The 110618-nt window shown below is 41.6% G+C and overlaps 2 protein-coding genes across 2 annotated transcripts; one reads left to right on the forward strand and one right to left on the reverse strand.

Annotated features, from left to right (window-relative positions):
• Positions 1-2817: 2817 nt before the first annotated feature.
• On the forward strand, positions 2818-19869 carry THBS1 (thrombospondin 1). The gene is made up of 18 exons (XM_056852212.1): positions 2818-3309; positions 4104-4179; positions 4384-4580; positions 5658-5783; positions 7528-7621; positions 9282-9455; positions 9870-10046; positions 10285-10458; positions 10850-10977; positions 11093-11245; positions 12404-12622; positions 13139-13246; positions 13914-14073; positions 14920-15038; positions 16999-17233; positions 17989-18216; positions 18792-19063; positions 19768-19869. Exons 1-18 carry the CDS (start codon positions 2968-2970, stop codon positions 19867-19869), a joined length of 3084 nt encoding a protein of 1027 aa, XP_056708190.1. The 5' UTR covers positions 2818-2967.
• Positions 19870-33759: 13890 nt separating this feature from the next.
• FSIP1 (fibrous sheath interacting protein 1) lies at positions 33760-105481 on the reverse strand. The gene is made up of 12 exons (XM_056852213.1): positions 105452-105481; positions 104258-104389; positions 103181-103352; positions 101616-101705; positions 100881-101044; positions 100141-100225; positions 95771-95869; positions 93402-93514; positions 91892-92005; positions 87543-87707; positions 72321-72455; positions 33760-34606 (listed from the first exon to the last, which is right to left on the reverse strand). The coding sequence occupies exons 1-12, from the start codon at positions 105479-105481 to the stop codon at positions 34040-34042; spliced, it is 1866 nt and encodes a 621-aa protein (XP_056708191.1). The 3' UTR covers positions 33760-34039.
• Positions 105482-110618: the final 5137 nt, after the last annotated feature.

Genomic DNA, 110618 nt, shown 5'->3' on the forward strand with positions numbered 1-110618 from the left:
GGCAACTTGTTCGCCCGTGCCGCTCCACCGCCGGCAGGGATCCCGCGGGGCTGTTCCGGGACCGGCTATTCTCCCGGGGTCTCCACGACTGGGGCGCTCCATTCGACCGCAGGGAACCTTGGCGGGTCCAAGAACTCCACGGGGATCTTGATCGCGACGTCCTCTTTGGGTCGCTGTAGGAAATACTTGGCTGTCCGCGGGTTGTTTGGGATCCCGTGCTCTTCAAAGGTAAGTGCTGAAGGAACAGCGTTCTGCCTGCAATGTGGTAGTACTGCTAGGGCAGAGAATTCATGCGCGCCTCTCTCAGCAACCAACAGAGCTCTTCTTTGAGAGCCAGCGTGGTGTGGTGGTTTGGAGCGGCGGACTCTGGTCTGGAGAACCGGGTTTGATTCCCCGCTCCTCCGCAGGAGCGGCGGAGGCTAATCTGCTGAACCGGGTTGATGTCCCCACTCCTGCGCATGAAGCCAGCTGGGTGACCTCGAGCTAGTCACAGCTCTCTTAGAACTTTCTCAACCCTACCTCCCTCACAGGGTGTCTGTTGCGGGGAGGGAAGGAGATTGTAAACTGGCTTGAGGCTTCTTTAAGTGGTAGAGAAAGTCGGCATCTCAAAACCCACTCGCCTCCTCCTCCTCCTCTTTTCGTGGTGTCTGACCAAGGGAGGTTTGACTCTGGAAAGTTCGTATCCGAAAAACCTCGGTCGTCTCTAAGGTGCTGCTGGCCTCGAATCTAGCGGTCCGCTTTTCCTTGTGTTCCCTCCTCTTCTCTCTTTCCCTATGCCTTCTGGATCTGTTGGTCTCCAGGCCAGGGCCGGCGCTACCCTTAGGCGAACTGGGCTGTCGCCTAGGGCGCAGATCTCCGAGGGGGCGCGGAACTGGCCCGAGGGGCACCGTTTGAAACTTGGGGGAAATGCAACTGACCATGCTACGGAATATAATTGATTATAACGTCTTATACAAAGTGTTGTGCTTTTATTTTTTTTCTATAAGACATCTGTTTTTGAAAACTGGATAGCAACGGTGCGGGGGGGGGCACAAGAGGTTCGCCTTGCCTAGGGCACAAAAATGACTGGCACCGGCCCTGCTCCTGCCTCGCCCTCTCCCTCCCTTCCCGTCCCGTCCCGTCGCCTCCCTTGCCAAGCCCTCGGCTGCCTGTCGCCGCGGGCGAGCGCACCCCAAGCCCTCCCCGTGACGCGGCTGCGGTCTCCCTTTCTCGTTGCCAGGCCCGCTGCATTGGGGGCGAGATCTCCGCCATGGAGCTGCCGGGCGTCCTCTTTCTCCTGCTGGGGCTGGGCGCCGCCAACCGGATCCCAGGTAAAAAGGGGGCGTGGTGGCGGGGGCTGGGGGGGGGCGGCTCTGTTAGACGGCGCGGTGTGTCGTGTGCTGAGTAGCGGAGCGGAGAGCGCCTGGCTGGGGCGCCGCGTGCCATGGGGGCGGGGGAAAGGCCAGTGGAGACGGGACCCGGGCCGGTGGGCTCTGGGACGCCCTCCGTTCCCTGCAGGTGGTTGTCGGCGCCGCGGCTCGCTCTGTGCGGCGACGGCCGCCTTCCTTGGGCGCGCTCTCGGGTGGGAGCTTCGGGGGTCTCCGGACACAGCGGGGGAAACCAATCGAAGTTAATTCCGAAGGCCACTTCTGCTTTACGGGAGGGTTGGCCTTGGATTTGCCGCTCTCTAGATGCACATTTGCCCCAACCGAATTTTCAAAACTGCACCGGGGCTTCTTTTTAAGAATCCGGATGGGGCAAATGTGCATCTAGAGAGCGGCAAATCCAAGGCCAAACCTCCCGGGCAGAAGTGGCAGAAGAGAGTTGCCAGGGTCACCGGAGGCTGCCTGGCTGAGGGGAAGCGCTGCCCCCGGATCCCCTGAGTTCCCTGGGGAGGGCCCTGCCCTCTCTGCATGTCTTCAAAGTCATTCTTCCTTATTAGGTTGGAGTGCAATTCTGTTGTTCAGAGAAGGTTCCGTGTTGAGTTCTGAGAGGAGAGCCGGGGCTCCCCTGCTGTGGAACCGTCACCCCTCGAGGATGCACACGCTTGCTGCACATCTGCTGTGTGATGGGACTGTACAAATCGTTATCAGAGATTACCGTGCCCCTGAGGGGAATCCCTGTGGGCCACGCCAGTGCAGCTGTCTTCTTTTGCCTCAGAGCAGGCCTCTCCACAAAAATCTATGCTTCCCATGTCTTTATTGGCTGGAGTCCAGTCCTTTGGTTTGCCCCGTGACAGGAGTTGTTGTATCTGCAGCTGCTGTGCAGTCACCTGGCCTCATGGTATTTCAACCTTTGGCAGAATCTCCTGAATTGTTTCAGTGACTGTGGTTTGCCTCAGCCAGAGCCTTTTAAGAAGGCAGGGAAGGCAAAGAAGATTCCTAGACCTGCATTACTAGAGAACTGCCAGAAACATGTATCCCTTGTCCTTCCCTTGAACCATAAGTTAAAGCATGTGAAATTAACTTCATAAAAGTTCTTGTAGAAAAGTGTATCAGCCTCAAAAGTGAGTAGCTTTCCAGATAATGCCCATTTGCAGAGCCCAGAATGTGGGAAGGGGCAAGATCTGCTGGAAAACTAGAGATGGAGCAGATGCTGAAGGGCTTCTAGGCAATAAAGACTCTGGTAAAGACTCTGGATTATTAATTGCCTGTAACCCGACAGTCATTTTTCCCCCTTCACTTCTTAACACCATTCATTCCTGTCCTGGCGATAATATTCAATCTGCGTTCTCTCATTCTCTTGGCAGAATCTGGAGGAGACGATAACAGTGTATTTGATCTATTTGAGCTCATTGGCTTTTCTCGCAAGGGAGCTGCACGCAAGGTAGCAGGGGTACATCTGGCAAAGGGATCTGAGCCCTCCAGCCCTGCCTACCGCATTGAAGATGCTGACCGTATCCCAGCTGTTCCAGACCACAAATTCCAAGACATTCTTGACTCTATCCAAGCCGAAAAGGGCTTCATCCTATTGGCTAATCTTCGCCCAATGAAGAAGAGCCCTGGCACCCTGCTGGCTGTGGAGCGCAAGGACAACTCTGGCTATGTCTTTAAGCTGGTGTTGAACGGCAAGGCAAAAACCTTGGACTTGAGTGTCTTTCCCAAAGAAGGCAATCAAACTTTGGTGTCGGTGGAAGATGTGGAGCTTCCTACCTGGCAGTGGAACAATATTACCCTTTTAGTGCAGGAGGATCAGGCCCAGCTCTATGTGGGATGTGAGAAGATGGTGAATGCTGAACTGGAAATCCCTATTCAGAACATTTTCACCAGGGACCTGGCCAGCAGCGCCAGACTCCGTATTGCCAAAGGGGGGGTTAATGACAACTTCCAGGTAAGAAACCTTTCTTTTAGTAGCAGGTTTATGGGTCCATGGTAGGGCTTGACTTATCATAAAGCAAAGAGAAATGGTTACTTGGAGCAAAATATTATGAATTTAGTATCACTTTCCTGCCTCTGGCCTCTAACGTTTTAAAAAAGGAGCTCTTGTCCATTATGGGGGAGGGGCAACCATTTTGGCTTTTGGCTTCAGGTGTGTGTTCAGATAGGCTTAGGACATTTATGAGACTTATTTAGGTTTAACATCTCATCTGTATTTGTGAGGAAGAGAAAGTGAAGGAGAAGCATTTTCATGCAAACGAACATTCTGGCCAATGCAGGTTTTGTGTTTGTTTAACTAACTCAATCAAATGGACTTCTTCAAGCCTCATGCGTGCAAATTCCCTGTGTCCAATAAATGTTGAAATTATTCAAGAAACTGGAAATGTATGCAACCTGGAAAACCTGTTGTTTCAGAACAAGAAAGAAGTAGCATTCTCAGGGTATTTAAATATAGTACCTCTCTATCACTGCAGTCCTAAACAGAGGTACACTTTTCTAAGCCAATTTGTTTCCGTGAATTATAGGATTGCAGTAAATGGTGGTAAATTTGGCACTTGGAAGCACGAAAACAGCATTCAGGAAAAAATGGTTTTCAGGTATATTCTTGACATGCTTTTTCTTTGTTACTGAACAACAGAAAGAAATATAACTTGATTTGTATATAATAGGTGTATTTAAGAATGTGCATCTTTATTTGCGATGCTGTCCTGTATCAGTAGCTAATACCTGTAATTCTCTTGTCCACAGGGAGTGCTACAGAATGTGCGGTTTGTGTTTGGAACTACCCTGGAAGCCATCCTGAGAAACAAGGGCTGTGAAAGCTGTAAGTCTGCAAAAGGACTTTAAATTTATCGACCTATAAAAGATTATTACTTTCTATGTGAGACGATGCTGGCACAAATTTAGGATACAGAGGAACATTATTTATTAAGAAACTGCTGCCTTACCAAGGCATTGTGTACAATACAATACATTTTAACTGTCAATGTAGCTGCTTTAACATATACTTTTGTTGTTGTTGTTACAGCCACCAGGACAGTTATTAAACTGGACAATCCTATGAATGGCTCCAGTCCAGCTATCCGCACTAACTACATCGGCCACAAAACAAAGGACATCCAGGCAATCTGTGGGTTCTCCTGTGACGAGCTAAGCAATGTGTTTGTAGAATTGCAAAGTCTGCGTGCTCTGGTTACGACACTTCAGGATTCAGTCCACAAAGTGGTAAGTGACTATTTAAATGCACAGTATTGAAACAGAAAAACAGATGGTCTCTTAGCATTCAGTGATACATGGGAAACAAGCTGCATGCTTTCTGTGTACAATCTGTTTCATCAGTTATAAGGCAGGCTTGTAACTAGCTGACCTGATGAGTAAAGATCATCTTCCTGGGTGATCAGACAGGGAAACCTCTGTAAATAGGAAGAAAGTTGTCCTTTTCCTCTAGTTTGCTGGTGTACCACAAAAAGCTAGCATAAATAACGTGTGGGCAAGCAGACTCATAACTTGGTTCTTTTTTTAATAAGCTGGTTGATTTTCTGGGCTTATTTTTAAGGCTACTATAAGCGGGCACATAACAAATATAGTTTTCATGTTCCAGCAACTGCCTCTTGAAAATAAAATGTCTTGGGAGCTATCAATACACTGTCATAAGAACATAAGAAAAGCCCTGCTGGATTAGACCAAGGCCCATCAAGTCCAGCAGTCTGCTCACAAAGTGGCCAACCGGGTGTTGAAATAGGCACAGTGCGATCAGGGATGAATATGGATCTGCTAGCTGCTGCAGTTAACATTTATGAGCATTCACCCTGAGGACTCACAGTGGGAGGAACTGAATGGAGAAAGGTTCACATGATTAACTGTCCATGTGGCTAGTATACTAAGTTCACTTACTTGAAAGCTGGTCCACCATAGTCAGTATTCCAAGAAGAAGAGTTAGTTCCACTTAAGGAAGAATCAAACTGGCTTACATCACCTTTCCCTCCCCACAACAGACGTCCTGTGAAATAGGTGGGGCTGAGAGAGCTGTGACTAGCCCAAGGCCACCCAGCTGGCTTCATGTGTAGGAGTGGGCAAACAAATCCAGTTCACCAGATTAGCATCTGCCTCTCATGTGGAGGAGTGTGGAATCAAACCCAGTTCTCCAGATCAGAGTCCACTGCTCCAAACCACCACTCTAAACCACTACACCACGCTGGATAAGTAAAATCTTATGCGACTTTTGCTTTATCTACCTCATTCAGGCTAATCTTTAAACTGTGTTTTATGTCCAGTTACAAACATTTCCCCCCTCTCTTTTAGATTATTAACAATGAAGTTGGCAGCGGTCCTTTTCAGATTAGTCCTGGAGCATGCATCCATAATAAAGTTGTGTACCAAAACACAGATGAGTGGACCACAGATACATGCACTACCTGTACTTGCCAGGTAAATATGAAGTTAGCAGTAATAAATATTGAAATGTCTGATTTCCTGTCATGATCATGTACCAAAGTGAAATCTGGTTGTAACTCCCTTGGAAGGGGTCAAAGCGGAGTATAAATGTATTAAATAAACGTACACGCAGAAAGTTGAACTTTCACAGAAATATGAATGGTATGTCCAGTTAAAAGAATTTCAAATAGCTATTTTGAGGGCTTGGTAAGTCAGTTGCTGTCTGTTTAAAAAATGCTACAGGGGTAGATGGACCAGAAATCTAACTCAGGATAAAGCAAGTTGATAAATTCTTGAAAAACTCTGTAACATGCCCTATTTAAGTCCCCCTCTCCGGTTTTCTTCTAAAGGTATCTGTTAATAACTTTGACTCTTTTCCCTGGAGCAGTATTTTTGCTCTCCTATTCATCAGTATTTCTTCTCTCCAAATGCAGTCTGTAGCTATTTGTATAAAAATACATTGGGAGACTTATTATATGCATCTCCCATGTAATGTCTACTTTGTCTCTGAATGTTTCAGAAAGGACTACATCTTTTGGCATCTGAAAGAATAAGAACAAATAATTTACAATGCAATCCTAAACAGAATTACACCCTTCTAATCCCACTGACTGCAAGAAGTGGAAACACTGTTCAGGAATGCATTATATGTTTCAGGTGCCATAAGACTGTGCCCTTGTTAGAGCTGTAAACTAACATGGCTATCCTTCTAAAAACCTATCAAAATTGCTTTTTTCTACTATTCAGATCCTTCAGAAATCCGAACATGCTAACAATCTGTAGGAATTCATTTTCTTTTGACTTGGATTTAACTAACAATACTGCGATTTTCTGAGTATTGCTGGCATCTGTTGTATCACTGTTTATGTTGTTCTTTAAAATCTACAAAAGCACATTCTCTGTTATCCTTTAAGAAAGAGAACTGGCAAAAGTATAAACTTTTTTTAGTTACTATTCATTCTTGTACAGTGCAGCTTTTGGATTAAGATGAAAGCCACATCCAAGTATAACATGGCTTGTTGGAGTCTGAGCCAATTCTACTAAATGCATTTTAACTGTGTCCATATAATCAACTGAAACTCAGACTAGCAAACAGAAAAAGCTGGCTTAATGATCTTTGTTAGCTGTCTGACACTACTTTTGGACAGCTATTCACTGAGATTTCATTAACACATTTGGCAGATGCCATTTGGTTGACATTAACAAAGGAATCACTGAAATAATCATGACTACAAATGACACAATTACCATTTTTGTGTTCACTTTAACTTCTGTAGACATTGCTGAGGTCTGTGATTGAAACTGTACACTGTTGTTTGTAACATTATCCCAGTATTATTATTTTTTAATGAAAAATAGCTTGGGGCGGGGAGGGCTACAGTCAGAAGAACAGCAGGAGTGCATAACCCTGTCTATACCAATTTTTCCCCACTCAAAATCACTTTTCAATGCTCCCTGCCTGCAGGGCAAAATCAGCTTTGGATAGAGATTTTGCAGGGGGAAATTGCAAGGGATAAACAGCACGCAAAGTTCTGCTCCAGCTCCCAACCTCCTAAAGCAATTTTTTTTCCTTTTTTGTTTTTTAAAAGTGCAGGAATACTGCACATAATAACATTTAGTTGGGCCCCAGATCTTTGTGAAAAGACTTTTTCTTGACGGTTTATAGTACTAAGCCCTTCTGGGCTGAAAAAGTAAATATTTCATGTGTTTCATTGTTAATTTCCTCCTTTTCTGTTAGAACTCTGTTGTCATATGCCATAAAGTGTCTTGCCCTATCGTGCCTTGTTCCAATGCCACTGTTCCTGATGGAGAATGCTGCCCACGATGCTGGCGTATGTGACTTAAGCTTCTTAACATTTTCAACAGTGATTTAATTGGTGCTACTGTTCTGCTACATATCTAGAAACTGTGTTCTAAAATGTGTTCAAAGTCCCATCGTTTGGGTATAACATTCTATTGCTACTGGTTTTGGAGAGCCCGTGGGGGCAACAGTCCTAAGATTTTCTAAAAAGATCATACTGTCACTCTATGCAAGCGTTATTTTGTTAACTGGCTCAGAAAGTTTACACTGCATACATGAAAGCCATATTTTCATGCATGCCATTAATCAATTCTAGCAAAAAATATGAGATGAGAATATTTCTGATAGTGGGCAATGTCTTGTATGTGTATTCTTGGTGGTGGTGGTGATTCTAGAGAACATGCTATATAAGGCAAAATGGCATATAGCTTTATGATGTGTATATATAGGACAGGATTGGCCATTCTGTTAAGGAATCTTCTGAGTGAGACCACAACCAAATAGGATACTTTGGTAAAATATCCCTGAGTAAGATAGTTTCAGAAGGTAGCCTTATTGGTAGAACAGTTAGATTCAAGTTCAGTAGCACCTTAGAGACCAACAAGATTTTCAAGGTATGAGCTTTCACAAGTCAAAACTCCCTTTGTCAGAGATGAGTAGGAATGCTGATCTCTGAGTCTTTACATCCCAGCCAGAAGGTGGGAGGGTGTGTGTAAAGAATGCTTGTAAAAGATGTAAAGTTACAATGCACATTGTAATCAGCTTGGTATTTTCCCTCTGCTCTAATCAATCTGCTTACAAGCATTGTATATTTGAATCCTTTACAAGCGTTCTTTACAACACACCTCCCACCTTCTGACTGGGATGTAGACTCAGAGATCACCATTCCTACTCATTTCTGACAAATAGAGTTTTGACTCTCAGAAGCTCATACCCTGAAAATTTTGTTGGTATCTAAAGTGCTATTGGACTCTAACTGTATCTCCTAAGAATGTCCCAGTATCTACTCCTTCCTGCCCCTAATGCTGAGCCCCTTTAAATGGTTTGCAACTCCAATTATGAAATTTCTTTGTTTGGGTTTAAACAGAATTACCAGCTTTCTCCCTATGCATCAGAAAACTTTGGGTGTAGGGCACTTTGAAAATGGGTGGCTATATGTACACCATTTGTATGTGAAAGGTTGCAGAAGAATGCTTGGATTAGATCTCACAGCCCTGCAGAACTACAAATGATGATTAAGCACAAGGCCTCCATCATGCCTAATCTGGTTCTGAATTCATATATTACAAGTATTGTGTGATTTGGACAGCTACCAAAAGACTTAAACAAATGGAAGGATAGAAATGTTGCTTATTAGCCTGTCCTGGTCCATTTTACCAAGAAGGGCAATAAAGACTCTTATGGTAATTAGTACTCTCCCCAAGAATGCTAATTTGTTAACTTGGCACTCAGTGAAACAGCTCAGTGTCAGCAGTTGTTGATTTTTCCAGGCTAAAAGCTAAGGAATTAACCCAACTGTTCCTGTAGAATAAAAAAAGATCATCTGAAAAACTGAATGACTTTTTCCGAATACAGTTTCAATAAACAAATAAAAATAGATGACTTTTTTTCTCAGAATAACATTGAACGTTGAATATATGGCGGGAAATTGTTTATCTAGCATTCAAATATGAAAATGCTTCTCTTTACAGCTAGTGACTATGCAGAGGACATTTGGTCTCCATGGTCTGAATGGACTACCTGCTCTGTGACCTGTGGCAATGGCATTCAGCAGCGAGGTCGCTCTTGTGATAGCCTCAACAATCGCTGTGAAGGCTCTTCCATACAAACTCGCACCTGCAACATGCGGGAATGTGATAAGAGATGTAAGCCTTTCACTAACTTGAATGGAAAATAGTTTCATTTTATTATCCTGAGTTTGTATTTCTGTGTTCAGAAGTTCAGATTATTGCTTCTTCTGAATAATTTAGCATGGTTAATCTGCTACTAAATGAACACCAATGGGAAAGCATTCATTTCTAATGGAAGGAGATGATAGTTAACTACTAAAAGCAATGAAAAACGTACTGTACTCATTGCTAGCATTGGCATTAATGATTTTAATATTTAGTATCTAATATGTTATGTTACTAATTGTCCATCTGCAATCATAGTATGTTACAACAGAATTGCTGTTAGATTAAAAAAGCAAACCTATCTCTCTTCTACTGACTAAGACTAATAAACAGTTTAAAGAAGCTTGATCCTTCATAGTTTACAACAGGTTTGTCTGTTTGCAGTCAAACAGGATGGTCGCTGGAGTCACTGGTCTCCTTGGTCTTCCTGCTCTGTTACTTGTGGATCTGGCTTGATCACTAGAATCCGTCTCTGCAACTCTCCACTTCCTCAGATGGGAGGTAGACAGTGTGAAGGAGAGGCAAGAGAAACCAAATCTTGCCAGAAAGATGCTTGCCCAAGTAAGTTTAACAGTAACAATTGATACTTTCATGCACTAATTCAGGTGAAACTTTTCAGAACTTCTACCTCTTATTAATCATCAGATTACTGCAATCATTTTGAAACCACTCTGCACTAAGAAATGTCACAAATGCATCTGTCTGTGGCAAGGCACAATGAGTATATGTGAAAGTGCCAACAGTACTTGTGAGCTGCCCTCAGATATTTATTCTATCAATATTTGTTCTTTTTCTTTAGTAAATGGGAACTGGGGACCATGGTCACTGTGGGACACCTGTGCAGTCACATGTGGAGGGGGCATTCAGAAGCGTAGTCGTCTCTGCAACAATCCTGAACCACAGTTTGGAGGGAAGGATTGTATTGGTGACGCTGTAGACACTCAAATCTGCAACAAGCAAGATTGCCCGATTGGTGAGTAATTATCATTCACTGTGGAACACAAAGCACTGTTTGGTAGCTGTACCCAAACCAACTGCCCTACAAGGATATAATTTTTCTTTTTGAACAAAGAGGACTGTTGAGACAGGGCACTATCTTACCTGTAGGATTCTCAGTGCTGTTCCTGTTTCTTGCTTGTGCAACATAGTGTAGAAGATGACCGGTCCTACCAGAGTACTTTGTGCGGGAAAATTCAGATAAGACTTGAACTAATTCTTCAATTAATATTCCCATGAGTATTTGTTAAATTAGCCTACCTAGCTTGCCACTAACTTGTTCTGTGTGAGGACAACAGTTTGAACTCAGTTTGGACTCATACCTTTACCATAACATTTTGGACTCATACCTTTATCTTGTTTCTCAGATGGGTGCCTGTCTAACCCTTGCTTTGCGGGAGCAAAATGTACCAGTTTCCCAGATGGTTCCTGGAAATGTGGTGCCTGCCCTGCAGGTTACCATGGAAATGGGGTTGAATGCAAAGATATTGATGAGGTAAGAAGACTTGAATCTTGTGTATACAGCAGACTAAAAATTGAGGAACAAAATATTCCAAACATATACAAGTAAGCCTGCAATTAACCTTTTTCCTCGATCTTTTGTTCTTCAGTGTCAAGAGGTCCCTGATGCCTGCTTTGTCATCGGTGGTGTGCACAGGTGTGAGAACACTGAGCCAGGATACAATTGCCTGCCTTGCCCATCACGTTTTACTGGAACTCAGCCCTTTGGTCGAGGTGTGGAGCATGCAATAGCAAACAAGCAGGTAGTGCCAAAATGTTTTTTAAAGAACTGTTTACAAAATCTTACTCACTTGCTAATGCTACAGCAGATATGCTTATCCAGGACAGAAAAGAACAAGTTCTGAATATAATTCTATAAGTGTCTTCTCTGAACGAAGAGGAGTTATTATTTAGCACACTGACATATTTGTTTCTGTGATTGTTCTCTCAAATACACAGTTGCATAGAGAGAGGCTAGTGTGAACTAGGCTGCAAACCCAGGAAAAAGGCAGCACTTTTTATGATCACAGCTGCTTATTTATTTAGCTATTTCTTATGCTGCCTCTCCTGGGAATATACTCCAAGCTGCTTACAAAATAAACATAATAAAAACAAAACAGTAAAAGTTAGTAGTTAAAATCCAACATTAAAAACCCAGCCACAGTATAAAAATAGAGCACTGAGCAGTTTAACGTAATAGTTTTTAAGCTAAAAGCACACTAAAGTAGTGTTAAAAGAACCCTTAAATAAAAGCCAGGGTGAACCGAAAAGTTTGTGCCTGACACCTAGAAGAGAACAGCGCAGGCACCCGGCAAGCCTCAAGGGGAAGGGCATTCCGCAAGTGAGGTGCCACTACTAAAACAGCTGTGTCTCTGGTTGCTGCCTGTCTCACCTCTGAAGGTGGAGGCGTAGAGAGCATAGCTTATGGGGCAGATCTTAACTAGAAGGCTGGACAAAATGGGAGGAGGCTGTCCTCCATCACAATTGTTGCTGGTTCCTGGCCTGTCTCAAGTTCACACTAGACTGCGTATAACTTAAAATGAATTTAGAAGTAAGAAGAGGAACACTCACTTCAAATGTTAGTGTCTTGTAAATTAAGTCAGTAAGTACCAAGTTATATAGAAATGTATGGGTTGAATCCAGCCAGATTTTCTGCTGGTGAAAAAGGAAGGAGACATCCTCTTTAACCACCCGAAAAGGCTTGGTCTGCATGTACAAAAGTGGTGTGAGGTGGGGGCTGTAGCATGGAGAGGAATTGGGTAAGACTAAATAAGAAAGCTGGCTAGTTCTCCTAAAGATGAGTTTGAAAAAAAAAACATAATTAACTGTTGTTTATGCATGAATGTCTACTGCATTCTTTTTGTATATGTCACACTCTTGCAAATATAAGTATAATTTTCTTGGGTGCTTGCTCTCTGTAGGTCTGCAAACCAAGAAACCCATGCACTGATGGTACACACGATTGTAATAAGAATGCGAAGTGCATTTACCTTGGCCACTTTAGCGACCCCATGCATCGCTGTGAATGTAAACCTGGCTACGCTGGTAATGGTATTATCTGTGGAGAAGACACAGATTTAGATGGGTGGCCAAATAAGAATCTTCCTTGCATTGCCAATGCTACATACCACTGCAATAAGGTAAGTATTTTTCCCATGTTCTCACATAACCATTAAATAAATTAATGCAGCCCCCAAATTTAGGCAATAGCATGCTTCTAGAAACAATGCTAGGATCAAGGGTTTATCACAAGAAGTCCAACACTGTCAGCACAGCCACTATGATTGGGTCATGATTATAATATATTTGTAAATTTTTGAGTTCTTGGGTTGTAACAGCTATATAACCCAGAGTTAGGCTTGTTTAAGTCCATTCAGTGGGTTTAAGCACACCTAATTCTAAAGGAGTAAGCTTCATGTGCCTGTTCCTTGCAATTACACATGTCTTAACAGGGGCAAATGAACATTTCTATTTCTTGTTAAAAGTTTTGAATTAAAGCATGCATCCTTAGTAATATTAATGATTAAGAGAAATTCATTAAATAGTAACACCAAAAATAAAAATCAAAGTCTGACTCAGTGCTCTGCTTACAAGGACATTTTGGAAGATAACATGATTATGTTTGGATTGGAAGTCATTCTATTGCTTTTCCACAGGACAACTGCCCCAACCTTCCCAATTCTGGACAGGAAGACTATGATAAGGATGGAATTGGTGATGCCTGTGACAATGATGATGATAATGACAATATTCCAGATGCCTTGGTAAGCATAATGAAAACATTCACGACCTTTTCATAGCTTAGACTATGGACATCACACCTATTTGGTAGCCTGTTTGCAGAACTCAGGACTGAAAAATACTGTAAAAAATTGCAGTATGTTCTTGGAATCTTTTCCAAGATTAGCAAGTACTGTAATGATCAAAATGTTGATTCTCCAGTTATTCCAGGAAACATGAATAACTTTTGTGAGTATTACAAGACTGAGATTTCCTTATGGCTTTAGACTTCGTTCATTCGTAGCTTCATTCAGGCAAAGGGATATGCTGAGATGGTTGAACTTCAGCAAGTAAACAGTAACATTCCAGAGTGTAGGTAGCTAGCCTTCCCCTTTCAAAGTCCACATTGCTGTTTAAAATAACAGACACCTCAAAACCATTGTTTAATGTAATGGTACCAAAGAGGCTGAAAAACTGAGAACAGTGTGAAGCATCCAGTAGTAGTTAAATTGTACCTAGAGTTGTAGTTGAAAACTATTTTTTAAAGAAAATAAAACTTTGACAATTTTGCAATAAAGAATGGATGCTTCCTCCACCCCTAATCTTTTTTTCCTAGTAAATCTATACAACAAACTGTTTATAAATTTAAGAGTTCATGTGCTGCAGGTATGTGCATGTTTTTAATGGGGCTTTTAAAACATTCTTCTACAGGATAATTGCCCATTCATTTACAACCCACAACAGTATGACTATGATAGGGATGAAGTTGGTGACCGCTGTGATAACTGCCCCTACAATCACAACCCTGATCAGATAGACACCGATAGCAATGGAGAAGGAGATGCCTGTGCTGTTGATATTGATGGAGATGGTATGGTTTCCTTGTGTTTTCTCCTCCCCCATCACACACCTATGAGCAATTATGTTTAAATAGTAGGTTTAATATTAGAACATAAGAAAGGCCATGCTGGATCAGACCAAGGTCCATCAAGTCCAGCAGTCTGTTCACACAGTGGCCAACCACTGTGTGAACAGAATGTTATCTCTTGATATGCCTACAGCCACTTCTCTACTGGTTGGAGGCCAGAGAAAGGTCTAAGTCATAATATAATTTGTACCCATGGGTGGTCCAAGACATTTTGGTGTCTGAAATCAAATTTCATTCCCCCATTGTAACAATGAATATCAGTCGCAGTCAGAACATTCTTCTACACAAGTCCCATTAAAATTAGTGGAACCTACACTGTCACACTAATTTCTCATATTCATAATAAAACAGATTATAAATGAGGACTATCCTGGGCTGAAGTTTGTACAGGAGACCCCATGGGTCATTCATAATGATACTCTTAATGGTGTTCTGAATTTGCCTCCTGAAGCAGCCACTGGCTTGTCGGGCTGCTTCTGCTTATTCAGTTTATTTAGTCCATATAAGAGAAGTCTGAATTTGTTATATTTGGACCCTAGACTTTGTTTGATGTGTATCACCAATGAAAAATTGTGATGCCACAGGATATAGTGCAAATTACAACACTGTTGCTATGGATAATACCGAAAAGAAGAAGCATTTATAATGCCCTAAGAACTAGTTGTTTTGCTTATTTGTTCACTTTCACACCGTCAGAGAGCTACACTCTTCTAAGCTCATTAGAGTCCATGAGTTTAGAAGGGAAGATGGGTATGTTCCTTAAACGTATCTAAATTCTTTACATTTTAGGCATTCTTAATGAAAGAGACAACTGCCAGTATGTGTACAATGTGGATCAGAAAGATACAGACTTGGATGGTGTTGGAGATCAGTGTGACAACTGTCCAATGGAACACAATCCAGATCAGGTCAGCTTCTAATAATTCTGTTGACAGCATTTGGACATCCACGTTTCTTTGCAATGCGTGCCGAGCGGCAGCCTAATCGGGGCAAAATACATCTCATGGATCTGCTAGTCATTGAAAGTAGTAAAAGTGGTTGGGGATGCTTGGACCTAGGAAATAGCTGAGCATTAAAAAAAAATAATTAATGCGGCATGTGAGTACATAAAATTCCTGCATGTATTGTTAGACGCAGTACATTATGGTAACAGGAAAATCACACTGGCATCTATACAAATATCACACCTTAGTATAGAATTCATTCTGACTGAAGAATGAAGGTCTGTCATGTCAGCAAACTACACACATAGCTAATAATTGAGAAAAGAGATCTGTGTTAAAATTTAAAATATAATGTAACAGGTTTACTAACATAACACTCGCATATTTCAGCCTTAAACCAGAACATGTACTGAACACTGGAGTGTGCGTTCTTAAGAAAGTTATATCAGTGTTACAAGATGTCCTGAGGCAGAGTTCATTGAGTTTCATCTCACATCAGTGCACATTTAAGATGCTTTAAGGACAAAGGTTAAAGCAGTACAAAATACCTACCTCACAAAGACTGCCATTTTTCCTCTTTTAGCTGAGCACAAGAAAGAGGATTTTCTCCCTCTCTGTTACCAAAGTTAAAAAGCATATCCAAGCATTAGAATCTATATAACTAATCTTTACCAGATTAAGAGTTCTAAAAGGGGAAATCCAGTTCCTCCCATTTAATTTGCTAGTTCTAAGGCAGCAGTGAGTAAAACTTGTGTAGTCGTGTTATGTACAAGGCAGTAGGATTAATAGCTTCAGGGGCATATCTTGAATGCTTGAATGGTCCCAGCAAAATTACAGAAAATTACTGGAATCTTGATTTGCCCTGTGGGCACTGTTGGTTAAAACTTACAGTATGAAAACTGTGGTGTTTTAAGATGCTCCTTTTGTAACAAAAGGAGTCTGCCTCCCAAAACAGCTTATAGCACACAGTGCTAATGAACTCCAAATATTCTAGTTTTGAAAGTATTTTTAGACTCACTGTAAGCTGTAGTTCATCTTGCTATTGACCATTAGCCAGATTTGCTATAGCACAACAGCTGATAACTTGCGAAAGACTGACTACTCTCAGTCTGCATCTCAATGTTTAGGATCATGCTTCAGTCAGTCTATCAACGTAATATAAAAATGTATATAAATTGTAAATCAATTCACAGCATTTCTAAAGGTGTGCCATAGTCCTACAATATTGCACTGTACTCGTGTGCATGTAGAAAACATTAACACAGGCTGTAACATTGTATTATGAACGTGTAAGCCATTAAAGGGGCTTTCAAGCTGTTAACACTTTAAAACAGTCAGGTAAATCAGAGATCGACGTCTACCGGATTTATACCTAGAAGGTACAAAGAATTTGCATGGAAATGCATGCCAAGAAAAGACCCAGAAACCACACTGCTTATTCAAGGGCCTAATACTTTATTAACCAAGACTTAACATGTATTTAGAGTATCTTTAAATATGTAAAAACAAGTTGAGACAAGTAGTTTTGCTGCATCTGGCCGTTAATACCATATGAGCTCATTGTTTTTGTCCATGTGTTTTTAAGGATGCATTCTGGTCCCAAATCCAGAATGCCAGCTGATGTGCAATGGGAATACCTGTGTGTATGAGCCTCTCCTTTCATTCCAGTGGAGGAGATAGTTCTGTACACATACAAAGGACTGTCCATATAGACGTGTCCATTATATTGAAGCAAGGGATTGCATCTTACCAATACAACTTCCATGCCCACAAATAATCACTGCATTGGGCCAATAGGGTATATGTGCCGAGCTGCATCCTTACATATCATCCATCAGTCGGTCTTTTTCAAGATAGTTTTTATTTCTGTAGTCAGTCCCTTTTTAAATGCTTGCTCTAACAGCCTTATCTGTTCCTCTTCCAGACGGATTCTGACTCTGACCGCATAGGTGATAAATGTGATAGCAACCAGGACATTGATGAAGATGGCCATCAAAATAATCTTGATAATTGTCCCTATGTGCCCAATGCCAACCAAGCTGACCATGATAAAGATGGGAAAGGGGATGCCTGTGACCATGATGATGATAATGATGGGATCCCTGATGACAAAGATAACTGCAGACTGGTTGCTAATCCAGATCAGTTGGATTCTGATGGTAAGATAAGCACTCCATGGTCCAGTTGTCACAGGGTTGATAGCATTTATCTAGACATGTAGTGTGTCTTAGCCTTTTTTAAAAAATCCAGTAAGTATGCTGTCTGTTTTGTGGTTGTAGCATTTTCTGATCTGGCAGATAACACCTTTCATCCTGATCTAGTGTGCTGCTGTGTACACACACAACTTGCATGCCTGTGGAAGTTTACCCTTTCACTTCAGTGGAGAGAACAGCATGCATACATGGATCTGCCCCTCTCGCAGAGGCTATAAGGAATTATTCTCCTATCATGCCCTTGTGCATGTTGAAGTGTTAGCAGAGTGTATAGATCAAGGGTAGTATAGAAAGCATTAGAAAGGCAGAGGAAATGTTAGGATATGGAGTTTTTATGCTGTGTATGTCTAATGCCTTGTTTTTAATGATTTGGTTTTTTTTTAATACTGTGGTTTTTAATTGTAAATTGCCTCGAGCAGGACTCTAAAGAGGCAGCATAGAAAGATTCTAAATAAATACATAAATATGATTCCGTAAGGAAATTAGTATGTTTAACAGCAGTTTATTCAATTCATGCAAGATTATTTAAGTTAATCAGTGTTGGCTTCATCCTACCACTAATTCTTGGAAATGACTACTGATGATTTCAGTATATCACACTACATCAGATCTGAAATGTAGTGCATTTTCAGATACAACTAGTGTTCCCTTTTTACTGTGACCTCCACTTCACCCTGCATTCCCCAATTTTTTTATAACAGGGGATGGACGTGGAGATGCATGCAAAGACGACTTTGACAAAGATAATGTGCTAGACATTGATGACATCTGCCCTGAGAACGTTGACATCAGCGAGACAGACTTCCGTCGATTTCAGATGGTTCCCCTGGATCCTAAGGGAACCTCCCAAAATGATCCCAACTGGGTAGTTCGTCACCAAGGCAAAGAACTGGTTCAGACTGTCAACTGTGATCCTGGACTTGCAGTTGGTGAGTGCACACTTCAGAATCTTTCTCTCTGTGTTTACTTAGTAGGTAGTGTAATAGGTTTTGTTCTCTCACCAACAAGCTGAAAGTGCACAGTCTTAGGTAATGCCTTATATAGAATAACTGAACAAAAGCAACTTAAAATTCAATTTATAATGATATTCTTTACCCTTCCTTAGCATAGGCTGGTCTACCCTCCAGGGACATCTGAACAAATAACACACTCATAAATGGTCACAGCCACCTGCATCATGATAGGATAAGAGAGCAAATCTATCCCCTCAAGCTATAATTTGAAAACATGCAGTGGATAAACATAAACACAGCTTGTCATGCCAGTGGGCCATTTGCAAAATGGTTGAAAAACAAGTTAGGATAAATGAGCGTATACTTACAGCTTTTCCAGTTCTTAAAGCACAGTAACTACAAACTTAAATTAACAAACTCTTTTTGTTCTGATTATTTGGACCACAATACACAGCTGTCAGTTCTTCACCAGAGCAACAGGGACATGTTACTTTGAGAGCAGAGTAAAATGATTACATGCTGACAAATCATGTTTTCTTCTTTTCTCCCAGGTTTTGATGAATTTAACTCTGTTGACTTCAGTGGCACATTCTTCATTAATACAGAAAGAGATGATGACTATGCTGGCTTTGTGTTTGGATATCAGTCTAGTAGTCGCTTTTATGTAGTTATGTGGAAGCAGATCACACAGTCTTACTGGCTTGACACACCAACCAAAGCCCAAGGATATTCTGGCCTTTCTATCAAAGTAGTCAACTCCACCACTGGTCCTGGAGAACACCTTCGTAATGCACTGTGGCATACTGGAAATACAGCTGGACAGGTTAGAAGACCTAACTTTCTGAAATACTACGCTGGTGTGGGAAGGGTCCATCTAAGGAAATATACATTTCTGATGTGATGAGGAATTAAAATGAATTGTAAAATAAGTATTTATTTTAATAAATGGACACAAGTACATATCAAGAACATGATATGTACTCAAGTGCTCCGTAAAAGTGCCTGTAAGACTTAGCTTTTTCCCCATTCATTTCAGTGGAGAGGGGGAATTTCTTGAGTGAATATACTCAGAGGTAATTTCTTTAGCTATCACCATTGCCTTCTAAATGATAGTTGCATGTTGCACACATTACATTTATCTTGGCATGGTTCACTTGAACAGAACCCACATTGTGTGAATCAAGTCTCCGAATTCTGTTACAAAGGACTTTCTTTGAATCATTATGTCAATTTCAGATACAAAAAGTTGGCTACCAGGAAGCACAATTGACTTCTGTTCCTTTCTGTCTTTCACAAATCAATCTTGTGCATCTTGCTCAGTGAAGAAGTGCACAAAATGCCCCTGCAGTGAGGGCCTGCACATCTTCCCACTGGGCATACAGGCAAAGTAAATGAGGTGGTGAAGAAGATGAACAAGAAGCGCAAGGCTTCCTTTCATCATGAGTGAATTGGCCTCTAAATATGCTGTAGACTTTTTACCAGCCATAGTCACAGGATAGGTTATTCAGTTATATTTTTGCTTTTCAGGTGCGAACTCTGTGGCATGACCCTCATCACACCGGCTGGAAAGATTTCACTGCCTACAGATGGCGACTCAGTCACAGACCAAAGACTGGCTACATTAGGTAAACATTATGGGTAGTCATGTTAGTCTGTCTGGAGGAGTAGAAAAGAGCAAGAGTCTAGTAACACCTTAAAGACTAACACAATTTCTGGCAGGGTATGAGCTCTCGTGAGTCACAGCTCACTTCTTCAGGTATCTGAAGATGTGAGCTGTGACTTGCAAAAGCTCATAACCTGCCAGAAATTGTTTTAGTCTTTAAGGTACTACTAGACTCTTGCTCTTTTCTACTATCATATAGCATAGTTTTTGTTAATTTTGGAAGCACAAATACTTCCAATTGCTGAATTCAATCTTCAGGGTATGTAGTCAGGCCAAGATGAATTACCATTGCTCTTTATTTGCAGAGTGGTAATGTATGAAGGGAAGAGGATCATGGCTGATTCAGGCCCAATCTATGACAAAACCTATGCTGGTGGTCGGTTAGGATTATTTGTCTTCTCTCAAGAAATGGTGTTCTTCTCAGATCTTAAATATGAATGTAGAGGTAAGAATTCATTTTTCCTTAGCACTATTTCCTTGACTGAAATGCATTGAAGTAATTCCTGTGGCAATTGTCTGTTACTGAAAATAATGTTAAAATTGTCATTGTTTTAGTTTTATAAAATCATGAACCTCAGAATTCTATAGCTTTTGGGACACACAGATTTCCTGTAGAGAACTACACAGGAAAGGATAATTAATAGGTCAACCTAGTGAATTATTTCCTGTATTTGAACTTTTTGTATGCAGACATACTAAGCCTGTTTCTACACATTACACTTTTGAGTTGCACTGATTGGGGAGGGGGGAGGTTTGCTTTATAAAATAACAAATCACCAACACCTTTGATATCCCTTCATAGAGTTTCCCAAATTATTCCCCTTTTTCTAAGAGAAAAATGCAGTCTTCAACACATCAAATCGAAACCCAAAGACCTGCTGAGAAGTTAACCCATTAATTGTAGCTTAGTAACTAATTAATACAAGAATAACTATTTGCTGTTTTCCTTTCTTACAGATCCCTGATCATGAGGCAACTGAATGCAGAAATGATTTCTGAAATGCCGATATTGCACCTTCCGAAATGTTGTTTAGTTTCTGCAGACCCTGGGACAATTTTGTTTGCTCTTTACTTTCTTCTGTCTTCATAAACTAGAGACTCAAAATACATGACTGCCTCAAGAGAATGCGTTTGAGAGAGAAAACTGCAAAGTACACTTCAGACCTGACCTTTGTTGGCACAGAAGAGAGCAAATGTCTTTCATGGATAAGAACATTCTTCGCATCTGGAGCCGAAGTGTCACTTCTGTCAGAAACGCAACAGCATAGCTGGGCATTGTCACTGCCTCTCTTTAACTGGAGGTCCAATGGAGGAGCACTTTTGTAATGAGAACGTCTTTATGATGTGCCATGGACTACTTAAAAAAAATGAAATACACTTTGACTTGTGGGAGAGGTGGGTGGGAAGAAGGCAATTGTAAGATACAGGACTGTGCTCCCCTGGGGTTTACATCCAGGTAAATTGGAGGAACTGTTACTTATCTGTCAAACAGCCTTACTCTGTGCATGTTTGCTCAGATTCAAATTCTGCTGAATTAAGTGGAACTCATTCCCACACGTGTGCACAGGATTGACCCCCAAATCTGCTCCAGCTAATACGGAAATGCTTTGCTTCGTTATATAGGAAAAACTAGCTATGCCAGCTGGTTAGCCCCATGCAGCACAGAACAAGTTTCAAAAATTTCATTGTGAGATAAGAGGTGGAACAACATTGGAACACCGGATTGTACTGACTTGGTGGAAAATGGGATTCACAGAGACTCTTGGGCAAAGCAAGTTTACATGTGCCACTGCATGACAACCTACATCCGTAGGTTTGACACCAGAGGTAGCTAGAGCAGATGCAGCAAGGACATTTGAGATGCCAAAGAGCATCTTCATCTCAGCTTAGCACTTACGTTGGACTTCAAAGAACTATGTTCTTTTATTATGGTTACAAAGGCACAAAAATGACAAACACAATTAAATACAAAATAAATCTACAATGGGAGTTTTGGGTTTTTAAAAAAAATGTTTTTAAAAGCATTAATTTTGTAGGAGAGGGCCTGTAGATAAAGAAAATGTAAAATATTTATTTTTTACCTATCTTGGCTGTTATAAATAACTGAAGGACTATTAATTAAAACAGAAAACAATGCTTCAGGACGATCTGCATAATCATTTTGCTACACGTCTCCATGACTGTAAGACTGTAAATACAGGTTATTTATTGTTCTGTAGTAGATATAGACAGTAGAGCAGGGGTCCCCCATGTGGTGCCAGTGGGCGCCATGGTGCCCACCAATGCCAAGTGTTTTTAGGAAGTGGGTAAGGCTTTTGCCCAGCAAGGCTTCTGATTGACGATTGGAGATTTGATTGGCTGTGCAGATTTTTTAAAAATGTTGCTTTGGTAGCAGCTACCAACACAGCACAAGAATCTACTCTGTGTTACTGAAGTTAAGCTGTGGCAATCCCTTTGTGGCTGGCTCCGCCTCCCGTGGCAGCCATTTTGTTGCTGTGCATACCATGCTGTGTCAGAATTCCAAATGTGCCCTCAGGCTCAAAAAGGTTGGGGACCCCTGCAATTGAATATGATGATATTTTAGTTGCAAAGAACAGTTTTCCCATAAGCAATGTGGAGCACAGAAAAAAGCAGCAAGATGTGGGGGGTAGGGTTTATAGTTTGTTCTTAGTGACTGTTCTCCCCCTGTTCTCCCCCTTTTTTTCTGTACAAGACAGCTGGCAAAAGTAGGTTGCCTTGCTGCTGTATTGCCAAACCACAAAAGTGTTGACTATCCTGGTCTCTCTATTTTTGTTAAAGAAGAGATGGGGTCAGTTTTTATGAACACTGGCCTCAGTCCACTGTCAATACACTCTCATTTTTAACAGGATTTGCACAAGAGAGCTTCTCGCTGGATTTTTGCTTGTCACCTTTGTATTAATGCTAGATGGTGTTTTTGCATTGGTCATTGAATCGGAATCCCTGCCATGAAGAGGCTGCCAGGTGGAAGTGGCAGAAGTCATTGCCATTTAGCATTCGCACACCCTGAAATCACTGTATGGTTGCAGAAGTAGAAAGGCCTCTCAGGTGGGATTCGGGGAGCATTACTCAAATTCTGCATCTGCTCAAAGGGGCAGCACAATTACATCTTTGAGCTTCATCTTGCTGCGAAAAAAGAAAAGAATGTCAAAGGTGAAAACTTTTATGTACAAATATTACCTCATTATTATTGTAAGGCTGAGAAAAGGAAACAACCTTTGAATCAGGCACAGTTTAGATTTCTAACAAAATTAAAAGCTACTGTAGTATTAAAGGGTGGGGGAAAGATGGCAAGCTGTACATAATTAAAATTGTTTTTGCAGAGACTCATGCTCCCAGTTTTTTTTAAAAAAAGCATTGAAGCAATGCTAAGAACAATTTCTAATATTGTGTTAGTTTGTTTTTATGTCATCTTGTATACCATTCCCTGTATTTGTATAAATTATTTTTTCATTACTGTTGGAATAGTTAATCTCCTATTGTGTAGATATGCTATTTAAATAATTTATCAGGAAATGCTACCTGTAGAACTAGTGTTTCTATTTTTATAAAACATTTTGCACACTGAATTGAAGAATTGTTTCCTTCCCATCCCCAGTGTTGTTGCTAATAGTATATACTTTTTTCTAAAAATGAGCATATTTTGTACACAATTTTAACCATTTTACAACTTAAAAGCTGTGTAAAATTGTACAATAAAGTTTCTTAAACACAAGAAACAAATAAAAAAATGGAAATCTATAGTATTTACAAATGTTGGGGTCCAATTTTATGTTTGCCTCGTTCTTTAAAGTCAGGGGCAGCTTCTTGGGGGTGGGGCATGCTCAATGGTTTTCTCACTCCATAGTCTTTGCTGAGATACATTGTCAAAAGTCCAACTGCATAATGTCTAGCAGATTGCCCTTATCCACTTGCTTGTTAACCTGCTCAAAGAACTCCAAGATGTTGGTGAGGCAGAACTTCCCTTTGCAGAAGCCATGCTAATTTTCTCTCCCCATGATTTGTTCCTTGATATACTTAGCAATTCTATCTTTAATAACATTTTCTACTAATTTATCTGAAATAGATGTTAGACTAACTGGCCTGTGATTCCCTGGATCCCCCCAGACCACTTTTAAAAAATTGGGGTAACATTTGCCACTTTCCAGTCCTCTGGCACAGAGTCCAATTTTAGTGTCAAGTCGTATATGCTAGTTAGTAGATCACCTTGTAGACGCCTTGCTAATAAATGGCATGCAAGATGAAATAGGCTTTTGTGCGCCTAATATGTTCTTGAAGAACAGCTGTCTGTTCACTAAATCACTAAAACTTAGCCTAATGCTGAAATAGACACATTCAAAACGTCTCTATAGAAGTGTAGTTTTTCTCTGCTTTTTAACAAGTATGGCTTATACAAACCTTTTAAAACTGGGAGGGGGAAAAACATACTTGCCTATGGCTGTTCCATGCCTGAAAGTTAAAGAGTTGCCTTTCCCTTTAGAAGGCAAATTTCTGATAGGTCCCGGTGCTCACATGACATTGGCTTGGAACCAGCGATCAGTTGAGGTGGCATTTCTGCACCTTCCACCTCCTCACTGCAATCTCCTGACAGAAACGGCTGTCCACACAGGTTCCACGGCCTTACTTCAATGGTGTATGGAGGATATTCCATTAAATTTCACAATTCTGTCAGGTAGAGAGGGAGAAATTCTGACAGGGACAAGGCCATCATGCTTCATAGCTTAAACTGGGATTTGAATCCAGGTGTTCCGGGCCAAGCTCAATCATGATTAGCTATGAACAGGCACAGAATATTTTCTTCCAGAATAAAATAGTGTTATGTATGGGTTTACATAGATGTAGGTTTTAATAACAAGTTTACCATTTGTTGTTCTAGCATGTGAAAAGTTCACAATTTCCTTACTGCTCCTCCCCAGCCATCCTTTCTCTCCTCTTGTTTTGCTCTTTTTACTATGCTAGATTCCCACCCACCCCCAGGACCTGCTAAGATCATGTTCAGAATTTGTTATGGAAAGCACAAGAAAATCTGGCAGCCCATTCCCATTTTTCCACTGCTGTAGCATAACACATACCTATCTTTCAGTTTTCCTCCCCTGCATCACTTTTTAAAACATACATTTATGCCAGCATACTGACAGGAGAGGATTTAGGTTGCCGCTTCAACAGTGCTTCAGTTGTTACTACCTAGGAGTAAAATCTGTATCTAGGGTGTTGAGCATAAATGTGGTAAATCCAGGCCAAATCTCCATTCAGAGAAGATCAAGATTTTTACATTGTTCAGTGGCCAGTCGGTGAACTTGGGCAGAATTTGCTGAATGACATTTTAAAGCCTCGTAATAGATTAAATAAGCCTAACTGAAAATGAAATTTTGTATCCTCCAACCACCATGGAACCCTGACCTGGATAGCCCCAGGCTAGCCTGATCTCTTCAGATCTCACAAGCTAAGCAGGGTCGAACCTGGATCGTATTTGGATGGGAGACCTCAAAGGAATACCAGGTTCATGATGCTGAGGCAGGCAATGGCAAACCACCTCTGAACATCTGTCTTAAAAACCCTACAGGGTCACCATAAGTCAGCTGCGACTTGATGGCCCTGTCCACCCTCATCTCAACCTGGATTTGTTTTTAAATATAAGATTTCCCTCTAAAATTGACTTACCCAAACATATCAACCAATGCTGTATTCTAAGATTTGTTTTAACATTACATGAATTCCACGAATAAAGTATTTGAACATTCAAAGGAAAATATTTTATCTCAACATGAATAATATTACGCACACATGGAAGGAACAAGGGAAGGAGAGAGATTATTGATCAAACATAACTATAATTATTTAACTTAAGGCACAATACAAATTATAACAATACAAAAATTATTATTTTTGAGTATTTAAGAATAAGTCAGGGTACATTTGAAAGCTCGGCGAAATCTGCTTAGAGTAATCCTTTTATCCAGAAAAGTATATGTTTCCAAAATGCTGGGTTTCCTGAATGGTTCAGAAATTTGAAATGAGGGCCACTTTCCTACATGTGACTTCTGCTATGTACAAATAATCAATTCAATGTATGTATACTAGGAATGAATCTTCCAGCCTGAGAGCCTGCCAAAAGGAAGTCTAGAGATTCAGTATAAACAAATAACAGAGCCCATGCATAACCATAACCTGTACATTGATTCCCCTGACATGCATATGCAAACACAGGCTTGCAAAGCCCAGAGTTTATTAGGCAAGGCTTAGGTGTGCTTATTAGACGTTAGCCACACAATTCTCTTTTTGTTTAAAGTACATCCCTCTTATTTCTCAATCTTAAGTACGACTGAGGGCTAATCCTTACATAAAAGCTCTGCATCGTCTACCAAATATCACTTAGAAAAAACAGAGATATCGGAAACCCTCTTATCCCACATTCTTTAAAAATGCTGGGAACTGTTTTAACATTAAAAAGGCGGACAGCTAAATCATATGGTAGTAGGGTTGCCAACCTCCAGGTACTAGCTGGAGATCTCCTGCTATTACAACTGATCTCCAGCCGATAGAGGACAGTTCCCCTGGAGAAAATGGCCACTTTGGCAATTGGACTCCATGGCATTGAAGTCCCTCATAATTCCTTTGAGTCCTGAGTCTGCCATCCCACTCCACCCCTGTGCCTTAAACCCTCTCATTGGCTGCGGGTGCCCTGTCTGTTAGGATCCTGGCACCACAGCTCCCCCATGCTGCAGCAGACCACCATTACACCATTGCTCCACGCTTGCACCACAGCAGGCTAAACGAATTTTTAAAAATTAAAAGCTCTCCATTTTCCTTTTGGCTGCCATGTAAGTCTCCCCTCAGGGAGCGGTCTGTCTGTGCCATAGTTGCACCGTGGCACAAATCCCAGGGTTATTTACTCATTAGATTTCCCACAAACATCCTTCATCAAGTTTAGGACAATTTACCTGGTTCCCCTTCCACAACATGTTGCCCACCCCCCCAAAGCCTGTAAGGTTTGGTTGAGATAGTTATCAACCAAGGTAGTATCAACCCCAAAGTCATCCAGTGAACGTCATGGCAGAGTAAAGATTTCATCTAATGTCTATACAGTCCTAGTCCAGAACTGTAACCACCACGCTGCATCAGGAGTCTGATATAACCAGTGTCTAGAAATATGTGCCACTAAGGCGTTAGACGGTTACCCCTTCTTCCTCCAACCCAGAGAATCACCACTGTGTTCACATTCTAAACTTATCTCCCTGTGCCACCTTCCAGAATTTCCCCATTATATATTGGCCTGTTTTCTCTTTTTCAAGCCCGGCTGCTACACTTCCTGTTTTGAGATTAGCACCATGATCCTGTCAAAGGAGCAATGGATGCAGTGCCATGTGGTAACTATGTTTCCTGTTTGCTAGAGTGGAAAAGGAATTATGTGGCCATGTGTGGTTCTGTTTGAGGTGTACTTCAAGGGGCCATTTAGCACAGGATCTTATACCTGACAGAAGCCATTTCTAAAGAAATGGAAACTATTGTGATCCATTCCATATGCTTCAATCCCAAGTGAACCACATTATAATCCTGGCCTTCAGCTGAGCTGTTCCAGTGCGCAAGGGAACACCCCCACCCCCACCTCAGACACTCACACAGTACATGCTTAGATATCGCATTTTTCTTATAATCGTTCAGCATTCATAAAGACGTTTTTTGAAATATGACATATATAACAATTGTCATAATAGACTGAACACAAAGTCCACCTAACCTAGCATTCTGTTTTCATCAGTGTCCAGCCAGGTCCTCCTGAGAGGCTCCCAACCAGATAGCAGCTCTCTGTCTTTTAGCCCGACCATCTGATTTGCTGAAGTATGCTGCTTGTGAACATGTGCATCATTTTGCATTCTGGTTTTGGGAGAAAAGCAGGTTAAAAGTATTTTAAAATGAATTAAATTAAATTAATAAACTTATCTAGACAATTAGTGCTGACATCCATCTGTCTGTCCTCTATTTGTGTGATCCTTTTTAAAGTGATCTAAACTACCAGCCATCACTGTGTCTTGTATAATGAACCTGAATACTTGCATTATGCCGGCTGGTGCAGGGTCATCTCCTGATATACAGTCCCTGGTCTCTAAACTATAGCATGTTTTATATCTTCTCCTCCATTCAGACAGTAACCAATGGTGCTTGGAGGTATCCCATCCAAATACTGACCAGGGTCAACCCTGCTTAGCTTCTGAAATCAGGCTAGCCTGGGGTATTCAGGTCACGACAGCAGTGCTTTAGACATGTCCTAAATCTAGTATCTGTACCCAGGCACTCAATCAATTCAATTGTGCTCAGAATCTTGCCCAGAGTATGTAATATATAAAATTCAGGAGCTGGTGCGTGTGTGTGTGTTAAGTGCCGTCAAGTTGCTTCCGACTCATGGCAACCTTATGAATCAAAGTCCTCCAAAACATCCTATCCTTAACAGCCTTGTTCAGATCTTGCAAATTGAGGGCCGTGGCTTCCTTTGAAGAGTCAATCCGTCTCTTGTTGGGTCTTCCTCTTTTTCTGCTGCCTTTAACTTTTCCTAGCATGTCCAGTGTCTTCTCATAATGTGAGAAGTACGACAGCCTCAGGTGCTGAAACTGGTTTTTAACAACTGAACTATCTGTGTGCAACTCTAGGTTGGGAAATAACTGGAGACTTTGTGGGTGGAGTCTGGGGAAGGTAGGGTTTGGGGAGAGGAGGGGCATCATTGGTATACAATACCATAGAGTCCACTCTCCAAAGCAGCCATTTTCTCCAGGGGAACTCATCTCTGTCACCTGGGGATCAGTTATAATAGCAGGAGATCTCCAGGCAGAACCTGGAGGTTGGTAACCCTAGTGCAGTAAGCAATTCACTTCCTTGCTGCTGTGGTTTAAACAAACATCAATTCTATAGCCCAGCTTCTCCAGCACAGTCTACTATTTGGCCGGTTGCTGCCAGGGTTCTGTTTCTCTGATAAAAACAAATTTGTGTCTGCTGCTTGCTCCTTTCCTCTGCCAGTCTGCCATGTGCCATTCTGTTCCTCTGCCAAAGCCTCTCCCTGCAGCTGCTCTTAGGACATCCTGTACCAGCAGGTTTAAACCTGTTCCTTTACCATCTCAATTCAGTCGGATGCCTGTTTATCAGCTCCTTCACCCAGCCTCTCATCTTTGGCTGTGTTCCTTCTGCTGTCCTGGTCTGTTAAGCGGAGAACCCCAAATAACTTGAACAGGCTCTTCCAATTAAACACTTTACTAATCTGGAACTGAAACATGCAACTCAAATTTGGAAACTCCACAGCAAATTTCACAGTTTCAGAAAAGATGCAAAAGGCTGCCCACCACCAACCTATGGGATCGGCTGAGCAGCGGACTGTGATCATGGCCTCGGTGTGTGCATTCAATCGAAACTGAAGCATCACTTCTTTTAAAACAGCTATATTCTGCCATCAGATGGTTTGTGCCAAGATAGTGCCCAAACAGCTGCAAGCGGAGACACAGATGAGTAAAACTGACAGCAATTTGCTGTATATAATCTTCACATTTTAACCACAGTATTTTGACATGATCAGTCTTAAAGTATGAAACTTTATGATGCAAAGGATACCTGAAGGCCTCCCATTTACACACTCCAGGGGGGAATTACCCAACCCCAGCCCCAATTTTCTGCCACCGAGGAACTAAAGAGTGGGAGGGGGAAAAATGGCCTCCAAATAGTAACACTAGGAATTTCCCTTAGTCTCTACGGTAAGCAAAGCCTAGCACATCACCCAGAAGTTACATCATATCCTTCCTAAAATCCACCCTCCCCAGACTCTGCCCCCCCAAATATTTCAGCATTGCCACAGCAGTGTTGGGAACCCTAAAAATGCCTGTGAACAGATCTCCCAACATTTTGAAAGTAGTCATGGGCACTCCTGATTCAGAATGGTATCACACAGCACTGGAGGAGGATTTTTAAAAACTTTTCCCATCCATGGTGTTTTCATGGGGGGAAAACTGGCTTCCTAGAGCTGCTGTACCAGTCCTTTTCTCCTACTGTGGCTAATAGCAACTCTAGAGCAAGGAGGAAATTTCTATCTAGGAAACAGAATGTGGAGAACCCCCCCTCCCTCTCCCAGCACCATGATCCTGATCCAGACAATGTTCACAGATACTCTGTGCAATCCTAAGCAGAGTTACAGCCTTCTAAGCCTATTAACATCAATGGAGTTAGAATAGTGTAACTGTGCTTAGGGTTGCACTGACAATCATCGACAGTCTACATAAAGTCTTGTTTGGCCCAAGGCTTGATTAATCCTACCATGTGACACTTCCCGTTTTGCTAGACATTGCCACAAGATTCTAGTTTGTACCCCCCTGCAAATATGACATATGAATGAATGTATATAAAATTAATAAATGTACACAGCATTGCTACATTTAATGAGTTTCTTTCTTAGATTTGTATTTAAACTATTCATAATACACAAGATCTCTTTAAAATAACAGAAAATCCACTTTAAAAATTCCACTTATGTTTTTAACACCCCAGGCTCCACAAACTCCTGATCTGATATAATCGCAGCTCAATATAACAATCCTATTCTTAGTTAGATAAAGCTGATTCACTGATGCATATATAGTGATGCACTGGAAGTATACAAGTGTCTTAAGACTCTGAGATTTTAAAACTAGGAATCAGGTGGAGGAGGCATCTCATTTTTGAAAAATACTGGCATGAATGTAAATGTTTCCCAGAAATAAATTAAATAGAACACTTTTAATTCAGAGGTCAAATTGCAACAAGAAAAAAATCATTGTACAAGTGCCTTTAGTGAATCATACGATTTTATGTTTCAGTTATGTGATGTTATTTCTGCAAAGACTGTATATACATCAAGAACCCAGTGATCTGGACTCGTCAAAGCTGGTTAAGTCGGCGACGTATTTTTCCGCATACACATCTTCATCTTACAGTTCATCTGTGCAGAAATAAAACCATTCCTGGATTACTGAAAGGCCTACTGCATTCAAATGTATAAAACAAAAAGCAGCTGACTTTGTCAGCGGTGATTAGCCCATAATGTCCGCCGCGTTCCCACCATGCATCCCCAGCCCTCCTTCTTCCTCTGCCACCCAGGAGATCCCAGAGTTAAGCTCACATCCCAAATCTTAGAGCTACTTGGATGAAACAGCCAGGCAATACTGTTTCAAATTCTAACACCTATATACCTGTCATCCTTAACCTTTAATACCTGGTATTTGCCACCTGAGAGCCCCGTGGCACAGAGTGGTAAGCTGCAGTACTGCAGTCAAAAGTTCTGCTCACAACCTAAATTCAATCCCAATAAAAGTTGGTTTCAGGTAGCCAGCTCAAAGTGGACTCAGCCTTCCATCCTTCCGAGGCTGGTAAAATGAGGACCCAGCTTGCTGGGGGTAAAGTGTAGACGACTGGGGAAGGCAATGGCAAACCACCCCGTAAACATGGTGTGCCTGGTAAACGTCAGGATGTGACATCACCCCATGGGTCAGTAATGACCCGGCGCTTGCCCAGGGGACTACCTTTACCTTTTATTTGTTACCTGACCCAAAGATGTAACTACACAATTTGTCTGTACTCACATAATTTATATTTCCACTTCTTTATCATTTTGAAGGTATGTTCCCACATAACACTAGGCACTCACGGGAATCTGTGAGCAGGAAATCTAGAGTCCTGCTCATTGTGGCAAAAGTCACATTGGAATTGACTTTAAGTTATGTAACAGCTATCACTATCCTGAAGTCTATAAAATGGACAGAGACCATTGTATTGCAATGATATTAGTGTGGATCTTTTTCGCGTTATAGAGTGAAAATCACTCAGATGACAGGCCAGTAAACATGTCAAACATTACTAAGGTCTATAAATCTGGTGATGACTTGTTATCCACACATGTGTTCATGATCCTCTTCCCAGCTGTCTCCCATGGGATGATTAAATTTGAAAAGCAAAACACCCAGAGACATTAGCCAGTTAGATTTAACAGAAAGCTTCTTGGGGAGAGAGTTCCAGAGTTTGGGTGCCATGAGCAAGAACGCCCTAAACACAGAAGGCAGGGGCACCTGAAGCAGAGCATTTTCATTTATAGTTTTTATTTATTACTAATACAGTTGTGCAAAAACATAATCAGCACAGCCCAGTCAAAATTAAGCACTTTTGAGTCCCGTTGATTTTAACTGGAGAGGTAATAATGTGATTAGGTCTATCCCACTGAAATCAACGTCACTTATAAATGTAGAACTGTTAAACCCCGAAGCAAAATCTAACCATTTGCTAGTCTACGGCATCTGATACTTTAGCAGAATCCCTAATGAAAACATTTTTCAAACAGTCAGTCATGACGACCACTAGATGAGCATAAATTTGTTACAGACCATGAAAATGTGACATGTTTAAATTTGTTACAGACCATGGAAATGTGACATGTTTAACTAAGTGATACTGATGCCCTTCATATCAGTTTTTCAGTTAAGCAAGTATTGGACTTTAAAATCCTAGGAAATCCTTGCTTAGCTGGGTTCTCACTGGGTGGCCTTAGGAAATTCAATTATTACTATATATGGAACTAAAACATAGCAGAAATTTGCACAGGCACTGCAGTGCTTGGGGCAACTGGAATGGTCCCTTAAAACAAGGTAAGCAGTCCTCATGTGAATCTGCTCTAGCAGGGGAGAAACAAGTCTCTCTCTGCATGCAGATGGCAAAAACATCCAGATATAAAGCAGTGGCAGGAGAAACATATATAGGGTTGCCAGGTCCCTCTTTGCCACAGGCGGGAGGTTTTTGGGGCGGAGCCTGAGGAGGGTGGAGTTTGGGGAGGGGAGGGACTTCAATGCCATAGAGTCCAATTGCCAAAGCACCCATTTTCTCCAGGGGAACTGATCTCTATCAGCTGGAGGTCAGTTGTAATAGCAGATCTCCTGCTGATATCTGGAGATTGATGATATTCAATCAGTCAATCACAAGTTTACAAAAACAAGGTGTATTAAGTGCAGTGAATGACATACAACACACAAATCTATATACAATCCTATGTTAACTGTCCTAAAGGGTACAAGTCTCAAAGGTTCCACTATGAGTAATCTTCATAGAAGAATGGCGAGGGAATTTAGGACTGTTAACATAGGACTGTATATAGATTTGTGTGTTGTATGTCATTCACTGCACTTAATACACCTTGTTTTTGTAAACTTGTGATTGATTGATTGAATATCATCAGCCTTTCCTGTACTTAGTTCCTTACCTGTGGTAGTAGTACAGAGGTGTTTATTTTGGTTGCTTAATACCTGGAGGTTGGCAACACTAAACATATATGAAATCCCACTCATATGCAGCAGCCTTGTTTCCAGAAATAAATTAATAGTAGTTTGCATGATTGTCTGTTTTAGATTGTATACTCCACCAGTGTAGGCATCTGTGGGGTGCCATATGCACTGATGGAAACTATATCATTATTTATTTATTTATTTATTATTGCTTGTTAGAAGTACAAAAATTATTAGGTAATGGAATGTCTGATCACATATGAGTTTCAAAAGCATAATGCAGTATGAGGACTTGTGGTTTAAACAAAAAAGTCAAACGCCCTAATGAGTGCTTAGTAGACATTACCATGTCCAGAGAGAGCACAGTTGACAAATGTATATAACTGATTCCACAGGACACCTGCTCATTTATATCTGTATGCTCAGAGTGCAGTGACAAATTTTGTTCCCTACCATAGGGTTATGTTGCCCATTTCTTTTCTTTTCTAGCTTTGAGCTTATTCTGTTAAAAGGAATACTGTCAGTTGACCTTTTGTGCTCTTTATCAACAGAAAGAAGAAACATTGTTTGCCTATTGTTAAAGAGATAATTTATATGTATATCCAACTTTAGTGTTGGCAGACATAATAAATCATTATTTTAGTGCTTTTCCTAAGAGAACTAATCTCTCAGCTATTTATGTCAGTTCAAGAATGTCAGAAACATTTTGAATTTTTGTGTTATTTCTGGCATAGTTTTATGCCTTATGAAAGAACTTTTTGCCCTACCAGTGTAATCATAATACGTTAGTACATACCTTTGGCGAGAGCCCGCTTCGGTTTTTAAAATCATAATCAAAAGCTTATTCCACAGGTTTATTAAGAACCTCACCTCCTCTGGTTTTCAATGGTATGTTAGGAATGTTGACATCTGTGGATAACTCATTGTTCATGCTGGTACAATAAAAAGATTCATCAAGAAAAGAGGGCTTTTTCGGCTTGTCTGTGCTGAGGGCTATTGACATGAAGTACCCTGCAGAATTACTAGTACACAGCATCTCCTGCTGGACTACTTGGTCATCATTTTCCTTTTTCTCAGTCATAGGTTCCTCTGACAAGTGAGACTCAACCAATGCCTTGCTGTCATTACAGTTAGCGGTTTCTATTGTTTCCTTAGAACCATTATTTTTATCCATAGTTTCAACCAATTCTTGCTTTCCCAACATTCCCACATCATGAGTGTCATCTAATGGGCCATTCCTGGGGTCTTGAGTAGAGTTTTCAGACTGATCAAAACCAGGGCTCCTTCCATCAAAAAATGTTCCCTCAGATGTTGGCGGGGCAAGTCTGGTTATTGTTCTTTGAGACTGCATATATTCTTCCAGAAGAGCATTAAGCTGCTCTTTTGAGACAGTAGGCTGTACATCGAGCTGGGGGGGAAAAACAAGTAAACAGTTCTCTTTGTCAAAAGGTAAAAATAAATGCTACCATATAACAGTTTGAATGACATACTACAGTAATAGAAGCCAAAGGACTCCCTGAGCTCGGATGCCAAAGAGCATAAATCAGGTTCTAAAACAAAGGATGTCAGATACCAGAAGAACAGTTTTCACAAAGTTCTGTGTTAAGTCTGCTGTAAGATAGACACAAATGACTCTCAAGAAGAAGAGTTGGTTTTTATACCCCAATTTTCTTTAAGGAGTCTCAAACCGGCTTACAATCGGCTTCCTTTCCTCTCCCCACAACAGTGAAGTGAGGCTGAGAGAGCTCTAAGAGTACTGTGACAAGCCCAAGGTCACCCAGCAGGCTTCATGTGGAGGAATGGGGAATCAAAACCGGTTCTTCAGATTAAAGTCCACTGCTCTTAACTAGGGGTGTGCAAAAAAATATATATTCCGGTAAATTTTAGGTTTAGGTTTATTGGCCCCATTTTTTTGGGTAAGCTGAAATAAACCAAATACCCATACCGGTACATGGGTACGGCTTTATTGCTGGGTTTCCCAAAAAAATCCGGGTCTGTTATAGTCTATGGAATTTATTTTCGAGGCACAAGGGGGAGGTGTTTTCCAAGTTAGTCACCAAATTTGCAGTGTAGCTGCAAGGGACTCTTCCTTAGATGGACACCGAAGTTTGGTGAAGTTTGGGGCAGGGGGTCCAATGTTATGGGCCCACAAAAGGGTTGCCCCCATCCTCCAGGCATTTGTGAGAGCAGAGCTGTCAATCGTTTTCAGGTTCAGAAGGTCAGTGTTGCCGAGGATTGGCAGGGAAACCCGACTGGCAGGCTGGCACCTCTGAGTCTGGGGGCTCCATTCATATCTGGGTCGCTTTGTATGATTCCCATGCAAATTAGCTTCCAAACTGAGGAAAATGGCTTAAATGCAAGAAAAATAAGGAACAGAAAACATTTCTTTTGGTGGCAAATGACATCCTGTGAACAGTTCTTTAAAATAGTCATCAAAAATCTGATTTCAAGAGATGGTCACGGTGTGGGTAAACGAGGCCACTACTCAGGGTGACCTTTATTTTGAGAACAAGTTTTCATAAGGGGGGTGATATCGGAGCCAGCTGAAGTCTCAACCAAGGTGGCTCTTCTGAAGAAGACTGCTCATCCACGAGGGTGAGGGAGCCTTCTTCAGAAGCCCAATCAGCAGCTGTTGAAGCTGGTGCTTTTAGTTGGAGAGTATATCCCTCCAGATGGGACTGGGTGAGCCTTGACTTTTAAATGACCCTTTTGCTATGCAGATTAGTCTTCTATTGGGTGATTGATCTAGAAAGTTGGTCAGACCAAGTTGGTTCCGATTACACAACCCCTACCTCAAAAGGGCCCCAACTATGACATTGTTCCCTCCCAAACAAAACCAGTCAAAGACAGAAAAATGGGAGAAGGCACAAAGCTGTGCATCTGAGCAAAGGCGAATATCTGAAACCTGAAAAAGCCAAATATCTATTCAAGAATCACCTATCTGGATTTGTTCAGCTTCCCGGTTTTTAGTATTCGGCTCAAATAAACCCCCCAAAAGCCAAAACAGCTATTTTCGGGTTTATTTTTAGTTCAGGTTTACCAATATCCGCAGCCCTATTCTTAATCACTACACCATGCTGGCTCTCAACAGCTTTTACTCCCAAAATTTTGTTGGTCTCCAGGTGGCACTGGACTTTAATCTAGCTTTTCTATTGCAGACCAACACAGCTACCCTCCTGAAACTATTATTAAGGGAAGGAATCTAACAACTAAAATTATCACTACTCATTATTTTTGCTAATTTTTAACAGGACATTATGCCCAATGTTTGCCAGTGTGCCACACTTTTCTCCTTAGAGCAAAAAACTAATTCCTTGTCCGTAGACAGGCTGGATGCTTACTAATAATGTTTCCTGCAGATTTCTCCTTAGGTGGGCTGCAGGCATTTTCCTGCATTTTCCTGACCCCAGGTGCCTTTTTCTGTCTGAGGGTCTATAGGATAAATCATGCCACAAATGGTAGGAATGCAAACTAGTAATTACTTCATATACAAAGCTGTTGTGGCTTCAAGCTTTCCAGCTCAAAGATTTAGAGATGTTTTCAGTTGCAGTACTACAACAGAGAGAGGCTTTTTCAGTGTCAGCTATTTGCCTTTGCTCAGATCAACAGAAGTTAAAATGCATGGCTCTTTGATGAGCAAGGACATTAATATATTTGAGTATAGTATACATTTGGGTGCCTTCACCTTGATCAAAATCATCATCTTTTGAGATAGTAGAAAGAGGGCTTGCTGATAGGCCATTTTAAAGGATGGGACTAAGATCCTAAGGCAAACCATCCTAATTTCATAATAGCCTTCCAGAAGATCTAGTTGCCACCTCCAATGGCACCTGGTTGGCCACTGTGTGAGCAGACTGCTGGACTTGATGGACCTTGGTCTGATCCAGCATGGCCTTTCTTATGTAGCCAAGAAATATCATGTCACAATAACTTTGCTAGTTTTTTAAAAAGATATCACAGGACTTGGACGTCAGCTAATTTCGTTCCATCAAATCTCTGGAATGAATCTAGTCATTGGAATCCCCCTTCACTCTTTTTTAGGATTCAATATTCTAGAATACATCAACTAAATTAGTTATCCGTGACTAATTCTGCTGTACAAAGCACACATTTCTATCTCATTTAAGGGGGGGGGGGCGGAGAAAAGAAATCCATCCATTTTCCCTCTAGATGCCATGTCTCTCCATTGGGAGCAGCTCAGCTCCACTGTCCTGGACCTCAGGATTCACTGTTAGACACTCAAACTACTTGTAGCATACCAATGTATTTAAACCCAAAATGGCCCCTATCATGTATAAAGCACAAGGTGGGATCAGACTTAAATAGAGGAAGGGGAATAAGGGAGAGGAGAAAAGATTTCTCATTGCTCCTCAAATGCCTTTCTTAATATCCAGTACTGGAGTTTGGCTCAGAGAGAAGTGTCATTGAGAGATAAGAGTGTAAGAGGAAGGCTCAGAAGGAAGGCAGTTTCCCTCCAGAGGCTCTTTTTGTCTCTTCAGGTAAGACTCTCATCCTAGCATTCTGCATGAGATCTTACACATGTGGTTTGAGCATCACAGCCAAATCAGACAAGAACATGAAGAGCTGTGATCAGTATGTTTCCCCTACACAGCGATGCCAAGGGGCAGTTTACACTGAGGAAAGGGCGCATATTTCCAAATTCATCCCATCCCAGCTGCTATTTACCAAAAGGGCCAGAGATCCAATCACGGATCACCATTTTCTCCTCTGGATTAAACTCTTGGCTGTGCAGAATGCCTTTACATGGCTATGATATTGTGATTCAAATACAGGTTGAGTATCCCTTATCCTGACTGCTTGGGACCAGAAGTGGTCCGTATTTCGGATCTTTCCGTATTTTCGAATAGTTTGGAATTTTTGCATATAAATAATGAGATATCTTGGGAATGGGACCCAAATTCATTTATGTTTTATATATACACTTTATACACATAGCCTGAATTTAATTGTAAACAATATTCTTAATAGTTTTGTGTACATTGAACCATCAGAAAGCAAAGGTAACTATCTCTCCAGAATACCTGTATCAGCTGTTAAACAAGAGCAACAACAAACAATAAACAAATTAACAATGGCGGGCTTTCAATTCCCACCTACAATGCAGTGTACACTGTAGTATATTTGTTTAGGTGCGAAGAAACATTGAAAGCAGACAGCACGGATCTGCCTGCATGCCGGCTCAAAGGGTCCGGTTTTCAGATCAGTCCAGATATCTGGATGTCCAGATAAGGGATACTCTACCTGTACATACACGTTTTTTTCAGGCTGTCAAGTCACAGCTGACTTATGGCGACCCCATAGAGTCTTCAAGGGAAGAGACATTCAGAGGTGGTTTGCCATTGGCTGCCTCCACATCACGCTCTGGTATTCCTTGGAGGTCTCCCATCCAAATACTTGCCAGGGTCGACCCTGCTTAGCTTCTGAGATCTGACAAGATCAGGCTAACCTGGGCTATTCAGGTTAGGGCACATACACATATAGCCCGTCTTTAATTAGTTAGCACTATATGTCAGATTTCATAAAAGTAAATATGAATCTCGTTTCATATATACTGCTTAGCTGTGGTTTTGACTTTCCGTGAAACCAGAACAGCAAGCCAAGAATGCTTAGATGTGATTTTGGCTGTTTTCAATTACAAAAAACCAATACGCTTATCTAGTTTGCACATGTTTGCTTTTATTTTCCACGCAGCTAGATATGGAGTGGCGTCAGGACCCAATATCTCAATGTTTATATTCTTCCACAAACCACTGAAAGATTTTTAAAAACAGAAATAAAATGAATCCCTCTTGTAGCATTTTTTCTCTTTGGTAGTTGATGGCTTGGTTAAAAAGGAATTTGGAATAACGCTAATATACTTACACTATCCCCACACAAACAGTGACTTAAGTTTAACAAATACACTCTAAATCCTTCTTTAATTCTTGTGCTGAAGGAACAGCAGAACTTCTCTTTAAAGACAATGAATATCCTAACTCAATGTGCCATTTGCTTGTGTGGTCCAAGAGTCTGATCCCACCCTTCTCATCCAGGCTCATAAGCACAGAGCAAAATGACTCAGGCATAGAGGATCATGGTGGTGCTTGAATTGAGACCGGGAGCCAAAAAATGACACATGCACCCACAACCTCCTAAAATAGTAGCTAATGGAGCCTATCTGCTTAAAAGAACAAAATGAACAGTAGAGAAGCAATGCAGGACCTCAATGTGAGTGCAAAGTACAGTTAAATTGTGACCAATTTATGGCTATCCCAGCAAGGGGCTTTCAAAGCAAGCAAGAAGCAGAGGTAGTTTGCCGTTTCCTTGAATGCAAACTTAGCACAATACTAAACCAGTGAGTTCTTCACCAGATGTAGCTTTTGTAATTGATGAACTTTTGAGGACTAAGAGAGGAATGAACAGACCATGTATCCTACATTCCTAGTAGCAATACCCGTGATTCTTAAGAAACTCTATGGTTTTGTTACAGAAGCCATAAATTCCAACTATGGGATTTTATTTATTTAGAAAATTTAGATCTTGCCTTTCTGATCTTACAAGGGCCGCCAAGGCAGCTAACGATTTAAAACGTACATGACAAAATACATTATAAAACCATTAAAATAACTGCCCTGAAAACAGTTAAAACACTTACAAAACATAAAACACTAGTTAGGAAGGAGGGATCATGGAGGGATGCAAACTGAAACAAAAACGTCTTCACCCACTGGTGGAAGTTGACAACAAGAAGGGGAAAGACAAGTCTCCTTGGGAAGACAGTATCAGAGCCTTGGTGCCATGACTAAGAAGTCCCTCTCCCCTGTTGCTACCTGCCTAATCTCAGAAGGCAGGGGCACAATAAGCAGGGCCTCCAAAGATGACCATAACAGTCAGGAAGGTTCATAAGGCAGTCCTTCAAGTATGTTGGTCCTAAAACATATAGGGCTTTGAAGGCCAAGACCAGCACCTTGAATTGTGCCCAGAAGCAAATTGGAAGGCAGTATAGATAAGCCAAGAGTGCAGTGATATGGTCCCTAGAACCCACTCCAGCCAACATCCTGGCTACAGCATTCTGTACTAATTAAAGTTTCTAGACTCTTTTCAAGGGCTGAGCTACATGATTGCATTGTAGTAATCTAATCTAGATGTAACCAGGCAGGCACCACAGCGGACAGATCTTTTCTGTACAGGAAAGTCTGCAGCTAGCTAACAAGTCGAAGCTGGTAAAAGGCACTCTGGGCCACACCTGCTACCTGTTTATCCAAAAGTAGGCCTGGGACCAAGAGCAGCCCCAGACTACTGACCCGTTCTTTCAAGTGGAGTACAACCCCATCCAGAATGGGTAACACCTTAAATCCCAAGTCATATCACGCACCCACCAGTAGGGCTTGCATCTTCTGGGGATTAAGTTTCAGTTTATTAGCCTGCAACCACTCCAAAACTGCCTCCAGGCAGTTCAGGGTTTCTACTGCCTCCTTGGGATTATCTTTAAGTGTGCGGTAGAGCTGAGTGTCATCCACACATTGGTGACAACCCAGCCAAAATATCTGGATGATCTTACCCAGTGGTTTTATATAAATGTTACAGAGCTTAGGGGACAAGATGAAACCTTGTGGGATCCCACTGTCACCCCACCAGGGCGCCCTAGGCTGCCTGGTACACCCTGTGAGGTGTACAGGACTGGAGTGAACGCACAAGGGGAGGCACTGCTGTGCAGCCAGAGACAAAATAGAAGTTTTCTGGCATCCATCTTTGTGACAAGCTCCAGAGCCAACCGGCAAATCCAGGCTTGTCTGCCTGCCTCCCCCAGGCTTGTGCCGGGTATTAGGGCTGTCAATTCGGTTCGGCCCGAACTGAAAATCAGCCGAATTTCCCTTGATTCGGCGGTTTTTAGTTCGGACGGATCCGAACTCAAAACTGGCGGGCAACGGGGGGGGGGCCCGAATTCAGCGAGTTCGGGAGTTCGGCGAATAAATTCGGCCAATTCGGCCGTCAGTAAGCAGCATAACCGTCAGTAAGCAGCATTCTCCTCCCCCGGCCAATCGGTGGCCAAGCTGGGTCTTCTTCTGGCCAATCAGTCAGGATTGAGTGCTGGAGGAATCAGCTGATGTGCGGCCGGCCGGGGAAAGAGAGAGAGAGAGGGAAATCCTCATGTGTGTGTGAGGGGGTGCTTGTGCACATTCGCTCCTTTCCGTGGCTGCAGGGGGCGCATTTTTTGGGGTACCGACCCCAAACTTTCAGGGGATATTCAGACAGGTTTTTTTAAGAGACCACCCAAGTTTTGTAAACATTGGGTCAGGGGGTCCCGAGATATGGGCTCCCCCCCTTTTTTCTTTCCATGGCTGCAGAGGGCGCATTTTTGGGTGTGCCGACCCCAAACTTTCAGCGGAGCATCAGACTAGGCTTCTTAAGATACCCCCCAAGTTTTGTAAACATTGGGTCAGGGGCCCCCGAGATATGGGCTCCACCCCTTTTTCCTCTCCCCCCTTTTCCATTTTCGTGGCTGCAGGGGGCGCTTTTTTGGGGGGTTCAGCCCCCAAACTTTTGTCATAGCTTCAGAGAATCCCTCTTAAGAGACCACCCAAGTTTTGTAAAGATGGGTTCAGTGGGGGCTGAAATATTGGCTCCCCCCCCTTTTCTCTTTCCATGGCTGCAGGGGGCGCATTTTTGGGTGTGCCGATCCCAGACTTTCGGCGGAGCTTCAGTCAAGGCTTTTTAAGAGACCACCCAAGTTTTGTAAACATTGGGTCAGGGCCCCCCCGAGATATGGGCTTTCCCCTTTCCCCTATTGGGATGAATGGATCACCCTCGAGAGATGCATACATATGGATCTTATATTGGATACAAATGGAATCATATTGGATTACCCAGCCTCCCAGCCCCTCCTGCTGGAACAGAAGACAGCCACAGTAAGACCCCTTTGGGGGCTTTAATCTATATTTTTTCTTTTCTGTGTGTGTGTGGGGGGGAAAGCAGAGTCTGTGTGTGTGTGTGGGGAGGGAGCAGTTTCTGTGGGTGGGGGGGGAAGCCAAAGGGGGCTTTTGCCGGTTCTGCCTGGGGTGTGTGTTCCCCCTCCAGTCTCTCTCTCCCTGGTTTGAGGGGGGGCTTCATTTTTATTCTTCAGGTTTTTCCTCATTCATAAGATCAGTTAGGTTATTGATGCTTGCTCAAAACTGGTTTTCAAATGGTGACTTAAAGAATGCATCTGCCTGGTCCCAAGTCCAATGCAAAAGGAGACATTCCACCCCCTCCTGCTTATTATGCATAGCTAGCTGCCTCTGTCCCTTTCCATGGTATGCAAACTCCCAGGTGTCAGGTGTTGCTATGCACTGTTGCAAAGGTTTTGCATTGCGTGCTTGTGTTGCTTTGCAGTTGTATTGTTTTGCAAAATTCTTCACACCTGCCCCGCCCTTTGCATATTTGCAAAGGGGTTGCTCTGCAGTTGTGTTGCTTTGCAAAGTTCTTAGCACCTGCCCCGCCCTTGCTCTCATCAGCTGTTTGTCGGGCCGGGAGCTTTGTGCGTGGGCGGCAAGCTCTGCGGAGAGATCCACATTAAGGGTGGGGGGGACCCCTTTCAGGGTCCATATCTCAGCCCCCCCTGACCCAATCTTTACAAAACTTGGGGAGTCTTTCAATATACGTCCTTTGAAGCTCTGCTGAAAGTTTGGGACCTCTAAGCCCAAAAATGCCCCCCCCGAGCCGCGGAAAGGCGCGGTTGTGTTTTTAATGGCTTTATTCGGCCGAATTTTCCCCCCGAACTTTGAATTCCCGCCGAATTGAACGGATCCGAAGTGGGGGAGTTCGGACTTCGGCAGGTACCGAACCCACAAGGGCCAAATTCGGCCGAATCCGAACTGTACCGAATTTTTTTTTTTTTTGACAGCCCTACCGGGTATAACCTGGAGGACAATAAGACAAAAACACATCTTCTTCAGCATATGTTTAGCTTTTCTCCTGCAGCCAATAAGGAAAGCCCAGTGATCTCCTCAGTAATTAAAACCCCATTCAGGGAACCTGGAATCTTTACTCAGCACTTCACTGTACCCCAGGATACAAGGAGGTTGTCAGAGTGAATGAAACTGTGGAGAAGAGCTGCTTACAGTGGGCTGAAAATAGTCAATTTGTAAGCAAAAGAACCCAGTTGCCGGAATGGGACCACAGTTCGAAAGTAAAATGGAAGCAAAATTTGTAACTTCTACCTTAACTTTTATTTATGGTATTAACATAACACTGAAAAAAGTAACTTCTTGTTTTGTTTAACCCTATCGACTGTGTGTCTAAGGGAAAGGAACACACACACACAATTTACTATCTTGGTATACATATACATATAAGAGCCCCGTGGTGCAGAGTGGTAAGCTGCAGTACTGCAGTCCAAGCTCTGCTCACGACCTGAGTCCGATCCCAACGGAAGTCGGTTTCAGGTAGCCGGCTCAAGGTTGACTCAGCCTTCCATCCTTCAGAGGTCGGTAAAATGAGTACCCAGCTTGCTGGGAGTGAAGGGAAGATGACTGGGGAAGGCACTGGCAAACCACCCCGCAAACAAAGTCTGCCTAGTAAACGTCGGGATGTGATGTCACCCCATGGGTCAGGAATGACCTGGTGCTTGCACAGGGGACCTTTACACATATACACTTGGTATACACTATCTTGGGGTGTGTGTGTGTGTGTGTGTATATACACACACACACACACACACACACACACACACATTGGTATATATGAACAAATGATGGCAGCGTGTGAATGAAACAGTGTTTGAGCCCCCAACCCCAATAAGTCTGTGTGAGTGAGGGGTGGGCTAACCTTTCTGCTGATGTCTCCATGAGTGAGAGAGGACCTGAGGTGTGAAATGGTCATGGCTCTCTGGATATTTTAAAAGAGACAAGGAGGATGGCAAATGTGACTACTGATAAACATGATCCTGAGAGAGAAAGAGGTGTAGGCTGGTAGGTACTCAGTGTGAGTAGAGTAGGGGCGTCACATATGAGAAAATATAGTACTTAACAGAAAGTCAAAGGTAAAGCTAAACATAATTTTCCACATGAATATTCCTGCATTACATGATTATGTGGCTATATTTATACACACCATTAAACTGTGTGCACAGCAATTTTATTGAAACATTGCAATGAACTTCATAAGTTGATCTGCAACTAGTAAAATCATCCCAAAATCATAAGAACATAAGAAAGGCCATGATGAATCAGACCAAGGTCCATCAAGTCCAGCAGTCTTTTCACCCAGTGGCCAACCAGGTGCCTCTAGGAAGCCCACAAACAAGACGACTGCAGCAGCAGTTGTCCATAGAACTCTATATACAACATCATATACAGTCTAATCCAGCAACATTTTGTGTTCATATAACCACCAGTCCCCCACCCCAATTACAGTGCCTCTTTGTAAAGCCACTTGCCTCTGGATTATATGCAGCGGTAATGGGAACCTTTTGTTTTTCTTTTTGTAAAGAGAGAAAGGACAAAAATAGGATTTCACTTGTCTGCCATGACAAGAGAAATTCAATGGCTACATTCAGACATAGCAGTATACCATGGTTTGTTGTTATGAGAAAGAGCTTAAGAAGTGCTCAGGACTCCACACTACTTAATCCTGGTTTAGAATCTTGGTTTGTAGGCAAGAAACAAACCATAATTTGTGGTCCAGACATACCAATGAGTTTTGCTGTATGGAGATCTAACAGTTTTCAATTCCTGAGCCATGTACCAGGAGAAAACGGAGGAAATGCCTCAGGACTTCCAAGGGACATTCTCATAAGAACAACAATGCACCTAATACAACTGCATCTTTGCTCAGCATTACCAGGGAAACATGGGGAAATTTTGCCTTTGATCTATTTACTTTCTGCCAGTTCTGGACCTTGTAAAGGCACAGAAGCACTGCAGAAAAAGGGGGCCAAATAGCTTGATATTTCTCCATGGAAAAATGCCAAGAGTTAAAGACTAAGAATCTACATTAATAGTTCGAAGGACATAACTAATTGAAAATATGGAGAGTGCATTCTTGATATTCCTGAACAGTGATATAAACAGTGTTGCACTTACCTGTAACAGTTGTTCATCGAGTGGTCTTCTGTGTAGGCACGCATGCGGGACTGCACAGAAGCCACAAAGATGAAAAACAGTTTTGCATTTACCTGTAACTGTTGTTCATTGAGTGGTCTTCTGTGCAGGCATGCATGCAGGACTGCACAGAAGCCACAAAGATGAAATTCAGATTCCTAAATTAAATTAATATGCATATTATTATAGGGCAAACCACTGAGGATCTCTGGCATATTTTAGCTACAAAGCCAGCTACTGGGGGGGGGGGATGAAGCAGAGATAAGGATCAGAGCTGTGGCACAGGAGAAGAGTGGGGCCCAACTGGAAAGTCAGTGTGGTGTAGTGGTTAGAGTATTGGACAAGGATCTGAGACCCAATTTCAAAGCCTCAGCCATGAAAGTTCACTGGGTGACCTTGAGCTAGTTACTCTCTCTCAATCTACCTTCTACTATCTGAGAGCTTTGACTCTCAAAAGACTATACCCTGAAAATCTTGTTGGTCTCTAAGGTGCCCCGGGACTCTCAATCTACCACCTCCCAGAGTTGTTGTAAGAACAAAATAAGGAAGGAAAAACCAGGTACACTGCTCGAGCTCCTTGGAGGAAGGATGTAACAAAAATGCAATAGATGGAGGGGGGATTCTTACTGGGAAAATAACAGAGCCAGAAAAGTTTATGTCTGGATCTCCAGTGGTACATAAGGTTTTGGCCTTCAGACAGATTTACTTAGATTCTGTGGACATTGTGTATTTGGATTTCCAAAAGGCTTTTGATAAACCCCCCACCAAAGACTGCTAAGCAAACTTCACAGTTAAGGGATAAGAGGACAAGTCCTCTTATGGATTGAGAATTGGCTGAAAAATAGGAAGTGAGAGTAGGAATAAACGGTCAGTTCTCACAATGGAGGGATGTGAGCAGTGGGATCCCTCAGGGATCTGTGTTGGGACCGGTGCTTTTCAAGCTGTTCATCAGTGACCTGGAATTGGGGGTGAACAGCGAGGTGGCCAAGTTTGCAGATGACACCAAATTATTTCCGGTGGTTAAAACAAAATCAGACTGTGAACCTGAAGAGCTCCAAAAGGATCTCTTCAAACTGGAGGAACGGGCATTAAAATGGCAAATGAGATTCAATATGAGCAAGTGTAGAGTGATGCATATTGGGGCAAAAAATCCCAACTTCACATATACACTGATGGGATCTGTGCTGGCAGCAACAGACCAAGAAAGGATCTTGGGGTGGTAGTGGATAGCTCGATGAAGATCTCAACTCAGACTGTGGGGAACTTCCGCTAGGGTGCTGAACTGAGTGCCACGTCTCTTGAGGGCTCTCAAGAGAACCAAGATTCGTTCAAATCTGGGGTGTAATCCTGCACCCCTACCCGATCCTAAACAGTGGATTGGGAAACAGGACTTCTCCTGCTGCCCACGAAGTACGGTTTGATCCCCAGTTTTGCCGAGAGAGCCATCGTGCGACTCTTGGAATCCTGGATGAGGTCCCGTCTGGCTGAGGGGGAACCATTGCCGTGAATGTTTTCTTTGGAATTTAGGCTCAGCTCTCCCCATCTATTACCATCTAAGCAACGCTATTTAAGCAAGAATACCTGCTCTTCTAAAATCTGAGTAAGTAACAAGAACTCTTTTGTTTTACCTGGAATTGGAAGCTTTGAAGGAGTGGAAAAAAATATCTATAGAATCCGAATCCTCCCATCTGAGATTTGGTTGACTCTTTGACATTTAAAAACATTCGATAAGCCGACAGGATCTTAATCAAATTGATCGGTGGGTAGACACAACAATCGGGACTATTTGAATGACGGTATAGCCACCAATCAGAAATCCTGAAGTGCAAGGAGGAGGGACGAGCAGATTCCCCCCTATTTCCGGGAGGAGGCTTTTCTGAGTAAACAAATTCCTTTGCCACGTCTTACCCGGAAGTATCAGCTATCGTCTGCCATCGTGAGAACATTACGGGATTTGAGACCGGATGTGTGGCATTGTGTAACCGGCAAATACTTCCCCAGTTCCTAGGCAAAAGGAAGGAGGCAGACGTGCAACTTTTTACTCTACCCCCCGCAACATCATTCTACAGCTCAACATATTCCTGTCTGGATTTTACAAATTAAACTTTAATTAACCACCAGAAGTGGCAACCATGGAAAGTGAGATTAAACACATGGATCGTCTCTTCTCTCTGACAAACAACACCTATGAACTTGCTGTTCGGAAATTGGATGAAATTCTGGGAGATCTTAAGGACATTAAAGTCCGGATTATGACAATGAGATCTGAGATGAGAGAAGGAAGCTCCCCAAATGATAAACCATTAAATGAAGAATTAAATACTGCAAAGGAGATGGAGAGCTATGAAGGATTTCCGAAGGATATATACTTGGAAGAAGAAACCGAATCAACCCGACTGATAACCATGGAGATGAATGTAAGCGACTTGGATTTTTGGTTGTATGTACTACCTGATGAACTTTTCAAAGTTAACTAGGAGAACTTAAAAGGGCAAATAGCTGGAAATACCGGGATTTTTCTCTTCGCCTTGGGGATGGAAGAAAATCTGTTGCAGAGTCACTATCTTACATCAATTTTCACAGAGGGAACTACATTAACAACTTCCATGGATGCCCTTCAACGTTTAAAGCTTCTGGGAAAGAGAGGTAGATGTTGGAAATTTAAGATAAAGAGACTGGGTCAAAGGGCTTAGTTGTTTTTTTTTTGATTTAACTAAAAAGGTCTGATTAAACGGTTTGGCTTTGATAAAAACAGAATAATTAATGACATTAATATAATTGAAAGTCATTAGATATGTGGGAGAAATGGAGAAATTAGGATATTCATTTCTAAAGGAGGTTAAAAATGTTACATACTATCTAATCCATTTTTATTTCTATTTTTATATATGTTCTTTTTTCCTTTCTGTTTTTTATTTTGTCTTTCTTTTCTCTTTATTTCAAAATAGGTAAATGAAATAGTAAATGTTTATAAATGTTTGTGATAATATTAGGATTAGAATCTTAAACAAAGGAGATAACAAATAAATGATAAGATTGAGGGAGGTGTAGGGGAAGTTTTTATATTTTATTTTTTATTATCTATATATGGATGTATTTTCAACAATTATTAATTAGAATCTATATTTTGATGTTTACTTATATTGATTGTTGCATACTCTGTTTGATTACTATAGAAAAATAATAAAAATTTTATCAACTCAAGAGTGTGGCTGCTGTGAAAAAGGCAAATTCCATGCTGGCCATAATTAGACAAGGAATAGAGAATGAAACTGCTGCTGTCATACTGTCCTTGTACAAATATATGGTAAGACCACACTTGGAATACCGTGTACAGTTCTGGTCACCACACCTAAAAAAGGATATTGCAGAGCTTGAGAAGGTGCAGAAAAGAGCAACCAAAATGATTAGGGGGCTAGATCAACTGCCCTATGAGGAGCAGTTAAAGCGCTTAGGGCTGATTAGCTTGGAAACAAGGCAGTTAAAGGGAGACATGATAGAACTGTATAAAATTATGCATGGTATAGAGAGAGTGGACAAGGAGAAGCTTTTCTCCCTCTCTCATAATACTAGAACACAGGGTCATCTGCTGAAGCTGGAAGATGAGAGATTCAAAACAGATAAAAGGAAGTATTTCTTCACAAAACGCAAAGTTAAATTATGGAACTCCCTGCACCAGAATGTGGTGATAGCTGTCAACTTGGAAGGCTTTAAGAGGGGAGTGGACATGTTCATGGAGGAGAGGGCTATTCTTTGCATTTGTATCTCTGATCCAGTGACAAGAGTCAGATATATGACCTGTTATGTATTTCACTAAAGCCACTGATGGTACTGAAGAGGATTTTTTAAACAATAAAATCTTACTCATCGCAAAGGAACAGAATCTGTCTTCTTTAATTCGTCCCGATACAGTCTGCTTCTGCTGAGAGCTGCAAGCAGCAGAATTACCGGTTGTGACAAAGCATTGCTAGACAGTTGTGCATGGGAACTCTGGATTACTGAAATGGCCTCCTACATGCTAGGAAATAACTCCCATGATGCTCAGGCATTCAAAGCACAAGTATTTCTTGCTGACAAAAGCTTAAAATGATGAGATGTCCAGCCACCGCAAGTGACACTCTGTTGATGGAAGAGTCCCTTCCTCCTGCTGAAGCCCACTGTGTTCCCAAGCAGTTTGAGGGATCACCAGAAACAACACAGCGCATGATGTGGGGTCTCTGCAGCTGGAAGGGGAATCAGCAAAAAGGCTGCCCTCTCCTTAACCAGCAGATAGTAAGCAGCACGTCACTTTAAAATAACTGGTGTTAGGATTGCTATCAGAAATGGTCAAAGAACTGTGGCAGTAGGGGACTTTTTTTGATGGGGCGGAGGGACTTCTTTCTAAAGTACAGGCTGAGTATCCAGAAATCTGAAACCCAAAATACTCCAAAATCCAAAACTTTTCGAGCACCCACAAAGGGTTATAAAATGGCATGCGTGCAGGCTAGTTGCACCAATGGCAGGTTCCCCACGATGCCCCATGCAAAAATTATGTAAAATATTGTATATAATTACCTTCAGGCTATGTGTATAAGGTGTATATAAAACATAAATGGATTTCGTGCTTAGACTTGAGTCCCATACCAAAGATACCTCATTATGTATATGCAAATATTCCAAAATCTGAAAAAATCCAAAATCTGAAACACTTCTTGTCCCAAGCATTTCAGATAAAGGATACTCAATCTGTAATGATAAAAGTAAAGGGAGCCTCCCAGCTTGAATGCCAGTAAAGTACAATCAGGCATTCGTGGCTGAAGTCAAAGTTTCGCTACCTTATTTTCAAAAATCTCATTCAGACAAGTTTTAAAACCCACAAGAAACACTATTTTTTCTCATATTTCCTAGCATCTCTCTCTCTCTCTCTCTTTCTCTCTCTCTCTCTCTCTCTCTCTCTCTCTCTGTGTGTGTGTGTGTGTGTGTGAGAGAGAGAGAGAGAGAGAGAGAGAGAGAGAGAGAGAGAGAGAGAGAGAGAGATATTATGTGGATGGAAAATGATACGGTGGTTTAAAAAAACTCTTCAGGTTATAGGCTTGGTATTAATTTTGTAAAATAGTTGGGGATTTCTGTTTCCCCCCCCCCTTCAGTGGCTATTGAAATTCCTAAAAATTATACACACCTTCCTGAGCACAGCTGCAATTTGACATTCCCCAGGGTAGCTTACCAATACCTTCAGCCAAGCCCTGGAGGAAACATTCTCACGGAGCTTGTAAAGCAATTCACATTCATTGCTAACTCTGTCCTTGACCTCTGGTAAACCAAGCTCTTCAGTTCTGCCAAACGACTCTCCCCTCCCCATTCACACACATCTACAAAGCATTTTGGATACTGCAACTGCATCACAGCCTTCCACAAAACAATTCCTTCCATTGCAGAGTATGAAAAGAACACCTTTGTGCAAACTTAGGACTAGATGATTTTAATGATTGGCAAATAAAGACTTCTATGTGTGAACAGACTGCTGGACTTGATGGGCCTTGGTCTGATCCGGCAGGGCCTTTCTTATGTTCTTATGTCTTGGTGGCTGTTATTTAGTAATTTTTTAAAATGCCAGAGTCATATTCATGGATCTTTCAACAACTTATCTTGGTTGCTTTTCTAGATTTTGAGGATTTCCTTTGCTCACTATGTTTGGTCAGAAAAATTGTTTTGGGTAACAGGACCTAAATTGGCAGAAAAGCACCGAAGAATAAATCAGTCATTGAATGCAGTGTCTCTATCACAGTCATATACAGCCCTGAAAAATTTACAAATAGTTTGTAGTACCAGCACTAACTATCCCAAGGATTTTGTGGGTACGTTTTGTTAACTGCCCTTGGCCTAAGAGAGAACTTTAATTTTATCAATTTAGTAGCTCCCTTCTTTATTTAAAGCTCTGCCTTCCCTTCAGATCATAACAAACTTCAGTTGAACTCAAATTATTCCCAAATTTAACTCTGGTCCTACAGAGCAAAATAACTGAGAACAATGCCATAGGAAGTAAGGGTCATAAGAAGGGCCTATGCTATGGAAGTATGGGATGAATATTGGTTGGAATTTTATAGATTGTTATTTTGTATTAACCCTATGAATTTTTCTGTATTGATTATTTTAGTAATGTCTATGGTTTTAAATATTTGAATTTGTGTTTTATCCTGAATATTTGTGATTTTACTATATATTAAGTAACATCTTCTATTTGATGGTCCATGACTGTAATAAATTGTACGATACCAAGAAAAGTAATAACAAAAATATTCTACACAACAGTTTCCTAAACTGCATATTTCTTTTTCAGATGGTCTGAGAGACCACAGCCAAAGCAAATTATGCTGAAGGATTGTTCTAGAGTGAATTAAAACTTCTTCAACATTCCAGCATAGCAGCATCCAACATTCAGAATGAAAAGAAAGGGAAAGTGTTTCTACGCATCAGGCAGGTACTGCTAAGATTTGCATATGTTACCGAAATGTCTCTGTGCTAAGATGCTACTATTCAAGGCCAATTCAGAGTACAGCAGAGTGAAAGCAATCCATGTGCAAAACTGTGTGCTTCTTTCAGAGTGCCTAACAGCCAGAGTTGCCAACCTCCCAGTAGTAGCTTGAGATCTCCTGCTATTACAACTGATCTCCAGCTGGCAGAGATCAGTTTACCTAGAGGAAATGGCTGCTTTGGCAACTGGACTTTATGGCATTGAAATACCTCCCCTCCCCAAACCCCTCCCTCCTCAGGCTCCACCCCAAAAACCTCCTGCCAGTGGCAAAGAGGGACGTGGCAACCCTACACACAAGTAGGGTTGCCACCCTGGGTTTGGATATTCCTAGAGATTTGGGGGGAGGAGCCTGGGGAAGGCAAGGTTTGGGGAGGGACCTCAGCAGGGTATAAACCATACAGGGCATCCTCTGCAGCTGCCGTTTTCTCCAAGCAAACTAATCTCTGTCATCTGGAGATCAACTGAAATTCCAGATCTCCAGGACCACCTGGAGGTTGGCAAACCTATGTACAACCTTCTCCAGAAGGCATAAATGTCTAGTGGGTTGTCACCCTCCAGGTGGAGCCTGGAATTCTCCTAGAATTACAACATTTCCTGACTACATAAGATCAATTTTCCTGGAGAAAATGGCAGATACATAGGTAGGGTTGCCAGGTCCCTCTTTGCCACCGGTGCGAGGGTTTTGGGGTGGAGCCTAAGGAGGGCAGGGGTTGGGGAGGGACTTCAATGCCATAGAGTCCAATTGCCAAAGCGGTCATTCTCTAGAGGTGAACTGATTTCTATCAGCTGGAGATCAGTCGAAATAGAGGGAGATCTCCACCTAGTACCTGGAAGTTGTCAACCCTATACAGAGGGTGGACTCTAGGGCATCACATCCCTGCTGAGCTATTCTCCTTCCCAGATTATGTCTTCCCCAGTCACCACCCCCAAAGCTCCAGGAATTTTACAAGACTTTTGTTGCAGCAAGAGCATAAAAAAGTTGCACTTATGTCAAGCAGCAGACAGGCAAGATACACACCCTTTGTCAGATACTTGCATGCAGCAATTGCTCAACAAGCAGAAAATGTTGGGTGTAACTCAAAAGTTCCTACTGCCTCTGAATAATGTATTATCTTGTGCATTTACATGGGATTACTAAACACAGACATCACATATTTGTTTTTAAAAGGTTAAGGGAAATTGCTTTCCATTACCAGAGATTTGACCTCTGTCTGTTAGGTAATTCAGCATATAGTGGGAAGAAGGTAGATAGTCTGCTTAGCTTTCACTAGAGGAAAAATCCATGGTGCAGATCCCCATTTTCCTTTTTAAGGTGTCTAAAAATCCCACGTAAATCATACATTTGAAGAGAATTAAGTCAGAAATTGAGATATTTATGTCTAGACTAGTTTCCACACATTCAATTTTCTGATCTGCCCCTTAGTCTGACCTTACTTAAATGTGGCAAAAGTCACAGATTGTATTTATCGGGAGCTCTCATGATGTCATTTGTAAAAATACGATGTGATGAAGTATGCTGCCCATGTGCAAATGCCTCAGAGATTCGTGTTCTTATTGAACATTTATCAAGACATATGGGAATACTTTTGAGTTTGCCCGACTAGTCTGTTTTTAATCAGCTTGACAAAGCGCAGTTCGCCATTCCAAATGGCAACACACACACCCCAAAAAAAAAACTGTGAAAGGAGAGAATGATTACTTTGCTCTCAAATTAAAAAATGTAAACCTGGAATGGGGGAAGGCACAAAGAGTTTATCTAGATGCGTTCACTTCATGCAAGATGATAAATATTTTGAACACAAAAAAAGTGCTTTATACTGAGCCAGACTATCAAGGTCAGCATAGTCTACTTTGACTGGGAGTGGCTTTCCAGGGTTTGACTTTCTGTCTGACTTTTTAAAACTGGAAATGGTGGGGATTAGAACCTAGGATCTTCTAAATGCAAAGCAGATGGTCTGTCAATGAGCCACAGCCTCTCCCCTGAAACAGTTTCAGGTGGGTAGCCTACACCATTACATAGAACTCCATTCTCAGTATCTGACAAAATGAGTTTTGACTCAATAAAAGCTTATTCTCTGGAAAATGTTGTTGTTCTTTAAGGTGCTACTGGACTCAACTCTTGTTCCCCTAAAACAATTATACAATTTGGTTCTATATACATTCTAATGAAGAAAGTATTTAATTTTAACTTAACTTCTCTGTAGGATTTTACAGCGTACAGGTGCAAAGTTTGTAATAATTCTCTATAGAGGAGGGGGCAACCCCTTCTGGACCGCATAGAATTGGACCCCCTGACCCAATCTTCACCAAACGTCAGGAGTCATGCAAGGAGAGTCCCTTCAAGCTACACTGTTAATTTGGAGGCTCTACCTCAAAAAATGCCCCCCAAGAGACTTTTAAAAATACTTACATTTTAGACTTGTAATGGCCGCCATCTGCTTCTTCCCATGGTTAATTGCTGGGTTACAATCAGTCATGGGAAATTGAGTTTTCTCACGACTCTTAAGAAAGGAAGGAACCAGCCATTACAAACGTGGGAAAACTCAATTTTGAGTCAATGGCAGATGGTTGCCCCCCTCCTCCATAGAGAATCATTGCAAACTTCGCAATACTTCTCTATGGATGAGGGCGTGGCCCCTTCCAAACCCCATAAAATCGGACCCCATGACCCAATCTTCACCAAGCTTTGGGGTTTGTGCAAGGAGAGTCTCTTCAGGCTATGCTGCGAATTTGGGGACTCTACCTTGAAAAATGACACACACACCCCGGGCCAAATTTTTTTGTGAAACCCAAAAATAAGCCGAATGTTTATATTTACCGGTATAGGTATTCAGCTTAAATCAGATTTCCCGAAAACAATCAGGCCCAATAAACCAAACCCGAAATTTACCAAAAAAAAAATTTTTTTTTTTTTGGGGCACGGCCCTACTTCTAACCAGGCTTTAGCTTCAAGGGAGCATTGTGTGAATTCAATTCTAAGTGCAGTACCAGCCACACAACCTGGAACCCCTGAGATGCTTCATAAAAAGTATAAGAGCATTCCATCTAGTTTTTCTGTCACTCCCTTGATCCAAATACTGACTCCAAATAGTAACTGGGGAACTATTTTGGCATTAAATGGCTTAAGAGCAGCAGGGACATATCTGGCACTTTTTGTGTAATATAATATTAATAGGGCCCTTGTAGAGACCCTAGCTGCTTGGGATCCTGAGCATATGTGGGTGTTCCATGAAAGGTTATAACTGAATACGATGCCTAAATATCTGAATTGGGAAACCTGTTCTATCCTCCCTCCCAGGACCTGCCATACTTTAGGGCCACGGGGAGTTTTGGAGAATGTCATTATCTTGGACTTCTTTGTTGCAGTATTCAATGAACACACTGATTACTGTTCGGAGTCCAGACTCAGATCTTGATAATAGCAGTAGTGCATTGTCGACATATAACAAGATCGAGATTTTGCGGCCTGCTAAAATTGGAGCATGTTTTGCTGCTCCTTTGATGTTGGGGACCATATCATTTATATATAGTTTAAACAGCAAGGGGGCTAGTAGACAACCTTGCCTAACTCCCCTTGCAAGCAGGACATGGTCAGTTAGTTGGCCCTGAAGCCCATAACAGACTTGCGCTATCTGATTTTCATTTGAAATTAGCCAAAGAAGTCTGCCATCTATATTGATTTTCGCGAGTTTGGTCCATAATCCAGTTTTCGGGACAGAATCAAAAGCAGCGCGAAGGTCCATGAATGCAGCATAGAGTCTGCCTCTAGGGAAGGCGGAATATTTGTCAGTATAGGGAATAATTTATCCTACTAAAATAAATGGAATTAGTCTGAGCCTTGACTGTAGTTTTGAATGCAAAAAAATTGAATGCAGATTTGAATGCAAAAAAAAAAAATCACAGGCATGCCATGGGATTCATTACCCACTTCTTTTAAAAGAGCAACCCAAGGTGGGAAATTTTATGCTTCCTTTTAACAAAAAAAGAAAACCAGAGTATAGTAAAAGCCACAAATATATTGGTGTATGTCAATTACCACAGAATCCTAACGAGCAAATAATTTGGTGCACAGCACCCAACTAACAATAATAACACACACACCCCAAAAAAACCTTATACATGAAATTAACATAAATGAGTCCAAAGTGAAAAAATCACTGAGCTTAATATTGAGAAACAAAGACGTAAATGACGTGTCGAACCCTTGCAAAAGCAGAGGAGGACCTAACACAATCTTGTGAAGACGCTGACTCCACAATGTGTCTTCCGGAAAAACTAATGAAAGTCCATTAAGGCATGAATCAGAGTCAAAGCAGTCCACTTTAAGGAGATTTACACATTGCAACAAAATAAATACAGTATGGTGTTCCGGTAGACTGACCATTTCAAATCCAATATTTTCATCAGTTGTATAATCCATTACTAAAGGAAGTCGCCTTAAACAATATCTAAAGTAAAAGGACAGGTGGAGAAACAAGAAAAATGTATCTTTCACTTTGGACTAATTTATGTTAATTTCCTATATAAGTTTTTTTGGGGGGGTTGTTATTATTATGTTAGTTGGGCGCTGTGCTCCAAATTATGTGCTCGTTAGAATTCTGTGGTGATTGTCATACACCAGTATATTTGTGGCATTTGCTATTCTCTGGTTTCCATTTTTGGTTGTGATTATCTGGGCCACCTTGCTGTGATTTAAAAAAAAATTTTTTTCCCCTTTTAACAAAAAGCAGCAATTGCAGTCATACACCAGTAAATATAATACTGCATTGCTATGCTACAAATCCAAAATCTCAGCAATTGTTTTCCACTGACAAGCATTTGTTAGAAATGAGAACACAAAACAGTTGATCCCTCCATGAGCTGCATCAGGATGAACTTAACTTTCCATTGTAACTCCATGCCATTGCAAATATCAGACCACACTGAGCAGGGCGGTGGGCCAGCTGTCCCCTTATCAGCAGCAGTGGATATGAAAATTGGGGGGGTTACAGAGGGGTTACAGAGAAGTACAGAAATAGGAACTGCAAATCACTTGCAGTTCCTGATTCTTTTTATCTGCCTGCCCATTGCTACACCTCCATCAGCATCATAACCAAGGCCACCAGGTCAGAATAATGTGAGCTGTTAATAAAAATTTAAGTATAAAACGTTCTGATAAAGCAACTTTTCAGCCACATTCAGTTCTACATGCAGATGCTGAAAATAATCAGGTTCATTTTTGGTTTCATTATATGTTTAATTATTTGCAAGCTCGATTCTTCCCACAAATTTTAAGGCAAAATATGTACAACTGCGGGTTAAAAACTACAGAACAGGTGCTATTAGAGGGAAGAATGATTCATCAACTATTATCACATTACCCAGGATTTCACTGGAAATCTTTAGACAACAACAGGTAGCCTTTGTAGAACAATTTAACTCATTGCAGGGGGCATTCATTTATAAGGTACACATTAATGATTAATTGAATTGCATTTAGGCAGTTTCTAGCTAAATCACCTCAGGGTCCTTGATGCAATTATTAACTTTTTAAACTCACAGAGCTACAGAAATGAGCGGGGGTTGTTTTGTGGTCTGCACTCTGTTTCCCCCACACACACACTTTTCAATGAAGAGTTGTCTTCAGACTAATTCTGATGCTTACAATAATACTTTTATATGATAGTTCACATTTAAAACACTTTTTATTTATTTTATTGATTACTTTATCAATACATTTCTTGTTGAGACTCAAAACAGATTACAGGATATTAAACAGTTTCAATTAAATTGTTTAATATCCTGTAATAAACAATGTACTAGGACTAGAATTACAGAATTAGGGAACAATGCTAGAGAACAATGCTAACAAAAATCCAAAATTATACTACTATAAACAGTACAGGAAGTGGATTACAAGATATAAGACAATACAGTAAAAGCATATGATATCTATAATAATAACTGCATTATGAAGGCGCTGTCCTGGACTGTTCCATTCTACTACACGCTTACACTAGGGCACTATTATAAATATACCATAAATATACGAATATAAATAAACCCTGTAAGGAAAACTGGTATTACTGTCCCCTCTAATGCCATGGGGTGTGTGAAATGGTATGGCATAGCCCTATCTCATCAGATCTCAAAAGCTAACCTGGGTCAGTACGTGGATGGGAGACAATCAAGGAAAACTCTGCAGAAAAAGGCAATGGTAAACCACCTCTGCTTCTCACTTGCCTTGAAAGCCCCTTGTTGGGGTCACCATAAGTTGGTTATGACTTATAATGCCATGACTTATAACAGAGCAGAGGGACACTAAGGCTGAAAGAACAATAGTTTGCCTAACAGCCCATTCCTGAGCTGGTGGCGGCTGGGGATGTCAGGGAGGAGGCGCTGCAGCGCCACCTCTTAAGCCATTCCATGGCCGCCAAAAGACCAAAAAAAGGCTTTTAGGGGCTTTTTTTGGTCAAATGGAGCCTTTTCGCCCCATTGAGAAAAGCGAGGCTGCACCAGCAAAAAACTAGCGCAGCCTCACTCCTCTTGCCGACAGCGTTCCCGGGGCGGATGGGGACAGGAGGCTGCCTAACGGCCCCCTGGACTCCCCTCCCCGGGACGCTGGCGCGGGCCTTTACACCAGTGGGATGCCGGCAAAAGGCCCCTCTGGCATCCCGGGGCGGTGCTGCCGCAGCAGTACCTGACGCCCGGCCCTCCCCACCAGCGTTGGGCCCACTTATGGCTGCGTAAGTAGCCTGGACGCCAGCGTGGAGGGCCCCAACGCCGGCACAGCGCCTTCCTGGCCTCCTAAGGGCTTTCACCCTTAGAGGTCAGGAATGCATCGGAAAGGCTGCTTGGTGAATTCTGACTGAGATGATAAACTGGAGAGTTTCTGCCTAACTACCATAGATGTGCATCCATTTCCAAATAATAGGTGCATTCAGTAGCTCAGGAAGCTAATCCAAAGAATGGGTATATGAGGGACAGAATTACATTCATGTTCTTCTCTTACTACATTATCAGTGCATTAACAGTGCATTCTTAAACAGAGTTACATCTACTGCACTGTAAATCTCCATGTCTGCATCTACATGCTGGTGCTCATCCCACTGTCTAATGTTAGAACCAATGCCTACAGCGATTAACTGGATCTAAGAAGATCTGCATTTTGTTTACACATCCACTTCAAACTTACTCAGCATTGTTAGCCAAATTGCTCACTAAAAGGATGGCCCAAGAAATCATCCAACGAAGCAGTAGAGTGCCAATATTTTAAAAGGTGGTTTGAGCACATGATTTCTTTTATCTTGCCAGATTACTGAGAAAGATCAGCTATTGATACAAAATAATCTCTGACCAGGATCTATATATTAGATGCAACCACAAGGATTTGGGGCTTTAAAACAGTAGGTTCCCATGCTGTATCACAAACTGTTTTTTGACATTGTCAGGAACTGCTAATCAAGGTATGATCTGTTGGTCATAGGGAACTAGTTGCATGGTTCTATGTATCATAGCCAGTATAGGTACCACTCCATTAATTTATATGAATTCATTCCAGGTACATTTTTCAAAAAAAGGCACCTTTAGGGTTCAGTTCTGAAATCTTTGAACAAAATCCTTGGTTTTCACAAACCAAGTCAGACCTCATTTTGCAATATTTGTTTGCATTGTTCATTTTATTTCTTTATGGACAATGGCTCATCTGACTGTTAGGGGATATCCAGTCATGGTGAAATGTTAACTTTTAAAAACCCTTCTCCCCCCCCCCCCCATGTTTATTCTTCAATATTTCCTTAAAGCAAACATTTATCATAGAATGGTGATTATGCTCATAGTTCAAAAATCAAAGCAGTGCTTTACAGTGATTATTCAAGTGGCAAACCCATAGCTTCGGGGAGTTATTACTAAACAAAACATCATTTTGAAGGGGCACATTGAAATGAGTGAGGTTAGAGAATACTTTGTGCACATTCTGTTCCGGAAATTATAAGATTAGTGAAAATAATAAGATTAGGGAAAGTTAAAAATCAAGAACAAAACTGCACGTTTAGTTTTAACGGTAGAGTATTTTTTCTTGCTACTTGCTCTTGTTACTAATGCTGTTCAGAAGCAGAAATAGCACAGAAACTATCACAACAAGGACCATGATGTACTGATTCCTTTCAGCTGAATAGCAAAAGGAGTGAACATGAGAGCAGTGCAGACCTCTATGCCAACTGCCTTCCCACAACCCATTTCCATATGTTCATGTCTCTGAGTAGAGCTAATTCCAGCATCAGAACTTGGGCTTAATAGGAAAGCTGGGACATAGTTAGTGGAATAAAAAATATATTAAAAAAATACCTTAATGGATATGTTTACTGGACTCTGTTAAGAGCTTGGGGGTGAGCTGGCTGTTCCGCTGGAGAAACAGGCTGAGGGGGTAGCCTAAGTCTTTTACATTCATCACATCACGTTCAGAGGTGGCCCCCTTCTTGGACCCACCAAACCAGGGTCCTATCCAGGCCTATTTGGGCCTTTGAGTAGGCTTACCAGGTCTCTTTGCTCCACCGGCAGGAGCTCTTCAGCAGCGCACGACCCACGCGACTGCCTCATGCGACGTGCGCGCAACCCGCACGACACACCCATGTAACTTTTGGTTTTACCCGGAAGTGACGCAGACGCTCTATCAATCTCTGCTGAAACTCTATGGTTTCCAACACCTAAATGGCTCTAAGGTGCTATGTAGTTTATCTGTTTATTTTAATGACTTTAATTGTATATTGTTTTATTATCACTGTAATCCTGTGTCTCATTTCAGTAAAAATTGAACATTAAATGCTTTAAATAAACAGCTTTGAAGAAAAAAATGGCCCTATCCTGGCGAGTGCCCTTTTTGCTGGATCGACACATCCCTCTTTGTAAGCAACAAGGAAGACTTGGGTTTAAATATATGGTTCACCTGCAGTCAGATCTAGTTTGGTCCTAAGGAAGTGCAGAATGATAAACACAAATTCTCTTTATAGAATTATGTTCACTACCTGACTCAGAAAATAGTTTAAGAAAAAAATTGCTGAATTTATTTCATGAAAAGGTGATAATCCCACCTACTCATCAATGCGCCAAGGTTGAGAATGACTTTCTCTACAAAATATGTTCCCAGGATTGTTTTCTCTCCAATCAACAAGACTAAGGACAGGTCAACCATGAAAGCACAGCCCTGATTTAACTAAATCATCCTGGGCCTGGCCAAAAGTCATGTTGCAGGTTAGCTGGTATAAACACAAAGTAGCTATGAGATTTGGGGGGTGGGGGTAGGACTGACATTCAAAGAAATGTGAACAGAAATGTTTAACCACCCTCTGCCTCACTTAGTACTAGTTCATATCCAGTAATCAATACTAATTCAGAAAAACAGGAGGCAGGTTTCCAGTTAAGTTCTTGAACATACATAATTATAAGAAAGGCCATGCTGGATCAGACCAAGGTCCATCAAGTCCAGCAGTCTGTTCACACAGTGGCCAACCAGTTTTTCACACTGAGCAAATCTCACTCTGCCACTGACTGAATCCTCTGGCCTTGGCACAAGCCACCACCATTTATTTATTTTGTTTATTTTAAATACCGGTATTCATTTCTTCCTTACGGAGCTCAAGTTCGGCATACAACACAGATAAAATACATAAAATAAAACACAAAAAAACATAAAAACCAAAACCATGCTGGCTGTCATAATTTCTGGAGACGGCTGTCAACTAGCTACCACATGCGCTTTAAAAACAAATGATTGTAATATGTAATAGTTTCTTCTCTAAAGTTACAAGTTCAAAAATCTACTCATATAACTGTATGACCGATATATCCAATCCATTAATTTATTTCTGTACAAATGTAATGAGAATGAAGGGACAGATAAAACATAAGTGGCATGCTTCCTTCCATGAACTAACAAATTCTAGAACATGATTTCTTGTACATTAAAATTTAGATTTGCTCAGTGTGAAAAACTGCTAGCTGTGGCATCGAAGTGCTTTGAAAGGGCGATGTCAATAGAAGATCTTGAAGGAGAACAAAATAAACCTGCTTCCCATAAATTTTCGCAGATTATGGTTTTAAAAACAATAGCTTTGTTTTATTTGTTTCAACACAGGAATGCAGAGCCTCTAGCATAATCCTCTGAAAAAGTAACCTACATTCCAAAACGTGTTTAATTTTACACTGGTTTTGCAAAGAATACTCTACTCAAACTCTGTCCATGAAGACAAAAGAAGTATTTCATCAATCATGTCTTGAATTACAATAGAAAGTTTAATCCCATCAAATCTCATGGTAAAAGCTGTTGAAAATAAAATGAAGCGAGTGTAACCTTGGCCTCCTGTATCGTTTAAGAACTAGAGACAACTCTCTAAGTAAGGTTCCATATAGTGTAAAGCATAAGAATGTATGCTGATAATATAATTAGCCGCTACAAATAAAACCTGGATGGATTAAGCTCATTCTTGGAATGCTATTATGGAGAGTGTGCTGTACAAAAATAATGACCCTTCTGTTTGCACTGCAGCTAAACAGCTTCAATTTACTTTTGACCAATTTGAATAGAGAGAAAGGCCAGCGTTTCAAATTGTGGCCTTCTAAAACATAATTAGTCTGAATTATGCCTGTTTCACTGTGCAGTACTGGCAGCCTGGTTACTGGCCGAAGGGATAAGGCTGTATCAAGCCCATTTCACTGCTTAATTTATATGGTAATTACAATTCTATGGCAAGAATGAAGTGCATCTGCCAAAACCAAAGGGCTCCCAATAATAAAAATGACATGTGCTGTGATATCACTGAAGTGCTGACTACGAAACTTCTTTTATCTCCTCTTGCAGCCATGAAATGGGGTTCATGCTATTACTAGCTGGGTATTTTAACAGCCTTGCATAGACAGCAATTATGTAACATACGCACAAAACAACAGTGTTTCACATCACTTAATAATAAATCCTTGAGCTCCTCTTAGCTTCAGCTCTCTCGCTGGCTGGATTTTATGGTCTGGTGGCTCCATCTGACCTTCAGAATACTGGAGTACACTCACCACAAAAGCAACAGAAAAATCACTAGAAATAACTGGTTTGTATGGCCATTTGATCTACTTAATGAATAGGAGATGGACAATAAGGACTGTTTAATTAAATAAACTGCTCAGTCTCTTTTTCTGCTATGCACCTGTGGTAAGACACCTCTGCAAATACATGGATTTATGCATCAGGAGAGCATACATTTAAGCACCTGTTTGCTCTAATGGTTCTTTTATAGGCAGGAGCATTGATACCTATGAGCACAGTAGCTCGGTCAACAAGAGCTTCCCCATTAACTTTACTACAGGACACTTCCTTTACATGCATGGGGTTTCCCCTTATAGAAGTGAATGGGGAAGCTCACTTACACAGGAATTACATGTGCACACTAGCACACATTCAAATCTTCTCTATGGTGTGTGTGTGTGTGTGTGAGTGTGTGTGAAAAAACACAGTGCATTCCTGACCTTCAAGCCATCAGGCCAGGAAGTGGCCGTGCCGGCGTTAGGGCCCCCCGCGCCGGCGTCCAGGCTACTTAAGCCGTTATTAATGGCCCCAGTGCCGGCGGGGAGGCCCGGATGCCACCAGCTCTCTTAGAGCTCTCTCTGCCCCTACTATCTCACAGGCTATCTGTTGTGGGAGAGGAAGAGAAGGTGATTGTAAGCCGGTTTGATTCTTTCTTAAGTGGTAGAGAAAGTCGGCATATAAAAACCAACTCTTCTTCTTCATTGTATGTAATAGCCAATACTTTAAATTGAGTCTAGTAACTGCTAGGCAGCCAATGGGAACAATGTAAAATGGGAACAATTTGCATGCTCCATCTAGTTCACTGGTTCCCAACCAGGGGTCCGTGGACCCGCAGGGGTCCGCGAGAACTAAATTAAGGTCTGCGAAACAAAGTTATAAACCCATAATAAATTAATATTTTCAATTACAAGTTCTCTATTTTAAATATATATATTCAAATATTATTCTAAGTTTCATGTTTAACTAACAGTTATGATTAAAGTTTATTTTCAAATTCTTGGAATTTTTATTTTGAACCTTGGGGTCCCTGCACCGAACAAAAAAGTCCTAGTGGTCCCTGGTTAAAAAAAGGTTGGGAACCACTGATCTAGTTCATGATAATATCTCAGCCACAGCATTCTGCACCAACTAAAGTTTCTGAAACTGATTTTGAGGGAAGAGCAATGTACAGTGCATAGTCTGGATGTCATTGTGGTGTGGATCCAGGTGGCCAGATCAGCCATATCAATTTAAGGGACCATTTTATGTGCTAGGCTGAGTTGGGGGAAAGCCTTTTTTGCAGCTGTATTAACTTGCTTCTCCAGCAATAACACTGGGTCCAGTATAATCCCAAGGTTCTTAACTGAGTCAGCAAGGGTCAGTTGAACTCTATCAAAAGTGGGGAGCACAATGTCCATCAAGATCTCCACCTTCCCAGCCAACATTACCTCTGTCTTTTCAGGGTTTAGTTTCATTTTGTTCGCTCTTAGCCAATTTACCACAGAAGCCAGGCAGTGATTCAAGACCATTACCACATCACCAGCAAACTTGGATAAGCATATATAGCGTATCATCTGTATATTGATGACAACCAACCCCAAGGCTACGAATGATTTGTCCTTTACGTAGAAACTGAACAGCACAGGGGATAGAACTACACCCTGTTGAACAGAGGTGAGGGGGTTTCTTTTGTCTTTTGCTGATCATAGCATCTGTTGTATTTTCTTGGTGGGTTTAAACACTGTTTGTAGGTTATGTTTTTTCAAAAGTTTCTCCATCCTATCAGTGACTCCTTTAATAAATGGCAGGAAAGAGACTCCCTCACCTCTGCAGGAGTATATCGTATACCTTGCAGCTGTAGACAAGTTTACATCGGGACAACAAAACGCAGCATACTAACAAGGATAAAAGAACATGAAAGATACTGCAGACTTGGCCAACCTGAGAAATCAGCAGTGGCTGAACATGGACTGACACAAACAGGACACAGGATGTTATTCCAAGACACTGAAAGACTGGACAATTCTACCAACTATTTTGTCAGATTGCACAGAGAAGCCAATGAAATTCATAAAATCAGCACAACTTTAACAGAAAAGAAGAGAGTTTAAGACTGAATAAGGCTTGGCTTCCTGTCCTGAAAACCTCCAGACTAACAAAGACTACAGACAACAATAGCCATGCAGATTAGCTTTGGATTTCACACATTAACAGATCACTTCAGGATACAATGGTTCCATATTAACTTACCACACCCTCATTAGCACATTATCTTGATACTTACAGGACAATGATTAGCACATTACCTTTGAAACTTTTTGCAGGACAATGATTCAGTTCAACCCAACCCCTTTCTGACTATATATTATTCTCTTCCTACACACTTGACACTGTCCTTCAGTGTTACTCCTCTGAAGATGCCTGCCACAGCTGCTGGCGAAACGTCAGGAAAGAAAATACCAAGACCACGTTTACACAGCCCGGATAACCTACAAGAACCAATTTAAAAGAATGTTTGCATATATTTGGGGGGAGTGAAACTGGCTGTGTGGTACGGTGAGCTGGATAAGTAAGCAGTTTTCACACATTTGCATGAAAATGTGTTGTTGTGTCTTGCCTCCTCTCTCCCTCTTCTTTTGGATCTCAATACCATCTGAGTTGGTGGGCAGTAGCGACATAGCTTTCTGTCTCTGTCTGGGGCAGGTACGACTGGCTGACTGGTCGTAGAGGCAGCAGTGGCGATAGCCCAGGCCAGGCTTGGAGCTGCTCTAGTGCACAAGTGGAAGCAGAGAAAGCAGCAGCATTGCTTTGAGGATTGGGACAGCTGTGACTGGCTGGTACCAGCAGCTGCAGGAAGCTGAGGTGCCTTTCGTCCTGGATGTCCTGTCCATGCGAGAGTAATTCTATGTATTATACATATATGACTATGTGATGACACACAAACAAGATGCATAAGAGCAAGAGAGGTGGTGTACGTTACATGCAAGTAGTTTATTGTGTCCTGCTTCTTCTTGGAGTGCAGTTATAATCTAAAATTTAGATTATAAATTATAAATTGCTGAGGGGATGTTCTCCAATTAATATGCTGGCTAGCTTGAGGTGCAGTTTGGCCAAAACAGTTCTTTGCCCTGTATTCTTCAACAGCCCTGGGCAAGTCCACCACACAAGCTTTCCCTCTTTGTATAACAGGGTTGTTAGGGGTTTATAGAATATTACCTATATCCCGAATTCAATGGCCTCATATTTCAGACCACTTGACCTATAGTTTACAGTTTGGCTCCCTTTATGGGTTGATTTGCATTTAGCTGGGGTACAGTTGAAGTATGCTGGACATCAGGCTTGATAGCAGGGGTCCAGCAAAAAAAACAAAAACTTTTTGTACTTGACCCTCTCTGTACCCAGCCGGCAGTCACAATAAGCACATGTGTCTTGGGCAGAGATATATCAGAAAGGATTTAGAAATATTATACATAAATTCTACACTAGTAGGTCTAGTTTAGTTTAGAACTACATATAGTGGGGATATAAGATCACACAAGCAATCCTGCAAGCTAAGTTCTGTTACACAGCCTTTGGGGCTGATGATTTACCTGAAATGAACCAAAGAAAAAATTCATTCAGCTCGTGCTTATGTAAAATAGCTAGCCAGTCTAAGTAGATTCTCAACATTTTCAACATCTCTACATTTACTATTCTTTCCACAGTGCTCAACCACTGCCCTTTGGGGAATGGAACCGAAGGTTGGTTTTTTTAATGGTTTTAATGACAATGCAGTTTGCTAAACAAAGCTAGGATCAACCGTTTCCAAGGAACTGAACAGTGAAAGAATGTGCAAAGTAGCTGCTGTAGCATCAAGAGAAGAGAAAATGCACAAGCATCAGACTGAACCCCAGGAGAAGGAGATGTAGATTGATCTGGAAAATATGTCCATAGACATTTCTTTTGGAGAATGTAAATGCATCACATATGTATTTTCACCCATGGGATTTTTTTTTCTTGCTAAGGGTTATTTTTGAGGGGCAACAGATTTTTAATACTTAGAACTGATGGAGCACTTGCACTGCTCAAAGCACCCCACGAACATTTTATTATGATTACAAAAGCCCTATAAGTCAATATCTCTATCCCCATACTGCAGATAAGGTGAATGAAAGTGAATTACACAAGGCTACCTAGTAAGCTTATGACAGAGGTAAGAACTTGAACCAAGGACTCCACAGATCATAGCTCATTAACTTAGCCACTATGCTACATCAGCTTCCATTTACTTAAAATACGATACATTTGTAGACAGATAATTCTATGGGATTTTGTGCCAATATGTTCAACTATGTAACGTTTATCATGGCTTGTTTTATATTGTGTCATAGTCTTAATTGTAAGCTGCCTTGAGTGGGACTTTGAACAGGCAGCATAGGTTATGTCCTAAACAATAGCATTGATGCATTAATTTTTGACTGGACTCTGCTATATTATAAAATGCTTAAAACTGAGAAAGACAGTTACCCAATCCCTCCCCCCATATTCCAAAATATGGATAATGAAAAGAAACCTCACCATCCATTTTAGGTATTTATTTTGCATAAATGTAAAAGAAATATTAGAAATATTTAAATATTAGAATATGATTCATGGAACGTATTGGATCACCTTATAAATTTTACAAGAATTCTTTTCAAACTATAGCATCGCAGGAAATATCTATTTTTTTCATTACCATTTTAATAACATTAGCTGAAACAACAAAAAATAGGATTTCGATCAGAAACAGCCTTATAAAAATGGTGTCTCAATCCTCAGACAGTCTACTCAAGCCTCATCCATGAAGTCAATGAGGCTAAAATGGTTGGAGGATTAAAAGATGAACTAGGGATTCTTAAAACCTGGCCTTTGGAGATGTAGAATTGTACTGATCTGCCTTCATTTTGTGTTCTTCAGTCATTACTTACATGATAAATTTTCTACCAGGTTGATCCTATAACAGAAGTCTGGTGACACCTTAAAGACAAACAACATTTAATCCAGCATGAGTTTTTGTGAGTCGGAACTCACAACAGCTCATACTGTAATAAATGTGGTTAGTCTTTAAGGTGCCACTGAACTTCTTTTATTTTGCTGCAATAGACTAACAGGGATACTTCTCTGGAATTGATCCTATAACCTGGCCATTTATCCCAATACCTTAATTCAGAGTTTCCCAAACTTTTTGAGTCATGGAGCACTTTTCAGGAGAGAAAATCATCACGGAGCACTAATTTTCACCTAGCACCTATATACTAAACCGAATGACAGTAGTATTTTTCTTTCCAATCTCTTCATGAAGCACTGGCTGTTTCATGGAGAACCATGTGCTCCTTGGAGCACAGTTTGGGAACCTCTGCCTTAATTATCCCTTTGGGAAACTGGCGGGGGGGGGGGGCATAAAGTACTACAGCAGCTCTCTTACTGCAACTAAATGCCAACCTGTCTGACAGTTATACACAGGAAGAGGCTGCTTATAATCTACTCTTTAATAAGTGAATAATAGGTTCTACCTTATAAGGTCATCCGTATACCCTCTTAAGTCAAGAAAAATGTCTGGTATGTGGGAGGAGGGGAGAAAGGGGTGCTGTATGCCACAGCAGATTCCAATAAACTGTTTTGTAGTAATCAGACTTCGGAACTGACCTTTTAAAATTCATTGTATTTTAATGAATCAGCAGTCCTACATTCCAAAGTCCATTCATCACTTATTGTAGACTATATTGCCAACTGCAGATACCTGCCCAGACTTGTATGCCCATAAATAGCAAGCGTCAGTGACCAAAGGGAAAGAAGAGGGCAAAGGTCAGTGACAGAAACAGATCACACAGTCTGTATTTATTTTCTTTAGCAGCTTGCCTACCCACCCATTAAACTGAAGCTAGGACACTGACATAAACTACTTTTTACCTATTTCTTTCTATTCACAAGAATAATTACTTACTTATACATAAAAATCCATGTTCATCTTTGGAGCACAAACCTGGCGGCATCCAATACCCTACATTTTATTAAAACATAAGCTGTCATAGGCAGCCTGTAGCCACTCTCATTAAACACATGAAGGCAAGCATTTGAAAGGAATTACCAGGATGTTTATTAGTGAAGGTCATTACTCCCAGATTGGCTCTTCACAGTAACTGAGTAGGATGGTAGATTTCCTTAGCATCCTGCTTTAGATTACAATATTATAAGCCGATTTAACTTGATGCCATTGCAGAGGCATTAAACTGCAAGCATATTAAGTCCTTCCATTTCTTATTTATAAATAATTAGTCTCTTTGTACTTTAGATTGTACACTGTATCAAAAATATTTACTGTGTACCATATTTACTGTGTACTACTATACGGGGTCTCAGTTTGGATTAATGGAATAAATTGTTCTATTGAAACTCCTCTGTATAAGTTCTTAAGACGGGTCACGGGTTTATCCAAATGTTTGCCAATATAGCAACACAAGCTGAGTTGGCAATGAAGTCTTTCGAAATGAAAGTCTGGTGCTCTACTTTTAAGTGTTGGGTAAGGTTGGTGAAAATACAAGCCCCAACTTCTATGTGCAGTGTCATGGGAAGGATAATTATAAGTCACCGTGGAAACAAATGGTAGATAAAAGGGCTAACCAGCTAGGATGCTCAATAGATACTATAAAACAACTTAGGGAAAGGAGAGCGGTGACAGATTTTTAAAAGTTTGATTTTATTAGATCACAATAGTGACCTCTTTTGGGGTATTTTCCCACAAAGTATACAAGAGTACTTAAATCTGTTAACCTTTCCCAAGTATAGGAGAGCCTATATAATGGCCCAGTTGAAGGGCAGATTTAGTAAAGTTCCATTTTCCAACAGGATCTGCCCATGTGGGTCTGGCAGTATAGGTACCATAAGTCACTTGTTTTTTTCACTGTCCACTATTTGAAGTTGATAGACAGAGACTTGTTGAGTCATTTGATAATGGAAAGAAGGTACTCACCCTCCCTGAATTTTTTTTAACAACAAATAAATCGGAGATGGTAAAGACTGCAACATTTATATATATATATTGGCTGCCTATTTTAAAGGATAAGGGGAATATATTAAATATTTTGGACATTGTGCTTTAGTGTGGTCCTGCTTAAGACCTATTGGTCATTCGAGAAGAATCATTAAGAAACTATTTAATATGTTAAACGTAGTATAACGTAGGCAAAACTATTTCCAAGTGAGGGAATAGTTGAGCTGAAATTTGAAACCAGTCTCAAAGGCCCATCTCTAATACTTTTCATATCAAGTAGTATGTTGTCATGCTTGCAAGTGCTGCTTAGGATACAGTTCCTGTTCTGACTGACCTGGTAGTCGTGAGCTTCAGTAAAATAGAGCGTCAATAAAATACAGCAAAATAAGAACATCAGAAGCCTTTTAAAGACTAACCAATTGTTTGACAAAAAATATACAAGACATAAGATTTAGGCATGCAAAAGGCTGGTTTTGAAGGGGTTCCTATTTTTTAAGTGGTTTCTATTATTTCATTCTTTTCCTTTGTGCAACTTGTGGGCGTGCTTTTCCTGGAATGCCTAAATCACAAAGTCACAGATGTGCACATGTATGGGATTTAAAGAAAGATCTCCCCCAGTAGTCACAGCCTACATGGATACTAGGAAAAAAACTTGGAAGAAAAATATAAACGCACTAAAAAAGTGTGAACCTGAACAGACTTATCATATCTCTCGCAGATATGGTATTGATCCAGTAAAATGAGGGAGGACTATGCTTGGATTGCAAAATATGCTCCAACAGAATCTCATGATCACTGCTACCTTTAAGTCACCAGGAAACATCATATCTTAAACTCTCCTACTACAATCAACATGACTTAAGATTGTTTAGCCTTGGCAGAATGATGCCTCCTGATTTTATCATATACTGCAAATGCGAGGAGATCCATCAGCAGATTGTCCAAGCATTTTCAAAGCTAAATTTGCACCTGCATGCATTGCACCTTTTCGCCCAGAATTTTAGGTTCAGTTTCACATCGGAATTGTCCTCTATTGTCCTCCTACTCTCTCTCCATCCTTTTCCTTCCCTCATTCTCTCCCCCTAGTCATCTTCACTCTCAGCCTTGTTCCCCTATGCTTCCACCTTTCTCTCTCTCTCTCTCTTCTTTTTTGTAATCCCACACTAGAGGACTCCTGCCAGCCGCACACTTCCCTTTATGGACAGTTTTACCTATGAGGCAGCTTGAGCAATGGCCCAGGACCTCTTGCTTGGGGTGTGTGTGTGTGTGTGTGTGTCCCTAACAGCCAGTGCAAGTGACATAATATATGACCTACTGAAGAATCCATCAATTACATCATCCAGTGTATAGAATTAAACATCTGATAGTGTTTTTCATCCATTTCAATTTTCTCTTTTCATCTATTTCAATTTAGCAAAAAAATTCCAGTGGCTAGTTCCAGATGTCTACCTGGCCCTTTGCAAATGAGCTATTCCACTCACGCTTGTAGGTGGATTTTTTGTTTAAATGACACCCACCCACATGATTGATCTAGCTAGTGGTATTTGTAGGTCATAACTGTTTCTCCCCCCCCCCAAAAAAAACACGATACATACGTAGTCATCCATCTAGCTAACTACTTGACAGCCTACCTAGACAAGGTTAGCCAGAAGCAATGAAACATATTTATCCAAGTGGGGCCAAAAATGGGGGGGGGGAGCAGAGAAGATATTACATGAACATTTCAATAAGTGACTTCTTTCTTCAAAAGTAAAAAAGAATTAGGCATCATTAGTACTTCTGCTGCTAACAGGTAAAACATTTCTACCTTCACTTTGTCCTACTAATAACTAGAATCTGTTGCTTTTCAAGCCCAATTCAGTGCACTCTCACTTAGATGACAAATGAATCTAGAATCACCACATTCCTGTTAAATATAAATTTAATAGTAAATAGCTCTACATTTTCTGTATTGTTTTGGTGACTACTGGAAAATAGAATAAAACCATAATGCAAATATGTGGGGCATTTCTGAAGGGCCATGCTCTGTGAAAATTGTGTGGTTTATTCACGTTCAGAGTGAATTGGGTGAGAATAAAAGGGCGTGGGGGGCATCCTTGACTTTTGTCCAGAATCACTGCTACTGCTCCGCTTTCCTTCCCCACCCCCTACTCCTAACCAGCTTTGGGGCACCACACTGCCTCTCTTTTTTCTCTAGATACCACTGCAAGTGATACTGGATCCCTCCTCCCAGGATCCAACACCAGAATTGAGAGGTACACATTTAAAAGCCGCTAGTAAGAAAACGATGTAAACTACATGAAATCCCACAAACATGTATAAACTGGTTTAAAAGTATTTTATCTTCATATAGCACTCATAGCTAAGAAGCAACTGCAATTTTTCTATTCTGTAACAAAGAATATTAAGACAGTACAAAACAAACTTTTTTTCAAATTATAACAGAACATGCAGACATTTCTCCTTTTGAAGAATATTTCTTAGACTCACAATCCTCTCCAGGTTTTTCAGCTGCTGATCAATCTCTTTGAGCCGGTTTTGCTGATTACGCCCATCTTTTGTGTCTCTTAAAACCTTTTCACCTGGAACAGTTTCCAGCTTTCTATTCGCATAAGCCAGAGACTCCTAACAAAAACAAATAATGGAATCACTCAATTGTAGAGCTGAAAAAGAAAGGAAGACCCATCTAGACCAATCCCCTTCCACTGAAGCAGAGTACTTGGTACACAAAACAGCCCTTCCAGATTAGTCTGCATCAGACACATTATAGGATACCATCAACAGAAAACAGTGGTAGTGATTGTTGGGCTAAGGACATGTATAGGAAACCACCAGCAGCTGGGTTCAAGTAAATGAGTTGTGCTATAAATTATTGAGAGAAGGGGGAAACTTCCATGGTTACCATGTAATCTGCCCTCTTGGAAAATTATTTTCCAACTCCAAATATAGCAAATAGGCTTTCAGAAAGGCAAAACTCCAGAGCAGCAGTCATGTTAGTTCGAATGCTCCAGTAAAAACCAGTCTTGTGGTATCTTAAAGACCCTTGAATTTATTGCTCTGTAAACTGCTCTCACTCACAAAAGTATACATCACAAGAAATTCAATAGTTCTAAAGGTGCTACAAGACAATTCAGCAAGAAAGTGAAATTTGTCTAGTTTCTAAAAGAAAAATGTGCTAAAATCAAACTTCTGCAAGAAAAATGCATTTGAATGTGCATACAGAAGTAAAAAATATTGTTCCATTTCAAATGCATGTTATACTAAGCTATTAGAGGAGAAACAGACCTGTAAAGCTGAATTACCCTATGGCTGAAGCTGAGCAACTATGTGTTATGAGGGCGACAGACTCCAACCCAAAGATAACATAGAAGCCCCCATAAAGTATGAAAGAAGCCCCGTGGCGCAGAGTGTTAAGCTGCAGTACTGCAGTCAAAAGCTCTGCTCACGACCTGAGTTCGATCCCGATGGAAGTCGGTTTCAGGTAGCTGGCTCAAGGTCGACTCAGCCTTCCATCCTTCTGAGGTCGGTAAAATGAGTACCCAGCTTGCTGGGGGTAAAGGGAAGATGACTGGGGAAGGCACTGACAAACCACCCTGCAAAAAAAGTCTGCCTAGAAAACGTCGGGATGTGATATCACCCCATGGGTCAGGAATGACCTGGTGCTTGCACAGGGGACCTCTACCTTTACCTTATAAAGTATGAAATTGTGAACATTTCTATAATTTTTTATAATTTATTCTTGCTTTGCTATGCAAAGTAAAAAAGCCTGACTCCCAACCACTGAAAATCTCACTCAGCATGTCCTCTGGCTTCTGAGATAGCACTGGACACTGTTCACATGTTTTCAAGCATAAGGGTTAATGACCTATTTATTTTAAACAAAACATGCATTTATCAGGAAAATCAAATCTACACCCAATACCATCATGCCAAAGTACTGTATCTGCTATCAATACTCAAGTACCCTAAGAAACAAAATCAATCTAAGACCTATCTTAGTTAGAAAGCACTGTGGTGTCGCAATCAGAGTGTCATGCAGCCGGCATCACAGTGGGGCTTAGGTGGTCACTTCCTGACCAAGGAGAGCTGCCAGAGGGGCCGCTCACAGTGCTGGCTTCTTGCTAGTGAATGCCAAAATACAATTTTAATAAAAAAATATAGAATAGACCCCCCAAAAAATATGATACAGAATTTAATAAATACATGTGTTCTGAAGAAATTCCAGAAAGGTAGCCATGTCATATGGAAAAAGTCCCTTTCTTTTTCTTGTCAATGTTTGGGCAACCAAGTCTCCAGGCAAGCTGGCCCAAGCTGATGCTGATCAGATCTCTCAGGACACTGTCTCCCGACTACGAGAGCAACATGGTAAGAGCTGAAGCCTAAGAGTCCTTTGGTTTCCCCAAAAATCTCATGCCTTTGGACAAACTCTGGCTTTAAAGGTAACTGCAAAGATAAGGGTGGGGCAGGTGCTCCGCCATAGGTCTCAATTGCAGGCTCGGTGTTCCCACCCCAGTCCCCTCCTCCCCTCTCGTCTTTTGAGGACAAAGAATGTTGTGAACTGCCCTGAACTCTTTGGAGTAAGGGCAGGATAAGAGTGTTGGGGTAGGTAGATCGTAACAAGTTACATTCTTACATAAAGTGTCTTCCATCATGTAGGAATTTTGAAATGTGGGAAGCAGCTTGTACGCTTGCCTCAGTGTCATATCCAGAACCATCTTAAGAAAATTACCATTTCACATTTCAGTAAATTGCTAGCCAACTGTTATAGAACAGCATATAACACACTAGTCAAATGTTTGCTCTGAACTTTTATAACCTTCCTGGCACTTTTTCAGTGTGTTCCATAATCTCTACGCAAACCACCCACTACTTAAAATTGAATGCACAGCCTGAGAAATAAAAAAATTTTCCTGTTCCATTATCAGGATTAGAAAAGGAAACAAGGGCCAGTGCTAAAAGAAGAAAATAAAAGAACTATTCATCATTTAAAGGAAAGTTTCTATAATATTCAGCCTCTTAATATCCACCCTTCTCATTTACTACTATGACATCACTTACATCCTAAGCCTAAAGCAACTGAGTTAATATTTGGCAAATATGAACAATCAAAGGTTATGTCTAGCTGAATATAAGAAACTTTATGTTCTTTTTTAGAAGGCCAAAATAAAGGTTTTCATTAAAGCCAAGTATTTATGACATAAAGCCTAATTCTGAGTACTGTTCAGTTTAAGCTAAAACATCCATTGTAATTTCGAGTTACTTGGCTTAATGAACATCCAAATAAAAAGCTGCTGGTAACTTTTTTCTTTTCTTTTTTGGTAGTGGGTTTCCCCAACAAGTCAAAGAGTCTCCCCCCTCCCCCCACCCCTGACAGGCTGAAGCCTTTTCTCCATGCATGTGGGAACGCAGAACCTGCAATTCACATGCAAGTGTTACACAGGACACAGGGTCAGGGCCTTGGATGCATGATGTGTAAAGTTGTTAGGAGAATAAAATAGGGAAGGGCCTCAAATGAAGGAAGGATGAGAAAATTATGCTAAATAGATCATTATTTCTACGCTATGCTCTCGGAACAAGCTGCCTGGGGCATTATTATTTTTTACAAAGGCACAATAGCACTGCTGTGAAATGGAAAAACAAAGAGTTGTAAGATAAAAACAAGAGGTCATTTTTGTTTTGTCAGTGCCCATGGGGCTCAAGATGACTTCTGCCAGCAAAATATACAGGCACCAGTGGAACAAAATTGTAGGATCTGACTAACCCTTTGTGTGCAAACATTTTTCAGCACACAGTGGATTTCTTTTCAAGGGTGGGGGTATTGTATGCTATTACACTTTTGGACCTCTAAGCCTTGAACAATAATAAAAAAGGCCTCCTCTTTAAAAAAAATTAATTAATTAGCCCCACACACAGAGACATCTCTTTTCTTATCCTTCTCCTATTCCTGGGATAATCAGGTCTGCTACTGTAGCTCAGACTCACCTCCTCTATATTCAGTTGGGTAAGCAACCAGCCTTTTTACCTAAGGAAAGAATTTCTACAAAGAAGGCTTATTGTTCCAAACATGCATATGCCCATAATTTCCCTTCATGTCTATATATAATTTAAAAGGGAAATTTGAAACCTCATAATGTTATGAACACACAAGTTTTCACTAAAGCAATGAGTGCAACACCTCTGGAATATTTGTGATTTTCTGGCAGGCTATCAACTGGGGGGGGGGAGGGAAAAGGAAAGGGTATACAAAAAATAGCTGTTAGCAAAGGAAAGTCCTGATTATACAGATGCACCGTTGTAATCCAGTTATGGTGCACAGTATAGAATTTTCTCTTTTAGAAGAAGAAAACTTTTGTCTTTATTGATACTAGTCCTTCCCTGGAGGTTTTTAAGAAGAGGTTAGATGGCCATCTGTCAGCAATGCTGACTCTGTCACCTTAGGCAGATGATGAGAGGGAGGGCATCTTGGCCATCTTCTGGTCACTAGGGGTGTGGAGGGGGGAGGTAGTATGAATATCACAGGCATTTTTCAGCTATTTTTAGTGATCTAATTAGCAACCAGAGATTCACTGTTTCTGCTGTATGCCCATGCTGGTTTCTGTTTGTTTGTTTGTTTTACCTTTGTGTAGCATGCACTTTTCAACTATAAAAACCCAGCATGACAGAACATTTAGCGCGTTTTTAAAAAGAAAAGTCCAAGAGAAGCAAGATTCACTTGCCCAGCCCTGTCTGCCTTTTGAGAGAAACAATTAAATGTGTTGGTTCTTGTAGGTTATCTGGGCTGTGTGACCATGGTCTTGGTATTTTCTTTCCTGACGTTTCACCAGCAGCTGTGGCAGGCATCTTCAGAGGAGTAACACTGAAGTCCTTGGGGCTCAACACTGAAGACAGTGTCCTTCAGTGTTACTCCTCTGAAGATGCCTGCCACAGCTGCTGGCGAAACGTCAGGAAAGAAAATACCAAGACCACGGTCACACAGCCCGAATAACCTACAAGAACCAATGAACTCTGACCGTGAAAGCCTTCGACAATATTTAAATGTGTATTTGAACACATGAAGACACATGAAGCCTCCGTATACTGAATCAGACACCTGGCCCATCAAAGTCAGTATTGTCTACTCAGACTGGCATCGGCTCTCCAGGGTCTCAGGCAGAGGTCTTTCACATCACCTTCTTGCCTTGTCCCTTTAACTGGAGATGCCAGGGATTGAACCTGGGACCTTCTGCATGCCAAGCAGAGACTCTACCACTGAGCCACAGCCCCTCCCTATTGGACCTCTAAGCCTTGAACAATGGGAAAAAAACCCTCTTCTTAAAAAAAAATTAATTACCCCCCCCCCCAGAAATCTCTTTTCTTACCCCTCTCCTATTCCCTGGTTTCCTGGTTATGCACTTGGTTGCTGTGCAGAGCCGGTGCTGATCCAACCCCTTTAAAAACAAATAAATCATAAGCAGCAACTTGGCTAGTTTCACCCCATGATTCCTTGCCACCCATGATGCAGAGACAGAGTATCATTCTAGTGGCACTTGGCAAATTTGCTGGAGTACCACCCAAAAGCAATTAAATAAATTAAGTGCCTCATTGGCATCTTATACTACCCACTGGATGTATTAAGACTTCTAAATAGTTGTCTGACAGTACAGTGGTGGCATTTGTTCTGTGTAGACCTGTTTTGTTTACATGACTGAGCCAATAACAGAAGTCATTGAAAGCAAAATTCATGGCAAAGAACTTGGCTTAGCTGCCCTCAAGTCAAATCTAGCATAATGGAATTTGAAAATATTATGCAATAACATATGCAGGATGCTTTGGTTTTGTTAGTCTTGAGAGGGGATACTCCCTCCCTCCCCCCAAAAAATCCTGGAATACAATCAGCAATGTTTCCTATTGTAAAACACTCTGTTAATCAAGAGATGAGCTTCAAATTATTATTTTTTCTTTTGGAAGCATAGCTTTCAAAGCCAAGTATCAGGTTTCTGTCATGTACCAAGACAAATACATCCGTTAGACTGCTATGCCTATTCTCATAGTACAATATATATGCATTTTTCTGCTTTGTTATGATTCTGCCTGGACTAAGACATGAAGTTAGAGTTGGCTCACAATAGTGAAAAACTCTGGGATGGTATTAGAGGAAGCAATGTTAATAACCAAGACAGGCAAAGTCCAAAAGACTTTTTGGAAATGAACCTCCAATTATTTTTCTCTGATGCTCTCCACAAGTGTTTCAAAGCTCGGGGATATGTGGTTAGTTAACACACACTGCTTTTCTGTTACATTACTCAGTAATGAATGAGGAAACAGTTCCACAGGCAGGAATATTTGGTGATGAGTTGCTGCCTACACAGATAGCAAGAAGTGCAGAGATAAAAAGAGGACCCATCATGAGCCACACAGATTTTTCAGAGAGGCAAATAATGTGTGAATTCTGCAAAATAGTTACAGGGCAATACTTAATAAATGAAATTGACCATTTACTCCTCCACTTGCACTGCTGGCAGATGGAGACCTTATGCTTGGGCCAAACCTCACAGCCTGCCTTGAGGCTGGAAGAACATCTTTAGCTGATGTACTATTACTGAAAGTGTTAACGCGTAGGGATGCCAACCTCCAGGTGGTGGCTGGAGATCTCCTGCTATTATAACTGATCTCCAGTCAATATAAATCAGTTCACCTGGAGAAAATGGCCACTTTGGCAATCGGACTCTATGGCATTGAAGTCCTTCCCCTCCCCAAACCCCACCCTTCTCAGGCCCTGCCCCAAAAACCTCCCGCCGGTGGCAAAGAGGGATCTGGCAACCTTATTAATGTGGGAGGGCCTGGTAGCTAGCAGTGCTTTCTCCTATTGCTAGGGTAGGGAAAAGGGCCTCGGAGACAGCAACATGTGATTTCTCGTGACAGAAGAGAAGGTTTGCACGTGGATTGAAGGCATCCGGATCCAAGGAAGCTACTAAGAGCAGTGAGCTATATCAACTCCCTTCCTGGATATCTCCTGCCTTCATAAAAGGGGACCTAACGTTACAGCTGATCCCTGATTTTACAGCAATACCCGCTCAGTGACATCCTGCCCAGTTCAGGAAAGGGCACTGCCTTAGCAAGCACAAAAAGCTTGTGATTTAATTGTGCTTCACCATTTCGATTCCCCAACCCGCTCAAATATGATCAACTAAAAGAGCAGTTAACAAACACAATGTAAATAAAATAAATAAAATTAAAGGACAGACATCAGTATAATGATTTAATTAAATTGGCATAAGAAGAAAGAAATGCTTTACAGAGGAGGAGGTTTTGATTAGAGCAGTTTCCAAGTTAAAAACAATACAAATCATGGAAAAACATTCTGGATCCAGCTGGACTGATTGAGAGATGAACATAAACTTTCCTATAACAGCCAAACTGAATTCCTCCTCTATAGACTTATTAAAGCCACTTGTTAAGAATTAAAGAGACACACATCTAGAATTCTTATATTCTTCAAAACAGTAACAAATGGTAGAAACCAATTCTTTCTCTAAGCTGTTGATAATTACATTTTTACACATGATTCAATATCATTGTGGGACTCTGCTTTGAAATTATTATTAAGCACAGCCTTTGGCAGACAAGATTGAATAACTGGAGCACAAAACACATGGATAAATAGCTGACCATTTAGAAATAAAAACAGATGACTTAAAAACTATAATTATTTCAGATTATTCACATTTTTGGGGGGTAGCAATTATGAATTAATTTCGATGGATGTCAATTGGAACAACATCTGTAGCTACCAATGTGGCCCAACTATGCATCACATATAGTTTCATCTTAGGCAGGGGCCTGTCAACCCAGAATCGCTATTGCTTGGTAGCTGCAGTTTCCATAAACATTAGAAGTTATATACAAAATGCAATACTGGTTCAAAAGAGAACTGAGCAGAAATATACCACGCTACCCTATTAAACAAAAATTAATTTAGCCTGAATAATATCTTTAGCATACCAGCTGTGATGCTTTATAGAGTACTGTAATCATAAAAAGACAGGACTCTGTCCCAGGGAGCTTTCAATCTACATTTTGAAAGTGGGGAAGACAACAAAGGGAATCGAGCATGGAAATCAAGAAGCAAAGGTAAAAAAGATAGCTATGAGCAAATGAAGCAATATATAAGTGGCTTTTGAAGGGGAAATTTCCAAGACGAAAGAGAAGAGGCACCATTTAGGTGCTCTGGGAAGTAGTTCCAAACACAGAAAGCTGTGCAAGATAGATAAGGAAGCAGAGACTAGTGGTGTATATCAAGTATAAGTAGCATGTGTCCGGACAGAAGGAAATTGGAAGTTAGTCTGTGGATTGAGACGGTACATCACATGGTCCAAGTAAGAAGACAGGTAATGATGTGGCTAGCAGAATGCTGGGGAAAGGGTGATGGATGAAGGAGAGAGAAAAGACTGCAGTAATCAAGAAAGGAGATTTACAGTGCTCTTTACTCAGATGTAAGTCTCATTGAGATCAAGGGGGCTTAATGCCAAGTAACTATGCTTGGAACTGCCCCTAAAGCATAAATCAAAATTTCACCAAGGAAATGGAGAAGAAGGAACGTATTTTTACAACATTGCAGGGAATAAAGGTTGCAGGCTGATCCAACACAAAATAAAAAAAATAAAAAATAAAAACAAAAGCCATGTCATCACTTCTATTAAGATCAACCAAAATAGCATAACACAGTGTACAAGATTTCAAGTTCTCCACAACTCTTCAACAGGCTGGATGTTACAAAAAAAACGTAAAAGATAGAGTAGATGTTTTACTACCACATTTTCCTTCTGCTCCCAGCCTTATAAGGGACCTGCACAGCGCTGGACTGCCCACTAGGCATATTTAGGTGACTGCCTAGAGTACTAGCCGATGCCCTATAGGAGGGGGCACTGAGTCAGTGGGGGGTTGTACTGTCGCATACATGCACCCAGGTAATGGGCAGGTCTAGAGGCATGTTGTGCAGAAAGCCACAGCCCTGGGTGATGCTGTTCTGATAGACCCAGGTAGCAGGTAGGGCCTTCTCTTGTTGCTGGGCCCAGAGGCATGGCACATGCAAGCTGCAGCCCTGGGTGCCACTGCACCTCTCTGCACCTGGCAGCGAGCAGGGCCTTCTCCAGTTGCTGGGGCTGGTGGTCGGGTAGCAGCAGCCATGGAGACTGGACAGGAAGTAAACACCTTTTGTGCCTCTTTAGGCACAAGGAGTCTCTTCTCTTAACTCTTCTGAGCCAGAGACAAAGAAGCCTTTGTCCCAGTGGCATCTCAAAAGAAGAGAGGGCACCTCCTCCTTTTATTATGGGGTGGGGGTTAAACTCCACACACACACTGTTAGTTCCAGTAGGGGAGAAATGTGTCTCCTTTTTTAGCGTCCACACTAGGCATAGTGAGTGAGAGGCAGGCTTCCCTGCAGCAGGGTGGGGGGAGGGCATGAAGTCAATCACCTTGCCTTGGCCGCCAGAAATACATGGGCTGGCCCTGGGACCTGTGCATTCCACCTTGTGTTAAAAAGACATTTGATCAGCTTTTTTAAATTAAAAAAAAAGACTATCCAGCCTGATATATTTATAAGCACAAAGCCCATCAGTATCAGACCAGAGAGACCATGAAGTAGTAATTTGAAAACTTGCACGCTGTTTTGTAAAAAAATTGGTTGGTTTCATTAAGAGGGATTAAACAGCTTTAGGCAATTAGCTGTCTTAACTAGCTTTGAATTTAAATAATAATAATAGACCCAAACATAGATAAAACTGGTAAGGGATGCCTGAAAACATCCTGTGTGTTCAACGAGGATCCCTATTTTCCCACAGAACGTGCCTCTTAAGTCTATAGTACAAATGTTATTATGAATCAGGGAACAGAGGAATGTTAGTAACTCAAACCAATTCTTTCCCCATTCCTTTGGAATGTATGTACTGGCCCTGATTCACAAGATAGGATTGCTCTCAGATACTTGATAAATGCTTGCCAGGAAGCAAGTACTAGAACAACAGAGCGTTTCATAAATTGTCCAGTAACAACAGTTACATTCAATCAATTTTAGAAATGTAACTGTCCAAATGCCTCCTTCAGCTTCCCTTCTACCATTTCCCTCTCCCCTCTTCATAGCTAGGAAGTTCCAGGCTCACGGCTCTGTTGATGGAAAGCAGTATCAAGGCACTGAGCAAGGCTGGTGTGGGTTTCTACACAAAGTACAAAGGACTAGGATAGCCAGATGCAACATACGACAGGGTTGCTGTATCTTAAAAATCTGCATCAGATAGAGAATTTTGGCAGATTTTCTTCCAACCACGTGACAGGCTACACCCGCTGAAATTCCTTTTTTCCTATACAACTATTTTAAAACATTGCATGTAACACCACCTTTACATCTTGCCTATCTTACAACATGGAGATTTTTGACAGAACTCTTTATCCATTTCTCAGCCACGGTTGACATGGAAAAGGGGGACTGTGGCTGGCCACCTCAGTGTGGAACTTCTTCTCACTACTAACCTATTTTCCTTTTCTACTTACAAATAGCAGAAGTATTTATCACGTGCACTCTATTTGTGTCACAAAGATGGTAATCAAAGACACCAATGAACATGATGACTATTTGGGGGGGGAGTGCTGTCAAGTCACAGCAAACGTATGGCGACCCTGTGGGGTTTTCAAGGCAAGAGACGTTTGGAGGTGGTTTGCTATTGCCTACCTCTGTGTTGCAACCCTGGACTTCCTTGGTGGTCTCCCATCTAAATACTAACCAGGGATGATCCTGCTCAGCTTCCAAGATCTGCTAAGATCAACCCAACTTTTCCACCAGAAAAATGAACTTGTACTTGCTCCTTACTGAAGATTGCACTGTAGCTCCCTCTGCAACCTTAATAACAGTTTAAATACATGTAACTGTGCACAGTGTTATGAGCCTATCTATCAGAACTGCATCACACTGATGTTGCCGCAAAGACCTCTACGTCTTAGTCTGACATTCCAAAACTTCTTTGAACCACTTTCCTTTAATTAGCCTTTTAAACTAATGTCTCCTCTTTTCTTCAAAAAGAAGGCATTTTCCCATAAAACTGAACTGGCTCAAAGCCCAGGATGGATAATAATCAGTCCTGGACCAGTGACAGCTTTGGGAGCCACAGACTCTGCCCTGAGAGCACAGCAGGAACAAACTCTTGCTTTCACACATATTCCAAGGCATTAGAATAATATGAAGAAATTTCCTTCGATTATCATTCTGTTTGTCTGCCAAAGGAGGACAGTGTGTGAAAGTCAAGAATCCCAGAAGTTTGTATTAACCTTTTTGTCCATGGTATGTCTGCCTGCTTCCATGTCCTTCTCAGATATTTCATCTTTTGGCCAAACGATAAAAGGAGGCAAATGCTTGTCAGATATCTTTTACGACTGCAGAGATAAATGTGAATTAAGGCATGGCCTACATTTCTTGTTCTGCGTAAACATGATTACTTAGGTCCCTTCACACAGCATGCTAGTTGCCAAAATCAGTTCTTCAACTAGTTCTTCAGAAGCAAATCCTCTGCATGGAACTAGTCTGTTCTGCATGCTGCTCTTACTCCTAATTTTGTGTATGGTTGACCAGCAAGCTTAAAGATTGGCTTTGAGCCTCACGCTACACCTCTCCATTGTTTCTCCATATCTGTCCTGCATCACACTCAGGTTTTTTTTCTGTTCTGCACATGTGCAAGCACCCTGGTGCAGATCTTCATTGCCGCATACCGTATATACTCGCGTATAAGCCGAGTTTTTCAGCCCCAAAAAAGGGCTGAAAAAGCCAAACTCGGCTTATATGCGGGTCAATACGGTAGGGGAGGGGAGGAGGGAAGAGGGAGGAGGAGGGAGGGGGAACTTATTGCCGCCGCCGCCGGGCCCACGCCGCTTCCTGGTGCCAAGAGCGGCCTGGGGCGGCCTCCTGCAGCTGCAGGGAGGCTGCTCCGGCCCTCGCCCAGCCGCGCCGCCGCTTCTGGCGGCCGAGAGCAGCCTGGGGCGGCCTGGGGCGGCGGCCCCGGCCCTCGCCCAGCCGCGCCGCCGCTTCTGGCGGCCTGGGGCGGCCTGGGGTGGCTGCTCCGGCCCTCGCCCGGCCGCGCCGCCGCTTTTGGCGGCCGAGAGCAGCCTGGGGCGGTGGCCCCGGCCCTCGCCCAGCCGCGCCGCCGCTTCTGGCGGCCTGGGGCGGCCTGGGGTGGCTGCTCCGGCCCTCGCCCGGCCGCGCCGCCGCTTCTGGCGGCCGAGAGCAGCCTGGGGCGGCCTGGGGCGGCGGCTGCGGCCCTCGCCCGGCCGCGCCGCTGCTTCTGGCGGCCGAGAGCGGCCTGGGGCGGCCTTCTGCAGCTCCAGGGAGGCTGCCCCGGCCCTCTCCCGGTCGTGCCGCCGCCGCCGCCAGGACCGCGCCGCTTGCTCCTGCGCCGGGAGCCCAGGTAAGCCTGCGGGGGGGGGAGGGGTTATAAGCCGACCCTCGGCTTATACGCGGGTGCCTAATTTTTCCCCATTTTTGGGGAGAAATTAGGCACCTCGGCTTATACGAGGGTCGGCTTATACACGGGTATATACGGTACATCACCAAAGATGGTGTCAGCGTCAAAAAGCCGACCCCTTTTTTGTTTGCACAAGTGCACTAGCAGAACTGCACCCTAGCGAAAATTAAAAGCAATGCTGGTGAGAAGGATCTAAACGCCAAATTTGATGCTTTGTGTGTGGCTTTCCTCTGTAAGCATTAGAGGGGGGGAGTGTATGTTTATTTCCTAGGAAACAAAAAAGGAAGAGTCATTTTATATGTAGGGAAAGGCAGGACGCTAATAGGAGGGGGGGCACTCCTGCTAACAATGTTGCTTTGCTTGGGGAAAAAACCACGAGTTTAAATGAACGTCTGATTGTTAAAGCTTCGTAGCCCACTATCATTTACGAAGTATCAGTAGTGCTTTGTGTAGCCCCCCCGCCCCCCCAAAAAAGTGTGTGGGAAATGTAGGGGGAATGGGAAGGGGGAAGGCAGCATGGTACGAACAATCTCATCAGATCTTATATGCTAAGAAGGGTCAGTACTTGGAAGGGAGACCTCCAAGAAAGACTCTGCAGAGGAAGGCAATGACAAACCACCTCTGCTTAATCACTTGCCTTGAAAGCCCCTTTCTGGGGTTGCAATAAGTTGGCTACGACTTGACAGCACTTTACACGCACGCACACAAACATGGGGAGGGAGGAGGAGAAGGAGGAAACAGGAGGGATGGTATTGGGTATGGATTCTCGCGGTGCATAGTAGGGTGTGTGGATTTTTTGAGAGAACAAATTTGGAACAAGAATTGTGCTCAGAGAGTCAAACCGATCCGCTAACGCTTTAAATAGAAAGATCGCCATATAAGCGCTCATGGAATATGCAGGGAAAACACGAAGAGAGCCCAAACTAACCCCTGGATGAAGCCAGACATATGCAGAATGGTGGGGGAGGGGGGAGACGTTACATGGAAATATAATGAGTGAAAATGTAACTTGAAAAATAGCCCTACTACTGTTAGAAAAACAAAAAGGGAAACGGAAAGATCTTTTGGACTTCTTCCACAGAGACTATATGTCCTGGAATTAGTGGTATGGGGAGGTGTGTTCTCCCCCCACCCCGCGTTGTCCTGAGCATCATGGTTCATTTGTGCAACTCCTTAATTTCTCAGGCTTTTTCCCAAACCAGCTTTGTTGCAAAGTTTTAGGAAAGATCACAGCCAAGCCTGCATGGCTGCTGTCCAGACAGGACAGTTCAAATTGTCTCAGTCTTGCCCACATGGCAGCCATTTCCTGTGCCCCACAGAAACCATTACCCCATCCACTCTGTGGGGCTTTTTTGGTTTTTTAAATCGGCAATTGAATATCACTATAATAATCTATATTATAGTGCCCCTTTTGTTGCAGAGATACATCTTTTCCCCATATATTGCCATAATGAATGGGGCTAGAGACTTACCTTATTCTAATGAAAGCTGGGAATTCAAAGAGCCTCATACACAGATAAATATAACTATATTAAATTGCTGATTTTTTTAAAGCCCCAGTGGCATGGGGGGAGAGTCACCACCACAGCAGCAACAGGAAAACCTAAACAGGCCCATTCTGGTGTGGGAGACCCATTGTACAACTTCACAGGAGAATCTGTAACAAAACTAACCTAAGGAAGCACCCATGACTGACAAACAGAGAAAGTGGCAGCTAAGAAAGGATACTGGATCAGGATGATGATTAGAGTGCCAGACTAGGGTCTAGAATCCCCACTCGTACCATGGAAGCATGCTGGGTGACCTTGGGCCAATCACACTCAGCCTAACCTACCTCATAGGATCGTTGTGAAGAAAAAATTGAGAAAAGGTTGGAAGCGGTTTTGAAAGTATTAGAAGCTCTTTTGGCTCCCAACCAGGGAGAAAAGCTGACTTATGGTGACCCCATAGGGTTTTCAAGGCAAGAGTCGTTCAGAGGTGGTTTGCCACTGCCTGCCTCTGCATAGCAACCCTGCTATTCCTTGCAGGTCTCCCATCCAAATACTTGCACAGGGTGTGTGACTGGCCCAAGGTCATAAAGCAAGTTTCCACAGCAGACTGGGGATTCAAACCTGGGTTTCCCAGATCCAACACATTAACAACCACACCATGCTGGCTCTCACTTTATTTCTGAATACCCTGCCCTTATGCCATAGAAATTGAGCCGGGAGCTATATGGGGGGGTCTACAGTGAGAGGTAGAATAAGCCTCTAGACTAGATCAGAACTCCCAGAGTGTTCCTTAGTACAGAACAATCAGAATTACGAGACAATAACGCTAAGGAAATGAACAGCACCACCTATTGGATGGAGGAGCTGCTTATACAATCATTACAATAATGACTGGTCTAAGTCCTTAGGAAGGGTGAATATTCTTTAGCAAGGTTTTGCCTTTTGAAGACTGGAACTGTAGCACCAGGGCTCAGTGGGCGCTTCCTTGTTGGGCAACCTGTAGAAATGAGGTAACAATCACTCTTTACTGCTCCTTTGTTCCTGGATAATATGTGCTAAGGCAAAACTCTCCATCCTTTGCCTGGAACCAATTTGAAAAAACTCCTACAGTCCTGTAAGAATTCAAATTCTTTCTGCCCTCTTACGATACAGAAAGTTGAAAAAACAGATTTCTGAAATACTTCCTTTTATGTCTGAAAATCATATAATCCCAGTTTCCTAGTTAAAACCTCTAAGTTTTTCTTCTCACTAGTATGCCTTAAAATTGAATCTTATTTCCCTGCCTATGATTACGTGTTTTCTTGCGTTTGTGTTGCTGGCAACCATATCTTTTAAACAGCCATAGAAAGAACTGAGGCAGATTCCTAGAAGGTGGAAGACATGCCGATTATTAATTGTTAAAAGTACATATGGGGTGGTAACTTCAATTGTGAGATTTTGAATTTTCATAGGAACCAACTAAGGATGCAAAAATGAGGACATAGTAAAACCCTTGCTCAGCTCTCAGGTTTGCCATAATCTTTAGCAGTATTTCCTTTAGAGGGGCCCTTTCTCCCCTCACAGGGAATTCCCAACCACGTTCAGTGTAGAACAGAAGCTGTCCTCTGATTACCTCTATTAATAAACTTCTGTGCTTGAAATGAAAAGTGTGTGGTTAAATTCCAATCCTTTCAAAAATGTTATCTGCTTCAAGACAGGAGATTCCAAACATTCCAAGGTATTCTCCAAGTTCACCATACCTGATAAATCAGATTGGGGACTTTAGAAAGGGAGCTTTGAATAGCAGAAAAATCTCCATCCGAGATTATTACTTTGAGTTTAGCCTCGAGTTCTGTGAGATAATGATATTCCATTGGTTCAGGAGTGTACCCTTCACCTGGTACTAACCATCCAGTTGCTTCTCCCTGCAAAAAGGATAATGAATTAATGTATACACCCAAATGACAGAAAGCCAACTGCATATGTTCTTTATGAGAGATCAATATTTTTCTTGTGGCAAACAGTTAACTAATCTGATCCAAAACTATAAGCATATTAAAAATATCATGTCTGCAAACCAAGCCTCAATTTTAAAAAAAATAAAAAGTACTTATAATTGCTTGAAGGGTAAAGGAAAAAGATAAAAAAATATCTTCTGAAGCAATTGAGTGAAATCTCAAATTTGCTACACAAATTTTCAAAGTAAAATATGTTATAAGGTAATCAGCCCATTCCTGACTTTTAAGGACGAAAGTCCTCAGGAGGCCAGGAAGGTGCTGCGCCAGTGTTGGAGCCCCCCGCTCCAGCACCTGGGCTACTTATGCCGTTGTAAGTGACCGCAATGCTGGCAGGGAGGCCTGGACTCTGGTCTCCCAATGCTGCCATGACAGCGCTGCCCCCGGACGCCGGCTGGGCCTTTTGCCAGCATCTCACTGGCATAAAGGCCCACGCCGGCGTTCTGGGGGGCATGCCAGTGTCCCGGGGGGTGTTCCCTGTAGGGTGCCTGTATGCAGCCTCCTGTCCCCTTTCGCCTCAGTACGCCACCAGGACGAACAGCGTTGTTGTGCCTGCTTTTTAGCAGGCACAGCCTCGCTGTTTTCAGTGGGGCAAAAAGCCCCATTTAAAAAACAAAAAGCATTTAAAAGGCTTTTTTCGAGCTTTTGGCAGCCAGGAAACGGGTTAGGATGTGCCACGGCAGCACCTCCTCCCTGTCGTCCCCGGCTATCGACAGCTCAGGAATGGTTTGAATATCTTGAGGTATGTTCAATATTTACATAATCTCTTTTACACTTTAATATAGCCCTACTGATTTTAATCTGTCTGTGGAAATGAAATTTGTCACATACATCTGCTGCCAATACATTTCCAACTGATGAACTATCCTTTTCCAGATGCACAGTAAATGCTACTAGACTGATGAAAAATTTGAGAGATATCTGTGGCTAAGAGCATTCCCATACTGAGCTTTTAAAAAAATTTAATCGTATTTTCAAACTGTATGGAAAACAGCAGGTAATTAGAGATGCCACTTCCATTGGGAAGTACTTCAGGGTCATCCAGGAAGGCAATACTCACCTGGCCAATCATACATACATAAGGAAGTCTATATCATATTTGAAAATTATTCAGAATCACCATTCTAAAGGAAATGTATAGTATCCCACTACTGATTAAGTCCCTAATTTTCCGTGATGGGGAAACAAGTAACTACTCACAAGGCAGACTGGCTATTTTTGAATCTTGATCCGCTGAAGGCATTCTCTTGGATATTTCAAGTCTGGAGATTGGGGTGGGGGGGCTCACAAAGTTAATCCAAACCAATCAAGGTGGACTTATTCTAGACTGCTAAATAAAACAGTGTTGGCAAACCAGCTTTCAAATGAGTTCACTGCACAGATCTTTCCCTTTTATTAAGCCAGCTTCAGAAGGGGGGGGGGTCTCAGCAACAGAGTAAAATGCTGCTTAGAGAACTGTATGGGTATCTTCCAAAATTACTCACACACATACCACTTGCGCAAACATTTGCTTCATTTATGGAAAAGTTTAAGCAAGAGGGGATGGGTGGGATTTCTGCCAGTTCCCCCATGCAATCCTCTGTCCTGCATCCCACTCTGTCAAGTCAAGTTTATTAATACCGTCGACTGACCAATCACATGCCAACACATCAAACCACTCTGTTTCTGAGATCTCCCAACCTTCTGAAGCAGGTTTTTGGGTAGATTTGGTGGGAAGGAAGAAGGGAGAAAGGCCTGTTCTATGAATGCGGTCGATTCGTGGTTCAGTGAATATTTATATAAAGTTATCCCTACAATAAAACAAAATAATAAGGGAGAGAGGAAATAGCCCATAGTTAGGAACAGACTACACTGAATAGAAGTTTCTTTATGATACAAAAATATGCCGAACTTTTCAAATTCCTGCATATGCAGTAATTACAGTTATTGAAAGCTAAGCAATAGGGGTCCTTGCTCATACTTATACTTTTTGACCACCTCTCAAGGAATAAGAAGTTAATTACTGAACAGTAAGTAAAGTCAAGCCTTTGTTTTCCAGCACTCATGGAAAATAGGGGGTGCAGATTAATCAAATGTTCTGGATACTCAAACGTACTTCTCTGCCCCTCCCCCTGCACAAGGGAATCTCCATTGGGAACACCATGGTAACAGCCCCCATGCCCAGCAGGACCCTTCCACCCCCATCGCACCCCTCAAGCCATCCTACACAGCAAGCAGACAAGCAGGACAGCTGCCTGAATGCACTGCAGAAACACTGGCTCTGGACAGCTCAAGGCAGGCTGAGGGGGAAGGAGGCACCCGTTAGCTAGTACTGCCAGCGGTCAGAAGTCCTGCAGTGGCTAGAGGCAACAAGCTGACCTATTACCCCATGCCCTAAGCTACCTGGTACACCCTGCAAGGTGTACAGGACTAGAGTGAACCCACAAGGAAAGAGCACTGCTGTGTAGCCAGAGACAAAATGGAAGTTTTCTGGCGTCCATCTTTGCAAACACTCTAGAGCTGACAAGGCAAGTACAGAGTAAAATGCTGCCTCCCCCAGTCCTGTGCCAGGTGTAACCTGGAGAACAATGAGAAAGAAACTGCCCTCTTCATATCTAGATATCAGCTAAACCCATCAAGTCTCACCATACCCCTCTGAGTCATGCTCTCTTTCCTGGGAACCTCTCCCAAAAACATCCTCCCTCATCTGTAAATCTATAACAGAACTTAATCCAGAAGAATCTAGATATTGTTCCTACCTCCTGTCTTTTCTCACTCAAACTTCTTAACTAATCAAAGAGCAATCAAGCCTCTGTCCACCAGTAATGTTTGGTCACCGGTGACTTCATAGTGCCCCAGGATACATTTTGGGTATAAATATCTCCCCTCTCACAATGGTAAGGTGTGTGTTGAACTCCACATGCACCCCACTGGCTTGCTTGCGGGCCCCTTCTCTTTCCCTTCCTGCAGCCGCCATTTTGGAAGCTGCACCTCTGATTGGCCCCTCATATCCTTATGTCCACCCCTCCTACTTTTTATTTCCTAGTTCTTGAGTGTATCAGGTTTTGTGTGCTTTGCTGTGCGTGTGTTTAAAGTTGCTTTTACATAAAAACCAAATTAATCTTAAACCAGATCTCCTCTCTATTAAGAGTTTTTCACAGGGATTTGATCTCTGTATACAAAGGGTAAAACATCCTGGTTACCCCTCCCTCTTGCAAAATAGAGTCTCCCCAGCTAATTCCCCAGTCAAAAGGGGAGACAATGTAATTTGGGTAAGACCAGCCAGCTGGAAAGACTGGTTTGGGGTACCAGCATGCCTGAGGATGCAGGGGTTTGGTGGCTGAGTAGGAGCTTGCCCTCTGGGTAATGCTGGATAATTGAGTGTTTTGGATAATCAAGTGCAGGACATCAAAACTTTTACTGTAGAATTCTTTGCGGGTCAGCTCTTAATAGCCCATAGAAAAAGCTTCTAGAAATATAACTAGAGGGAGAGTATGGAAGACGGACATCTAAAAATAGTCCCAAGATTTTATTTATTATAGTTTTGATAAAGAAAATTAAATCAGATTTTAAAACACTGATTTTTTGAAGAAGAATTGGTTTTTATACCCCCCCCCCTTTTTCTTGACTTTTAAGGAGTGTCAAAGCGGCTTCCCTTCTCCTCCCCACAACAGACACCTTGTGAGGTAGGTAGGGCGGAGAGAATTCTAAGAAAACTGTGACTAGCCTAAGGTCACCCATCAGGCTTCATGTGGAGGAGCGGGGAATCAAACCCGATTCTCCAGATTAGAGTCCGCCACTCATGTAGAGGAGTGGGGAATCAAACCCGGTTCTCCAGATCAGAGTCCACTGCTCCAAACCACCACTCTTAAGCACTACACCACACTGGCTTTCTTGAGGATAATATCCATCAGTATATGGGGCAGAAGGAAATCTTCATGCACAAGAATCTGCACAGATCTAAGGTTCCACTCTATGCATCAGCTGAAATTCTTTCCCCAGCAAGAGAAGTGAAAGAGGATTCATTGCATTAATGTTCTGTTAGAAAAGCACATATGTAAATGTATACTCTGAACATTACAGTAGTATATCAATCTAGATTAATATTCTTGTACCTCAATAACTTGCATAATTTCCCTGTTCTCATCTTCAGTATCTTTCAGTAATTCTGATAGCCTCTTCTTCTCTTCCTCCAGCATAACCACTTGGTTCCCAAACTCCTTAACCAACTGAACAAAGAAAGCAGTTTGTAAAATGGAAGGCTTTGGAGACTGATACCAGAACACTGGTATCAAATCTTAAGTATTCAAATCAGGTTGATAGCAAAGCAAAACACAACAACTTATAACAGATGATAGATTTAGTGGCCTGCAGAGAAGAACTTGGGGACTCTTCAAGTTTTTATGTATAGGTATTTCTATAAACAAGTATAACACAAACACTACATCTTCTGGTGAACTTGTCTGTGCTGTGCCATTCGCACAGCAAATGCAGAATCCCTCAGCAAGATCTAGAGACTCTTTGACTGCAGCCCACAGTACTCAACAATGGCCTGCCTTATAAGTTCCAAGAAGCCCCCCACTCTCCCAAAGACAAGGCAGGACAGGGCATGTTAGAAAGGTTTTTGGAGCATAAATCATTGGACTTTGTGATCCTCTAGATCGTGTATTTATCAGTCATTTTATCATGTATATTTCACTGGTTGTTTGTATTGAAATGTGATTATACCAATTTATTTTTTGATCTTGTAAGTGACTGTCAGGTGACCTGAATGAAAGAAACTCAAGATATTATGATAAAACAAAGTGACCATAGAGAAGAAGGCCAAGAAAACTATAATGGTAAAACCCAGTGCTCAAGGAAACCATGCCTTCTGCTGCATGGAGAACAAGTTAAGGCCAGACTACATGTGACAGCAGAAGACCCAGGACTTGAAATATGGGTCTATCTCAAGCATGTGTAGAACAGAAGATGGGGGGGGGGGGGATACAATTTAAGGCATTAACAGGTGTGTGGACACAGGGCCCCCTGCCCCCCGCTGTACACATTTCTCCCAGCTGAAACTCACTTTCAATATTGGAATTCAGCTTGAGGGGAAATTATCCCAGGGGATGGACAGACTACGAGAGGAAAAGCAGCAAGTTTAGGAAGGGGATAAGGTGACATCTCTCACTTCTTCCCCCACTTTTCACTATAAAAATGTTTCATGCATAATTCATGCAAATCTACTTTTAAAGGTACAGGTCTGTCACTGTCATGTCACCTATGCCATAAGATCTGTACCAGCACCCAGTAAAGTTATTGGTGTATAACTAATATACCAGAATCTGCACAGATACTGTAACAGTGGATAATCTGGCTGGATAAGCCTCCATCACACCATCCATCCAAAGAAAAGATTGTTTATATCAATTATAGATGCTACTTTCAGTAAGTTCTAATATTTTCCTTGAAAAAATGTGATCATCACAAAGTGATAAGAATCAAACACATTCCTTTTCCTACCAACTCAGCACAAGCTAACTGTTATAGCATAGTTAATCAGTCACAATCAACTCCTAAATTATTTTCATGAGGCCTGACAAAGACTTCCTGCTTTTAAAGGCAGACCTTTTAAATACATACCTCTATGTTCTTTTTAATAAAATTACGAGGTTTTTTAGAACTTGTTTCAGTTTTCTGATGCACATTTTCTGTTTTATTTATTGAGCTTCTTGTTCTCTCTGCATTTAAACAACCTGCAGCAAAGAAAAACAGTGCCAAAGTACAACTGTAGGCTTTAAAACAAAGAAGCAGCATAAATTTATCCATATGATAAAAGAATAAGCCTTCAATTTAACAGCAGCTTTTGATACCATCAGTCATGTTATCCTTCTGGACCACCTTTGCTGGCTGGGATTGGGAAGCACAATTCTGCAGTGGTTCCTGTCCTACCTGGAGGGTAGGTTTTAGAAGGTGGTGCTGGGGGACTGCTGCTCAGCCACTTGGCCTTTGACCTAGGGGATCCCACAAGATTCCATCTTGTCCCCTACACTGTTTAATGACTACATGAAACCACATTGGGTTCAGTCATCCAGAGATTTGGGCACAGTTATCACCAACATGCGGATGGCACTCAGCTCTATTTCACGCTTCCAGCTGATCGCAGGGGGCTGTAGAAACCCTGAACCAGGGCCTGGAGGCAGTTTTGGAGTGGATGTGGGCTAATAAACTGAAGCTTAATACCAAGACAGAAATGCTACTGGTGAGAAGAAGATCTCACCTGGGATTTAAGGTGCCACCCGTTCTGGGTGGGGTTGCACTCCACTTGAAGGAACAAGTCTGTAGTCTCGGGGTGCACTCTGACCCAGGCCTCCTGTTGGATAAGCAGGTGGCAGTTGCGGCCAGGAGTGCCTTTTACCAGCTTTGACTAGCTAGTCAGCTGCAGTCTTTCCTGGGCAGAAAAGATCTGGCCACTGTGGTGCAGACCCTGGTTGCAGTTGGATTAAATTACTGCAGTGCAGTTTACAAGGGCTGCCCTTGAGCAGTGTTCAGAAACTTCAGCTGGTGCAGAAAGCTGCCGCTAGGATGTTTACTTGGCCTGCCTACACTGGCTCCCAATTTGTTTCCAGGCACAAGTCAATGTGCTGGCGTTAATCTATACGGTTTGAGACTCACAAACCTGAAGGACCGCCTAATCCTTATGAACCCACCCGACCACTATGGTCATCTTCAGAAGCCCTATTTCTGGTGTCCCTGCCTTGTGAGATTAGGCAGGTGGCAACTGGGGAGATAGCCTTCTCGGTCATAGCACCAAAGCGGTAGAATTCTCTACCACAAGGGAGATTTGTCTATCACCTTCTGTTGCCATCTTCCTCCAGCAGAGGAAGACTTTTTTGTTTTGTTTGGCATTCCCTCAGTGATTTCTCCTTCCTGGCCAAAGTTTTAATTGTTGTTCTCGTGTCTTTGTATTTTAGCTCTGATTTTAATTGCTTTAACGATCTGTGGGGGGGTTGGGGGTGTAAATGTGATTTTATTATGTATGTTTTAATTTACTGGCCACCTTGGTGGCTGTTCTGATGGCAGAAAGGTGGGGTATAAATTTTGTAAATAAAAAAAATCACTTTTTAATCATATACATGTGTATGTAGCTTTGGACTCTATTATTTCAATAACTTTTTCAGTAACATGACTAACAAGAGAATTTCAACACAAACTCATCACATGTAGCCCCCCTCACAGTTTCCAAACTAGTAAGCACCACAAGCAGTAAAGAAATAGTAACCATGTTTATTCAGAAGTTATACCCATTGATATGAATAGGACTTGCATTAAAATAAATATGCATAATATGCATACTACTGATTGTGCAATGGCTACCATAATATTTTAAGTGAACTTTCCCCAGAAAAGTTGTTCTGTAAGCACTGACACTTCTACATACAGCCATTCTAAATGACGAAAATGTATTAGAGTAACATCTTGTGAACTTGTGACAAAAATATCAACCTCCTCATTCTGAGAACTGTATCACTAAGAAGGATGGTTAATTACACTACAAAGATGGTGAGCAATTTCCTCAACATCTCCTCTGGGCATACAGCAGGGTATCACTGGGAGAGCGGGGGGGGGGGGGTAGTTGTGAATTTATTGTGTTGTGCAGGTGGTAGAACTAGATGACCCTTGAGGTCCCTTCCTGCTCTATTTTTCTACATTTCTAAAAGATTAGTTAATAATAGTGTAAGTTCATTAATGATAATACAGATCTGATATGTTGCCTTGCAAACACTCCTGCCACTATTAAACAACCCAGTTTGTTCAGGCAAAAGATGACTTACTTAAAGTAACTGTCACTTTCTCACTGAAAGATGAGTGACTCCCAAACTATATATCTGTTGCAAAAGATATATTCACATAACCACTGATATAGCACCAACTGCATGCTTTTTGAAAACAGCGATTACCTTTTTACAATAAAGTCTTAGAAAACAAGAGCACATTGCTACATCTTGTACCTTGCTTGACTGGTCTTCCTCTGTATTCATAATTTTCTGAATTAATCTGTGTATGAAATACACCAATAAACATTTCATCTTCATCAATAGGAGCAGGCTCTGTTAATGAAATATTATTAAATTACTGCAAAACATTGCACCTTGAAATTAAAAATTACCCAAACAAAGTAGATTCCATATAAATGAAATTGTGTACATTGTATCCTGATAATTGGCACTGTAATAAGCATATAATCTCCTCCCACTTGGACGCACATTTTAATGTGGTGAGGGAGTTTGTGTTTGTGAAGCTGAGAGTAGTTTAGACTAAGGGTGTGCATTAAAAAATGTGGGGTTTTTTGGATTTGCGTATAGTGAAGCCAAAAAATATCAGTGTACTTGATATCCCTAGATTCCAGTACCAGTATGGTAATCAAATTATTTTGCTCCAGTATAACCTATGAGGAAGTTATCTGGGGGTCTGAGGGGGTAGTTTTTTAAGCTACAGAAGAGCTGCTGGTGCCTGGTCCACAGAAGAACCCCAAGTCTGAAGAAGATTGAGTCAGGGGGTTGAATTCTATGAGCCCCCAAAGAAGGTGCCCCCATCCATCCATTATTGTTTCCAATGGGGGGGGGCAGCCTTTTTTCCCCTTCAGGGCAAAAGCAAAAAGGCATTCCTATAGTAACCACAGGTCAATGCCTCCCATGCCAAGAACCAACACAAGCCCAACAGAACCAAAGCAGAACCCAGGAATCCCACAAGCCAATGTGGCAAGCTCAACAGAATTAATATCAAACAAGAGAATCCCAGTAGAACAAATTCTACTATTCTAATAGCAAACCAGAGAATCCCAGTAAATAATTCAATCAAGGGGAGCACTTTTGCAAGGCCAGCTGAACCAATGGCAATGTGTAGATGCCCAGCAGAACCCAGGGCCACTCTGGTTGTGTTGGGCTTGCACTACCAATGTCAAACTAGAGAATTTGCATGGGTTCTAGATCAAATCAAGCTTGACCTCTCCCTAGAAGCTAAAATGACTGAACTGAGGCTATCGTTCTCTGGCCACATTATGAAAAGACAAGACTCACTGGAAAAGACAATAATGCTAGGAAAACTTGAAGGCAGCAGGAAAAGAAAAAGACGCAACCTGAGATGGATTGACTCAGTAAGGGAAGCCACAGCCCTCAGTTTGCAAGACCTGAATAAGGCTGTTAACGATAGGAGGTTCGGAGGTCATCAATTCGTAAGGTCACCACAAGTCAGAAACAACTTGACGGCACATAACACACACATAGGGCTAATTAGTTAATTACATTTCATCTATTATTTTCAAGTTAACCAAACTCTTGAGACAAAATGAGCTTGACAAGTTAAGATGCAGGTATGCAGTACAACAGCCTTAGGCAAGGAAGATCTGGAAACTATTTAAACTATGCTGCATTCTCCTGGCCAGTGAATCAGAATACACATGAGGCATTTGATCCATATAGCAAAAATTACCTTTGCAAAGTAAAAGGAAGCGGTGGGGTCTTATTTAACATTTGTTTTAGTTAACACCTAAAATAGTGAGCTTTTATATTGAACAAAGAGAATCTAAAAGCATATTATATTATCAAATACTGACATCTACTGGTAGTATTAGTCAGCTCACAATAGTCACCTCAACTCACCTTACTTTCTTTTAAAAGTTAATGCCATGATTAGAACTTTTAGAATGCAGGTTACTGGCAAGGCATATATTTTGCCTTCATGTATGTTGCCTAGCTGACCCTTAGGTGCTTAACAACAACAACAGCGTTGTGTCTTTTGCTTTCCTAAATTCTTTTCACCCCCACTGTTACGAAGTTCATTTAGCCAGAGGTATCCAGACTCTTAGACTTAAATAGACATTTGGTTCAGTTCAGACAAAGCACAATTTATTTTAAAACTATAATTAGTTTGTGAAATCAGAACTCAGCTTGTGGATAATCATTCAAGTCAGAATGTGTATGATCCTGGTTTGATGTAGCCTGTTGATGCAACTCACCATCAATAGTGGAGGGGCCCTCAATCACATTAAGAGCAGCTAGTTTAATTAAGTCATGGTTTTGTGTGACATCTGAACCAAGCTAATAAAATATTGAACTCTGTATTCAGTGCTACATGGTTTCTAGCCCAGCATCTTGTCCACACATAATAGATGGAAGATAATGAGTCAAACACTATTTTAATGTATCATAAAATGGCCCAACTCTAAGATTTTATCAGATTATTCATCACTACTGTTGTCACAGTCATAATCCAATAGATGCATCACATGTGCATAACCACATTCCACACAGCAAATGCAAAACCAAGGATATGCTAACAGTGAAAATGTAGTCTCTCTTGGAGGGAGGGGGAAGCAGCTACAACAACTCAAAAAACAACTGCACATTTATAGCAGCAAAAATAATTGTCTGAAATAGTAACTGCTGCGAAGATAGTGGAGAATGTTATTTTCTGGGATATGCTTTAAAAAGACTATTTTCAGCAGTCAAGAAACTGAACTGGTTAGTTATAAAAATTCTTTAGTTAATCTACCAAAAGAGTGAACTGAAAAATGAAATTGTTTTAACTATGAAGAAAATAAACAACCGATCAATTACAAATACACCTTTGTGATAAATTCCAGAATACACAGCAGGACTTAATTCAGGAAAACATGCATAGCATTGGGCAGCAAATCCTGTAAACTCATATTATTATGAAGGAATGGAGATCAAAGTATTCTGTTTGCAGAAGTATCCCTTGACAGCTAAACTACTTGATACCTAGCTGAGGTTTCATATAGCAATTTGGAAGGCTGTGATTGGCTGCAGACTTAGTTGGTGTCCTGAGCTATGTTGGCTGAGTGATTAACACAACAGAGGTGCACAAACTGATCAAACTAGAGGAAGCTTTATTCAGGAATTAACATATTTGACAGCAAAGAGGAGAGACACTGGTAAGTTCATAATTACGTCACTAGCTGAGATGGAGAGTTGTGGAACTTCTGACAGGAAGTGGGATATTGCCCTAAGAGTAGCAATCTGGAGACAGACAAGGAATGGCACTTATCAGGAAAGAAGCTCCTGACCTCCCTATCCTATCTAACTGGTCTTTCCTCTTGCTTCCCCCCTCCCCCTACAGGGTCGTCTTCTCTTATTTTTGTACACCAGACATTGCTTATTCCAACAAGCTGAACAGGTGCTGGGAGGGGGGGAAGGCACTTTATTTTTTTTTCACTTGCTTGAGTGTTTATGGATGTTTTGGTGATATACTAGGGATTCTGATGGCATAACAATGCATGGGGCCCTGTCCAGGGCTAGAGAGGCTTAGGAAGCCAACTAAGCCCCCACTTCACCCATGACATGCCCCTTCTGTTGCCCAGTTCTACACCAGCGCTATGCTTAATTGCCATACGAGTCCCTTTGGAAATGGGGTTTAGGATGGTGCAATTAGCCCAATATATTAAGCCACACTGGCCTCAACCTTTAAGTTTTGTTAGGTGTACAGCGGCAATTCCATATTCAGATTCTCAACAAACATTTAACACCGAAATAGAAATGAATGGGTCTGAAAACACAATGGTCTGACGAATCTCTATTCCTATTTTTAATTATTCAGGATTTTGTTTGCCCCCCCCTTTCAAGGAATGTTTTACAAGTACAATTGGGGGGGGGGGGTTACAGACATTTTTAAGGCCACTTCATACAATCTTCTGATTTAGTGGCTGCCATGTTGACACAGTTAAATTGTACAGATTTCCAGTCATCTGATCCCATGCTAATTATGAATCATGGCAGCAAACAGCTGCCATCACATACAACATACAAACCAGAGAGAATGTTCAGCAGCTCACTACAAACACTCTCTTTTCCAGGGTATGACTTGAACAGTGTATAGTTCCAGAGGGGAGGGAGTTGCATTTTTCCAGCTACTCAACATTTTGCATTGGGGTGGTGGGGAAATGCCATTTCCTTGCACCTGATACGTTCACTGGGAGATCATCAACAGGATCTAACCCCACAGATAACAACGTGACTTCCTCCTTGCCCTGCCCAGGACACCCCTGTTTGAAGAGGATGACACCAATTTTGAACACTTGCTTGCCTTATCATACCTACCAGTGATACAGATTTGCCGGTCCTCTTTTTATGCCTCATGGGTGCTTTGCCTTTGCACAAGTGCAGACCTGCTGTCAACTTATGTAATGCCATCACTTTGCAAACTTTGGCTCACTGCATACATTTACCTGTGAGCATGTCCCACTGTACTGAGTTGGGCTTGCTTCAGACACGCACCTGATTGTAGACATATTTACTCTCCTTATTTTCTGTAATAGCACTGAAAAAGAAAAAAATGCCATTCCCTCATTTTTGTTACTTACCAGATGTTTCAGAGGCCAAAGCTAAAAACCTGTTGGTGTTTTCAACCTCTTCAGCATTCACTGAGGAACTTCGAAATGTCATGGACTATAAAAACACAACACAACCAAAGAGAATGTATGAAAAAAAATGAGGAAGCTGGGGTTGAACATGCAATGTCAGGTTTTCACACTGGATCCTCATTGCTATATGACATGTACAGCCTTTTGGGCATTTGGGGTCACAACTCATTTCTGCACAATATTCTATACATGTAATTGGGCTAGGAACAAAGAAAGATGTTGTCAATTTTTCTAGCATACCAATTACAATTTAAGTATGGTTTAAGTATACCAAGCTGCACCTGAGTATCAATAATACCATGCAGAAAGGGATGACAGAATGGAATAAATGCTGCCTCCCAGCTAGAAACCTGATATTAAAACAAAGCAAAACAAAACTGTATGCATAAATTTATCACAACAGTGTAGTTCATGCCAACTGAGCATCTGGGACCCACTATCATTAAAGATTCATGTTCCAAGACTGTAGATTCTGCAGATAAAGTCAGTGCAAGACCCTAAGCCAAGAGGCAATTCGATGTGTGTCAAGTTCAGTCGTAGATCATGACAGTTCCCACAAATATTCATTCACAAAATGACTTCAAAATTAAATCATATATTTGAGCTGTTTTGGTGGCCCTGACTGGGCCAGAAAGTGGGACATAAATCTTCTACGTAAATAAATAAAATCAATTTCTAACCTGAAGTTCTTCCCACAGTTTTGTTCTCATCTCTTTCCCTTGTTTTTTAATTGCCTTTTCGTGAGACAGTTTGCTTGCCAATATCTGGTCTAACCTTTTCATCTTCTCTATGGCTTGTTGGATGAGACGGTCTACATTGCTCTCTTTAGAGTCTTCCAGGTTAACTGTCAAATAGAAAATTACAATAAAACCTGATGCTAATACAGTTCAGTAGCTAACAGAAAAAGCTGTGATCCAGGAGGCACCAAGTGTCACCTCTGCCATTAGCTCACTTGGTAGCATTAGGCAAGCCCCATTCAAAAGAGGGCTTGGCCATCCCTTCTTCCTACCCAAACAGATTTTCCTCTATGGAAAGAGCAAGCTCCAGTAAATTCAAGAAAATAAGATAGTGTCAGCTTCTTGGCAATTAAAGTAATTTCTTCTTCTCTTAGCTTTTTGTTCTGCACAGCAGATGCCTAAGAATAACAGCAGCTATCCATCTGCCTTCCAGACACTCAAACTCAACTCTGGAAATATGTTTAGAGAAATAAGGTATCCAGGTTCAACTATGATTTGTCTCTTTGTTCCTCCCCTCAAAGGAAAAGAAGCCTTTATGCCAGATTTTGAAATAACATTTTTCATTCTTTGAATGATTAGAGTGCTGATTTCCTAACTTACATTAATCCCTCCAAACATACATACATGCAACCTGTGCCTACAGTCTCCCCCTACCCAATCTGAAAACAACAAGAATACCAGTTTGTAATTCAGCTTGTTCATCCTGAGGAACATTGCTGCAACTGGAACCCTTGCTTTCTGCACAGTCATCTTCAGAATCTGCTGGCCCTGAAATATACTCTGAAAAGCAGAAGCCATTCATGGAATCAACAACACTGTTATTAGAAACACTTGTTAAAATTTATATAAAAACATGATGTTATTGCATAGGGGAAAATATCTTGTGATTGGGACATAGACTAAGGGATGGGGTGGAGTTCTGCTTTACATTCTGTCAACCTCAAACACATCTCTTACAGTGCCATCCTAAGACCGCTTTCCCAGAAGTCAGCCCCATTGAATAGACTTGGGTGGGATTCTAAGTAGACCTGCTTGGGACTGTTTTTGTAATTACATGCAATGGATGTCTACTACCTCCTTGGATCTGTCCCCCTGGAGAAAATGGCTGCTTTGGAGGGTGGACTCTATGGCATTATACCCTGCTGAGGCCTTTTCCCTTCCAAAATTCTGCCCTCCTCAGACTTCACCACAAAACTTCCAGGAATTTCCCAATCTGGACACAGCAACCCTAGGCCTGGCCCCAAAGAATTATTTCTCAAAGCCCAAAATAGGACAGGAAAGGGCCCTGCACCTCCCACTCCCCTTTACTCAAAGAAACTGAAGTCTGAAAAGCTGTGGTTGGCAAGCAACAACCACTGAAGGAATCTGTTTTTTAAAGCGCTCCTTTTTATCATTTTTGGGTTTTTAAACCTCCCAATGTATTTTTATTTTAAGATGTCATATTTTTCTGCAAACCTGGGCCCTTTTCACAGCTTGTTCACAGCTCCAGTCACTGGATTTAAGTATCCAAAGATTGGGCCAACTTCGATATTAGAATGGAGGGGGTGTTTTTTTTTTGTTTTGTTTTTTGCCATCTTCTGGGTATGGAGTAGGGGTCACTGGGTGTGTGGAGGGGGAGGTAGTTATGCATTTCCTGCATTGTGCAGGGGGTTGGACTAGATGACCCTGGAGGTCCCTTCCAACCCTATGATTCTAATATAATAATAGTTTCATTGTTCAGAACTGCTGTCATTAATAGATCGCCCCTTTTATGATTAACATCAGTGCAAGTACTCATTATGTGCAAGTACAGACTTACCAAGTGAAAGACTTACCTCTAAATAAATATCGTATACTATTGTGTCAATTGGCTCTATGTCTAGAAATACTACAAAAGGATAAAGGGAGTAAAAAAATAGAATAGAACTTATCATGAAAGTCTCTCTACCATGTAAATAATAAATTGCTCTATTAGAGTTTAATTACTATGTATGCAAGTGAAATCATACTAGAAGCAACAGAAGTAGTGCCAAAGTACAAAATTTTGTTCTTATATATTAAGTCCAGTGAAATGTACTCTGTCATTCTCTTTTCTCTGTGTTCACGGAACTTCTCAACTGAGGCTCTATAAAACTAATAACAGGATTTTCCTACAGTTTTCTGTTTATTTACTTCATTTATTTACTTCATTATAATTTTCAAGGCAGAAAATTATAATATTGAGTTTTTCTACCCTGGAAATATAAGTATAGTAATTTTCATACCTTTCACCTGAGTTGTAGTCTGTATCAACTGCTGCAAAGTACTGTCCATTTTTCCTTCAGATATTCCACCTGAAGCATTTGGTTTTTTTAATTCATATTCATCATGTTCATCATCATTTTCTTTTGAATCATCTTCTGTGGGATTATGGCAAAGATCAAGGGAACAGTCAACCTAGAAATTGATGTAAAAATAGAATTTTTCAGCAATCGTATCATTTTTTGAAAATTATGGTTTACTACAATCTGGATCCATTAATAAAACTTACATTACAATGGTATATCTGATATGAAGTTCTGTCAAATCCTTAGACTGTAAGAAACATTTGACGTATTTAACAGATAATTTTGTTGGAGACTTGTAAATAAGCACTCACATGATCATTTATGATGACTAAAAATCACTTCTGGACATAAAAGCTTTTAAGAGATTGGTTCTCTTTCTTCTGTGCCACAAATGTGCATAGAGTGTGGTCTAAAATATTTGTGGCCTTATTTACAAGTCTGTTTGGAGGAGGAGGAGAACCAGAGAGTAAACAGGATGACAAATGAATCTCACGCTTGTACCAAAATAAATACGTTTAAAAGATTTATTCATAAAACGTAAATGAATAAGAAAGCAAACCTAAACAGGTGTACTCAGAACCCTACTCGGGTCCAGTCAATGGGGCTTATTTTCAATAAAATGTTCTTAGGATTGCACCATAAATGATGGCTAAGAATATTCCTTGAGAAAAGATCTCAAGAAAGTTGCTCAGTTAGGTAAAGGCCTCCAAGGAAGTGTTCTTCTTCTTCTTTTGTCAAAACATATCGGTATTTTACATTGTTCATGTCGAAGGGTACCAGTTTCAGGATCACCTCTCTTTTTTCACATAGGTAAGTTCTGGGACAAGGAATTATACATAATAGCTACATGTATGGTAAAAGTACATAAACATAAGACACATGCACCAAAGAGGGATTTTCTTGGTGTCTATAATACCAGTGTGAGCATAATTACAAGCATCAATAGCATATTGCAACAAAAAAGTGTGTCTTGTAGAAAAATTGGCAAAAGAATACAGTGGTCATAATAATTACCTTAGGAATGCCTGCCTCTGGTGTTAAAATCTCTAGGGATGCACTTAAAACTTTGCTTCTATGATTAATTCTTGAGCTAGAAGATGGCCTTGAAATTTCATCTAGGCTTCCTCTTGTAATATCCATTGTAATCTTAAGTAAACATATAAAGAGAGCACGAGATATATGGCATACGAACACACTAAACAAGTTCTAGGCTCTTGCCACCTGAAATCATCCATCTGTCCTCTTCCTCACAGATGTTTATTAGATGGAGACAGAGTTCACGCAGCCATTTGGAAGAGACTGGAGTTTAGTTAAGGGTCCAGTTTCTCATATTACCATGATAAGAATGCTTATGTAATTTGTAACACATGCCTAATAAAGGTTTTTTATTTGATTTGATTTGAATATAGACTTAATAAATCTGGCCACAGCTGTTCTCCTAGTGAAACAACTGCTTGATGATCTTATCCCAAGAATAATTCGCAATCCATGTTTATTGGATTTCAACAACACATTTTCAGTCGTTTTAGGGGAAGGACGTGAAGGCTGAGCTGGGAAGTCTGAGGCTACAATCCTAAACCTAAGCACAATTACTAGGGAGCAGTTCCTATTGAACACAGTGGGATTTACCTCTGAATATACATGTCTCAGATTAACACTATAAATCAGTTACATACTCCTTGCAACCTGACCACAGCTCAGTCCATTCAGTCTGCTGCATCAGCTCTTCACACAAGCCTTCAGTGGCACAGGAATACTGTGCATGGAGGAACTGGGGGGGGCCTGATGGGGGAGGCACCTCAGTCCTTTTCCTAAGGGTCAAGGGAACCCTTCTCTCTCCCTAGTTATGGTGCAGATTTGTTCTAGGAGACATAAATTGTATATGGTGTCGTTTAACTTCTTCGCCTCTTTAAAGAGGAGAGTTGGGATCCTAAAGGTTGAGAAAGGGTCCAGAAGACCCCACCACCAGCAGCACAAGATTTAGAAACAGCGAGAGGGCGCTATTTTGGATATATAAAAGTCCACCACCAACTCCATAATATTTCACACTAATAGCTATTTTCAGCTTTCTTCAAATACTGCCTTATAACTAAAATATGTATTTACTGATAGCCATTTTACATCTGTTTTCAGAGATGGTTGGAAATGCTAAATTAAAGCACACAGGGTCGGACAGGATTTGCAAATGAAGCCCTAAATTTCACTCACCCTGGACATATTACCGATAAAGCACCGCATAATAAACAACCAGCTATGAAAGACTCCGCTTCTTGGTTGCTATGGTAACACGTTCCCCCGGCCAGACGACGGAAGTAGGGCAGCAGCTAAGGGCGGAAGTTACAGTTCTAGCTTCTCCGAGCCACGTAGGCATGCGGAATCGATAAGCGGTTGAATAAAGCGTCCTTTACATTTGAATCTTCAGGTAACGTTTATGCCGGATCGGTATAGCCATTGGAGATAGGTGGCTTGCAATCCTGGAAAACATTGCTGGGTTATTGCCGCAGCCCTGTGCATATGTTAAAAAGGTAAAGGTCCCCTGTGCAAGCTCCGGGTCATTCCTGACCCTTGGGGTGACGTCACATCCCGACGTTTACTAGGCCGACTTTGTTTTATGGGGTGGTTTGCCAGTGCCTTCCCCAGTCCTCTTCCCTTTACCCCCAGCAAGCTGGGTACTCATTTTACCGACCTCGGAAGGATGGAAGACCGAGTCAACCTTAAGCCAGCTACCTGAAAACGACTTCCGTTGGGATCGAACTCAGGTGGTGAGCAGAGCTTGGACTGCAGTACTGCAGCTTCCCACTCTGCGCCACGGGGCTCTTGTTCATATGTTACTTAGGAGTTTAAATGAATTCGCGTTGTGGTACATTGATATCCATATGCAATAGTCGAGCAGTAGGCCGTGTTAGTCTGTAATAATGAAAAAAACAGCAGAGATTTGATTCACTTTAACCTTCAGGTTTATTGGAACCAAAACTAAATATATCGCTGGCGGCATAAGCTTTGCGATTCATTCAATAAGAAGTGTCTAAAATTAGGGGATCTGCTTGGTGCAACTCTGAAAGTTTGAGGGTACTCGCTGACATATTTTGGAATAATGTTTAGTTTTCTGAAAGGGGTTAACGATTAACTCTTGGCCACTGGCTACATTCACAGCACTATCAGACTGGCTCACTAGAGACTTGAGATCTCCTGAGGTCAGTGGTTCTTATGAGGCTCTGATAAAAATTTGTCCTCAGATGTGGTTGATCAAGAAGGCAACAGACAATACAGCATATTTATGGCACGAGTAGAATTGCCTATCCGTGTGGAAGTCCGAGGTACTATCAAATTAATTTCCTTGCTGGTGTTTAGAGTAAGGCTAGAAGTCTTTGTTTTTCTGCAGAATCTGAAGTCTACAGGATTTTAACCAAGATGGGCAAAAGGCACAACAGGCAGAGAAGACTGCAGCGCTGAGTAAGAAATTCAGTTTGGCAAAGAAATTTTATTTTAGAAAATTAAAGGCAATACCATGTTAAAACATTCATAGCATCACAATATGCCTCATGTTTGAAATCAGGCTAAACAGCAACAGCTCTTTGATACAATCTTAATACAAACTCAGAGCTGTGGCTTCCTTGATTGAGTCAATCCATCTCATATTGGGTCTTTCTCTTTTCCTGCTGCCTTCAACTATTCCTAGCATTATTGTCTTTTCCAGTGAGTCTGGTCTCCTCATGATGTGACCAAAGTACAATAGCCTCAGTTTAGTCCCTAGAATTTTAGCTTCTAGGGAGAGGTCAGGCTTGATTTGATCTAGAACCCACTTATTTGTCTTTTGGGCAGTCCCCCCATGGTTGCTTGCTATTGTGCTTTTAGGGCTTGCAAATTCTGTTCCTCCACTAACCTGCAGTGTGATGTTAGATTATCACAGTCCAATGGCTCAGACTTGCCATGGCATAGAATCTTATCTATATTGGAGGATCCCAAGTGGTGTTAAAATGCAGCAGTCTTGCTGAGTTTAGATCATTTTAAAGCTTTATGCATCTGATGCAGTGAGTTTTGAATAAATGTTGTTCGTTTCTAAAGTGCCACTGGACTCCTGCTTTAGTTTGCAGCAACAGACTAATTGCTACACATCTTGAATTATCATCATGCTAGGCAAAAAGGCACATTCAGCTGGTATCATTCTACATTAATGAATACTGGCAGCTTTTTGGGGTGGGGAGATTCTTAGATTTCTGGACAATCATCAAGATCTATTAAGCTTAAATCAAATCATCCCCATATTGAGTTGTTCTGAGGACACCTTCCTAAATTAATTCTGCAAAGTTTATAGTGCATTCCTAAGCAGTTACACCCTTCTGCACCCATTGATTTAGAAAAGCATAACCCTGTTTAGGATTGTACTGTTCGTAAAGTATGGATGATGGGGACGCTCTTTTTCCCAGAGAGTTGGTAGCAAAGAAATAAGGCAGAGTCTGCCTCACTAGGATTTAATTGCATTTTAGATCATCAGTGATGCCTGTTGCACTCTCAGCACTATAAACACTCAATGCAAATCCATATTAGCTGGCTTCCACTTACTGCTAGGGATTACCATCCTGCAATCTGTCAGTTCTACCAAAGCTGCTTGTAAAGTATTCTCTTAACAATCTGACAAGAAAACCTCTGAGAGAGGCTTAGCATTCATGAGCACGTTTATTATGGCTTCTAGTTCCCACAGAGTCAGGCCAGGATTTCTATCAGCCAGAGTACCAGGACTGATTATTAATGAAATGGGTTTAACATGGCTCTCTTAAACCAGATCAGCTAGTATTGTCACTGTCTGCGGGGCTCTGAAAAAGGAGTAAGAATCCACTTGCAAAGTAAGTACAGGCCTTGAGGCAAAAGTCTTAACTGTATATGCCTGTTTAAGGCACTGAGTGCTGGAGAGTTTCTTTTCTGGTTCTAGTGTTCTCTTGCCTGATCAAGTGAGACTGAGACTAAGTTTGCCAGGTCCCCCCGGTCACCAGAGGGGGATGGGGGATAGGGTTGCCAGATCCAGGTTTAAAAACTCCTGGAGATTTGGGAATGGAGCCTGGGGAGGACAGGGACTTCAGTGGGATACAATGCCACAGAGTCCACTCTTCAAAGTATCCCTTTTTTCCAGGGGAACTGATCTCTGTCATCTGGAGATGAGCTGTAATTCCAGAGAATCCCTGGTCTCACCTGAAGACTTGCATCCCTAACTGAGACACAGAAGGCCTGCATCCACATAGTTCCACGGTACAGTGCATTGGTCAGGCTGCACCGGGAGTATTGTGTGCACGTCTGGAGGCCTCATTTTAAAAATGTGGACAGAATCGAGCAGGGGGAGAGGAGAATGACAAGGATGATCAGGGGCCTAGAGACCAAGCCCTATGAGGAAAGGCTGAGGGAGTTGGGAATGTTTAGTCTGGAGAAGAGGAGGTTGAAGGGGGACATGATTGCTCTCTAAGTATTTGAAGGGCTGTCACTGAGAGGAGGGCAGGGAACTGTTCCTGTTGGCAGCAGAGGATAGGACACACAATAATGGGTTTTAATTGTGGGAGGAAAGGTAGTGGCTGGATATTATGAAAAAGCTTTTTACAGTAAGTGTTTGACAGTGGAATCAGCTAGCTAGGGAGGTGTTGAGCTCCCCCTCACTGGCAGTCTTTAAGCAGAGGCTGGACAAGCACTTGTCAGGGATGCTCTAGGCTGATCCTGCATTAAGCAGGGGTTTGGACTAGATGGCCTGTATGGCCCCTTTCAACTATGATTCATCCTGGATGATAACTATGGAGTTCAAAATCTGATATTTGGCTGCTAATGCTGTTCTGTACGTAACAAATACCGTTTCTATCTTACCTGACTTCTGAGCTAGAATGTTTTGGATAATTTCTGTTTTCAGCTGTTTCCAGGATATAAGGCCAGTTATAGTGACTTGGAAATAATTAATAACTTTCCTGACTATATTGATAACCAGATGCATCCCACTCTGCTAATGTAAATTAAATAAAGCCAATGTAAATAAAGCCACCTGTTTCTTTATCTGTGATGACATACTCACTTCTTCCTAGTTAATTCTGCCCTCTGACCCTCATCAGCTACCTTATCAATGCTTGCGGGTTCTCCATTTTAAAAATGTTAAGTCCCAATTGAACTGTCCTTTAGCTCATTAAGGAGTATAGTCCCCCATACTTCTAGCCTTGTGAAAAGACCTGGAAGAATTAGATGAAGATGACGGGAATATGAATGAAGATGCAAAGGAAGAAAATTAATAATAATGTCGAAGGCTTTCACGGTCAGAGTTAATTGGTTCTTGTAGGTTATCCGGGCTGTGTAACCGTGGTCTCAAGACCACGGTTACACAACCCGGATAACCTACAAGAACCAAAGAAAATTAATGTTCTTGACATTTTGCAAAAAAACCTCTGCTTGGCAGCCACTGAATATAACAGTACATGATTATTAAAATAACCACCCTTGCATTCGTTAAAATCAGAGTTCAGCGGAATAATCTAACCAGTAGTAATTGGAGCAAGCTTTCAAGAGGTTTTCCCCTCCTTATTCTACAGTAGTTTTTCTTTATGTGAGTATAAAATCTATCATATGAGGATTAGGTTACATGCATTTCACAGTCCACAGAGAACCCTGCCACAACACATTTATTCCGGGCAGAGTAACCCCCATCCCTATATGGAAAGTGCTTGAAGAGAAAAACAGTATGTGGTAGTAGTTAATGTGCAAGATTGAGATAGGGGAGACCCAGGTTCAGATCTCGCTCATGCATAGAAGGTGTTGTCAACTGGCCTGGAGAAAAACATCCTCTCCCTTTAACAGAGTTTAATGTGTGGAAATGGGCAGTTGAAGGTTTTCATGCATGGAGATAAACAATATCACAATGGTGGCCAGGGGTGCCCTTCACTAGTTTTGGCTGGTGAGTCAGCTGCAAAGATTTTGGCACTGGGATGCATTCCCTGGTAACATTTAGGTTAGATTACTGAAGTGAGCTCTATGTGGGAGCTGCCCTTGAAGACTGTCCAGAAGCTACTGTTGATACCAAAAGCTGCAGCCAGAATGTAGACTGGAGTTGGTCATAGGGACCATAACACTCCAGCCTTTTTCCATCTACACTAGCTCCCAATTTGCTTACAGACCTAATTCCAGATGCCAATATTGACCTCTAAAGCTGTATATGGCTTGGGACCAGCATACCTGAAGGACCACCTACTCCCACATGAGCCTACTTGTCCACTCTGGTCATCTTTGGTGACCCCACTTCATGTGCCCCTGCCATCTGAGGTGAAATGGGTTGCAACCCAAGAAAGGGCCTTCTTTGTTGTGGTGCCAAAATTTTGGAACTCCTTCCCCAGGGAGATTGATCCGTCTCCCTCTA

Source organism: Euleptes europaea, chromosome 6 (assembly GCF_029931775.1).
Source record: "Euleptes europaea isolate rEulEur1 chromosome 6, rEulEur1.hap1, whole genome shotgun sequence".
NCBI classification, from domain to species: domain Eukaryota; kingdom Metazoa; phylum Chordata; class Lepidosauria; order Squamata; family Sphaerodactylidae; genus Euleptes; species Euleptes europaea.

What these genes read in the sequence shown, in the direction of transcription:
- THBS1 (XM_056852212.1), top strand. Translation starts at nt 2,968, where the DNA reads ATGAAGAAGAGCCCTGGCACCCTGCTGGCTGTGGAGCGCAAGGACAAC. An exon ending in ATGCAATAGCAAACAAGCAG is followed by an intron (nt 11,246 to 12,403) that starts GTAGTGCCAAAA and finishes TGCTCTCTGTAG; the next exon opens with GTCTGCAAACCAAGAAACCC. An exon ending in TGTTGATATTGATGGAGATG is followed by an intron (nt 14,074 to 14,919) that starts GTATGGTTTCCT and finishes TTTACATTTTAG; the next exon opens with GCATTCTTAATGAAAGAGAC.
- FSIP1 (XM_056852213.1), bottom strand. Translation starts at nt 105,481, where the DNA reads ATGCGGTGCTTTATCGGTAATATGTCCAGG. An exon ending in ACAAGCTGAATTACAAACTG is followed by an intron (nt 101,045 to 101,615) that starts GTATTCTTGTTG and finishes TCTATTTGACAG; the next exon opens with TTAACCTGGAAGACTCTAAA. An exon ending in AGGAAGACCAGTCAAGCAAG is followed by an intron (nt 93,515 to 95,770) that starts GTACAAGATGTA and finishes TCTTTGCTGCAG; the next exon opens with GTTGTTTAAATGCAGAGAGA.